Here is a 105,094-nt window from a genome sequence, read left to right as displayed (position 1 = left end):
CCGGACCAACGACCCTCCAAAGCACCTGCCCGACGACCTCCCTCCCGTGTCTCCTGGCTTGCCGACCTCCAGCTGGCTTCCCGGTCCGACGACCTACCAGGCTCCTGGTCCGACAACCTCACACGGTTCTGGCTCGACGACGTTCCTCTGGATTTCCGGCGCTGACTTGTCCTTCCATTGGCTTCCTCCTGGCTGGATACCACTACCGATTCCACTCTCCTCCTTTCCACTAGTGCTGGGCCCATAACCTGTTGAGAGCCATCAGCAGGGAGCACTTTCGGAGTGGAAAGGAGAGAACAAACTAACTGTTTGAAGGTTAAAACTGGAATGACTTTATTTTCAACTTTGCGTTCTATTTGTACTAATCTGTTCCCTAGAGATTCATAGGGAACCATAGTTACATCGATTACTTCGATGAGACGAATCTCAACATTGTCGAGATCATTGTAGACCTCCAACAGTTCTTCGGTCGCTGTGAGTGTGTCACATCCCTACGAAATCCGTATTGTCTGTCGCTTAGAAGATTTTGGACATCTAGGAAGTTGTTTAACCTGCTAGATATCAATTGTTCCAATATTTTATAAGATCGTTCTATCACCCGTTTTGAAAATTGGCGTTAGCCGTGCTAGCTTAAGAGCTTCCGGATAGGCTCCGGTCGCGATGATCTCGTTGAAGACATCTCACAGGATTTTTGCGAAGGCTAGATGATGGATTGAATTATGGATGAATTATGATGGAGGAATTATGTCTGGCCCCGATGCCTTGTTGGTATTCAGATTGTTGATCAGGACGATAATTTCCTGAAGCGATGCAGATCTCATGAACAGCGATGAATGATGCGGTCATAACGTGCGAAATTTGTAGATGTCCTTGTCGCCATCAATTTCCTAGGTTTCCTAGGTTATGCCCAATGTAACAGAATAAGTCATTCAGGCTATTCGCCGCTTGCGCTTGATCGGTTATGATGTTTCCGTCTAATATTAGAGACACATTTCGTAAGTTTTCGCCTTTACGGCCCATGACTTCATTTAGAACTTCCCAAGAATTTTTTGGGGTAGCAGTTTGCAAAATTTAAAGATAATATCTTTGTGTGCATTTTCATTGAGCTTCTTGGAAGCCTGTTTTAATAGTTCTTTTAGTCGTTGATCTGTGGGGTTTCACCTACTTGCTTTCAGCAGATCATCCTTAGCACAGATGAGATGCCAAAGGATTTCTTTTTATGTTACTTTCAACTTTGGACTGGTTTTCGAGTTTGGGAAAAATAACTCGAACAACCTTTAAGCAATCTCCTAACGACATTAAACGAAGACGATGGTATCGCCTGATGTGGTTGTCAGCCTAAGGATTTAAAGCTGAAGACGGAGTTCTATAACATGGTGAGTATGTCCATTAGAGTGCAAATTTCTATGGGAAATTTAAAACCTGTGGAATGTTATGAGCTGCAGGTTTATATTAATCCTAGGCTTTATACAAGGTTCCATGCAAAATTTGGGCCAGATCGGACCACGGGAAGGGGTCGCTCAACGAGCCTGAAGTTTGTTTGGGATTTTGAGACATTTTGTTTGGGAAGGGGTGCTCCCATAATCAACATAAATTTGGCACAACCCATACAATTTTTATTTGACTTTCAACAACTGTTAAAATTTTTTCGAAGATATAATACAATTCTTCAATACCTTATACTTTATTTTCCCATCCTTCCAGGATTTTCGGACGAATCGAAGTCATCCCCTCGACTAAAGAAGAACTTGTTTTTTTCCGGCCGACAAAACAAGGGGTTAAATTGAAAACCATACTGTTGAGTTTATGATAAATTATAGTAACCTATGAATCCGTTGTCAAGATAAACAAACTCGTATCCAAACAATATGTTTCTCTATGGATATGAAAACGTGCTCGGCAGCAAATCAATTCTATTCTAAGTTTCTACATCAACCAAACTACACGAGTTTTATTTCACGCCACTGGGAGTTTGGTGAAAGAAGTTCAAGAAAAGTGAAGTTTTCCCAAGATGAGTTTTCGCTGAGGTGATGGTCCCCGAAACGAAGGAAGCGGCAGAGGCTCAAGCAGCAGCAGAAGCGGTATTGGCGGTGTCCAATTCGGTCAAGGTGACGGCGGAAGGCAACCTGTGGTCGGTGCGCGTTTTCATGGAAGTTCAGTGAGTCTGCCGGCTATCGAGAAGCTGAAGGGACGGATCAATTACTCTTCTTGATCCTTTTCGATGAAGATGATTCTCATTCGAGAAGGGCCGTGGCGTGCCGTCAAACCGAGAGATGGCGACGATGTGGATCAATATATGGACGAGCGAGCGTTAGCTGCCATTTGCCTGAGCATCGAGAAGAGCAACTTCAGTCTGGTGATGAACGCGAAAACAGCACAAAAGGCCTGGAACAAGCTGGAGAAGGCATTCCAGGATGGGTTGAATCGACGGTGCGGTTTACTGGACAAACTGACGTCGGTCAAACTGGAAGATTTTGAGAACGTGGAGAATTACATCGACGAGTTGGTTACGACAACCGACAGCCTGCGCTAAATCGGTTTCGAGGTTAACGATCAGTGGCTGGCATCTTTGCTGCTGAAGGGTCTTCCGGCTTCCTATGCCCCGATGATAATGGGCATTCAAGCGTCGGGAATGAAGCTGACGTCCGATGCCATCAAAACGAAGATTCTTCAAGACGTTAGGTGGCCATTGACGAGCTCTGGTGATGAAGGTGCCTTGTACACGAAGCAAAAGTTTCGGCATGCGAAGGGTGTTCCTCGATATGGTGGTGCGAGAAGAAACATCGTTTGTTACAACTGCAATCTATCAATCTGCAGCTAATTGTCCTGAAAAGCAAGGTTCTTCGAACAATCCAGGTGGTTCGAATGGTAAGGCCCTGTGCGCGGTGATGGCGACGAGAGGTCGAGACGAGCGGTTTTTGGTTTCGCGGCCAGTTCCCACATGACCAGGTGTGACGATGGTTTCAACAAGAAGGAACATTTCGAGCACTCTATTAGACCAAGTTCACTGGTGTTGGGAAAAAGTGGTAGAAATTTTGACACTTACGGCACATTTTGAAAATTTTCCCATGCAAAAACATTTTCAAGATCTGTGGACTTCTAGTTTTTTTACAACACGTATTGTATTTTCGCATGCTGTGATGCAAAAATATCAATATTTCTATCACATGTGTTGTAAAAAAATACAACGCCCCAAGATCTTGAAAACATTTTTGCATGGTAAAATTTTCAAAATTTCTACCACTTTTTCCCAACACCAGTGAACTTGCTCTTAGCACGGCAAACAACGAGACGATACAATCTGTTGCCAGGGGCAACGTCACCATAGTGCTTGAACAAGGTCCCATCGAAGTACGCGATGTTCTTCTAGTTCCCGATCTGGCAATCAACCTTCTGTCCATCAGCAAAATTTGCAACAAAGGATTGCAGGTGGTTATTTTTTTTTTTTTTTAATTTAAACATATACATTTAAAGGCTCTTTAGGCATCAACCATCACTGAGCCGGTTATCATGACATTTTTTTTTTAATCTAGATTATAAATTTTTGTACAATGATTTGATAATAGACTAATTTAAAATTAAATAACACTTTCTACAATTTCACTTTTGATTTCATCAAAAACTCATTAATGAGTACCATTACATGGAAGTCTTTCATGCCTATAACGTCCCTGATAGGAACGTTATTACGTTTTCCACAACGATTCAGTTCCAGGGTCAGCATCATTCGATTTTCTTCAAATCTTGGACATCTCCAAACGACATGATCAATATGCTCGTAGTCCTCGCCACACTCACATAGGTTGGTGCTTGTTATGTTGAATCTGAAAAGATGTGAACTCAAAGTTGTGTGATTAGTAATAATACGTGACATATTTTTCACAAACATTCTGCCACAATTGATTTGCGAAAACCAAGGTTTATCCTTCACAGATGGGATTACACTGTAACAAAACCTTCCAAATTGGCTTTCATCCCATTGATGTTGCCAAGAACTTAATGCCATTGAATTAACAATTGAGTAATAGTCAACCGGATCTAAATGCCGATGAAACTCTTCACCTTCAGAGGTTCCTCTTTTGCTAGAGTATCAGCATTCTCATTCCCTGTAATACCGGAATGAGAAGGAACCCATAGAAAGGAAACCTCTGAGCCATTTTTAGAGAGATGCGATATTATTTCTTTTATTTTTAAAACTAATTTATTAGTCTTACTACAAAGTCTCAATTTGTTAATAGCGTTCAGTGATCCTAGACTATCTGTGATAATGAGATATCTATTTGTAGGTAGAGATTTGATGAGCTCACATACATACCAAATGGCTGTTAACTCCGCCATATAAATGGAACTTGGATTCCTCATCTTGAAGTAAGCAGTATGATTTGAGTTGTATACACCGAAACCGGAGATGTCGTCTTTAAATGAACCATCGGTGAAAAATTGATTTTCAACGGAGTATCTTGACAGTTTTTCTTCACAAATATTTTTAATCTGTCTTTGAGGTAAACTTTCCTTAACATTTGAAACTATTTCATGGATAGAGGTGTCAACATTATAAGTTATAAACATGTCATCTGATTTCAGATCAAAATAATTTACTCGGATTTCTGGAGACGACGGAATCGACAAACACTGTCGATAGGACTTCAGAAAAGATGATTGTGGATTCAAGTTGAAAAGTTGAAAATCAATTTTTCCCATAATATGAGAGGATCGAATGTGAATGTTGATTAAATAGCGACTGTTCAATTGCATAAATCGAATATTCAAAGGAAGTATTCCTGCTACTACTTCTACTGACATCGTGTGAGTTGATGTTAACAAACCTAAGCAAATTCTTAAGCTTTTATACTGAATTCTTTCCAATTTGATGAAGTGAGATTTTGCCGCTTGATGAAACACGAAGCAGCCGTATTCGATCACAGAAAGAATAGTTGTTTTGTACAACCTAATCATATCGTTAGGGTGAGAGCCCCACCAAGTCCCACAAATGGTACGGAGAAAATTCATTCGTCGTTGACATTTACGAATTAGATAATTAACATGTAATTTCCATGTACATTTCGAATCGTACCACACTCCCAAGTACCGTAAAACGGGGTAACATTGATCACCGGGGTAGCTTTGATCAACATGGAGTTGTGCCAAATAATCATCAATAACTAAGTCTATAGTTTGAATTTTTGAAAACTGTTTTCTACGTTTGAAAGCCTATAAATTGAGTATCAAAAAGGCAAAATTTGGTTTGTATTTGAAATTTGTTTTCTGCTATTAAAAATGGTATTTCAAAATCTTAAAATATCTTTCTTTTCCAAGGCTCGTAAACAAACAGCTCTCCTGATGATACTAAAAAGGATTTAGAAGCAAACGAGTTGTTGAATGTGAAAGAACAACTTTTTTTCTTTGTATTTGTGTAGTTGTAGTGCTATTTTTATAGGCATTTAGTGATAAACTTTTTACATTTAAAAATAAAGGACGTTTTCCAAGAGTAAGCCCATATTGGAAAAATGGCTATGAACCCTATCAAATGGTTAACTTTGAAGAAAAAATGAAAATAGAAATAGTGGGTGTGCCTAGATGAACGTGTAAAGGTAAAATTTCATTTGTATTTTAAAGCTAAAACTATTTAGAAATTGTTATAACTTTTGCCCCTAAATGTATGCAGAATCAGTGTTCTTTTTTCGATTATAAATGTTTTTAAAAGAAAACGTTAAAAACTAGGTCAAATTGATGAACAAGCATTTAAAATTTTATTATTATGGTTTTTTGTATTCTTTATGATCAAGAAAACTCGATAAAACCGTCAAAATAGAGACTGATCAATGTCACCCCAATGCATCAAATTCTGAACAGAGACTAAATCGATTTTTAAATTAAATTTAAAGAAGTCTAATAAATTTCTGCAACCATGTTTTACGTTCATAGAAGCCCAGTACTGGTTTTAAAAATATTAAACATGCCACATTCCCCCTAACAGAAAAAATAATCGAAAAATATTGAAAAAAGTGATCAATCTTACCCCGGATTACGGTAATTAAAACTAGTAGACTGTTTAATTCTGCTTCCATTTATCTCAAGAGAAAATGAAGAAGGTGGTCTTTTTTTTCGAAAATACTACCATTTCGGTTTTGGAAGAAGAAAACTCAAATCCTAATTTCAAGGCCCAATCAGAAAGATTGTTTAGGGAGATTTTAAGGTTTCTTTCGATCTCTATCTTATTTTTTCCTGTTGCATATACACAACTATCATCCGCATATTGAATCAAGGTACATTTATGATGAATACAAGAATCAATATCATTTATGTATACATTGTATAGTAACGGACTTAATACAGAACCTTGGGTCAACCCATGAAAACTGTCACGAACAGTTTTGATCTCATTTTTATGGAAAAAATGTATCCGTTTGAAGGACAGTAGAAAGAACAAAAAATGTGTAACTTGACCTGGAACTCCAAATGTGTTGAGTTTTTTACATAAAATATCTATTAAAACAGCATCATATGCCCCTTTTATATCAAGAAATACAGAAGCCAATTCTTCTTTCAATTCAAACGATATTTGTATATCAGTTGCTAATAGCACTTGACAATCTCTTGTACTACGGGATTGACTGAAACCATATTGAGATGGCGATAAGAAATTATTGCTTTCCAGTACACATTCTAGTCGAAATTGTAACATTTTTTCTAAAGTTTTTCTACAACATGATATCAAACCTTTTGGTCGGTATGAATCAGATAGATTGGGATTTTTGCCAGGTTTAATGATTGCAACAATTTTAATATCTTTCCAAGAATCCGGTATTGTATTATTTTTGAAAATCCAATTGAAATACTCTATAAGAAGCAATTTTGCTGATGTAGGTAAGTTTTTTATCATGGAAAATTTGATTCTATCTAATCCAGGTGACGAGTTATTACACGCTTCTAATGCATGTTCCATTTCCATAAGAGAAAAATCCTTAACAAGGCTACTAAATACATCACAGTTTTGATCAAGCTGTGGTTTTTCAACAGGTACAAAAAATGGACAAACTTTATTGGAGAACTCCATAACCCAGTCATCATTATTTTCTTCTGAATTATCTGGAGGAGGACAAAAATTTCTCATTCTTCTAGCAGTTGACCAAAGGTTGGACATAGCTGTTTCTTTTGTTAGCGACTCAATATAGGTTTTCCAAAAATTTCTTTTTTTGGTTTTGAACATTCGCTTACTTCTTGCTTCAATTTCTTCAAATTTTAAATAAAAGTCAATATTCCCAAATTTACGAAACAATTTAAATGCTTTAGAACGTTGTTTTACAATTTCACTGCACTCTTTATCCCACCAAAGAGTGGGTGGTTTTCTCGAAGTTGAATTTTCATTTATAGGCTTCGTTTGAGCATGTGTTGCTGCTTTAATAATGAGACTTGTGAGAAATGAATAAATTTCTTCACTTTCTAATGGACGCATTTCAGATAATGTGTCAGCAATAAATTTTGAATTGTTTTCCAATTGATATTTTTACATAAGTCGAATGGAATTGTTATGTTGGTGAACTGTTGAGAACGAAATCGTATGTGTATTGGTAGATGATCACTACCAGCTGGATCATTTAAAACTGACCAAGTTGAATTTAAAGCTAAGGTACCTAGATGAAATCAATGACAGATCTACTCTACTGCATCTTGTTGGAGGACAAGCTATGCGGGTAATTTGTCCGGTATTCAAAACTGATAATTCAAATTCTTCCAGCAAATCATATATAATGGCAGCTCTACTATCATCTTCAGATTCACCCCATGCACAACCATGAGAGTTGAAGTCTCCAAGTATCAATCTTGGATGAGGAAGTTGAGAAATTATATTACGAAGCATATTTGTATTTAATCTAACATTTGGAGGAATATAAATAGACGCTACTGAGATTAATTCGTTGTTAAATTTTAAAGCACAGGCGACAATTTCAATTGTACTACAATTGGATACAGTAATTCGTTTGAACGATATATCGTCTCTTATTCCTAATAACACACCTCCGGCTCTAGTATCACGGTCTTGACGAACAATTTTAAAAGATGGAATGTGAAGAGATAACTCTTCCACAAGAAATGTTTCGCATAAAGCAAAGCAGGATGCATTGATTTCTGATAAAAAAAGGAGCGAAGATTTGCCTGTTTGGGCAGAATACTTCGACAGTTCCATTGTAGGAAGGAGAGCATATTGCTATGATTCAAATTAGCTATCGATAGTGACGAATAAACCAATGATTGGCCAAGCAACAATGAGTTTCGCAAGAAGAATTTGCAAGATAGAAGTCAATTTATTAATAAGCTCTACCCATGTAGGATCTAGGTTAAAAACACTTGAAAAAAGCTGAATCAATTGGGTGATGTTGAATTTGTCTGATGTGGATGTATTACTATGAAAAGTGTGACTAGATTCATTTATATTGAAACCAGGAGGATTTGGAGGGTGCCTTTTAACGGCACTAGTGGAGGGTTCAACTAGATTGGGAGATGAAGGATGAGCTGAGTTAGTTGAGAAATTTATGTTGACCAATTTCGACTTTTTTGACTGGCGGGTAGGAGTTAGCTTTTTTCGTTTTTGGCTTTCAAATGTTCCTAGCTCAGGAAAAGCTTCATCGTAGTCAGACATATCACTCAGAGAACTATAAATATTTTCATCTTCAAATCCACCACTCACCGAGCGAACCATTTCGGCGTAACTCAGTTTAGATCTTTGGGAAGCTTTCTTTTTTGCTAGCAAAGCACGCTGTTGGTAAACTGGACAGTCTTTTTTGGATAAATTGGAATGAGATCCTTTACAATGGATGCAAACAGATTCGACTACAGAGCACTCACTTTCATTGTGAAATTGACCACACTTACCACAACGTACCTTATTTGCACAAACATGATGTGTGTGACCAAATTTTTTGCACTTATCACAAAGCATAGGTTTTGGAGAAAACAATCTAACTGGAATTAACACGTGATGAATCATGAAATAATCCGGTAACACAGTACCTACAAAAGTTACACGTATTGCATTTGATGGAACATAAGATTTTTTTTCTTCGTGTATTTGAGATTCTACCAATTGGTGACATTCTAACACGGAAACACTAGGCACTCTCGGGTCCTTGAACGTACCCAATCCTTCTTCCACTAGATTTTGAAGATCAACATCCGATTGATAAATCACACCGTGAATCTCTACTCGCTCACTCGGTACATATACACGATATAAACTACAAAGAAGCTCGTTTTTTACAACTTCGTTCGCTTCTTCACGACTGGTGAAAACGATTCTAACTTTACCGACATTAATTTTTCGAATTTCTTTAATCGTACGAAAATGCTTATGAATCTCCGCGGACACAAGAAGAACATTGATCGGCTTGTCCTTTTGACGGATGAAAACCTCAAATGGCCCCTTAGCAGTTTCAGGGTAACATTTTGACCGTTTGGTCGGAAATGAGCGTACTTCAATTGAAGACGATAATGGTGACGACAAAAGCGTGGCATCATGTCCAGTTTGAGACGGAGAAGCAGAAAAGGGAATTTCAGGTGTTTGAGGAGATATAGTAGGGTTAGATGAAGTGGGAATATTTAACGGAGGGGGAGGATGAGAGGAATCAATTAAACAAGAAAGATCATTTTGGGTTTCCGGAATATGAATCAGATTCTGATTATCAATATCCATGTTGGGATCCCTCCCAGCCATGGTTACACTGGAAGCCAGGCTTCCAGCACTAAAAGATTAGCTAACTACAAAAGGGTCTTTGTTTTCACTTGATCACAATAGAAAATAGAAATACTTATCAGCGGACAGTAGAACACCAGGCAGGAACACTCTTTTCACTCAGCACTATCGAAGAACTTCAGGAGCTACCGAAAACACAACCGAACTCGTTGACCGATGAAGAGCGAATGTTGGATTGCAGGTGGTGTTCCGAGCCGGTCGTTGCGAGGTCCTGGATGAAGATGGTGACGTAATTGCATTTGGATCCGAGACAGATGGGCTATACCGGTTGAACCAAGGGAAGCCGGCGAAGTCGTTTCCAGCGGAAACATCAGAAGAATTAATGGAATGGTTCTGCGATGTGGTTCCAAATCAGACACGAGCGATACAAGGCGAAGCTAGTGATAAAAGGTTACGGGAATGCCGTTTGGGGAGGAGATCCAGATACTCGAAAATCCATCACCGGGAAGATCTTCAAGACGATGTGAGTAGCGAAATCTTCGACGGCCACGAGGAAACCAAGAAAGGCAAACGACCCAGGAGGTAATCTGGTGGCAGATTTCATGAAGGAATCATAGGTTAAGGAGGAGTGTTGAGTTTATGATAAATTATAGTAACCTATGAATCCGTTGTCAAGATAAACAAACTCGTGTCCAAGCAATATGTTTCTCTATCGATATAAAACGTGCTCAGCAGTTAATAAATTCTATTCTAAGTTTCTACTTCAACCAAACTACACGAGTTTTATTCCACGCCACTTTACAAGTCATACAAATCGGTCAAAAATCTTTTAATTGTTTAATCATAGCTAAAGCTTATCTGGTCTGAGGATGATTTCTGTCAAGATTCTAATCAAAAGAAACTTCTGCGGCGAGATTCACCGCGATGTAGGTATGTTGTTCCCCGTATGAGATCCAGTTGCCAGGTCATCTTATTGATTAGTACGATCGTGAATGTAAACCGTTTATTTATTATATTTTTTTAACGTCAGTTGACCAACGTTATAGATATATCTTCAATATACTAGAATAATCGTACATAAAACATACATCCATATACTGCACACTGCTTGACGCCATGGTGTAAGGTTAATTATGCATCCGTTGAGATGTAAGTCTAAGTTTAGTTATCTGACTTTTTTTTTGTAAACAGTAGAGGTGTTTTTGAAAACTGAAAGCAAAACCATGTTTATATTGGATGAGTAGCTCTTCACGCATTTCCACTTTTTACACTTATTATTGCATCTAAATTTTTGCCTTGGTATTTCGTTTTAAGAATAGAAAATCCGAAATTTAAAATTATTAACAATGTTTAACAAAGGATAACCTTTAACTATAGTTATTTCTGATAAGGGATTATATACAACTGACTGCCTGTGGTGTAACTATTATATCAATGTAAACATTTAGTAACTATTGCTATTTCCACTGTCACGTTTGCCCCAGGACGAAGACAGTTTATTCCATTTTTCCGATCGCTTTCCCCACAGGCCTTTCAAGTTGTTCCATCCGGGTTCCCGTTTACCCCAAGCTCCTGGAATTGAAAAAAAAAATAGTTTTAACTGTTCTGTTTTGCATTTCAAATACCATCTGCTATGTACCTCGAAATTTATTCCACTGGGCTGGAGCCGTATTCACACGTTTGCCCCAGCCAGCATTCATCTTATTCCATGATCGCTTCTCATGCGGATACTCATCTTCCGATCCATCGTACTGGGTCGTGTCCATCTGATGTTGCTGGTTCATCATACCTTGTATGAGATATCTGCTCAGTTTTTCTAGATCGTTTACACCGTTATAGTCCTGGTCAGAATCCGCGGGATCATTGTTTGTTTCACCTCCAGACGACCGTTTGCCCCAAGCTCCCTGGAGATTTGTCCACGTTCTCTTCTGTGCGTTGTGCTGGGATGAATCATCCATGTGCTCCATCGAAGAAGTGTCATCAGCGGCGTCACATTGGCCAGTGGCGAAGCAAATTATCATCAGCGACAGGCAGACTTTTACAAGGCTCGTCCATTGGCGCTGATTCATAGCTGAGAACGAAATCCTGCGAAAGATAAGGAAGTCGAAGTAAGTATTTGTCCAAACGAAAATACGACAGTTTTTTTTTCGTGCGGATTAACGCATAGCTGTGACCTTCGTTAAAACCAAACGTCCCAGAGAAAACTTTTCTCGTAGTTAAAAAAATGTCATTCTCGAAAACTGAAAACTAGCGTACCTATTCGATGGCATGTTCCCTAAACCAGGAAACCTCCGGGGTAACCCACAGTCTTAGATGTTAAAGTGTATTCTTACACCTTCTCACACCTTAACTATGGTCAGTGCCTTAACGGCGTTGTGGGATTCGGAATTCAAGTCACTCTCGCATTCGGTATTTGTTGAATTTTCCATGTCTCGAAACTGTAAATTATTGTCACTATAAGAAGCGTTTATAGTTTGAAAATGAATTTGTTAACTTCCATACATAAATTGTGTTGAACAAGATTTATTTATATGGAATATTAAAAGAACGCATTTGATGCGTTGTTATTGTACATTGCGACTGAGTCGATTCTGGGTCATTTTTGAATTTCTCAAACCCTGGGGTCTAAAAAGCTTTGTTTTGGTTTGAAACGCATCCATGATTTTTTGCAGAATTTTTAAGTAACGTTCACATGAGTAAATATGAACTTTTAGGTTTGTATGGGAAAATTGAATATTTTGTACAAAAAAATCAACATAATTTTTGTTTCTCCTGTGGATCCTGCTCTTGGTTTTTGTGCAAATTTTCTGCTTAACAACTTTGTTGAGGACCGCAACTTCGTATCTTATAAGGCAAAAAAGTTATTAGCTGTTTAACAGGGGTACATCTTTTTGCTTAGCTTAGCTTAGCTTAGCTTAGTTGACTACTCATATCCACCTTAAATCATTGAACTTGAAGTGCTTAGATAGGATCATTGATTCAAAACTTCAGATAACATATTTGATTAGACTTTGTTCAACTTACGCACTTCAAATTCCATGATCGCTGGCGTGGCTAAGCAGAACAAGTTCTACCTCGCCAATGGTTGCTACTCCGTGATTGATCGAGGCCATCAGCTTTGTTCAAAGGCCAAAAGAATGGTGCTTGGGACTAGCAATTCATTCACAATGCACAAAACTCATGCTCTCCCTTTGAAAATGATCAATAACGGCGCCGGCCACGTCCTAGTAGTCAATGAGGAATGAAGGAAGGATTGTTAGTAGGATATTCTCAGGATTAATTAACAACCTCTTGTCCCTTTATATTCCAAAGATAAATTTTGAAAAATTCCGAAACAAAGGTAAACCAATTTAACCAACTATAGAAACCGTCTATACGTCTGCGAATCTATATTCAAATATCCAAGGAAAGGGTTTTGTTAGTGGGGGAAAGGTTATAGATCAGGATCCATTTTGGTGAATGGTGCGATCGAGTTTTCCTACACCTCCTATGCTCCTAGATTTTTCTTAAGGAAACTCCTATTTCTAAATATGAGGCAGTGATGAAAAGTTTAAAAGTCAAGTAATGTGTTTTAGTTTTCATAAAACTAACTTGTTTCCCTAAATCTTGTTCCTGATACCCTAATGTGTTTTCAAAAACGACCCTTAGGATTGAAGATACTTTTATTAAACTTCGAAGAATATTTATGAGGAGATATTTCAAATATGAAAGTTTTGTTAATGGATGATGTGATTCTCCTTTTTGTTCCTTTTAATTTTTATTTGTTATTTAGGTTGTGTTAACTGAATAAGATCGTTTTTGGAAACTCATCAGTGCTATTCAACCTTTTGCCTCAGTTTAATTTCACGGAGAAAACAAATCCACCAAAAAAGTTGGTTATTTATAGTCAGGCGCGGTCCTATGGGGGGGGTGATCGGGGTGATCACCCCCCCCCCAAGCGGCAAAAAACCGTTACAAAATACCCGCAAATGCTTGAATTTCTATAAAAATTTGTAACTTTTCTTAGTAGATGTGCTTCTAAATTTTCAAAATTTTCCACTCCGTGGGGTGTTTATTCAACAAGAAAGTTTTTTTTATCACTTAAAAGGCTCATTATTGAAAAAAGTCGGTCCACCAATCTCAAGTTGGGCTTGTGATATAGCTCAGTTGGCAAGTCTGTTGTCTCCTGAGCCGATGTCCGTGAGTTCGAGCCCAAGAGTAAACATCGAACACGGTTGTACCGGATAGTTTTTCAATAACGATCCGCCAACTGTAACGTTAATAAAGTCGCGAATGCCATAAAGATGGTAAAACGACTATAATCGAAACAAAAAAAACAAAAAAAAAACTCAAGTAGATTTTACTTGCAACCAGTGATTGAAATCCTCACCAATTTTCTCATCAGAGGCATTCAAAATACACACTTTGAGGCCTCGCGTAGCTATACAGGAGACGATACATATACATTCATTCAAACCTCCCCTCATGAGGAGGATCTGCTCTGAGAGACACTATTCGTTTGCTGCCCCGAACGAACTCTCTCAACGTTCGGTCGCTACATGATGCATGAAGAAGACGAGGCACACATACTCATTTACGTTCTTGAATTTGAATAGCTCCAGCCGATAGCTGTGGTTGAGGAGAACATCTTCAACCCTGCCGCAAAGGTTGAGGCAACAACAAAAACAATCGAACTTATTGCGTTGCACGGCCCGCAACGTATAGTGCAAAGAGAGGGGAGGAAAAAGAAACGAAACAACTAGCTGCCTGCGTGCGGTTGCTGTGCAATAATAGCAATAGCAGAAAAACCTCACGCATTCGATCCAGGCACAAACGAGGAGACTCGGGTTCGCTCTGCCTTTTGAATTCGCTTCCCTCAAGCTGGTAACAGGAGATGAGTGAGAGCCATTCGTTTGGTTTTTTGGATTCGCTGCCTCGAGTGTATACTGTTTCTTGGAGGCGGGCCATATTGAGAGCGTATGCATCATCGGTTTTGTCGTTTTCGCTGCCTCAAAGCAACCTTTGCTTCCGAGTAAAGCAGTGAGCGAGAGAAGGTTGATCAATTCATGCTCAGCAAAATTCAATCACTGCTTGCAACTCACTGGACTGAATTATACCAAATAACTTTTGTTACTTAGAGTGTGGATTTTGAATTTGCTGTTAATGGAATGAAGGGCCATTTTTTTTTCATTGTCACTAATTTCCCTCATATGCCTAAATTAACACGAGCAAATCGTTATAAATTTTGTATTTGCTTTAAATTCAGAGCTTCTAAATTCTCAGTTTGGTTTTGAATTTTAATAATATGATAAATTTGAAAAAGTCATATAGGGGGTAAATATGGTTAAAAGACTGAAATATTTGAAATATTTGTTCTGCTGTCGTCATACATTTATTGCCTTCAATATGCAGTTTCTTTTTTATTTGCTCAGATTTAGCAGAAAACAACAAAAAATCATTAAACTTTTAACGTACGGAATCATGTGACTTTAAATTTTCTTTGATTTTTAGAAATTTCTACCATGTTCTACCATGTTTCAAGTGTTAAATTGTCTTTTAAGTCAAATTCTCCAGCACCATTTTCAAGTAGGCGCTTATGAAACGTATGACTTCGATTCTAAGTTCCTAATCTTTCTTTTTGTCTTTCACCACTTTTCACTGAACAAATTCAATCGTAGGTAATAAATAACAATTGTAGGTGTCGCATGAAATTTATTTTGGATAAAGTTTTCAGCAGCGAAAGGTTTCCCATTAGAATTTTTTTTTGTATTTTAAAATATTTTCTAAATCGAAGGAAAATTGTCAATTCAGAATCAGGACAATTAATTCTATTAATACTTTACTTAAAGTATAAAAAGCTTATACGTATCTGAAGTTGATATATGAATTTGAATTTAGAACTCTGTTTTTTTTGTTTACAGCTGGTTTATTGAGGATTTTTAAACTTTATAAAATCATATCAGATGTCTAATATTAAAATCTAAAGCAGTGCTTTTTTCACTTGCGTTTACAAGGAATTTATGAATTTGGCAAATATGAATTCAGATTCTGAGTCACAGCAAAGATTCTCTTTAATGAGTTTTTTTCACCCTCAATTTTTCATCATTCTAACATGAATTATAAACTTAAAATTAATAACCTATATTATAAAATTCAAAAACAAAAATTTAAATTTTAGATTCGATTTTATTTAATTCTTTTTGAAATATATCACATCTCACATTCATGTTATGGATGAACATGAAAAAAAATGCAAGTACTGCCAAACAGAAATCGAATGAATAATATTCCTAAGAGTTTAAATTTTAAAAATCTTCTTCAAATTTCTAAATTCCATTAGCTTGAATTTAGAAATCTTGAAACACAAGAGATTCCACAAGAGAAATCTTGAAAGAAGAGATTACGCGTTACAACTTTTGCTTTCCCTATGAGTTTTTAGAGCCAAAAAGAAAAAAAAGTGTTCATAAAAGCTGTTTCAATATGAAGAAATTGGTGTTCGCGGTAGAGATTCAAATCCATATACAGAACCCAAAATCTACATTCACAACTATAACACAAGGAAACAAAATTCACATTTTCCGAGTTGCAAAGAATTTGAACACTGATTTCGACTTAGTTAGGAGCCCTAAATGCAAATTAGGATTTTTTTTATCCGCTCTTGTTTTCTGTATAAATTTTGAATATACAAGGTAAAAATTCATTGAAAAAATTTGTGCACTTTTCAGCAAAACGATCAATTAATGATCAATTTCCATGAAGACTGTGAGTACATAATTTACCATGACTTCTGGGAGAAAAAATAATAGAAGTAAGTAGTTTTCCTCATTTTGTAAAATACGGGAATTTTGAAAACATTTTGAACCAAAATCAACCTTGAATATTTTAATGATAATGCAAAAGTGAAAATGCTTTTCAGTGTTCAAAAATTTTGTGAAAAAGATCAAAATTTTCAGTATCAAATAATAAACTAAATAAACCTTCTTTTTGTGATGTTAGGAAAAGTTAAATATATTTTTGTATATTTTATCTAGACAAAATCTGAATCGTTTTTTCCGGGAATTGGCCACTTTATGGAATTCTTCCCTATAATCTGTATCATTGAATGAATAAAGGATAATGAAAAGATTGAACATTTTTTGTTGTTCATGTAGGTTAGTTACTTCACTTTATTATCATTGATCAATTTCACTCTAAAATTACTAAACGCTAGAAAATAAGAAGTGAGAGAAAAAAATCTGACAAAAAAATTGAGTTTGAGACGCAAAAATCTTCCAAAATCAGTTCGCCTCTGTTTTAATTTTTCCCTTGTGAATTAGATCTATCCCCTTATCATTCCACTATTTTTTCGACAACAAGGTAATCAATCATGCTAAACAGTCGGAAGATCTTTTAGTGATTTTCAACTGACACTACTGGATTTCAAGATCTCAGCTCATCTACACAATAATATTGAAATTTTAAGTTAAAATTTAGCTTTAGGTTTGATATTCTGAATCTCAAAGCTTGACTATTTCAATTGCAAATGATTGAGACAGTTCCCTAAAGAATAGTATTAACTTTCAGAATTAACCCTTCATTTCATTTTTTTTTTTTATTATATTTATTATTTTTTTATTTAATCATTTAAAAAATTTGAAATTTTTTTATAACTATTTGGTGCATTTGTGACTATTTCATTCGTTTTAAAACAATTAAAATTGAAAATTTTGTATGATAACTTTAAATTTTAGAGCAAATCAAACAAAATTTGGTACTTCAGAAACTGATTTTGATAACCGTATTTTCTTCATAATTTATATTTACAGAATTGCTGATTTTATATATTAAGGAATTTAAAAAAAAAACAAAGCACAATTTTCAACGAGAATTTTGTTTCCAAATTTGAAAATAATAATACCAAATTTCCAAATCACGATTCAGTAAAATACTCCACTGAAGAATTTAATTCCCATTAGTTATGTTTATTAATTAGTTTATCGGCCTTATCGATGTAATTAAAATACTTTCGAAGAAATATAAAATATTAGCCACGTTTGTATTATTTTCTTTGGAAAAATTACAATCATAACGAGAAATTCTTTAAAGAGGTTTGAAAGTGACAATTTTAAAATATCAGATATACAAACAAATTAAAAAAAATTATCAACATTTTTCCGCAGTGGATTTTATAGACTCGCATGTTATTTTATAAAAGGATGGTTAAGGTTTGATACAAGTATATTGAGATTAGTATACAGAGAAACTTTGATAAAGTTTTCATTATTCATCTCTTGTTTCATATTTTTAGCAAAACATGCTGTTCAGTGAAATTCATGAAGGAAGGAGGAACAGTGTGCAGCTTATATTGTAGACTCATTTAAAACTGACATTCCCCCCCCTCCCCCTCGCAACCCCTCCATCTGCTTTCGCTCACTCAAATGATCGTTTTATCCACAGATATTAACGTTCCTTTATATTGACTGATTTTTGAAAATTTGAAAAATCACCCCCCCCAAGAGCCAGCTCTAGGACCGCCCCTGTTTATAGTACACAAGTGAGTCATCTATGAATATGTATATCTTATTTTTCAACATCTAAATATTTGCTGTGACATCTTTTTCAATGAATTTTCAAAACCATCCATTTTAAATTCACACCTCTGTGAACTGTACTATCCACAGTCGTTCATCCACCCTAGTCAACGCATAGCATAGACGATAGAATTCTACCTACTTCCCAGCATGGGGCCCAAAAATACAAAAATGCACACATAAATTTACGTGATTATGAAAAGAATCCTATCCGTTTATGGCGTTTATAAACAGAGAACAAACGCATTCACCGAAAACCTCTCGACCAAACAAAGCAAATTCAAAGCTAATTTCAATTTCTCGGCAAAATGACCAGGATGTCACTCTAAAACACACCAAGAGAATACTTCTACCTTTTCACTTCCGCATTTCTTCAAATTTATGATAAAATAAGAATGAATAAGCTTAGCTTAGTTTGGCAGACCACTCAAATCCACATTTAACCGATCAACTTGAAATGCTTATTCGTTTACCCTGATTTCTTCTTTAAAACAAGAATTAAGCTGTGTCACGATTCATATTGATAAAAAAAACTGTTGTTTGGATCATTCTTGTTTCAGTTCAAATGCTTTTAGTTTATAAACATATGCAAACGATAATGATTGCAGCATCCATTTAATTAAATAAGGCTAATTGCAATTTAACTTCTTCGTCATACCAACATTTGAACCATCAAATCTGTACACCGTAACATTGTTGAAAAAAGTGATACTACTAAGTAAAAGAGTCTTCCTCATGCAAAATAAGATATACTGTAGTCACTTTCTCCTGAGAACACTCACAATCAAATATTTCAATAATAAAATCTATTGTTAGCTTTGGTCACTATCAACTACATCAACAATTGATCTGCAATCTTTTGAAAATAGCATGGTAATTTTCGTCTTGGTGTTATTTTGTGTAGAACCGCAGTGTTGAAATGCTCGATTCAACTGATAACTTTTTGGATTCAATTTAGGCATGGTGTGTGACTCAATTCATAAGAATTCCTTGAGCTGTAATCGTAATAGCTTCCGAAAGAAAACTTAATTTCACAACCTAAGTATGCAACATCTAAACCTATTCTTACCGGCTGATTTCCCTCTGCAAAGCTTGCAGAGAAAACGAAACTGAATCCAATGTACCGCTGAAAATCCTCAGAGAAAAATTATCAACACATTCGAGTGTTCAATAAAAATCTTACTCAAATTTAGTCTTGATTGGTTTTCGATTGAAAAAAGAAAAGAATTCATAAAACATAAAGAACATTTTTCACAAAGGCTAAACCGCGGCGTTAGTTTCAACAGTTTAATTGAATGAATTTACTTATTTTCAAGAATTTACAAACTCTATACTGGGAGATGGTTATCAGATAAAAAAGATGAAATATTTAAATAAAAACTACAATATAAAAAGTAATGCTACCAGACAAGTTCTGGTCTTGCTAGCTACACCATCTCTAATCAAGAATTATTTTTCGAGCAGATTATACAACGAACCAAAACAATGTGCTCGAATAAAATGACAGCTCATGTGAAAACTGCTCGAATGGCTGCATTAAATTTTTCCGTAATTTTCAGCTTACCGATCGGTAACTAAAATTGCAAAAACTTATCAAAAAGTTTAGTTCCTAAAAAAATAAAACCGGATTGCGATACACGAACTTCTTTTTGGTTTACCTAACACATTTTTTTACATGAAACAAAAATTTAACACAATGAAAATTAAAAAATAATAAGCACTTTTTTAACTTCAACTTTACACTGCAGTGCTGCCCCATTTTTTCTCCTGCAAAAAAAAACAAATCTCTTTTCACAAATAAACTCTTTGTAACTTTGTTGTTTGAGGACATGGAAATGACATTGAAAACAAGAACAAAAAGGAACGGACTCACCAATTTGAAAGGTTTAAACGGCATCAGCAAATAACTGTAACACATTTCCACCTTTGTTTCCCATGGCTCGAACAAAATCCAATAAAGAAATTTTTTTCACATGATGATCCGCATTTAATTTTATGTTTAAGACACTTTGAATGTCACACATTTCCGGTACACAACTTCAACACAGAGTCTATTTCCAATTGAACTCCCTCGCGCTCTTCAAACAACCAATTTTATCAAATTGTTCGAAAATATAGATTTATTAACTTGAGCACGAAATTTTCTTAAACTTTCACAACCGAAACAAAAAGCCACATATTCTTCATAACTTCAATAAGTCGAAAAACTTTTCAGGTAAAACGGACTTCACTCCAATAAAAAAATATTAATGAAAATTTTCACTTTCCCCGAAAATTCATGCGCAAAAAATTTCACGAGCGAAAAAAAAAACGACCGCACTCGATCAAGGCTTGCTTAGATCTCCTTAACAGGGGTACATCTTTTTGCACAGATAAACAATAAATTCATTTGACATCACTGCTGCCGCTTCGTGAAGTATTGCATGAAAAGTAGTCATGCACTACCTCGCTATGCACCTACCAGTGATGTCAATTGAATTTATGATTTGTCAATGTCAAAAGACATGCCCCCGTTCATAACCTAATAACTTTTTTGCCTAATAAGATACGAAGTTACGGTCTTCGACAAAGTTGCTCAGTAGAAAATTTCCTTTAGAGAAATTATATATTGGCACAAAAACCATGAGCAGACTCGGTTCCACAGACATGTCTGTTTTCAACTGGATTTTTTTTTTTGAAAGATCAAAAATTGAATATTTATAACCCTCTTAAAAGCAACTCCCCGTGGTTTATTTAAATCAGCATAAAACCAAAGCGAACCATTATTTTAATTTTGGCGCAAAATATTTTAAAATATGTTAATCTGACAATCTATTCTAATGACAACAGTTTGACAAGCAACTGTCAAAAATTACAGCTGAGAGAAGCTTTTAAATATGAGGAAACTGGAAATGGACCTATTGTTCGTAAAATTATCATTTTCTAAGCGTCAGAACATCTTAAGGTCTTAAATTAACCACAATCCTGGATTTTTTTTGAAGAAAAAAAGAAGATCTTATGTTAGAAATGAAGAAATATGAACCCGGTTCGGTTGAGCAATGAAAAGCTTTGATTTTCGTATCCGAAAACAAATTCTTCAGAGTTCTGTTCAGCAAAATTAATTTATATTGATTCTGGAATCATTGATCAAAGTTTGATGTGCTTCGAAAATCAATAAAAGTTTCAAGTAATTTAACCCTTTTTTTGATCTTAATTTTTTTTTCAAATAATAGATGCATTTTGCCCAGATTTGCCGGGTTTTCAGATTGGAAAATGGAAATCGAATGCCGGGATTTTGCCAGGTTTCTCAAAAAAAAACCCCGGAATTGCTAGGACACGTAATAGAAATACTATGGAATAATTTGTGTAGAGGGTTCGGAAAAACGACAACAACTCGACAAATATGTTCAATATAGGGGAGATAAGGGCATAACGAGCACCCGGGGCATAATAAGCATTCTCTTTTACACAAAAGTACGTATTTTCTTATATAAATTTTTATGATGATTTGTTTCGTACTTCCTATATTATTAATTTTTCACCAAAAAATAAATCTTCTTATCATCTTTACATCTTATATCGCTTCTCGGCCTAAAGGCTTAGATCAAAGTGTAGTATCTTTACATCTTATCATCAAACAACTTTTAACTTTCAAAAAGCTGATTGGGAGCGATATAGGAATTTTATTGAACGTAATTTAGATGTAAACGTTCCACTGAATTCAATAGAAGATATTGATTTGGCTGTAGAAAATTTGACAACTTCAATAGTCAATGCTAAAGCCGCTTTAATACCTAAAGTTAAACAAAAATTTAATCAACCTTTGATCTATGATGATCTTCAGTTTTTGTTTAGGCAGTTTTGAGTTGAACGAACTAGGGATCCTTAATTAAAATTTATTTATTACGACCTTCAAAAAGAGATCAAACCTCGTTTAAATTTTATTCGTAATGAAAATTTTGCAAAAGCAGTAGAGGACATAAAACCCTACTCAAAGCCATTTTAGAAAATAACTGAAATTCTTAAAAAGTCCCAGAAGCCAATTCCTACTTTGAAAGGTAGAGATAAACTACTTTCTCTGCTCATGATTTTAATTTAAACGTGATAAGTCCAATTGATGCTTAAATTTCTTTTGAATTTGATGATATTCTTTCTAAGCAAAATGTATTTGAAAGTTCTTGTGAGACAAATATTGATGAACTTAAATTGATTTTCAAAAAATTTAAAAATTTGAAAGTTCCGGGGGAAGATGGGATTTTCTATATTCTTATTAAAAAGTTGCCTGAAAGCACTTTATTTTTTTTAGTAAAAACTTCAATAAATGTTTTCACTCGGCTTATTTTCCCAATAAATGGAAAAATGCCAAAGTAATTCCAATTTTGAAACCTGGAAAAAGTGCTTCAGAGCCTTCAAGTTATCGACCAATTAGATTGCTTCCTTCTTCAAGTAAACTATTTGAGAGAGTTGTTTTGAATAGAATGATGATTCACATTAATCAGAATTCTATTTTCCCTGATGAACAATTTGGTTTTCGTCATGGACATTCTACTACACATCGGAATAGGAAGAACCGACTCATGGGGGGGGTTTTGAAGACAATTTTTTTCCTATAACATTTTTGCTTGAACAATGCATACACAAGTGAAAAATGTGTGTATATGTTAGTACATTTTATTCAAGTTAAAGTTATTTTGCATTAAAAGTTATTTATTTTTGAAAATAAGACTTAGGAGATGCCAATTTTTTTTCATGAAGATTTAAAAGAATAAAAGGACTTGTGATATACAGTTGCGTTCAAAAAAGATTGAAATTGCGTGAAGCTGCGTACTCATTTCCAGCCATTTCTCTATCGGTTGATATGTTTTCCATAGAAATATCCGTCCAAAAAATAATGAAAATCTGTATTTTTGTCAGTTATTGTAAACACTACAAATTTTGTATAGCGTTAGTTGGATAGTTGAACAAGTTTGTGTAAAAATTTCATGAAAAAATATCAACCGAGAGAGAAAAGGCAGCATGTCAAAGTTGGAAGATAGTGCGCAGCTTCACGCGATTTCATTTTTTTTTTAACGCAACTGTAGCTTAGCTGGTAAATCAGTTGCCTTCTTAACTGATGTCCGTGAGTTTGAGCTCAAGAGTAAACATCGAACACAGTTGATTCGGATAAATTTTTCAATGACTGGTGTGCCAAATGCATTGTTGAGAAAAGTCGGGAGTGGTATAATGATGCAGAAATTACTATCCAAATCGAAAAAAAAAGAATTTTAAACGCTTAATTTAGAAGAAATTTTTTTTTTGCTAACTTACATTAGGAAGCTTATTCTTTTGAACCACTAGCATAACCATTTTAAGTATGCGTGAAAATGTATCAAATATTCAACAATAAAAATAAAAAAATAAGGTTTTCTGTTCAAATACGGTTTATTTCCTACTCTTGTCAACTCGATTAAAATTATTAATTTTAGTGAGAACCTTTGATTTTGAAGAATCTGAAATATATGTAAATATTGTTAAATAAAATTTCCAGGAGGTTCAAAACATGTTCTTAAATTTTCATATATTATTTTATATTTCATAATTTATTCCTGTGATTAAGGTTTTGAAAATTTAAATCTAGATTTTTCAAAAAGCAATTTCCTTGAAATAAATCCAGATCTTATTTTTTATGTGTAATTTTCACCAGGTTTGTGTTTCTAAACTGACTTTGATTGAATTTATAATTTTTATTATGAATCAAGAATCAAAGTTATGAAACTGCGATCTCCTTCAATTTGAATCCTTAATGAAATTTAAACATTGATATTTTAATATTTACTTTAAAACCTAAATTTAAACTTAATCTGAGTACAAACTTTGGATTTTAGTTCCATGTCTGAATTCTGCATTTTGAGCACAAAATGAAAACCGCAATCCAAATTCCAGATAAGAAATCCTACGAATTTGAAACCCAAAATAGAAATTTGTATCAAAACCCTGAACCAGAAATTATTTGTTTGATTCTGAATTAATGGTTTTCAATATGAATTTTGTTTCAATTATTTATTCGTAATTGTACTTGTAAATTTAAATAAAATTTGTGAAGGATGAAATTTGTTTCTGTTTCTGTTTTAACATTTCAAAATTCTGTGTTCTGTAATACAGATTCTGTGATGAAAATTTGCTCAAAATTCTGTGAAATTAAAGATTTTTTTGTGATTTCGGCATACTTGCTATCTGGTAAGCTTAGTCTAACATTTTTGGACTCAATCACTATGAACAAGTGTTGTAGAATTGTTGTCCTGGAATGAGATTTCGAGGTTTTGGAGTCGAGATTTTTACACTATTGTTACTCATGAATCCTTTCAGTTTTTCATCAAAGTTTTATTTGCAAATTTCAAATTTTATGTCTAGCAAAAAAATTTCACTTGGCATTTTTGGACCTTCATGGGGGGGGGGGGGGGTTAACCTCCAAACCCCCCCCCCCCCCCCCCGTTCCTACGGCCATGAGTGTAACTAATATGATTAACGCTAGCAAATCTGAAGGTTATTCAACTGGTGTTGCTCTTCTGGATATTGAAAAAGCTTTTGACAGTGTTTGGCAAAAAGGTTTATCTAGTAGCTAAATTAGTTTGATTTGATTTTCCTGTACATCTCACTAAAATTATTCAAAATTATTTGACTAGCCGAACCTTACAAGTAAGCTATCAAAATTCATGCTCTGAAAGGACACCCATTAGAGCTGGTGTCCCTCAGGGCAGTATACTTGGGCCAATTTTATACAATATTTTTACTTCTGATCTTCCTGATGTACCAGAAGGAAAAGGTAGAAGATTATTTGCTGATGATACTTTGCTTTCAGCCAATGGTCGGAATTTACGGGTGGTACGCAGTAGATTGCAACAAAATTTAAATTGCTTTTTGAATTACTTGAAAATGTGGAAAATTCCTCCTAATGCTTCCAAAACTCAACTTATTTTATTTCCTCATAAGCCAAGAGCTGAATTTTTAAAACCTAATGAAAATCATTCCATAACTTTTAATGGGGTTTCATAAGAATGGTCTGAGCTCGTGAAGTACTTGGAACTCACACTTGATCGGAATCTTACTTTTAAAAATCAAATTGAAGATATTCAATCTAAATGTAATAAATACAGAAAAATCTCTTTCTTCTCTCATCAACTGGAAATCCAAGTTGTGTCTGCGAAATAAGATGCTGATGCTATAAACAGATGTTCTGACCAGCGATAATGTATGCAGTTCCGATCCAAGGAAAAAAGCCATCCAGAGGATTCAGAACAAGGTTCAGAAAATGATTTTGCGGCTTCCACCTTGGCACAGCACCGAAGATCTTCATCGGATTGCGCTGGTCCATGATGCCCTGTTTGGCGGTATCATATGATTACCTTGATTTTATTCATAGAAAATATTCCGATCTGAAGAACAGTTCTTAAAATCCACGCGTTTGATGCTGCCCGAATTCTAAATGATCATAGCCTTATGACTGTTTTCCTCTAAAGCATTACCTAAACATTTAATACCCAAATACTAGTTTTTTGCAAGTAACCCCTTTCTCCAACCTAAAAATTACTAAAGAATTTTCCAAAGCTATTGTCCCAATTAAACTAGCTGTTTAAAAATCTTTCAGTTATTTTATTTCTTTCCTTTAGTGTTGTGTACTTATGAAATGCACCATTCTATCCTGACAGTCCTAACAGGTTTCAATGGAGCATTTCGTAGTGGCAGAGCAAAGCCGAATTGCTCAAATATTTAAATGTTTATTTTAGGTTTTAACAGCAATCGAGTATCGATTTTTATGTCCTGGAATATTAAAAGCAATGTAAGTGTTTAAATAAGTTAGTCATATTTAATTCATTTTTGGAAAGTTTTCTGTCAACTTGTAATTTGGGAAGGACACAACAAAAAAACTCGATTCTACTCATTTAGCTCATCAGCAAAATTCTAGCAAACGCATGTAACGATTTCCATTATGCAAATCATGTGGAAAGCAAACATTCCCCTAAATTGGTGTGATAGGCAACAAGTGCTTCTAATAAATTCCATGTATAGGTATAGCACTTCGGACAACAGCATGTTGCAGCCAGGATGGCTGGATGCCAATCGTTTCCGGTACCGAGGTTGGTCTTCCCTTCGCTTCTTGGTAAAGGAAAACATGAGAAAATTGAAAATGAAATGAAATTTTTCATCGATTTCCAGCATCAATTACTGGATATTCACGAATCGCGTTTGGCCAATCACATGAATAGTTAACGGTTACATACCCAACATTACTTTAAGAGAAGATAAGTCCAAAAACTTTAATATTTTCGAAAAAGGGTCCACATCTGTAACCCTCGCGAACGGCCAACAAAGTTGATAATAATTTATAACCATGGAATAGAAGCTAAGCCTGAGCCAGTAGTCTGTCTTTCCTAATTGTTAGTTCATTTTTAAGCAGCGTGGATTAGAGGGGAAATTAAATTTCGTGCATTTCTTTTGTGACGACCCTCGTGATTGGTCGTTCGAGATGAAAACAGCAGGACTGATATCTATGTAGATGTAGGTTAAAATTATTATCTTACGTGGATGAATTACTGTATTTTCTGCTGAGATTTTTTTCTAATAATAAACCGCCAGTCATGTCCAAGTTGTAAAATCGGAACTCAAACTGTGTTGCAGATGGCACAGCTTAACTGTGCCGATAGTGAAGTGTGGATGGGGCACAATCACAAACATGGGCCAGAAGAAAAGTAGCAGGAAAAATCCTATGAACAAACAAAAATTATCGGTTAGGTTTTGAGTGATCCATTCAACGAAATGGAAAATCGAATCTAATTGAAATTTATTGTTCAACGCTCTTAACTGTCAAGCTAAGGAGCTAAATAAGCTACTTCTAAGGAATTTTGATTTTAACCACAAACTACCTTCGTTTTACCTACTTAATAAATCGTTGGAAAATGTTTAACTTCATCTACACGTCTTGAACTTCTTCGTGCTCGTGAATTAATTTTCATGAAAATCGTCATAAATTTGTTCGAGTTGTGTCTCATTTCAAGTGTATGGTAGCCCCTTTTCCATAAAAAGTCTCAATTTTTATATATAAAATTATTTCGAAAATTTGTAATCTAAAAAACCTCACTCATAGATTTTTAACTTTAAATTTTTTAAATACGCGTTCAGGATCACATTAAAAGAGATGTGGTGTAATAAAGATTCATTTATCTTTCACGTTTAGATAACATAATAGGGTAGATACTCTAGATTTCGACAGGAGCTAGTTTTCGGCAGATTTTTTTTTAAATTAAAGAGCTATCTTTCTATTTGCTCAAGCTATATATGTTCATATTTTTTTATTTTTGCTCTTCGGATTTAGCATGTGTTGAACATAACAATTATTCCAAATTTGTTTAATAGTAGGAAATCTTCAATTTAAAGGTAACATTCTAAACCAACATGAAAGGTATAAATGGATGGATAAGGTTCTAAATCAAGTGTTTTCGTTGATTTAATTGATATTTTTGCATTTTGGATCTCATCTCTTATCGACATTTTTTCAACACACAGTTCCATTAAGACTTGTATCATATCTGACTGAGTTATAATTTTGTTTCAATTATAACAACGGTTAATATGATTTAGTTTTGTTGCAAAGACTTTTTGATAGAAATTGAGATATTTTAACATCCTGCGAGTACTTAATTATAACTCATCCAGTTACGAAAAATTGAATATCAAAATATCTCATCTTAATATAATTTAGTTTTTCTCTTTTGATCGGGTACCGTCACTTTGTATATACCTTTTTTATACCGCCGGGATTCAAAAAGGCTGTACCGTAAAACGGGGTAACTTTGATCACCGGAGTAACTTTGACCAACAATAAATTTTCCCACATTATCATCAATAACTTAGTCTATAGTTTGAATTATTGAAAACTTTTTTCTACGTTTGAAAGCCTATTGATTAAGTATCAAATAGACAAAATTTGGTTTGTAATTGAAATTGTTTTCTGTTAGTAGAAGTGCAATTTCAACATCTTAAAATATCTTTTTTTTCCAAAGCTCGCCAACAAATAGCTCTCTTGATGATATCAAAAAGTATCAAACGGGTTGTTGAATGTGAAAGAACATCTTTTATTCTTTGCATATGTATAGTTATAGTGCTATTTTTAAAGTCATTTAATGAGACATTTTTGATATTTAAAATGTATGAACATTTTCAAAGAGTGAGCCCGTATTGGACAAATGGATAGGAATCCTATCAAATGATTAACTTTGAAAAAAAAAAAAATTCAAATAGAAATAGTGGGACGGCCAAGGAGAATGTGTGAAGGTAAAAATTCTATTATAATAATTTTTGCCCCTAGATGTATGCACCATCAGTGTTTTTTTGTGATTAGAAATGTTTTTAGATTTTTTTTTTCTTTATTATAGAGACTTTCAGCCTCGGGCTTGTTTTTAGAAGAAAACGTTTGAAAGCAAGGTAAAATTGATAAATTAGAATATGTAAATTCGGGCTGGCATGCCAGTTGCCTTCCGAGCCGATGTCCGTGAGTTCGAGCCCAAGAGTAAACATCGAACACAGTTGTACCGTATGTTTTTCAATAACTGTCCGCCAACTGCAACGTTGATATAAAGTCGCGAATGCCATACAGATGATAAAACGACTTTAATCGAAAAAAAAGGAAAAAAATAATATGTAAACGATTATGAAGGTGTTTTGCATCCTTTATGATCAAGAAAACTCGTTAAAACCGTAAAAATGAAGACTGATCAATGAAACCTCAAAGTATCAACTCCTAAACAGCGAAGAAATCGATTTTTAAATCAAATTCAAAGTAGTCCAATAAAATTCTGCAACCATGTTTTACGTTCATAGGAGCCCAGTACTGGTTTTAAAAATATGAAACATGCCACATTCCTCTTAATAGGAAAACTAATGGAAAAATATTTAAAAAAGAGATCAATATTACCCCGGATTACGGTATGTAAGTTATTAAGTGCTCGATAAAAAAAATAACTAAGTGCCTGAGAAAGCTGAATTTAGAAGCTAGATGTTGCTTATATTAGAATTTTTTTTCAAAATTTCTTAAGATAATGACCACAAAAAATGTTATAAAAAGCGTACTTTTCAATGAATCAACTGCCAAAGCTGTTCTAGTCACAGTAGAAAATAAAGAAAGTGAATTGGTTGACGTAATTTGTGACATTTTGGCATCTTTAGATTTATAAAATACGAAACACAGATTTTTGACAACTCTTCAAAGGTAGCTGTTTTTAGACATTTTTATCAACTTGCATTTTCTGAGACAAATCTAACATCTAATTTCGGCTTTGTACTTGGATTTGAGTATGTTAACGCATTTAAGCAATAAATTTCCTATGTATTAAGAATTTATAATTTGGCACAAAACCCATCAGCAGGCAAAAACAAAAATGATGTTTATTTTTCAATACAAAATTTAAATTTTTCCATACACACAAAAAAGTTTAAATTTACTCATGTAAACATTACTTAAAAATCAAGTATGAGATTTGGACTAAAACGATGCTTTGTAGAACTATTCGCGTTTGTGATGTTGCGAGGTACGGATCGTTTGTTGATGTGCTCCGTCTCCGATCGGGATGAAATAAATATCTCGTCAATTCGTATCGAATAGTGCGGGAAGAGTAAAGTACCATATAGAACATTGCGTACTGTTTTTGAAAAGTACATATATTTGCCTCACAAAACAATACATTTCTCGCTAAAATCAGTTAAAATCTGAATTCAAATGTCGGCTGGCATTCCAAAATTGAAAAATTAAGCGATAGTGAAAGTTGAGGCCAAGGCGTGTAAAGCTTCAGGTGTGTTCTTATACCAATGCACGGAATCGTCCATCTTGTGACAGGCAATCGTAATCGTAGGCATGGTAGGCGAACAATTCGCTGTCAAAAAGCGCTCCGTATCCACCCCCCCACCAATGAGAAACTTTTGGTACCCCTTGCCTACTTTTCCTCAATATGCATCCACCCGTACACAGTAAACGAAAATTACCGAGTTCGGTAATTTTTTTTCCGAAATCCTAACATGTGTAAATCGTTAAACTGTTCGGTAATTTTTTCGGTAAAAAATAAACGAACATCGGTAAATCGATTCTTCATTTACCGATGTTCGTTTATTTTTTACCGAAAAAATTACCGAACAGTTTAACGATTTACACATGTTAGGATTTCGGTAAAAAAAATACCGAACTCGGTAATTTTCGTTTACTGTGTAGCTGGAGGCACTCCGGTTGAGGCGAGAAAAGTCGTTCATTTATTCGTCAGTTTGGTTAGAGCGAAGAGAAGAGTATTATGATTCGGGGCAGTCGTGTTCGGTATAGAGTTGTTTTTGACATTTCTTACGCACACTTGCTGAGCGTGTACAGATGGGTCGGGACAATTAACCTCAAAAACTCTCGGTACAAATTTCAGTGCAAAAATTGGGCAGCCAGTCGACGAACACGGTCGTTTTTGAGGTTAATGTTCCCAAAATCGAAAAGTATTAGTGACGCTTCCTGAATTATGACACGAATACTACTAGCGGCAAATAGGACTATCGAAGAATGCCAATAGAAGAGTTGAGAAACGATGTTGGTCGCGAAGAAGAAACTCAAGTTGCCTTGAGTGTGGTTGAGTGATATTCAAAGTCGTTTGCGTCAAGTTTGCGTTTTCGCCTCGCCGAGGATAGTAGGGACGGCGAAAGAGGAATTTCAATGAAGTGGATGGCATTTGTGATAGTGTGGGAAAAAAGTGTCATCAGTGGTGCCATTTATCATTGTCGTTACGTGGGGTAAAAAAATGTGAACTACTGAGGAATAAAAAAGTGATTTAGTGGATTTTTTATTTTCTGTGGATTTAGTTCCGGAATTTAAACCAACTGAAAATGATTGAATGAATGAATGTTTGAAATTGAAGAAGTTTTTAAAATTAGATAATACATTTTTTCTTTAAAAATCATAATCTTGAAAATTAAAGAACACTTGAAAATTTGGAAGTTTAAAAATTTGAACCTTGGTGTTTAAGCAGATGAAATCTGAAACTAAAATAACTATGGTCATATTGAGAGAAGGGAACCATGACATCTTTTGAAATTTGCATATACAGAATATGAAGGCGAATGATGATGATGATGATGATGGTCCCACCTCATTCCCCTACACAAGTTTGAGCTGGTCGAGTTATCTTTAAGATAATTTATGTATTGTTGTTCCAGAACCAGTATGCAAAAAAAACGGACTGATTTCTGTTTTTGTGCTTGCAATGCACATTTAGTAACAAAAACTAAGGACAATCTAATTTTATAGCGCGCACGTGGCTCAAACATATGTAGACTTTCTCTTTATCTTTTACGCTACTTTACTGATGGCAGAAGGCCACAAATATCAAAATAAAAGCAAATCTCATCAGCATCATCGGACGAAAAGAATGATTTGCTTGTCTTTTTACTATAATCTTTTACAAAATTCGTCCAATGTTACATACAATCTTCCCTTATTATCTATCTTAAACTACTACTCTTTTTATATGTGAAATACAATATAAATAAATAAAAATAAAGAAGGAAGTTTGACCAAGTTTGACATGGAGGAAAATGTTGGAGGCGGATTTTCAAAAGCTGGAATTTGAACAAGAACAAGAATGGCAGGAAATTGTGAATGATAGGATAATGGCATCTCTTCGAATAACGAATGAAGTTTGAATGATGTTACCTTGTTTTTTTTATTAAACATATGAATTTGATATTCATAACTTTAACTATCCTTTTTTAATGCATTTTATTACTTCTAACACAATTTTTTTACAGAACAAATTTATTTCTATACCCATATCTTCATATTTTCATAATCCGGTGGGAAGGGCCAACCGGACACCTGATCGAAACGATGTGGAAGGTAGAGTGCACTGGGCAGTTACCTTCGCAACACATCGCCGAGAGAGGGCGAGTTCGTCTAGACATCCTTTGGAACATTTCACATCATAAGGGCTAAGCTTCCTGGTTATTGGCAATAGGTTGTACTTTCGGCGGAGACAAACCATCCTTACCCTAACTAAATCGTTTAAGTTACTTTACTAGTACCTTCACCCCCTTGGAACAGTCCGCTCAAAGGTAATTTAAAGTTAATAAACATGAAATTTGGAACAAATTATGATGCGAGATAGTTCGCTGCAAACGGGCTGTGCCACGCAACATAGTATTGAAGATTACATCATACATCATACAAAACGAAGCTTTGTAGAACCCAAGGTTTGAGTAATTCAAAAATGACCCCGAATCGACACAGTCTAATACCACATAAGTTTTCGAAATCTACCTACTTAAAAAAAAAATATAATAATGAAAAAATTCGTGCATTTTTTAAGTAAAAAATTTACAAAAAAAAAATAATAGGAGTTATAGTCATTTGAAATTCAAAAAATGTCATTTGACCCCCTCCGGTACGTTTTGTGTTGAAGACTTAAAAGAAATATTTTTAATGATCTTTTTCAAGAATCAAAATTTTTGACTCACTCACTGATCGGTGATTTAATCAGACCAATTTGACATTAGATCGATTTTTATAAAAAAAAATTTCCAGCCCTGGGTTTTGATATTCGGTTTTTCTTATGATTTTTCTTAAGGTTCAATTTTCATATGATTGTTTTTAGTTAAAATTTGTGGGAAGTTAGTGAAATATAACATAATGTTTATAGTCATACGAAAGAGCATACGAGTGGAAAACTAATAAGCTGCAGTTTTATTTTTGGTTTACAGTTAAACCACAGACAAAGTTAAACCTTGTATGTTAATCATGCAAAATTATAAGTTTCACGCAGTTTCGATAAATCCTTCTGTTTCTGATAGTCAGTTGTTGATTGAAAAAAACTGAGTGCACCGGAATTATTACGATAATATTTCGAAAACCGTCCCAATGCACCCTTTTTAACGGTATTGAATAAATGCATCTTTTTAAAGTATGTAGATTTCAATTCCCACCATTCTAATTAAAAAATCTTATATTGTTCGAGAGGACACATTTAAATTCAGCTCTCATATCATAGAACATGATGTTAGTATTGTGTATTTATTTCAGATACGCTGAATTTTAGGATTAGGTACCGTAAAAGGTGGCTCCAGATAGCTAATGGTTTATCTAGCTCTAGCAATTTTGTTGTAATCAGATTAAATCAAAAGAGTAGTGAAACACAATACTATGTTGTTCTTATTCGATTACGAAAAACTTCAAATAATCTGCTGCATGCCCATCAAGCTTTCGCTGGAGCCACTTGTTTATGACAAATATAAAATCCATAGTCTCTGCAGTTATTTACAGTATGTAAGATCCAGTTCTCATAAAGTTAAACTATATAATTGTGAATACATTTTGAAAACGACTCTAATTTTAAGTGGCATGCTCGGTGGAACGAAAAACTATAAAGAAATTATATTTTTATAGAAATATGTAAGAAAGGTGGATAGGCAGGCATGAGTGCGCCAATAGTACTCCTATTGATAGCTTTAAAGCTTGATAGGTGTTGAAATTTAAGGCTAGAAGGTATGTTGATGAAAAGCTCCCATGAATTGTAACACATTTTGAAAACGGAGAATTTTAACACATTAGACCCGCGAAGAAATTTTTTTTGATCAACATCAAAATTCTGCATTATTGATCTCAGAATCCACTGGACTTCTGTGATTAATTTAACATAAAAAATTGCCATCATTTAATTTAAAATATTTGGATTATGCTTTTAACGAGGCGAGTTTTTTTGTCAAAGTGATTTTCATGGTCAAAGCATTCGTTCGTTAATTGAAAATAAAGCATTGGAATGTGATTTGATATCTACAAAAAATCAATCAATGGATGCATCACCAGAAAATGATCTTTTAACGCCCCGTGATTGATTCATACTCCCGGCAAGCTAAAACACGAGAATTCTCATATTCGGTCCGCAATGTGTTAAGATTGCCATAACCAGGTGGCTCCAGAGAGCGCTCGTTTAGACAAGGTACTGACAATTGTTAACTGTTTATGAAATTTGTAGGTTGCTAGTTCCATCAAGCGCTCTCTGGAGCCACCTGTTTATGTTTATCCTGAAATTCGTCTAATCTGAAATTGAATCACAGCACTCATTTCATGTTTAATGTAAAAAATTGTGGATTTTCGACTATCGACTATTCTCGATTTAAAATATTAAAGTATATTCCCATTCTATATTCATTACAAAATGGAAGTATCGAATTACGGGAAACAGATTTATTACTTATACAGTAGGCCTGCTGAACATCATTTATTGCAGCACGGATTGGTGGAAAACTGTGGCCAACACATTTTCCCATTGACTAGGTCATTAACAGTTGAGCGTTCATCGCACAATTAAAAGATTTCCCAGCGGGGAAGCTCGAAGGAAAGAAGCCACAGAAATAATCCAACACCATTAACGACATTGAACCTAAGGGCAAAGAGCAAGTTCTTGTTCGACATACGAACGGACATTAGGCATACGGAATTGTGAGGCGGGTTATTCACCTCAACAGTAGGTACTCGTAACGTAACTGGCTAGCTATCAGCAGATGACTAACACGAGCTGAGAGAGAAAAACAACGGAAGTGAACTTAAGCGATACCTACTTTTTTATTTAATTTTAGTTTGGGCAGGAAACGCCTGAATCACAAAAGTTTTCAAAACGTACCCTTGAAAAATACTCTTGAATAACAATTAAAATTGGACAAGTATTTTACGATTACCTAGGTAATATGCCTGGTCCTTTATATAAATATGTTGTGAGCCTACTTGGTAGAATAATTCTACACTCAAAATTCTAGTTTAATTTGGAAAACTGAAATGTGTGGAGAATAACATCCAATAAGATATTGAGCACCTGTTAAATCAATTTAAACAATAATATATGCAGGAAAAAGTGATCGTCGAATTGTAAAAGCATTTTTTAACTCTGTTCAAAAATTCTTCAAGAATTTCGGATTCTTAAAGTCGCAATCAGAGAAATGACAATATTGTTCCTTGGTCGCTAGATCATTACGAATTGCCTCCTCAACCATACTATTTAGGAAATTACTCCTAAATGTTTACGTGTTCATTGTTCAATCACTCTTAAAGGAGTTGTTGGCCCACTTTGGTGTCTTCAGATGAAAGTTGCATCATAAATGGGCTATACAATCGTTATACAGACGGGACTTTTAAAGCTTATTTGCAATTTTTCATGTTTTAGATCATTACGAAAACTTTTTTATGTGTTATTCTACGATTTCCGTTAAAAATAACAGAGCTATATAGCTTTTCAATATGGTTTTATATTATTTATAAAAAAAATGTAACCGAATGTAACTCAAAAAATGTTAGAAATCTGAACAAATAAATCAGTATTTGAAATTAAAAAGTCAACTAGCAAAAATTAACGAACTTGAAGTTTCAACATCGCATCAACTAGCTTATGTGTTACTGTATTGCTTCAGAGAGAAGTAGAATGTTGAACTTCCCCGAAATGTTGACCTTTGAACTCACTCTAATGGTTTGAAGAAATTCGGAAATCAAAATAAACGACTCCACCCAAATCCGTTCAATTATAGTTTGGCTAATTACTTAAGAGCAACGGAAGCTATTGTCACCTTTCTTGTGCGAAACGCATAGACCAGGTCACCAAGGACAGCAACAATAATCTCATTTCCTAAAACCCCTAATTTGCATAACGTCATTTTACCCAAGTCTTGATTATGTACGTATACAGCGCACGATGAAACGGAAAGATGGGGCTCTGGCTGAATGGCAGCACACGTTTCCTCTTGAGCATGCCCTAAGCTCCCGAAGGAAGGATAAATAATCCAGGGGGGACAGTCCTTATGACGTTCTTAAGTGTGGTTTGGTAGGTCACCTGTGTTGTCCCAGATAACAAAAAAATACCGAGACGAGATTTCTACGAAGGGCATCTAAGTACTGGCGGTCCCCCCTAGTGAATGCTAACATTGGGGGACTGCAGTCACAATGCAAGTAACAGTGGCAAAAGTTTACATTTGGCGCCACAATGATTCAATTTAACAGTATGTGCTGCTGCACAGCACAGCATAAGGTGAACATTTATGTTTGTTTTATGAAATTATTTTATCGTCTATATCTGTGAAATTTTTATTCTTTGAAAAAGAATATTTAAGAATTGAAAGATTATAGACGAATAGAAGATAAGAATAAGGTGAAAGATGTTGAAAATGAGCGGAGGGGTAATTTTTAATTTGAAAATTTTTTCACCAAATTTCATCTTTTTGTTCCTCACGGGCCTACTACCTTGCAGTGGTGGATACAGATAGAATTGTAGCTTCCACCACACAATAGTAGGCCTAGCGACTAAGACTAATACTCAATATCAGCGGGGCCCTAAGGATAATTCAGATTCCGCTAATACCTGGTCTAATGTCCCTGAACGATCCAGACTGTATATAATCCTTGGTAGTTTTGTGAGTTGTGCGTCGCGTCGTGTCAGCGTCGCGTTGACATTTCATTTTGGGGATCACAAAGTGTTAAGTTAAGCCAACAATTGTAAACAACCAAAATCGACTTTGGCTCCTTAAAGCCTAAAGGTATGAGCCGTTTCAAATAAAGAAGTTGTAAAAAAAAATCATTTTGGGGATATATTTTTTCGTATGAACCCCCGCAATTATGCGTCGCGTCAGCGTAGGCATAGTACTAAAACTTAAAACTTGTTCTAAACAGCAGCGTTCTCCAACGTCGACGCTCTGTTTTCGAAAAAATTCAAAATTGTAGCGCGTCAATGATAATTTTTAGGAAGTGTTTTCATCAATATTCTAAAAAGTTCTTCGTTAAATCAAAGCTCGATACAAATAAAATCAGTGCGTTTAAAATAAATTAAATCGTGCTTTACGAGGAGCAAAACAAAAACAGCACGAATTTTATTTTGTTCATATTTCTACATTCCATTTTTTTACAATTAAAACACATCAATATTATCGTAATAAAATCGTGACACAAGTTTCAAAATAAATTATCACACTTTCTTATTTACTTTATATTTGTTTTATTTTTGCAAAAATTAAAAACTCGAAAGTATTGGGTCACAATCATTTTAATTGACATCCATTGGATCCACTACCGGCGGGAGAATTGAGTTGGTGGCTGACCAGAGAAGCTTTTCTGGCTACATTTAAGGCTCCAGCGATGGAAGGCGTTGCTAGTACCGCCAACGGACCAACTTGTTGCAATGAATTGAATCCTTCTCCGCTGGAAGGCAATCAAACGCATTCCTCCTCTATCATATGCATTTTGAAATTACCCTGTGCAGCCTGTCGATCTACTTCCGGTTGGAGGATTGACTTACTGGCACTACTGGCAGGATCCTAGGCTGGGAGGTGTCAATTCCGCAGTTGTGAAGTTGATGAGTTGGCTTCTAATCCGCTGGGAGATGATTAAACGAAGTCCATCTCTGCCTTAAAAAATACTTTACATTGCTGATCGAAAGCAACAAATCAAAACAAACGTTTTGGTTGCTATAATTCTTGACGCTGTATTGTGATCCCAAAATCGTCGTGTGCGTCGCGTCAGCGTTTTAGAACTAAACGTCGGCGTTGACAGCTGACGCGACGCGACGCACAGTGGGCCAGGAACCACACTTTTGCGGTCAAAATTGACTGCAGGCCAGAGGCTTCGTTGTAGCTCATTGGTGTCTTCGACAAAGTTACTCGACTATATTTGCGCTATCTATTGATGGATTTGAATTAGTTATATTTTTCTACGCAAGGTGGCGCCAAAATCTAACTTTTTACAGAAGCAAGATACAGGCATGGTTTCTTCTACAAACTTGTTTATTATACCTTTTACATCAACTTTATAGAACATTGTTAAGCTCTATGTTGTGTACTTAACTTGCAAAAATTATAATTTAAGAAAACCTTGCAAAAAAATGGTTTTTTCACCTATTTTTCTGTTTAGCTATACAATACCTCAAATTTCCACAGTATTCGATTGGAATAGACTTAAATGAGATATTCTAGTGGAAAACTTATTCGTTTCGCCGATTTTTTCTGTCAAAATTGCAAAAAATTGGTTAAAATTATACATTTTTCAAATTGCAATAGCTTGCTTGCGAGCAGTTTGGCGCACCTCATTTTTCAAGAAGTGACAGCTGTGATTATGATCTAAATTCATGTAAAAAATGTCGGTGGGTTCTCGTGGGTTCCTTGCCAAATGATTTAATAAAGTTGGTAAGTTTTCAATACAAATCAACATATTTTAAGACCTTTTTCAAAGAAAACATCCACATTACTCGTAGAAAAGTCGAATTTTCGTCGTTTTATTATTGCTTTAGTCCATTGCGATGCTTAACTAAGCGATTAAGCACATTTGGTTAAATTTATTTAAAAAAATAAAAAATAATTTAAAACTATTTTTATTTAAATTAATTTTTGAAATTTTTTATTTTTTTTTTTCTAATTAGATTAAAAGTGCGAAAAATGTGCTGAATTATTTATTCAAGCAGCAACTCCAATAATTGAACGATGAAAATTCGACTTTGCTACGAGAAATTCGGATGTTTTCTTTGAAAAAGGTCTTAAAATATGTTGATTTGTATTGAAAACTTACCAACTTTATTAAATCATTTGACAAGGAACCCACGAGAACCCACCGACATTTTTTACATGAATTTAGATCATAATCACAGCTGTCACTTCTTGAAAAATGAGGTGCGCCAAACTGCTCGCAAGCAAGTTATTGCAATTTGAAAAATGTATAATTTTAACCAATTTTTTGCAATTTTGACAGAAAAAAATCGGCGAAACGAATAAGTTTTCCACTAGAATATCTCATTTAAGTCTATTCCAATCGAATACTGTGGAAATTTGAGGTATTGTATAGCTAAACACAAAAATAGGTGAAAAAACCATTTTTTTGCAAGGTTTCCTTAAATTATTATTTTTGCAAGTTAAGTACACAACATAGAGCTCAACAATGTTCTATAAAGTTGATGTAAAAGGTATAATGAACAAGTTTGTAGAAGAAACCATGCCTGTATCTTGCTTCTGTGAAAAGTTAGATTTTGGCGCCACCTTGCGGAGAAAAATAGAACTAATTCAAATCCATCAATAGATAGCGCAAATATAGTCGAGTAACTTTGTCGAAGACACCAATGAGCTACAACGAAGCCTCTGGCCTGCAGTCAATTTTGACCGCAAAAGTGTGGTTCCTGGCCCACTGTGCGACGGCCGACGTGCTATTGTGCGGGGGCCTTTAGGACCGAACAAATAATAAAATCGAAAGATGCACAATGATGCTGCATAAATTAAGGGGCTTAACTTTTTAACATTTCTAATGGAATTATAACTACAATAAAAATGAAATTTGGCTCACTCAATTTCCTAGGCCCTCGCACTATTCCCTTTTATTATTTTCCTTCAAACTTTCCCACTTGATAGTGTTTATAGCCTATTGTCCTAGACTGGACTCTTGGAAAATGTCTCTATTTTTAAATATCAAATATTTACCTAAAAAAAAATAAAAAAAATCCATCAATATTATACATTTACAAGGGGAAAAAGTTGAACTCTCACATAAATCAACGTGCTGCTTCTGAACGCTTTGATTTCATCAGGAAGGGTGTTTGTTTGTGATCCTTCGAAAAATTGATAATTCAATATTTTGAAATTACATTTTTACTAACATTTGAAATTCTCAAAAACAAAGTGGGTTTGTTTTTGAGAATTTCAAATGTTAGTAAAAATGTAATTTCAAAATATTGAAACTCAACTTAAAAGTTTTCAAACGTAGAAAAAAAGTTTTGAAATAGTTATACTTTAGACTTATTTATTGATGATTATGTGAAAAAAAAATCATCGGTGATCAATGCTACCCCGTTTTACGGTACACGCCTTTCTTTTCGTCGATAAAAATATTGATTTTCAGTCTTCAAAACATACTTTGGTTCGACACAAGAAGTTTTGAATTCCAAAGCCACATTTATTCATTTAAATTTCAAAATTTAAACACATTTCAAATATTAGAATAGAAAGATTAGATTATATTAGGGTATTTCGTTTGTTGGATAATTTTTCCATCAGAACGCAATATCGATTCCAGAGTGCGCATCGATTGATTTGAAGAAATGCTATCAGTGCTAATACCGTCAAACGGGGCATGATGCAACATCAAGGTTAGATGCAACATATACCACAACAACATTTATTCAATTTCCATTTTATTATATTGTGATCGAGTAATCAATTAATATTTACAAAATGTTGATGACAAAGATTTTCACATCTTAGGTTGTTTTTGAAAGTTCCATTTGAAAGTTGATTTCCATGGAAAATTACAAAAATTGAACAAAAGATAAACAATTTTTAGCATTTTTCGATGCCTTCAAAATCTATACCCAGTTTGACGGATTGGCTGAATGATACACACTTTACAAACTTTACACAAACTTTATATTGCTTTTATTATCCTTTACCAACACCGTTGGTGTAAAAATATGTTTCGGTTAGTCACCATTTTTTTTTAATAAATATTTTTATAAATCCGTTTTCAGTCTGGGGTAAGATACAATAAAATACAAACCACCTGCAAGCCTTGTACATTTCGTTTACATGTGGTAAAATATGATTGTTTCGATCCCGCATTTGTTGACATAAAAATTTCATCCATGCAACCATTTCTTTTTATGGTTTTTGCTAGAAGAATTGTTGTAGTTTTTTTATCCCTAAATGTATGCAGCACCCATGTGTTTTTTTTCTCATAAAAGCATTTTTGTGAGAAAAAATTTAAAATTTAATCAAATCAAAACGAAAATTAACTGAAATTTTTGTTTTTTGCCATAACATTGCAAACTTTATCAAAAAAATATGAATTTTGAAACATTTTAAGTTGATTTTTAAATAAAGTTTTTTTTTGTTACCCCTTATTCAAAGAAAGCTAAAAATCGCGTTTTAGTTTCAGAAAAAATTATCTTAAAAATTTGGATACCTCAAAATTTTATTCACGTTTGAGACTCAAGCAACCCCTTCCTATGGTCAGATCTTCCTGAAACTTGGCGTGTGACCTTCTGGTAAACTTATAAATAATTTTGACTTGGAGCGAGTGAGATTTATCATATTTCATTCTTCCTATACTATGATAAGTGTACTGCGGTTCGTTAAATTATGAAAAACTACAAAAAATACTATTATGGTAAAGTAGCCATAAATTCTTCAATTTTCAACCGAATTTGATAAATAACCACTTGAAATCTTTGTTTTAAATTGACATTCAAGTGCAAAAGAAAATCAGATTTTTTAAATGCTACCATCGAGTCTAAAACTTTCGTTGAAACAAAATTTTCTTTAAAAAAATGCGTTTTTTTATAATTTTTTCTCTCATAAAGTGACTAATATCAGCAATACTGTTGGTCAAACGCAAAAACAGTGTTCAGATGATCGATAGAAAATTTATTCATCTTCAAGATGCAAAAGAGGGATTTCAAATTACTGTTATGCCGTCCGAGATATTTTAATCTAAGTAAAAGAACTTTTTTAATTTTTCCGAAATTTCATATTTGGAGCATAACTCAAAAACGGTTCTACTGAGATTTTTTTGAATTTCATTTTCGGATTCAGCGCCCGATTTCACATTATTTAGAAATGACCTTCAGTTTACTGAGTTCAAAAATGCTGTAAACTTGTGTAATTTTTAAAGATCAAAATGTTTCTGACAAAACAAAAGAAAGTTATGAGAAAAGGTTTCATTCCATTTAACAAATTTGGCAAATTCTTCAAATCGATTTATTTTAGCAGAAGAAAAAAATAACTGCGGCCTTGGGAAAAGTTGATAGTTGATTCAAAACCTATTGTTTTTAATTTATTTTTTGGTAATATTTTATAGTTTTACAAAAAATGCTGAAATTTTATGAATAATTGCAACCGATTTTCAGAAGTTACCTATTTCAAATACTGATTCAAAGCTCATAAAAATAAAAATAAAGCATATTTAAATCCAGTGCAAATCAGCTCTTAAATTCTTTGCACCTCGAAAAAATGTGAATTTTGTGGCCTTGTGGAATTTATCAACACCCATTTGAAAGTGGAGTTGAGCATTCAGAAGAACGAGAAACAACAAATAAAATTGATACTGAAATTGATTTCTTGAAAAATAGTTCATATCAGCAAAAAATTTGTAATGACATGAACTTTTTTTTTTTTAATCTTACTGACAAGTTAAAAGGTACCTAATTGATACTAGGTTTTAGATTTATTTTTGTTTGCTAATTCTGTTGACTATCGTGTGTAGTTAGCACCTATCAAATGGCTATCAACTTGTTGATGTGTTAAATAATGACCGTCAAACGGGGCATCATGCAACAGCAGGGTTTAATGCAACATTTGTATACCACTCATAACATTTTTTGATGCCGTTAAAAATTTTACCCATTATGATGATAATGATATCACTTGCAAACTTTATATTGGTTTTATTATTCTATACCAACACTGTTGGTGTAAAAATATTTTTCGGACGATTACCATTTTTTTTTAAATAAATATTTTTATAATTCAGTTACCAGTCTGGCCTAAAATACATCAAAATGAAATCAAAGATTTACCTTTTAAATATAGTTTCCATCTACTGGAATATAATCGTTTCGCATCACGCGTTTGTTTATTCCAAAATTTCATACATCCAAACAATGTTTTTTATGATTTAAGTCAGTAGAACTTTTTGTAGTATTTTTTACCCCTTAATGTATGCAGCGCCCTTATGCGTTTTCTTTAAAAACAGTTTTGTGTTTATTGGCTTCATGGGTTATGACATCACAAAGATATCATAAATTATAAATTTTCAAACGATTTCACTCGATTTTTCATTAAAACAAAGTTTTTTGCAACTTACCCCTTTTTCTTTGTGAAAATCGCATGTTTTTGTAAATAAAAAAATAACAGTTGAAACCAATAAGGCCGGAACAAATTTCAAATCCTTCTTTTGTCACTCGAAGTTGGAACATCGCGAGGGGGGGGGGGGGGGGGGACAATAAAAAAATAATGCGGAAAACAAATAAATTGGAATAAACTGAACGGAAGCTTGTATGCAACACAATTGCATACTATATCGTTGCACAAAACTTATAAATCAAGTAATTTTTTATCGAATAATTCAATCAAATTAAGAAAACTAAAGGTGAAATAACTTCCATCTTCTTAAATTTGGTTTTTTTTGGTCTTTTAATCTTTCAGATATTTGAATTAGGAAGGGGGGGGGGGGGGGTTGACAAAAGAAGAAATTGATATTTGTTCCAGCCTAATTTTTCTGACAATGTCAATTTGATGTCCCATGAACCTTAAACTTTTTGACGTACAACAGAATGATTTTCTGTGTACATTAAGTTTTTAGAAGCCATTTAATTTGAAAAGTGTTGCCCCAGTTGAAAGTATTTGATGAATAAAGTTTGAAGTTATTTTTTATTTAATTTATTATTAACATTTTACCACGGTTGTGGCTTTCGTGTCTCTTTTAAGTTGAAATTATTTTTCATTATCAGCTCCAAATTCTGAACTTGTGTAGTTACACTTCCTAATGAAAACCCATTCAAAAGACGAGGTAAGGTTTTTGTGTGCCAAGATTTGAGTTTTAATACAAAGGTTAGTATGATGCAAATCGAAATTTGCAATTTAACATTTGTTTCATTTCGTGAACGTCATACAGAGTCGTAAATGAAATGTCTCAAGCCTTCAGTGATATGCTTAGGACCAAAAACTGACATGTTGATCGGAACTATACCGATGCAAAAAGTAACCCCAATTTACGGTAAATAGTTTGAAATATGTATTCCACTAGTGTTTTGAGTATTTTTTTGTGTAGAATTATGAAAGGTATTATTCAAGGAGGAAATATCAAAATATAATCATTAATACATACTCCCAGATTTTTCGGAAAGTCATCATCACAAAAATATACACCAAATAGACCAAATCAGTCATTAATATCGAACTCAACATCCTCTGCCGAACCGAAGAAATGCTCTGATCTTCGGTACCAACGCGGCATCCAGCCCTCCAGCACGCGTCTCCTGGGGGAAAGAAATTCAGTACAAATTCTCCTTTCAGCCACACTGTCTGGACGAGAGTTTTCCTCCTCAAGTGGCGCGCGAAAGAAAATGCTTCCATCATATTTTGAGCTAATGCAACTGCAGCAGCAGCAGCGAGCGAGCGACATTGCTGAGTGAAAACTTGTTCAAAAAGTAGCACTCGTCTTGTGAGCAAACAAAGCTTTTGATGGGCACCCACACTATTTTGTTCCGATTTGGAGGGAGGCCAACGAATGAGATATCTGCTTGGGGTGCGCGGTGGAGTCCCTGATAGTCGATTGCCCCCTATTGTAACAGACACACTATTATGCATTGGAATTATTCTTCATCTTTTCATCACAATTGCACTAGATGTGTCCGTCGTCCGTACATCAGGAGAGAAGTGCCATGTATGTAGTAAAATAAGTGTTCAACGGCTTAGCGCAGGACATACATATGAGTAACTAACAGTGATTGATGATTTTTTGAGGCAGTGCAGTGTGTTGAATGATGAAAACATACGCCAAAAGTGGTGACAGCATAAACTTTGACATAAAAACAACTAACAATATCATCTTGGATGGAAAAAGTGTTTGTTTGCAATCATCGCAAACTTTAATCTGTATCCAGATTATGGGCATAAAGACTGATTCTTAACATAAGAATTTGGATACATACCTTTTTTTTAATCATATTCAAAAATTCTTATCTCAAGATTTGGTTCAAAGATTTTTTTTTAAAATTATACTGTTTTTTAGTGTACCATTTGAAATAGGTGGAAGCAAGATTCAGAAATCATAATAAGGATCAGAAGAAAGCAATTGCAAAAAATAGTATTTTTATTGAACAAGCGTAAAAGCGCCTGAGGTTCCGAATAAGGTTATAATCAAAATTGATTTTTTTTTCCAAAACTAAGGTACTTTTTCATTAAACAACTCATTGAAAAGTAGTGTAAGGCCGATGACATAGTGAATACGATGCGATGCGATGCGGTGAATGCGATTCAATGCGGTGAACCACATTTGATGAAAATGTATGTGAATCGCTTAAACCTGACATACTCAACGCGGCGAAGCAGATGTCAATTTGTTCCGCCGCTCGAGTTCGCGTAGGCTGCGTCCGTAAATTTTCCGCTGATTCGCATCGCATCGCACTCACTATGTCATCGGCCTAAGAGTGTCACCTAAAGCAACTGTTAAGTTCTTGAAAAAAAAATTGATAATCTATTATCCTGATTACCATTATTCAGTCCCCCCTAAATTATGAGACATATTACATTATTTTATCACAAAATGTTCGTTTATTCGGGGGTTAGTAGACCGAAAATCAAGTTTTTCACGAATTTCAGTCATTAAATATTCTCCATATTCTCTCTTAGGTTTCAAATATGATTATATTTAAAATTTTGTTAAAAATTACATAATTAACCGAAACAATCAACGTATTTGAAAACCACAGTTAAGGGTCAAAATTTTAACCCGTTACAATTATAAGTCAAATTACTCAAAATTATTAGTCACTTTGAAGTTCATAGCAACGCCCGAATATCAACATGGAAATCATCTTCTTTATAGCAAACATTCAGGGGCAATTGGGTTGAGCTAGCAACCAAGAAATGTTTTGTTTTGCTTGCAAAAAGGTAAACCATGATTCTGTGGAATTTGGTGGATACTGTAACTTTTGCAAAATATTATTGAATCGCACTTTCTTCTTAAAAAGCTTTTTCATTAAGCTGGAATGTGCAGGTCATAAGCTTTCAAATAAGCCAATCCAATCTGCAATAACTTGTAAGACAACTAAGTCATGGTCAAAATAAATTCGCATTTTTTAACGTTCGGACTATTTGGTGAAAATGATCCATAAATGATCAAACTTTAGTTAAAATTCTAAAGAAGTTTGTCTTCAAAAATATTTCAACTAAATATAAATAAAGCAAGTTCAACTCATTAGCTTCCAAATCAGCTTACTAGATAAACAATACATTGTTTGATAACAGAGATACGCGCGAAATAAAAATGCATGTTTTAGAAGACTGATCCCAAACTTTTGGCCGTTACACAATACTACGAGGTGATCCCAAACTTTTGGACGATAACTTAGGTAGCTTTTTTCTCTGTTTTAAGTACATAGCAATTTTTTTGCACAAAATTAAACAAATATGTTTTGATAAGTATGAAAAAAAAATCGAATGTAACTCGAAATTTTAAATTTGGTCCACCACACCCTGAGATGATCGAGTTTGAATTTAAAGTGCAGGTTTAGGAAAATGTCCGCACTTTGAATAAGCTAAATTTAAGTCATATAAAAATAATATTAACATTTTGCCAAAGACATATAAAGAAGGATCCCTTGAATGCGATCAAAAGAATTGAAATAAGTCGTAAGATGGCTGTGATATGGTTGATAAAAATTTTCATGTTTTTGATGGGGTGGTCCCTAACTTTTGGCCGGCAGTGAAGCTCAAAAATTTATCATCTACGGTTCCGGACGGGATACCAGCTATCATTTTGCAACGTTTCATGCAATGTTTGCTGACTCTCATCAGACATATTTTTCGAGCTTCGCTGGACTTCGCAATCTTTCCATTGCTTAGGGAAAAACGGTAGGGGAGAATGGGGATACTTGATCCCTTTTTCTTATTTTCATCATATCTTTTTAGAAAAATTTTGCAGATCGCAGTCTTTTGCATTTTCTGTCAGCGTGTAATTTCAAGTTTATATGCTACTAAAGTTAGATCGAACATGATCTCGTAGATGAACCAGAAGCGTTTTCATGAGACTAAAAAAGTGATATTTTCAAAATTGAAGGAGACTTGATCCTTTATAAAGGAGACTTGATCCTTTAATCAGGCTGCCCTAAGATTTGACAAATATCATGCAAAGTCTAAAGATGAAAGTTCCATTGACTGTTTTGGCCATATTAGATTTCATTTAACAGTTTATAAGTGTCTGACGAAAAGAATTTCTAAAGTTTGTCTACTACCCTATATATCATTGCATACTTAAAGGTGCAATTTTCCAATTTTCAGATAAAGCGTTTTTTTGAGTCCTTTTCATCAGGAAATTATTGGATAAATATAAGTCATTGGATATATATTAATGATTTTGTGCTTAGCAATTTTTTTTATTTTAAAGAGATTTTAACTCCACAGGAAGCATTCGTCCCTTAACATGCTTAGCAATGATCATCATCTATTCAGAAGAAAAATATATCTTTTTGGATTCGAGGGATCAAGTGAACCCATAACATAAATTTTGGAAAACTTTTTCTTATGAAAATTAGTTAACTATTGGTTTAAAAAAATGGCATTTAGAAGTTCATATTATACTCTAACGATTGACATATTTGAATAAATATATATTATCAATATTTTTTTCGTGTGGGAAACAATTTAAAATAAATAAAAAAAAATCTTAAACCAATATTTTATTTCATTTTTCAAATAAAGTGCAATAACTCACAACGTTAAATTTTTAGAATTTTTTGAGATCACAGGTTTGATGGTTTGTTGTTGTTCTATTTGGAAAATGTTTCTAGAACATTTAATCAATTTAAGACATTCAAATTTCGCGATATAGCTAAGGAATCCTCAGGGATCAAATATCCTCATTCTCCCTTAAAGAACGCACCAGTTAAGCATTAACGCTATTTAGGTCGCTACCAATCGTTCAAGAACCAAATTGAACATTTACGATTATTTAGGGAGCTTATTTACGCCTTACTGAAAAGAATGATAAAAATTCATTTTTCATATTTTTGTTAAAAGCTCAAACAGCTAGAAAAACAAAGTGGGGTAGAACGCCAAAACTAGTGGACAGATACAATACCAAAAAGATGGTAGCAAATAAAACAATGATTATACGAAATTTAAACGGGTTAAACTCCTATTAAAAAAAATTATACGAAATATAATAATTGAGGATTTTTTAGGAATCGAATATTGGTGCACCTTTTAAACTTGAAAAAAAGAACAAAATTTGTTATTATACTGCATTTTTATCATAACTATGAAGTCAAATGACATTTCGTTTTGATATTTGGGTTTTCTCAAAAGTTAAAGGCATTCAAAATTTAAGCGTAAAACACGTGGTGTTGAGCGCATTCTGTCCCAATTTTGATATGATTATTTTTAGTGAAAAATTGAGGGAAGTTAGTAAAATATAGCAAAATATTTATAGTCATTCGAAAGTGCATTCGATGGGATAAACGAAAAGCTGCAGTTTTATTAGACTGCGCGGGCTGGTTTATCATGAAACCTTAGGAGAGAGTGGGGATACTTGAACCCCTTTTTTTATTTTCACCATATCTTTTTGGAAAAATTTAGCAACTCGCCGTCTTTGACACTTTCTGACAGCTTGTAACTTCAAGTTGCTATGCTCCAAAAATTAGAACGATACTTGAACCCGTTGATGAACTAGAAGCATTTTTGTGGGAGTAAAAAAATTGCGATTTTTCTGAAGTTAGGGGAGACTTGATCCCCTATTGAAGGAGACTTGATCTTCTATTCAGGAAGCCTTAATCTTTGTATAAAAATCAAAGAAAAACCCCAAGATAGAATGTTAATTGACTATTTAGGTCATGTTTGTTCTCATTTCACAATTTATAGCAGACATAAGAAGAAAATTCTATAACTATGTCTCAACGCTAATAACATTGCATACTTAAAGGCGCTACTTTTTATAATTAAGAGAAAATTAATTATTTTTGCTCTTTTCTTTAGACAATTGTTTGATAAATATTAGTTTTTGGATAAATATTAGTTATTTTGTAATCAGCTATCATAACGATCAATTTAGAAGAAGAATATGCCGTTTGGAAGGGGGATGTACCCATAATCAACATTTTAAAAAACTTTTTCTGAAAAAAGTTGAGAGTTTTCCATTGCTTTGAAAATATGGCATTATGAAGTTCATTTTACGCTCGAACGATTGATAAGGAACATTTTAAAGTGATGAAAAAAGATCTTCAAGTTACATTTTGTGAAATTTTTAAAACAAAGTTCAACTACTCAAACAATTATTTTGTTAAAAAATTTAAAACTACAAGCATTGTTATTTTGCTCATTTTGGCACATTTTTTTAGAACATTTGATCTTTTTAAGACATTCCAGTTTCGAGATATAGCTAAGGAATCAAGTATCCTCATTCTCCCTTATATGTTAACCATGAAAAATTACAAGTTTTTAACAGATTCGACTAATCCTTTACTTTCTAAGAATTAAAGTCTTTTTAATGAACTTTTCACCTAAGAAATGATAGAAAAGATTATTTGCCACAATAAAAATAAAGAAAAACATCATTCGAAGTCATAGGTTAGTGATTTTTTGAGAAAGAATTGCATGGGCCATCTTACCCCGCCTGGTGCGTCTTGTAAATACAGTTTTCCCCTACATGTTCCCTGTTAACAAAAAAGGAGATAACAGAGATTACCGAACTGTGCACAATTTGATCTCTCCGTTCGGCTTCCATGGCAGTTGTTTACAAAATGCTATCGTTTGGTGTTATGACATAAATACATGGTGAAAGGTAATGAATTTCCCGACACGTGGGTGAAAAAAGTTTCCAAATCCGTCCACTAGGAGCGCCACAATGAGCAAAAGAATTTGTTCCAATATTAAATGAAGCAGACTTTATACTGATCTGTCTGCTGCTTTCGATGAAGTAAATAACGATATTTCAATCGCTAAACTCGAAAGCTTAGGATTCTGAGGATCCCTACTGGACTGGTTTCGAAGCTATTTAACGGGACGAAAGTTATCAGTGCAAACTGGAAATTACTTTTGAAGACAGTTCTCCGCTTGTTCAGGTGTGCCCCAGGGAAGCCACTTGGGACCGACAATTTTTGTCATCTATTTTAACGTTGTACTTAATCTCTCTTAGACGGACCAAAACTTGCTTATGCCGATAACCTCAAACTATTCCACACTATCAATGGCCAAGACTGGTGTGACACCAACTGCCTGCCTCTGAACCGCAGCAAATGTGCGGTCATTTCATTTTCTCGCAAGCGCAGGAAACCATCGCCCGGGTGGACCATATCAACGATCTGGGCGTTACCCTAGACCATCGGCTGGAGTTTAAGACTCATACGAGTTACATAGTTGATAAAGCTTCTAAAAATCTTGGCTTCTTATTTCGCGTAACAAAGGAGTTTAAAGATGTGTACTGTGGAGCGCTATGTTCCGATGCTCAATAAATCGATAAGCCAATGCGACTATCGGACATCCCCTCGTACATCAGAAGACAATCCGCCATGCATTCCCTCTCACACTACGTGCGCGGCCTCACTCACCCACTCACGCGTCAAGCAGCGGACCTGCCACGTCGTCGGCCAAATCGCGGGCAAAGCGACACGCGAGTGCAAGTGGTATTTGGCCAGGTAAGAACTAGAATATTATCCGGAGAACCTCCCTCCATCCCAGAGCTGGCCACACATGTACTGCCTAAAAAGCCTGTGTTGCAGCTTTGTTGGCTCAACTCTCGAATATACATCTCTAGTTTGGTGCCCATTTTTACCAGAACGGAGCAGAAGTGCCCTGCGACACTGGTTAGATCCGTTTACCCAGTTACATAAACCGTTGCCTCCTAATTGATTTAGACACGCTTCAAATTCGTCTAAACGCTGCACGTGCTTGAGTTGTAGCGTATCTCCTTGCGTCTAGGATTGATTCTCCAATGCTGCTGGAGGCTATTCCCCTCAGTATGCGATCCCGAAAATTCAGGAATCATAATCTGCAGCTCTATATGCTCTCATCCGGCTGAATAACTACGGAGCCAACAGCGCTCTAATTGGAATTTTGAGAACTTTCAACCGCTTAGCCGAGTACTTCGACTTCAACGTTTCAAGGGCTACTTTCCGAAGATTTTTTTTAATGGTTTAATTCTGTAGATTCAAGTAATTCTTATTCATTATTTTAATAAGTTATCATAAGAATCAACATTTGATCCGTTGATGTTTTACACAAATAAACAAATACAGATAAAAACTATTCAAACAGCAATTTTACTGTTCACTGTTCAATGCATTTTTTTAAAGGGATTTTAACTTCACAGGAGGCATTCGTCCCTAAATTCAATGCATTTTGACGATATTATCGACAATCAAAATGTGTATTGATACCTATGAATCAATTTCATTCAGTTCAGCAGATACATATCAGCAGTTCAAATGTTCAGTGACTGACAATTGTGAGTGACCCATGATTGTGGGGGGACTGTGTGGTATCGAGAAATCGAAGTAGTCATATGATTAAATAGACTAAAAAGTAAATTGACATATTTACTTCCATATTACGATATGGTTCATTAGTATATTTGGTCGATCAGTGCATCTATTTGCGCCTCCAGTTTGGTAATTATCTCAGATATCATAGACTGTACAATAGTTCTTTTATTGAACGTTTTTAAGCATTTAATTTTTCATTTTATTAAGGTTCTACGAAAACAAACTATCCGTTGTTCGACCACATAACATTTAGAATCTTTTATCTGCTCAATATGGCTTGATTGACGTGCACGATGTGTTTGCTGGCTTAGTAAGAATTCGATGTTCCTCATACTGGAGGAGCTCAAGTGATCAAAACCGCACAAAATAGTCCAGAGCTAGGTAAGATATTTGAGTTCAAATCATATTGGAACAAAGTTGTACGAATAGTTATAACAAGATTGAGAATTGATTGAGGATACACTGCAATATTTGGAAATCTAAATATTCTGTCATTTTGTACACCGAGTGTATGAATATAATCGAGTTGATATCCAAAATTTCCTATAAAAACCGACAATATAAGGTTTTTAGCATTTTAATGACAAAAACAAACGAAGTTGTAAGATTCTTCATGATGGAAATGTCCATTTTAGGAATATAGATATACTATGTTGATTTTAACATGGTTAGATTTTTGGCAATGCCGTTTTGTAGTGCACATGTAGGTCTCAATTATTTGTTAGCTCTGATATAGACGCGTTACTTTCGAACTCAAAACAGTACCAACTTTTATGTCAATCGGTAAAACAACTTTGGAACCGCAGTTGATGGAATCGAACCTCCAACAAACAATGCTGGACTGGCTGGGACGTCATCGGTCCAGATTGGCAGCATCGCATCGTCTCCGTCCGCCAGTTATTTCCCAACCAGTAAAACTGCCGCCCCCGGTTATATGGGAGGAAAGTGTTTGTAACAAACTTTATGATGCTGTCCTCTTATTCATCAAACGATAAAGCGGGAAAGGATTTTTGTCAAAGTCAAAGACCGATCCAGCAGGTCAGAGTAATTTGTGGTGATAGATTTCCATGAGGCAAACAGAAGAAAAAAATCCGACTGCAATCATCTGCTGGAGAGACCAAATTGAGATGGCACATTGCGGACACGCGGTGATAATCCACTAGCATACATATACATATGTACGTACATCGGATGCAGTCTACGTGGCCGTGGGATTGAAATGAAGTAGTTTGGTTATCCCATTTATGACCAAGCATAAATTCAACTAATTATACTCGATTTTTTTACACATCAGACCGCACTTCCATGTTCAAACTTTGAGCCTTCGCGCCAGCAAAGGTGTTGGTGTGAATGCAGCTCAGGCTCACAGTTACTCGAAGATGGGAGAAGGGCGTGGAATGGCTTGGTTTGGCAGATTAAATGCAATCACGAAATTTGTTTACAAAAATGAAATATAAAGCACAATTTAAGGTTGATCACTAAACATTGAATATTTATCTTGAAACGCGTTTCTAAGATAATGTTATGGTTTATCTATACCAAAATACCAATACATTTGTAATTCAGTTACCTACATGGGGTAAGATGTAACAAAAGTTGAGACCTTGTAATCCTCTATTACTTTCGTTACTACCCACGAAAATGATGGTTTTGCAACACACATTTGTAAACAATAAAATTTCATCTATTCAAACATTTGAAGATTTATTTACACATAATGGTTTGGTAGTAAATTCCAAACCTTTGACAAAAAATGTGCAGTTATAAAAAGACGTTGTATGATTGGGGATCACATAATTTCGAGCCCTAGTGCCTTTGAAGGGTTGGAGTATATTGAAAAGATATGAAGGACATTTAGTGGTGATGATTTTATGAAACATAAGACATGACCGAACTTTAATAAAATTGTAACACGAATATCCTAAAAACTTATGTTGCAAATGAGTTACTCGATCTAAACGGGATTGGTTAAAGACGAGGTCTCATATGAAAGGTAGCCATAAAAACCTTTCAACGAAACTGCATGCTTCATGTTCAATTTATCCCAAAATTAGATAATAGTTTAAAGGATATTAACTGTATTCAATTTAGAATATGAACCTGGAAGTGGTGCTTTACGTGACTTCTAACTTTAAAAAATGGATTCTGTAGAACAAATATTACTGCTCTTCCAATGAGTCAAATAACTTTCACTTCACACTTCAAGTTTATGTTTAAGTTTACTCGTATCTGAAAAGTATCAAACGGGTGTAACCTTCATTGAGCCTGAATGTATACTTTAGCCTGTTCGATCCGGTGCGAAGATATTCAATTCACTAAGAAAAAGATGAAGTTTTGATACTCAAACGTTTCGAAAAAAAATTTAGTTTTCTTATAGGTATTACTACATACCACCTTAGGTGTCTTTCTACAACGATTCATTTCGCTAATTTAAAGAGATGCTTAAAAAAGACTATGATTTGATCTTCCTATATTCGTGAAAAATTAAACTAAGTTGCTGCTGTATATTCCAGCAACTCAATCACCCTGGGGAGTATGGAAAAATTCCTGCTAAAGATTTTAACTGACTTATTTTCGTGTACCTACTTTTAATAGGCAGGTGACCTTTATATTTCCAATGATAACAAAAATATACACTTCGAATGCAAATTTCAACACAAACAATTTCTCCTTACAAACAAGATCAAAGATAATAACGAAAATCCATTTAGAAAACTTGCAAGACTACATTGATTCCCAATCATAAAAGCTTCAAGTTGTTGGTCTACGAAAATAAAATGAAAAGTTTCAGACAGCAAAGTGGTATGGCTGCAGAAGAAACGAAACAACTTGTAGGTACATTTTTCCCCTGCTTCCGAAAACCGAGCGCACATTTTTCCTTTCCACCAAAGAACATGAGTTTCTAATCTGCATTCCACGTTAGGTTTGTTTCGAAATTTCTAAGTTTCAGCATCGTCATTGGTTTCGGAAAACAACAGATCATGATGACATCGTGAAATGTGTACCGCCAAATAGAGGAACGAGGGAAGGAATCACCTTTATTTTCACTTCAGGGTGAAAGTGATCCTTCCCCCGAGGTGAAATTGTCTCCGGTTTGCCGAGCCATGTAGGTATCAACAGAGATTGAAGTGTGCCTTTAGAAAAACGCTCTAATGGCAAACATGCATCATTGGTGTGCTGTCTCATATCGATAGGCAATCTATCTTCACCCTAAGCTTGGGGTACGATTGACACAACCTTGAAGCAACCACGTGGGCTCGCGGACTAGCAGATATTGCATTTTTACATTGCACTTCCACGAATTAATCAAACCACACACAGCATTCATCAGTCTGAAGCTAACCTTTATTGCTGATCAATGTCTTATAAACATCAATTGCAGTAATTTTTAGTTTTGTTCGAAATTAATTATACGTCTTTTCTGTCACTAAATCGGATATCAGAAACAATAAAGAGATGCTGCGTACATTCAGGGGTAAAACTTATTTCGATAGATTCTGATATCATAAAAATAACAGTTCGGATGGATGGAAATTTTATGTCAACAAATGTGTGAGGCAAAATAATCATATTCAAACGTGTGGAAACGATGTTAACAGTTGATTTGTATTTTGGTGCAACTTACCTCAGATAAGTTGCTTAATTATAAAACACTGAATAAAAAATATTGTGATTTTCTATATTTCACAATTCATCATTACATTTATATTACATCGTTACATTAAATAAGGTGTTCAGTTCAATAATGAACTGTCCACAGCCTTATAGTTTACTACTAATCACTAAAATTTATTTATTCGACTTAAATTACCTGAGCGCAATCAATTTTTTTTATGTAGGAGAACATCCTATAGGGGAGAGTGGGGATACTTGATCCCTTTTTCTTATTTTCACCATATCTTTTTGGAAAAATTTAGCAACTCGCCGTATTTGACATTTTCTGACAGCGTGTAACTTCAAGTTTTTATGCTCCCAAAATTAGAACGATACTTGAACCCGTAGATGAACTAGAAGCATTTTCGTGGGAGTAAAAAAATTGCGATATTTTCGAAGTTAGGGGAGACTTGATCCTTTATTCAGGAAGCCCTAATCCACGGAAAATCAAACAAAACCCCAAGATAGAATTTTAATTAACTATTTTGGTCATGGTTGTTTTCATTTCACAATCTATAATTGTCAGAAAAAAAATTCTATAGCTTATTCTCAAACCTTATGACATTGCATACTTACGGGCGCAATTTTTTATAAACAAGAGAAAATCAATTATTTTAGCACTTTTCTTCAGATAATTGATGGATGAATATTAGCTATTGGATAAATATTATTAATCTCGTAATCAGCAATGACCACGATCCATTGAGAAGAAGAGTATACCGAGATCATTTGTACCCATATATTAGGGATCAATTGTACCCCAAAATCAACATTTTAGAAAATATTTTCTGAAAAAAGTTGGGAGTTTTCCATCGCTTTGAAAATATTGTATTTTGAAGTTCATTTTACACTCGAAAGATTGATATATTGGAATAAATATTTTTGTTATAATATTTCCATGTTAGGAACATTTTAAAATGATGAAAAAAGATCTTCAAGTCACATTTTGTGAAATTTTTCAAACAAAGTTCAATAACCCAAAAACTTATTTTGATAAAAAATTTTGAGCTTTAACCATTGCTGTTGTGTTCCATTTGGCACATTTTTCTAGAACATTTGATCTTTGTACGACATTCCAGTTTGGAGATATAGCTAAGGAATCAAGTGTCCCCAGGGATCAAGTATCCTCACTCTCCCCTAATGTCAAAAATATTTTTAACTTAAACTAAACTAGACTAAACTAGAACTATCCTAAAATTAGACTCATCATAAAGAGAACGAATCTCTGCGATGAAAGACTGCATCGATTTGCCTCTGAAGTTAGAGATCATTTTCAGAACTTTGTTCTGCATCATCTGAATGGCTTTCTTCCTCGTCGCGCAGCAGCTAGAACAAATCGGAACGGCATACATTAAAGGGTGTCCACGATGAAATTTCCACACACAAAATTGATTCGCAAAATTCGAGTTTTCATCCGATTGCCATCAAATTTTCAGGGACTGAAGAATTACTATTAAACTTCATTTTACTATTTTTCTCGTATTCTATTCACAGTCCATACGCAAATGCCACCACATTGGCTTTAACCCGGCCATAAGATTCTGCATAACTTGTGAATCAACCGTTTTTTGCATGTAAACTAGAGTGCCCCAATTGACCCGACTTTTGAGAATGTTATGCGCTGCAGGCTAAAATTGATCCAAGGTCAAGTACAAGATCCCATGCCAAATTTGGGCCAGATCGAAACACGGGAAGGGGTCACTCAACGAGCCTGAAGTTTGTATGGGATTTTGAGACATTTTGTTCGGGAGAAATATGAAAAACAAGTTTTTCATCAATAACTTTGGTTCCTGTCGGCCTATTTCTTTCAAAAACGGTTTTTCTTAAAGCCTAAACTATGAAAAATATTTAATCCGAAGACTGCATTTCGATAAGAGTTAAGATAAAAAAAAGTTATTAGGCTTCAAAAATGGGCTTACTTTTTTACGGTGGTATTCATTAGTCATTACTGTTAATGAAGCGTCAATATGTTCGACCGCCCCGACTTATTAACAGTGATGAATACTTGAAAACCCGCTTTTGAAAGAATTCGGTCAACGGGAACCAAAGTTAATGATGTTTGTTTTTCATGTTTCTTTCGAGCAAAATGTCTCAAAATCCCACACAAACTTCAGGTTCGTTGAGCGACCCGTTCCCGTGATTCTATCTGACCCAAATTTGACATGAGATCTTGTACCAGGACTAGAATCAATTTTAGTCTGCAGCGCATAATATTTCACAGGTTTTGAATTTCCCATGTGGGGCAGTCTAATGTAAACCCATACTTTCTTCAGCTCCTCGACTGTCTTCACTACCGTTTAAGAAAGTGCAGCTTCATAATCGCCCAGTTCCAGAAGGCCAAAACTAAGGCTGGGTTTCGAACGTTCAAGGTACAAAAGGCCCCTAATCGCGACGAAAAGCAGAACAAGTCCGCCAAACCAGGAATTTCTTCGCAAATTTGGAAATCCTCTGAGTGTGGACATGCTCCGGAACGCTGAACTTATCCTTGGCCGTGAAAAACAGGTTGCCGGGGATCTGTTTGAAGTCAGCCTTCACATATATTTCGTCGTCCATGATGCATCATTCAACTTTCGTCAGCATGCTGAGGTAGGGGAAAGGTTTCCTAAATGGGCCTATCGGGTTAAATGACCCTACGGCTGTTTGATGAAATGGCTGACTAGACAGCTTATCTAACCAATGCATTTTGAGAATGATACGCTTAGAACATAAGACAAAAAAGAATTTTTTGAATTTTCAAACTCAAAAAAATTTAAAAAATCATGCAAGGTTTTGATACATTTTGATGTAATATTTCGACTTTTAAAAATTATACGTAAAGAAGCTTAAAACAAAAACTAGGATGGTTTTTGTTTCTTACTCAAATGAACTTAAGAAATTAAACATATTTCAGCTCTTGTGGAGGTTTAATAATGATTATATAATGGAATAGTAGAGTGTTTTTGTATGCCCTCAACATGTTTGTAAAATGCCTCCATCGTAAAATAACAGGTTAAATAGAATAAATAAATGATTTTTGTCATTGAACCTTCAAATCTAAGCTCTGAATAACATCTTAAGAGAGAACTGAAGATCTAAAATCAGATTTGATAAAGTTTTTCTCATGGATGAACTGCCTCCATAGCATGGCATCCCTATCTTTTGGTTTATTTCATAAAATTATAATATACATAGATTGTTATAAAACTTCAGCTTTATCGTACGAAAATTATTACTTTCTAGCAGTTTCAATGAAATTATACGGAAATATTGCCCAAAAAACAGAAATTTTGTTCAAAACATAAATAGGCGCATTTAGCCCGCACAGTTTGAGGTTCGTCATTTTAGACAACACTTATAAAAAAATCATTTTCTTGGAAACAGAAGAAAATTTTAACATAAAAATTACTCCAATGTATAGAAAACAGATGCCTTCACACGTGTATATAGTTTTTGTACACATATTCGATGTGAGATTTGATTAAATCAGTGTTCTGCTTAATAGGCGCATATAGCCCGCTCCTCCCCTACAACTTCCTGGCACGGGTTTTCTCGGACTTGTTCCGCTTCTCGTCGCGATAAGGGGCCTTTTGTACCTTGAACGTTTGAAGCCCAGCCTTATTTTTGTCCTTCCGGAACTGGGCTTAGGAAGCAGCACCTTCTTAAACGACCTAAGGTAGTGAAGACAGTCGAGGAACTGAAGAAAGTACGGGTTTACATGCAAAAAACTATTGATTCACAGGTTGTGCAGAATCTTATGGCCGGGGTTAAGGCCAATGTGCGAATGGACTGTGAATAAAATACGAGAAAAATGGTAAAATAAAGTTTAATAGTCATTCTTCAATCCCTGAAAATTTGGTGGCAATCGGATGAAAACTCGAATTTTGCGAATCAATTTTGTGTGTGGCAATTTCATCGTGGACACCCTTTATTGCTGGTCGGAACACCTGTTTGTAGATGAGCATCTTATTTCTCTGGTTCAGTCGGGATTTCCTGTTGATGAGAGAATAAAAAGATTTTGTATATTTAATACATTTAGATTGAATATCTTCAATGTGAATTAAAAACAAAAGATTCCTATCAAGTGTGAGTCCCAAGTACTTCACGTGATAAGACCATTCTAATGAAACCCCGTTGAAAGTTATGGAATGATTTTCATTAGGTTTTAAAAATTGAGCTCTTGGCTTATGGGGAAATAAAATAAGTTGAGTTTTTTAGGCGTAAGAAGAAATTATCCACATTTTCAAGTAAACCAAAAATGAATTTAAATTTTGTTGCAATCTACTGCGTACCACTCGTAAATTCAAACCTTTGGCTGAAAGCAAAGTATCACCAGCGAATAATCTTCTACCTTTTCCTTCTGATACATCATGACAAAAACCAAATTGTTCATCAGGGAAAATAGAATTCTGATTAATGTGAATCATCATTCTATTCAAAATAACTCTCTCAAATAGTTTACTTAAAGAAGGAAGCAAACTATTCCAAAAGCAGTGCTGAACGCTGTTTAATGCAATGATAAATTGAAAATAGCTTACATTAATGTACAAAGCCTCTGTGCACGACGTATGACCAAATTTATTGAACTGAAAAATCTCATATTAGGTGGCAAAATAGACGTCTTTTTCATGACAGATACTTGGTTAAATGATATGGTCCAAGATTCAGCTATTAATATTGATGGTTTTAGCTTAGTTCCTAATGACAGAAATAGAAACGGTGGTGGAATCTATGCTTACATAAAAACTGGTTTGAGATATATAAAATTGTAACAAAATCCTGCAATGGTAGTGGCTGTCGTATCCGAAATCAATTCCACTTCATGTGACGAAATTTCACGCGTTTGGAACCGTTAACTTATGCGCGTCTATCTTCACCAACAATCACAGATAGAATGAATTCCTTATATTTGCTACTCTTTCATCCATCCAAATTATTTATTCCTCTCTCTTTTGTTCATCAGAGATTTCATATCTTCGTCAATATTCCACCTCATTGAAGCGTTTGCTCGAAAACACTTAATAAAACTCTCATTTATTTTTTTATAGCATTGATCGGTAAAGCTACGCTCAATTTAATTGTTTATTTCTAATGACTGCCTTATTCACTACATTACTCCCCTTCTCTATCCTGAGTTGAATTACTTTTCGTTGAATTAAATAAAAATCACTCGGTTGTCTTCAAAACGATATAAGTAGTTTTGAAATTCATGTATGAAACTTACAAAACTGGGGTACAATTTTATTTTATTTTTATTTTTTTTACAATGAATTCTTAAAATCATCGCCATTCTTGACAAACTAATTTCCATTATCATCCTTGATTTGAAGGTTCACCAAATAAATACTGAATTAAATTATTTATCTCTATTATTTATCTCTATTATTTATCTCTACAATCATAATTCACTCGTTATCAGGGACGGGATTATGTCATAGTCACGAGCCAAAAAATGTGACTAGTGACCTATATTGTTGGTGAAGGGAAGGACAGGGGGGTGTCGTATCCGAAATCAATTCCACTTCATGTGACGAAATTTCACGCGTTTGGAACCGTTAACTTATGCGCGTCTATCTTATCTTCACCAACAATCACAGATAGAATGAATTCCTTATATTTGCTACTCTTTCATCCATCCAAATTATTTATTCCTCTCTCTTTTGTTCATCAGAGATTTCATATCTTCGTCAATATTCCACCTCATTGAAGCGTTTGCTCGAAAACACTTAATAAAACTCTCATTTATTTTTTTATAGCATTGATCGGTAAAGCTACGCTCAATTTAATTGTTTATTTCTAATGACTGCCTTATTCACTACAGTGGCGACACTGAATTCTTGTTATTTGAACTAATTTGTAATGACAAAAGGTTGTTGTTTGGAGTGTATTGTTATGACCCACCAACACAAGATTGTCCGCAACTACTTCGAACTCATTTCCAGGAATATAGCATACATTATGAAAACTCTTTTTTGATCGGCGATTTTAACTGTGATCTTCTGAAGCAATCTGCAAGAATCGAACTTTTCAAGGATACCTTGTCTAGCTCAAATTTTACTAATAGTGAACCCACTTTCTTTCATTCCAGTGGTTGCTCTTTACTGGATTTATTAATGACAGATTCGACCGAAAGCATTCATAGATTTAGCCAAATCTCACTATTTACCTGGCGTTTCCCACCACGATTTAATTTTTTCAACTCTTAATTTTTTGAAACAGGTTTATTATGATGGCTACTGGTATCGTAATATGAATAGTAGTAATATGAATTGGGATTTTTTCTTCAGCATAAATGATTCTGATATTCTTGTTGAATTATTAAACACATTTTTGCTGTCTCTTCATGACTCATTTTTCCCTTTGAAGTTTAGAAAATACCGCAAAAACACCTGGTCCAATCAAGACATTGAAATTGCTATGATTAATAGGGATCTAGCTTACAGAACTTGGAAACCAACCAAATTAGACAGCGACAAAGTGTTTTTCAAAAGATTGCGAAATAAAGTCAATACCCAGATTTCAAGAGCCAAAATAAGATCTGACAAGCGGAAATTAAATATGGAAAAAGAAGAAAAAAATTTTGGAATAATTTAAAAAGCTTTGGTCTGGGTAAACCGGAAAAATCTACATTCACTCCGAACTTTTCCCCTACAAAAGTAAACGATTATTTCTGTTCAGATATCATATCTGATGGTAACTTATGAAAAAATCTTCATCCCGCAAAGCTCTTCTGGTTTCCAGTTCAGACCGTTTCATGAATATGAAACTATAAACGCTGTTGCCTCTATTGAATCCAATGCTTCTGAATTAGATAACATACCTACGAAACTTGTTAAAATATTTCTTCCGTACATTATTCCGGTCTTGAACCACCTTTTCAATACCATTATCATTACGTCAAAGTTTCCGTTTCAATGGAAAAAGTCAAGGTTATACCAATTCCAAAAAGTCCAATAATCAAAATTTAACTAATCTCAAACCAATTAGTCTTTTGAGTTCGATTTCGAAAATATTTTAAAAGTTGATCAAACAACAAATTTCGGACTATATCAATCAAAATGACCTTTTGAGTAGTAACCAATCCGGGTTTAGAACCAATCATAGCACAGAAACTACCTTGATGAAAGTGCATGATGATATTGCTGTTTCTCTATACAAAAAAGAACTTGCTATACTTCTTCTAATAGACTTTGCTAAAGCTTTTGACAGAGTGTCTCACAAGAAGTTAATTGAAAAACTTATTTCAAAGTTTTCCTTCTCCGGACCCGCAGCCAAAATGATCAAATCATACCTTCAGGGCCGTACTCAGACTGTTCTCATAAACGATTGTTTATCAAGCCTAATGCCGATTGAGTCAGGTGTTCCCCAGGCTCCATTCTTGGTCCAATATTATTTTCGCTTTTCATAAACGATCTTCCCCCAGTTCCTTAATACTGCAGTATTCAAATGTTTGCAGATGACGTGCAAATATACTTTTGCTCTGACAGGTCTGCTTTTGGGTCTGCCTCTTCTTCGATGTCCTTCTGGATTCCAATCTAGCGCCTCTCTGCAAATCTCGTTTTTATCTTTCCGCAGCGTGTGCCCAATCCATCTCCACTTACGTTCCCGAATCTCGATTTCTAGCGCCCTTTGATGACACCGGCGATGTAGTTCCGCATTTGAGATCCAGTTGCCAGGCCACCAAGCGCGGATGATGTTCCGCAGGCAGCGGTTTACAAATACTTGCAGTTTTCGCGTCGTCACCGCATATGTGCACCAAGTTTCACACCCGTACAGCAATACGGATTCCGCAAAAACTAAAGCTCTTTTTTTAATAGATGGAATAGAACTTCAGAATTACCGAGTCTTCGCTTGGCGAACTCCGCGATAACCTTTACTGTATTTGCTGAAAATCTTGGCAATTGCTCAGCTAGGTCACAGAGAACAGACATACAAGCTAGCCCACGAAAGTTGTGTAAAAATCCCAACACCCTTTTTGAACCAATTTTTGTCTTTAGGCTGGGCCACCAGATGTCTCCAAACACACCAAAGAGAACTGTCAAAACAAAGCTGACTAAAGGCAGAAACACAATACAGCGTCGGTCGTCGCGTCACGTCAGCGGTCAACGCTGTCGATAAGTACTAAAACGCGGACGCGACGCACCCGACGATTTTTGCATCACAATTCAGCGTCAAGAGACATCTTAGATGTCTCTTGACGCTGAATTGTGATGCAGAAATCGTCGGGTGCGTCGCGTCCGCGTTTTAGTACTTATCGACAGCGTTGGCCGCTGACGTGACGCGACGACCGACGCTGTATTGTGTTTCTGCCTTAAGTTTCAGTCAGTTTTCTATAGGTCGTATGTGCTGCTTAGCATGCTTCAAGAAAATCTCTGTTGAAGTTTCGTTCGAAACTTGATGAACGAACGTTCACCATGTTGCATGAAAAAAAAAATCATAAAAGTTAGATATCATCTTTTTCCTTCAAATTTGTTAGAAATACATAGTTTTAAACAGTTGGATGTTTAAGTGATATGTGAAAATCACCCGCTTTGAAATGCCTAGAATCACTACTGCTGGGTAAGACTGATCGTCAAGAATGTTCTTGTATTTGACTGGACATAGATGATGCATTTTCTTACATAAATTACTGTTCAAGAAGTGCGAAAACTTAAAACCGAAGCTGTTTGATATCTTAACTGTCATAGTCGTGCAAAAATAAAGAAAGTGAAATTTCGCCCAGTTAACACGTTCGTCGCCACGGCACCCATATTCAGGTGACGGGTGTATTTCCTGGGGGGCCCCGTCACATCAAAAAGCGTGTGACGCTCTCTGACTAGAGTTTACCGCTCAGCTTCGCCACACGTTTCATATATGGGAGTTCTCCCTCTTTGCTTTCTCTCTCTGAAAATTTCTTTGGGCCCGGCTAGTAAAACTACCAAAATGAGCGTGGCGACGAACGTGTTAAAAGTAACTCTGATTTCATTTATTTAGCAATACATTAAAGCCGTCCATTTTACTGAGACATTGGATTCATTTTTTGTGGGTTCATATACGATGACGCCTTTTTGAAAACTGGGCACTTTAAAGTTGATTTATAACTTTTGAACGGCGCAATAGATGGCACTGTTTGTAGTCAATTTCTAACGTATTTTTTGGGTGATAGCATTTGAAATTTTACACACTTTTTTGACGATTTTTTGTTCGAGCTTGTACGTCTGTTCTCTGTGGCTAGGTCCCTGGAAAAACTCCGAGTAGCTTTGAACTCATGCGTCCGGTATGTCTATGGCATGGTTTGTCTAGATTTTCAAGTGTTTCTCATTTTCAAAAAATGTTGATTGGTTGCCCATTCCATAACTTTTATAAACATAGATCGTGCGTTTTAGTCCATAGAATTGTCACCAGAGGAGGTCCTCAATACATTAAAAGACTTTTTATTCCTGTAAGAAACTCCAGAACTATTAACTTTGTCATCCCACCTCATAGCTCAGTCTACTACAACAACTCGTTTCTCGTTAGAGGCATCTCAAACTGGAATCATCTTCCTACCCTTATTAAATCCATTAAATCGAAATTGGTATTCAAGAAAGCTTCACTATCAAGATTTGCATTATAAGGTAACAATTGATTCTCTCTAGTTAAATATGAAAGTGCATCAGAAACATTAGACATAAATCAAAACCACACAAACCCAAATGTAACACTTAAAAAAGATTGTACATATCTTATGTTACACGAATTATTATTATTATTAATTGGTCGATAACTTGAAGGCTCTGAAGCACTTTTTCCAGGTTTCAAAATTGGAGTTACTTTGGCATTTTTCCATTTATTGGGAAAATAAGCCAAGTGAAAACAATTATTGAAGATTTTAACTAAAAAATTGAAAGTGCTTTCAGTCAACTTTTTAATAAGAATATAGAAAATCCCATCTTCCCCCGGGACTTTCATATTTTTAAATTTCCTCAATATTTGTCTAACAAGAATTCTCAAATATATTTTGCTTAGAAAGAATATCATCAAATTCTAGGGAAATTTCAATTGGACTTACAAAGTTTTAAGTAAAATCATGAGCAGACTCAAATTGTAATTCCATGAACCATTAATGTTGGTATATAGTGATAAATCCAATATAAGTTTGTGTGGGATATTATAAGGCCAATCCGTCATACTTGGTACAGTTTTTTTCTGGCACCAAATGAATTTTTAGTCTTAATTTTTAGTCTTAATAACTGACTTACAGCCATTTTCCCGAAGTATGTTTTTTTGGGTTTTTTTTTCTTAGACTACGAATAACTTTGAAATCCATGGTTGTAGCTGAACATTGAAAACTATATTCGAGTCACGTTACAAGCTTTCCAAAACTATAAAATTTTCAACAATCGGTTGAGAAACAAGAGAGTTTTAGCGGAAAAGGTGTTAGGGGTCATTTGACCCCCGGCGGTATAAATAGGTATACACTACACAGAGCGCCGGTATGTTTAGTGTTAAAGAAGGAAGCAAACTAATTGGTCGATAACTTGAAGGCTCTGAAGCACTTTTTCCAGGTTTCAAAATTGGAGTTACTTTGGCATTTTTCAGTTTATTGAAAAAATAAGCCAAGTGAAAACATTTATTGAAAATTTTAACTAAAAATTTCAAAGTGCTATCAGGCAACTTTTTAATAAGAATATAGAAAATTCCATCTTCCCCCGGAGCTTTCATATTTTTAAATTTTTTGAAAATCAATTTAAGTTCATCAATATTTGTCTCACAAGAATTTTCAAATATATTTTGCATAGAATGAATATCATCAAATTCTAGGGAAATTTGAGCATCAATTGGACTTACAAAGTTTTAGTTAAAATCATGAGCAGACTCAAATTGTAATTCCATGAACCATTAATTTACCAATAGTGTTGGTATATAGTGATAGATCCAATATAAATTTGTGAGGGATATTATGAGGCCAATCCGTCATACTTGGAACAGTTTTTTCGGCACTGGAAAATTTTAAAACTTGAACACGTACCGTCAAACGGGGCATCATCAATTTTAAAATTTCATCCATCCAAACATTAATTTTTATGATTTCAGCTAGTAGATTTTTTGTAGTACTTTTTTACTCCTAAATGTATGCCTCATGCTTTTTCTTTTAAAATAATTTTGAAAGAAAAAATGTAAAATCAACTTCGAACAAAACCAAAAATTACTGCAATTGGTGCTTTATGACATCAAAAATATATGTAAATAAAAAACTATACATTATGAAACATTTTCCATCGATTTTTTATTAAAAACAAATTTTGTTGCAACTTACCCCTTTTTCTTAGTAGGGTGAAAATCGCATGTTTTCATAAAATTCAAAATAACTGATGAAACCAATAATTTGTCTGACTACGTCAATTTGATGTTTCATCGTCCTTAGAAGTGTTAATGTACAAGCGGTGTGATTATCAGTGAACATAAAGTTTTTAGAAGCCATTGAAGTTGAAAACTGTTGTATAATTCCCCAGTTGATTTTATTGAAGTTTGCTATCAATCATCAACTTCACTTCTTGGTAAGAATTGTAGTACTGTTGATATTTGTGAATTTGTGGTTTTTAATTTCGAAATTTCAATTTCTCCGACGGTTTAAGACAAGATTAGGTATTGCCTTTTTAAAATTTGAATGTCTATAAATTTTTAAGGTCAATTCAATCAATACAATGATTTTAAGAGATTTTTTTTATCACAATCGGTATAAAATTGTAGAAGTTATGATTATTTAACTATAACAAAAAAGGCTTGTTCTTCTAAATAATAATAGTATATAGTAGAGTTACCAAAATATGTATGGGAATTCATTTTAACGTAAGATCAAAAATACTATTGATAGTTGTGAATTTAACATCATTTTTTTTACTATTTCAAATTTATCGGTTTTGACCAGATTCAACTATTTTTAAATTAAAGTTCCCAATAACTTCAAAATGAATCTTAAAACATGGAATTCGGGAGGTTATTTATACTAATAGGTTGAAAACTGTAGAAGTTATGACTAACAGTTTTTTTATGAGATTTTAAGACATTTTACTCAAAATAATTTAAAAAAAACTGGTTTCTCCTCAAAAATTGTTGTTTTTTACTACTCTTCACTTTTGAGTATTTATTTCTCAATTTTACCGAAGCGTAAACTGGAACAAACATTTCAACTCAAGGTCGCTTCACGATAATCGTTATTACAAAATAGTTTCAAACAGGAAATATTCAAAAAAAAATTAAGCTAAGGTTTATAAAGTTGGTTTGAAAATTAAAGATGAAAGGAAGAAATTATATCTCTGTGCATGATTGAGTTGAGACACGTTTTGCATCCAAAATAAATAGCTCACATAGGACGCATTACGTTTGATGTTGAAACTAAAAAAATGGAGGTAAAGAAAATTTCTGTGGAAATGCACCTTGCTTAGTTGTTGAACCCTACAGTGTGAAAATCTCCACCAGCCTGAAAACATAACCGCTTACATGATGTACCTACAGCACATTACTATTTGTCTACTTCACTCAAACACAATAATCAGGCTTTGGACAGCCATAGTCGTGCCGTGCCGTAACAACCTGTGACACATTTTGCATATCTTCACATCTCCAACATCATCATCACCATTCAGTCAAGGGCCATCGTTGTTGGAGCAAAACACCCCCAGTTCATTTGTCATCCCTTTCGGTTGAGTTTTGATGAAAACGGAAAACACATGAGCGAAAATTTATGCGGTTTTACGATGTTGCTTGCTGGGCAAAACCTTTGCAAAGAACGAACGGAATGGGGGGATGATATCTTCGACTCACTGACAGACACCCAGACTGAGATCGACCGGCTGAAACAATGTGTTTATCTGTTTCATATCCGGCCTTTTATTTTGCTCATGCTGTTCTTGTTTGCCTACACATGCTGAGTTGTTATTGTTAAAAGTAAAATTTAAAACATTGAAAAATGGCAGCACTTAACGGGTACCGTCAATTGGGGTAACATGCAACACTTTTTTTTAAAATTCAATGGCTTCTAGAATAATTATATCCACAGATAATTATGCAGCTAAATATTGCATCAAAAGTTCTAAAATTGATGGGGCATTAAATTGACGATGTCAGAAAAATTATTGAATACTTCAGTTATTTTTAGTTTTATAAAAACATGCGATTTTCACCCTATTCAGAAACTTTGAGTTCAATGAAAAATGTTATGCAAACATATGAAAAATCAATGTTTTTTTATAAAGAGCGAACGGGGGAGGGGGCCTTTAGGGGTTTAAATACGCCCCCCCCCTCTACGATTATTTTCTCTGTGTAAAATTTTCAGTTCAATAATGAATTTACTGCAGTAACGAGGAAGTACTTGACCCCAAAAGGTATTTGAAAATTAGTGTTAATAAACACGTCCAAAAAATGGTTCGTCTCTGGCGGAATTTAGACTTGTATCATTCTAGGCCAATAACATTTCTTTTTACGAGACACTATACAGATTCAGAAATTTGAACTTACTTTTAATTATAAATTTCGAATTGCAATTTTACAAACTCGTCTTTAGCATGGATGTTTTGAGGAAGTGAAACTAAACTAGTATAGACTATTTTAATTTCAAAATTCATTCATCAAATACTAATTCAACACATTAATAAGCTACTAGCCATATGACATCGAGTCAACAGAATAAGCAAAAAAAAATCCTAAACTTAGTATCTATTGCACTATTACTAAAGGGTGATACGGTCAAAATTTGGTCAAGGGAAAACGCGTGTAAATCAGTTTTATGATTTTTTTTATTTTTATCCTACGGTAAAATAGCTTTGAAATGTGCAGTTAAAAACGTTAAAATTAAAAAAAATATATTTTGAAATTTTTTTTTCTAATATCATCAAATATCTTTTCTGGGGTGAAAGTTAAGTTTAAGGTTTATTTACATGAAATGTACTGCAAGAATCAAGTAATATTTGAAATCCAAAGATATATTGTCTGGCAATTTTTTAATGATAAATTTTGTTTTCCCATACAAATTTCCATACAAAATTAAAACTTGTAGCGCTAATTCAGGACTGAATGAATCCCTTCAAAAAAAAAAAAAATAGTTATTTTGGCAGTAAAACAACAACAACAAAAGTTATGGGTGGTGTAAAAATGTTTAAACTTGATATTTTCATAAAAAGCTTGCAGCGGTCTGCAAACATTTAGAGATAAAAATAACTGCAAAAAAATTGACTAGCTGAAATCATAAAAATAAAGGTTTTGATGGATGAAATTTTAATGTTAACAAACTCGTAATGCAAAACAATGACATTCCCGCATATGGAAACGAGATTCACAGAGACGCCTTGCATTTTATCGCATTTTACCTGAATATATTTAAAAAAAAATTTACTGTCCGAAAAATATTTTTGCACCAACAGTGTTGGAATAGGATGAATAAACCAGTAAAAAGTTTGTAGGTGATATCATTAAGCCAATCCGTCACACTGGGTAAAGTTTTTACGGCATCGAAAAATGTTAAAATTTGTTCATCTATTGCTCGATTTTGTATTATTTTATATGAGTACCTAATTTCGAGATGCCGTTGATTATGTATTAGGATTAATTATTAATTAATTATTAGGATTAATAGCTCCCATTTTTAATTTTTTTTGGTGGCAGCCCACAACACTCCCCCATACTAAAAGGCTCATGTGCAGGGTTGGCATCATTCAACGTCATTAGTCAAATGACTGTGACTGTTGAGCCTCTTGGTCCGTCAAACTCACTTGGCTGTTCCTTAACGACCAGGCACTTCGTTTGCCAGTCATTCATTCTGTAACCTTCTACTCGGTTACAACCTGCATTTTATGCCTTTCGGTGTCTGTTTTGTCCCGAATAAAATAAAATGTAGGTAAATGTACATATTCACGCATTAAAGTTTTGAATTATATAAATTTCATTAAATATATTGTTTAGTTGGGCATTTGAGTTGATTTGTTTGAAAAGATAGGAGATTAGCAGATTTTTTTCCGTGTAGCAGTTCAGGATGACTCAACTGCTCGAACATCGAACTTCCTGACACATGTCACAACAAAAGAGCGAGATGGCTACATCGCCTCAGATGACGTGGCCCAATCAGATGCATCGGCTTTGCCGATCTCCAATTCAGGCGGAGTTTATATAAGGCCTACGCACCCATTGGCCGGCCTCTTTGATACCTTGGAGTTCGCGTCCGAAGTGTCGTCCAATCGTTGTGCGCGCATTTTATCCCGCCAACAACCATTTCCGCCAACCAAGTGTCGTTTCCGTTTTGGGACCTTGGTTGTTGTTAAGTGTTCAGTTTCGTTGAGTGAAAGGCACTGTGTAAAGAAATTGAAGTGCCCGCGACTCCAAGAAGATTGGACAGCCGTCCGTAACCATACGGCTCAGTAAACGCCGTCCGTCAACATACGGCAGGACATTCCCGGCCGTACGACAACCCACGGCTCAGGAAAATATTAAGAACTGCGGTTCTTGGATTCGAGGTCAAGGTAACTTCCAACGTAACGCCGGAGGCAGGCAGAGGGCCGAACGACAGCACCGATCGTTGGTGAACTGGGCCAAAGTTCACGGACAGCGATCCCACGTGGTACCACGGCAGCGATCCCCGGGGCAACGAAGTGTCCAGCAGCAGCAGCAGCAGAGATAAGCAGTGAGTCAAAAAAGGGTTTTTCTTTATAATAAATTAGATTTGTTTTATTAAAATTTTCTTACTTTTTGCTCAATATAATTAATTTTAATTGCCCCTTAAAGATTTTTGGTTCTTTATTGCGTGCACCGAAAAGCCTTCAAACGGGTTATAACGGGGTGGGAGGAAGCGAAGGTCGAACAGGTGAGTGAGTGATTTTCTAGCTACGACGAGCCGACCCTGAGATTGGCTGGAGTCCTGAGCTAGTCGAAGGCCTAGTTTTAATTCCCCAGTCATTTGAAGCTAAAAGAATGACCTACACACAAAAAAAATCTGAGTTTTACATTTGATGTAAAATATAATTTCATCTAAAATTCGGTCAGATGTGTTGTATATTATAACGCAGCCCTGAAAAAAACCATGCGTTTCCTCATTCGGGTCAATTTGTTGTAATTTTACATGACTTTTGCTTAAAACGACGTTTGGAATCAGAAACGTTGCTGTCGCGCACAGGGTGTTTCTTATTGTTTGACACTTTAATAAATTTAAAAAAATGAAATCCTTTTAACTTTTTCCACTAAAACCAAATTATGTTTAATTGCTTATTGTAAAAAAAACATTTTAAAAATAGTATATTACACGATAGAATTTTGTAGACTTTATTGGAGAAGTGATATTTTACTCTAAGCAACAGTTCACCTCTTGTCTTTGATTCTTAATATTTAAAAAAATTGGAATAACTCTAACCGATAACATTGATACGAAATCTAACCATTGAAAATGAATACAAAAAAGTATTGTGAATTCGAGAAAATCAGGTTCTTGGATTTATATACAAGTGAATCGTTTTGAATTGTTTAATATTTATACAACAAATTACAAGCTTCATTGCCCCTTCCTCACATTCCATCATTTTGCAAAGGACATTTCAATGTACAAGGAACAAATAACAAGTATTATTAATAAAAATGAAATCTAGATAAACTAAGTGCTACCTATATTGAAAAGTAATGAAAAATTGTTTTCAAAATCATCCATCCGAAAAGTATTAACGAAACTAAAAGAAAATTCAGATACACCCTGTAGCAAGATCGTTTCACAAACAAACACCGAACGGCCGACCGAGAAGGAGCAAGTTCGATTTGATGCGCCAAGAAAATACCATTTAAAATCTGGAGCTCGTGGATTTCGGTTGGGTAAACCATTATGAACATCTTTTTAATCATTTTCATGCTTTGTTACAAGGCTGATGGCTAGAAGTTGATAAAATAATAATTCAAAAACTAAAAAGGAATAATGAGCCGGAACGGTTTCATTGTTATGGTCATGTAAATTTACAATGTCATTTTTTCTCGTTTCGGGAATTTACATTACGTCATAAGTCATGTAAATTTAGTAGAAATAACTTGTTCCATTTATTTGCAGGTTATAACATGTAATTATTTAATACTGTGTACACACTACGAAAAAAATCTGTAAAATCACATCACATATGATGTAAATAAAAAGAAGCATCACATATGACAGAATTTTCAGTTCTAGTTGGAAATTACACGTCAGTAAAATTTTGCAACGTCTAAAATAAAAAATGATGTAAAAATGGCAACGTGTGAAATAAAAATGATGTAAATTTTAAAATCATTGAATATTGGAAGAGAAACTTTCCAATTGGAATTTATTTTTTGTTTATATGATTCAATAATGGAATTTTCTCATCTCTTCATAAAAATTAAACGTTTTTATACGTAAATTAATTTATTTTATTTAGCGACAGAAATTTTTTTTCAGTTCACATTTTTTTATTAGAATTCACTTCAACCTTTCATTTTCTTCCCCGAATCCTAACTTGAGTAACATCACAGAGAACAACATAGTGATAAAATGGAGCCGCTTCCGGAACCGTATCCCTACATCATGAAGATCTCCGGGAACCTCACTCGTGGGAAAACTGCTTAAAACAAATACTTTGGTGCACGACTGGACTTGACACTTTGTTTACATTTGTCTATGGTTCTGTTCTTGACAGTCTGTATTTTTACATGACATCATCGCGTTCAGTGTATTGTAATATTAATTAAATTCAAATTCAATGTCCTATAACTTTCCATGTCGTGTAATTTTAAGAAATTTCGAATTCAGTGCTGTTAAGAATTTTGTGTGACCAGAAAAATGTTATAAAATTACATCACATATGATGTAACGAAAAAGAAGCGTCAAATATGATGGAATTTTCAGTGCGCGTTGAATGTTACACGTCTGTAAACTTCAACAGACGTGTAAATATGAAAGACATGTAAAATATTTAAGACATGTAATGTTTAATTCGCACTGAAAATTCCTTCATACATGACGCTTCTTTTTACACGGAAAAAAATTGCATGGGTATTCCAAAGACGTTGTCATGATAACTTTACCATTTCTGCGTTATAGTATTTTCAACCACGCAAAGTATAACATCAATTTTGTAAAAGCGCGCATGAAATATTATTGAAATTACTATATACCTGGTAATTTTCGACAACTCACAATGTTTGTTGTCGAAAATACTATGGTCATGATAATTTCATCATAATTTCTATTACAACTAGCGTCCACATAGTAATTTAGACATTGTGGCTCCAGTTCCTATCAACAAAATACTACGCACATGGTACTTTTGAGAATAAAACATTATTGACTCAAAAACATCAGTGCGTATGATAATTTTACCATGGTAAACATTCTTGTTGTTTGTACTAATGAAGGATCATTAATCATCAAACCCGTGAGTAAACAAACAAATTTTGTGCCGCTTTCAAGTTTTATAACTTTGAAAATCTTTCCAGCGCATCGAGAGAACACACTAAAATTGACCGACGTGTGTCGGAAGTGTGAATTTTTATGTTTTGAATAATGTTATAATGCATGCATGCAAGTAAACAAACAAACAAACATAGTAATTTTACGGTTTAAATCAAGCTCCTCGCGCATACTAATCTTTACCATAACACATACTAGTTTCATCATGAAATATATCAATTTTACTAGGCACGAAGTAAAATAATGCATCATTTCATTGACAATTTTACTAAATCGCAGTCGAATTTACTATGCGCAGCCAAATTGAGCACATGGTAAAATAGCTATGCGTAAGGTATTATAAACAACAAAACATATTTGACTCAAAAATATGTTTGCCTGTTGTTCATTTAAACCACGGATTTAGTAGTTTTACTATGCTTTTTTTTGTGTGTATTTACATCATATCTAGCGTAACATTTCAAAAGGGCGAAACTGCCTTTTACCTATCAAACGCGGTTTCATCTTAAAATTACTTAAAACTTTCAAAAAATTGATAAAATTCAATTGGGCGAAACTTCCTGTTGATGCATTTTCGTTGGAACGTGAAGTTACGCCTATTCAAAATGGAGTGAATTTTTCTATTCGTGTAGAGCCAAAAGGCGTAACTGAGTTGACCGTGTGTGACAAAACGGCCTAATTAGTTTTTGCGTGTAGATTGAATGGGCGTAACTTCAAAACCAAAACAAAAACGGCCGATCAATTGGGCGAAACTTGCAGGCGTAACTGAAATCGAAAACAATGATAGGGCGAAACTCGAAAATCTCTTAAATTACGCGAAAAAAGTTAAAGTTCTTGATAACCATCGAACAATAAGGTAATATAATGCACATTTTTTGATTTTGTTGACAAAAAGTGGTCGGTTTTATAAATAGGATTTTTTTTTTGTTGGGTCCCTACCACTGCGACCAGTTGTTAGATCTTTTGTGGTTTGTCCCCTATTTACTGTAGCTTCTCAAGATAGATCACTCTGATTGATCACAGTAGTGTCACTTTCTTGTTGATCAGCATTTTCCCAATTTGGAAGAACAACACGAATGAAGTTAACAACCTTATTGGAACCTTAAGAAAATAAATCAGAAGGATCTAAAATTCCTTTACCGAGTAAAGGAATAGGATTTGAATAGGTGTTCCGAATTTTAAAACGCGTTTTTCTCGTTTCGAGCTAACTGCTAGTTTCGCCCTTTTTAAATGTTACGCTAGATATGTGATGTAAATTTACATCAAATAATCGCGTTCCATGTCAAGTAATGTTTGTGTCATACGAATTCAGTGCTGTTAAGGATTCAACTTTTTTTTATTTTGTGAATTTACATTAATAAATCGCGTTCCACGTCATGTTATGATAAAGGTTTTCTATTTCAGTGTTGTTATGGATTCAGATTTTCTTTCTGTGTAGTCAAGCAATCGCATTCAAACGAACCGTTCAATTAGTTGTACCTGCCGCCAGCAGCCGATCGAAGTGTGAAGAGCTTTGCCAGTCACTCTCAGAGAAATTTGACCATGTGTAGGAGCTTGGCCAGTCGCATGATGGAGAAATGTTGATTGTTGTCGTGCTTTATCCGTCATGCGAGTAGCGAGTAGTGCCGGTCGTTTAATGAAACAAAACTAGAGATTACCTCTGAATTAACAATTTAAGGTCATGTTCTATATTATCGATGATTGTGGTTGGGGATTTCCTTGTAGGGGAGGAGCGGGCTATATGCGCCTATTAAGCAGAACACTGGTTTAATCAACACTAACTATATACACGTGTGCAGGCATCTGTTTTCTTTACAATGGAGTAATTTTTATGTTATAATTTTCTTCTGTTTCCAAGAAAACGATTTTATCGTAAGTGTTGTCTAAAATGCCGAACCTCAAACTGTGCGGGCTAAATGCGCCTATTTATGTTTTGAGCAAAATTTCTGTTTTTTGGGCAATATTTCCGTATAATTTCATTGAAACTGCTAGAAAGTAATAATTTTCGTACGACAAAGCTGAAGTGTTATAAAAATCTATGTTTATTATAATTTTATCGAATAAAACAAAAGTTAGGGTTGCCATACTATGGAGGCAGTTCATCAATGAGAAAAACTTTATCAAATCTGTTCTTAGATCTTCAATTCTCTCTTAAGACGTTATTCAGAGCTTAGATTTGAAGGTTCAGTGATAAAAATCATTTATTTATTTTATTTAACCTGTTATTTTAGGATGGAGGCATTTTACAAACATGATGGGGGCATACAAAAACACTCTATTATTCCACTATATAATCATTATTAAACGTCCACAAAAGCTGAAATATGTAGAATTTCTTAAGTTCATTTGAGTAAGATACAAAAACCATTCTAGTTTTTGTTTTAAACTTCTTTACGTATAATTTTAAAAAGTCGAAATATTACATCAAAATGTATCAAAACCTTGTATGATTTTTTAATTTTTTTGAGTGTGTAAATTCATAAAATTCTTTCTTGCCTTATGTTCTAAGCGTATCACCCTCAAAATGCATTGGTCAGATAAGCTGTCTAGTCAGCCACTTCATCAAACAGCCATAGGGCCATTTAACCCGATAGGCCCATTTAGGAAATCTTTCCCCTATAGAAAAGAACTGTATCATCAGCGAATAATCTTGCTGTCCCTATTAGTGGAAGATTACATATATCGTTGATGTATAGAAGAAAAAGAATCGGCCCTATATTGCTGCCTTGAGGCACGCCAACGCAGATGTTTTTAAATTCACTTTCTGTTCCTTCGAAAACGATAAATTGTTTTCGGTTATCAAGGTAGCTTCGAATTAAATCATTAGCTAATCCCCTTTTTCCACATATTTGTACATTTGAGCAACCAAGTTAAATGGTTTAGCGTATCGAAGGCTTTTAAAATCGAGAAATAATGCACCAACTATATTTTTCGAATCGATTTCCTTGATTATAAAGTCCACTATCTCAGAGATTACAACGAGTGTGCCAGACCCGGGTCTAAAACCGTATTGTAGCTTATAAAGAATATTGTTTTGATCAAGGAAATTTATAATTCTTTTTACCAGTAATTTCTCAAAAACCTTACTGAAAACGCTCAGAGTTGAAATTGGCCTGCAGTTATTAGCATCATCCAAATCACCAGACTTAATAATAGTAGTAACTTTCGCTATTTTTAGGCACTCTGGAAACACGCTTTAACACGCTTTTTTAACACGCACACACGAAACAATCTGGTCCGCAGCTTTTTTTGTTTTTTAGAGACTTCAGAGACTTTAGAGAGACTAGAGAGACTTTAGAGATTAACTTCATTTTCATCGGTTGGTTGTAGGAACAAAGAGTTTCGCACTTCGTTTATATTAGATAACACATCAAACTCCGATTCAGTGGAAATTACCTTGGTAAGATCTGATCCAATTGAAGAAAAAAAAATGTTGAATTTATTAGAAACGTGTTTTTTGTCGGTTATAAGTTCACCATTATCTGTCAGCTGAATTTGCGACGATTGTTTTTGATTTTCCCAAGAATTGATAAATGTTTTTCCAAAGTTTAGTATGGGGTGTATTATTCAGAAGTTTTTCAAAGTTTTACAGTCGCTTGCACGTTTTTTTTGTTATATAGTTTTTTGTAGATATGGGCAAGCATTTCTTTGAGGCGTATATCGTTGAGATGATTTCTCACAGATAATTATCTTTTAGCTTTATCAATGCCCAGAGATCAAGAGCCATCGAAGGACAATTTTTTTTTTAGATTAATTTCTTTAGGTATTGTTTTTGTGCACTACCTAAAGATACAATTGTATGTTGAAGTAATCTATTGTATGTCACTATTCACGTTTTCTCAAGGGAAAAATGTTCGGAGATAATTTGAGAACAAATTATTTAGTTTTAAGTGAGCTGTGATATATCTTTTCAGAACCGTCTTTTGACGTTCTGACAGCATTCTGAAAGTTGTTAGAATCTGTAAATGATCACTTATATCTGTAAAAATTGTGGCAATTTTTATGCTATCTATATCTTTTATTTTGCAAATAACATGGTCCAGTATATTTTGACTTTTCGGATAAAAATTGGTATTTTTATTGATGAACATTGCTAAACTGCCAAACGGTTGATCTCTACAGGAAAATATAGATGCATAACTCGGTCAACCCCTTACTTGTGCCCATTTCGATTACCGCAAATGGAGATTGGATTTAACAAAATTGTTTTTTTTTTATTTTCTATACCGGGTAGGGGAAAATGAGGAAATTTGATCCCTGGGGATTCTTGATTCCTTTTCTATATCTCACAACCGGAATCTCTTGTAAGATTGTAGAAAAATGTGCTAAATATAACAAAACAACAATGCAATTATATCAACAAATTTTAATTTTTTTCTGAGTTTTTGAACATTGTTTGAAAAATTTATCAAAATGTGACTTGAAGATCTTTCATTTATCACTTTAAAATGTTTCCCACATGAAAAAAATTATAATAAAAATAATTATTCCGATAAGTCAATCGTTAGAGTATAAGATGAACTCAATAATGCCGTATTTTCAAAGCAATAGTAATCGCTCAATTTTTTTAAAGAACAAGTTTTTTTTATTGTATGTTTGGTCCCTTGAGTCCAAATGATAAAATTTTCTTCTGAATGGATCGTGATCTATGATTAACACGAAATTACTAATATTAGTCCAATATCTATTATCATCTTGTTCTGAAAAAACGGACTCAAAAAATTGTCCAAAAATTACAACATTGCGCCTTTGGTGCAATGCCTATGGGGTAGTAGACCAAATTTTAGAATTTTCTTTGTCTGACTCTGATAAATGTGAAATGAGAACTAATAATGCAAAAAAAAGTAAACAGATTTTTTATCTTTGGATGTTACTTGATTTTTGTCAAGGGTTAGAGAAACATGAATAAAACACAAGTCTCCTTTAGTAAAGGATCAAGTCCCTTTAACTTAAAAATATCACAACTTTTTTTGTCTTACGAAAATGCTTCTAGTTCATTTGCGGGTTCATGTATCATTCTAACTTTAAGAGCATATAAATTTGAATTTACTCACAGGCAGAAAATGCAAAAGACGGCGAGGAGAACTGGCAACATTGCCAAGTTCAAGTGATTGTTTCGAGACGCGGTGTCGTAATTTTAGTTTTTTCTGGTGTAATCTATCGAATTAATGTTTTTTTGGCTGGTTGTTCGGTAGCGCGGTGATTAGTTTTCGTCGTAACAGTAAAATTACAAAAAAAAAAAAGCGCTTTAGTCTGTTTTTGAGTGATTTTGTGATGTTGGGTTTGAAGAAATTGTTGTTGCAATAATGGCGACGCTAAGAAGATCTGATTTGAAGATAGTGAGCTTGTGTTTTAAAAGCTTGCGTCATACGTGTGAAAAGCTCTGACGGTTTGTAACGGGAGTAACGGGCGTTACTTCATCGAAGTTGGTTATTATTATGCAATGCAATATTGCATGCAAAATGTGATTCCCCTGGTGGCAGGTTCTGAAATGATTTTTTGAAGAAGAAAATGTGTTTAGTGGACACCGTGGATTGAAAAGCTAAGTACATACATATTTAATTAATTTACTAACAAAGTTCATTCAAGATGATAAGTGTGTGTGTGTGCGTGTTTTTTTGCTCGTTGTTTTTCTTTAGTAACAAAACAGAAACAAATAATAGTCTTTTGACGTTCATCGATGAATATGAAAAATCGTAAAAAATTTCTAAATCAAAGGATATTGTAAATTCAGAAGAAGGAAAATCAATGTAATGTTAGTGTTCGTGTTACAAATAAATTTTAGCTTGTAAAGCTTTTATTCTGAGTTTTTGCAAGAGTTAATTTGCGTGTTTATTTATAAGTATTCGGTCAAATCAAAGGCTTGTGCAGTGTTCGGTAATGGATAATTTTTCCGTCAGTAGGGTCGGTTCGTTGTGTGTGTGTGTGTGTGTGTGTGTGTGTGTGTGTGTGTGTGTGTGTGTGTGTTTGTGTGTGTGTGTGTGTGTGTGTGTGTGTGTTTGTGTGTGTTTGTGTGGGAAAAATTGACGTGATCGGTTGGTTCGGTTGTCGTTTTTTGCTCGTTAAGTCATTCTTGCTCTTCTTCTCGTTTTAAACTTTAAACGCGTGATAAAATTCGGTGAGTTGCATCGTTACCAAGTGCATTGTACGTGTATGAAAGTGCCACGTTAGGACGCTTTGCTATTCTCGTCTTAAGCGCACGGTTAAATTCGGTTTGTTACGTCGGTGCTAAGTACATTGTTAGTTAGGACATATAAAAACGCGATGTACTCGATAGTGTGCGACGCGACGATTTTTAACTTTGCTTTGATCACATCCCTTCCCAAAGGGAATCCAGATCTTATTTACCTTCCCCACTAACAAACCACCCTTCCTGTGACGACCGTGGAGATTTAGAGGTGTATTCGGTCTCTAGTAGCAACGGAAGTCGAACTAACAATCCTTCCCTACCCCGATGAACCGTAAGGACGTGGCCGGCGCCGTTATTGACCATATAAGAAAAGGAACCTTCGAAACGTGCACACAGAAAATGGTAAGCTAATCCCAAGCCCCATTTATTTGGATCTATGTGCAATTTTGATGGTTCTTGTCAATCACGGAGTAGCAACTACTGAAATGTACGGTTTATCTAAGCTCAAGCTAAGCTCAAGGCAGAAAATGCAAAAGACGGCGAGTTTCTATTTTTCCAATGAGATATGATGAAAATTAGAAAAAAAGGATAAAGTATCCCCATTCTCCCCCTAATTGGAATTAAAGAAAATAAGTCGTATAGAAAATACACTTACAAAAAATTTAGAACTGTCAGATATTCGTAAAAATCAAATTAAGTTCCTCTGATAAATAAATGGCCAGTTCATCCAACTGAAACCTCCACCAAAAAAAATACATATTTCAAACTTATTACACCTGTGGATCAAAACTTCCCGCCGCAGAAAAATGTGCGTGGTAAATAAAAACAGCCCGGAGAGATTTGGCTCCGATATCAATCAGCTGCTTTGGAATAAAGTTGAGGATGTAATTTAAAAACGGTGACGTCGTCCTTCTCCAGACAGATGGATAACTACATTTCGCAACATTTGAACGTCGTAGGGAGGCACAGATTCTTGGCACACGGTAGGGAAACCAACTTTGGCCTTGAATGTCCCCTCTCCGGGCAATGAGTAGAGTGCGGTTATAAATTATGCCTAATTTAATCGCCACCAGATACGAACGAATGTATGTATGAACGATTTGAGTCAGCTACGATGAAATTCGTCTTCTTGGGATGATTGATGTTAGGTAGTCGTGGAGGAGAAATGTAACATCGGTAAGATGTCAATCCAACGATACACTTCAAAATGTGAAAAGTCTTGAGGTAACATTTTTAATAAATGACACTTCATTTATGAATGCGTGGAAGGATAAGCTTGTGAAATGATGTTGAAGGACTATTGCTATAACTTAAAATGTTTTCTTCGAAACCAAATTAGAAATAAAAGAAATCAGAACCAATGATTGGTAAATATACCCACATAAATTATGTACATATATAAATTTAGAGGAGATTAAAAATATGTTGTCCCAATTTAGCACTTCGTAACGAACAATTAATCTGATAGCGATGCTTTCCGAGGAAAATCCACGTAGTCCCGATGAAAGCCATCAAAATTAATCGACTGGCTTTGCTATGGTAAGCAAATTAGCATCAATGTTGGGGTTTGGGGACGGATCAAGTGCAGATTGCCCGGGGCAGTTTGGAAGACTTCCTATCTGTGAGTTGGAGGTCGTATGTTTGTTGTGACAAAAATTTCTAGTTTTCTCTCAGGTTCTTTTTTTTCAATTTTTTTTTGTCATTTAATGAAATCAACGAGCTTGATCTTCTATCAACGAAAAAATCCATTTTTGAAAACAAAGTCCATAAACCGATTTAAATTTCCTTTGAGGATAATAAATAAGTCGAACCCGAAAAAGGGAAGATAAAAGATTTTCAGTTCTTCGCTTTATGAAAATGCTTATGCAAAACTTAAAAACTTGTGAAAAACATAATTTAAATACGGTGAAATGCGGTGAATACATGCTGGGAAATGAGGACGATAGCTGTAATATTCGATTGATTGCCCCTTATTTTGTGCATTAGCATTAACATTTCTGCGGGTACAGGAGTGGGTGACACAAAAGATCGTTTTTTTTAAAAGCCAGCTCTTCTGTGATATGTAATTTTCGAAATTCCCTAGAGGCTAGCGTCCCGGAGAGCTCCAACCACATAATCCAACCCTGGTTGTGATGTGTCTCGGGCGATGCAAAAATACCGAATATTAGCACGAATGCAGCTTCCGTTTAGGGAGAAACTGCACACGATGGACGATGACAAAATTTGTTGAATGGGTGAGAAATCCGTGTTCCTGGATAATGAACCAAAGATAAACAATTCAGATAGTGAACTTGTTGCGCTTGGATAAATTGTAGCGTAATTGGGCGAACGAAACAGAAACTAGACGAAGAAGGGATGGCACGCCACGTGCTGCTGAATTGGAGCACAGCTTTATAAATTGTTGATCACTAACCGGGTTGTATTCATTCAACGTAGAAGCGGTATAAAAAAATTTTGCCTATTTTTGTCGGGTAATCATTGCTCTGATTTCACACGAAATCAAAGCTTGATGCAGCCATTTTTAGGATCCTTCGCCCACCAAAAAATTGCCTTTTGCTCTTGTCGTAGTGTGTTTTTAATGTCGAAATCCAAATTAAGCTAGAAATAATAACAAAACCAAAAATGCACAAAAATAAGGGAATTGATTTCTGAAACCATTTTCTAACTAATTACCAACACACAAACTCGAAAAAAACTTAGATATTTTACTGATACGATTCAAAATAAATCAGAATCATAGTTTCAAATCAATATTTTTTCCGGTAAGTTATTAATAAATTATTGAAAATAATGATCTTTATTCTGATCAAGAAATTTTAAGTCAATATTTTTGAAACACCAGAAAAGGAATGCGAACTAAAATTTCGAATAAAGGGCGAACACGAAATTATTGCGACACATTCAACAGGGCATAACTTTTTTCCCATTGGGTAAAAATCAACCATATTTTGCACACTTTCTCAAAAATGTGTATTGTTTACATGCTGTCAAACTCAGCATGTCGAGAAAACAAATTCTTTCCAAACACCTGGAATTTTCTGACATGTCGCACCGACACACAGTGCGGTGACCAGCGGACAAAAGTCAAAAATTTTAGTTTATCAAACCTTAAATTCAACTTTACCAATCGATTAGAAAGAGGTTAGAGTTTCATGAACAAACTTGCTTTTGACATAGTTTTGCTTCCTACACGCGCATCATTGGTTTAAAGTCGATGCATTAAGAAGGCAAGAAAAAAAAATTTTTTTCGAAAACATACACTTTTTTGAAACTTTTGTTTACCGTTGACAAGTTTCGCAGCAAATTCAAAATCTTTGTTCCACAAGTTGAAGATTTGAACTCAACGCGTGTCGTATTGTGTTTTTTGAGTGAGAAAATTTAGTTTTTGGTCTTTACAGCTACCTCTGAATTTACCATTATTTTTGGAAGTTTCATAAAAAAAATTGCTCAACTTCTGCTAGTCAGAACAAATTCGCGTCACAAGACGTCACTACCATTTTATGTTCAAATGCTAGGGAATTTCATCCTGAACACCCACTATGCTTGCTGAATTGCGTTTTTTTTGCGTTAACAGAGATATAAGAAATTTACGGAGGGTTATTTTTCAACCACAGGAATAGAATTTTTTCGAAAATGAACCGCTGTGGTAAAATGAAAACCGAAATCAGGTGAATTTTTCTTCTTGAACTTATCAGTATTATAATATAAAATACATTTTGAATAAAAATGGACTTTTGATTTGGTTGTGGCATTGAAATCTCATTGAAAAATTATATAAAGCTTTGTGGTTTGAATTTTGAAATATTTTGGCCTAAGATAAAGCATACATCGGCCAAGTTCCCGTGAAATCCACATTCGCCTGAAAAGGAAATTGTTGTATTCAGTTATTATCTATGTGTTACATTATCACGACCAAACAAAATCGTCCATGAAAGCAAATATTTGACAGATACAAAGGATCTTTTATAAGAAAGATTGAAAATCTTCAAAATATGAGTTTTTTTAGACATGGATTTTAAGGTTATAAAATCAAAATCGAGAAAAAACCTTCAAAATATAGTTTTTCTGACGTACTTTCAATAATTGAACATTTAAACTAATATTTTATCGAATTAAAACTTTTTATGACTTTTGTCCATCGGCTCTATGGGATCACCGCACTGTGCGACAGTTGGGAAAAATATTTAACATTCCCCGATCAGGAGGGAAAAATTAAATTATATCAAGATGAGATATTTTGATACTAATTTTTTCCTATCTAAATGAGTTATTATTCAGTACTCGTAGGATGTTAAAATATCTCAAATTATATCAAGAAATCTATACGATCATAGCTAAATTATATCAATTTTAGATATGCTCCTTTCAAGATTATATCTCGTTCAGATAGCATAGTTTGATATTGGGCAGAACAAAACCTATCAAAATTATAACTTATCAAGATATGAGTGCTTCGAGAAAATTTTCTAGTGGGATGTCATTAAACCACATTATTTGCTAAAACCATGCCCCATTTTTGGATTCCATAAGATTGGATTTAATTTTATGGAACTGTTGAGCGAAACTCATTAATGTACGGTTTGGGCCGTTGACTTCGATGTCCGTGTTTCAGAAAAAGTTGTATGTATATCAAAATAAGATATAATCATTTTATTTTAGGACAATCCGAAAAAAATCTTGATAATTGAAAATGAGCTCAACCCCATTCAAGTCTGTCAATCAGAATAAGATATAATTCGGATTGGAGAAACTTAAAATCGAAAATTTGGAGAACTTAATTATAACTGAATCAGATGTAAATATCTTGGTGAGATATGTTTGAGTTATTATTCTGATATGCTCTCCTGATCGGGGCACCATTCAACCGTCTTCAGAGTGTTGAAGCGGTTCCAGGAGCAGTTGACGTTGAACCACGACAAAGGAGCTGGAAGAAAACCGGGACCCAAATCCCAACGTCTCAAACCGTGATTTGGCTAAAAAGATCGGCATGTCGCAGAGCTACGTCCAGAATGCAAAGAAGAGAGCTGGACTACATACATACAAGGTAGAGAACTTCTCAAATCGCGATGAGCGGCAATGATCGACGGCTAAAACTCGGGCACGGAAGCTCTACGAGAGGATGCTGATAAAATATGGCTGCTGTGTGATGGAAGACGAAACGTATATAAAAGCCGATTTTAAGCAAATTCCGGGGTTGGAGTTTTACACCGGCAATAGCAAGTTCGATGTGGACGACAAATTTAAGAAGAAGAAAATGTCGAAGTTCGCCTCCAAATATCTCGTTTAGCAGGCCATCTACTCTAGCGGACTGAGGAGTGAGCCTTTCGTGACGAAGAGCACAGTAAATGGCGAGATCTACAAATCTGAGTGCCTCTAGAAGCGCCTTTTGCCGTTCTTGCAGCAGCACTACAAAGCTCCGCTATTTTAGTAAGATTTCGCATAATGCCACTAATTTAAAATTGTCCTGGAGTGGTATGAGGCCAATTATGTCCATTTTGTTCCAAAGGACATGGACCTGTCAAACTGTCCGGAACTGTACCCGGAGGAGCAGTACTGGGCAATAATATAGCGGGAACTTCGGAAGAGCCAGAAGACATTCAAGAACGAGAAGAACATGTTAAGAAAATGGGAAAAAACTGAAAAACTTGTACCGGATGACACTGTAAAGACTTTGATGGAGGACATCGAGCGAAGATGCTTTCAATTTTGCACTCATCGACTAATTTTTCTTTTGATTTTCGAAGTAAATGTGTAGTGTTTAGAGTTTAAAGTTTAAAAAATAGAAATAAGGCGGTGCCAAACACCGCATTTGGTTGGATAACCAAATACAGCAAACGCATCATTTCTCATCATAACTGACAACCCGTGCAGTATATGAGAAGGCAATGCAAATCTTGCCGTGCTTAAAATGTCCAAATTTGAGTCCAATTACCGTAAGATGAAATGATGGGAATTGAAATTGACCACGAAAATGATGATGATAACATGAGAAATCCATTCCCTTCATTCCGATAGACTTCGACTCTCGACTCGACACAGCAGGTTGTCTCCTGTAGTAGAATGATAATACATGGATCCAGAAGAGGCGCAAGATGTGGGTTCAATTCCTACCGGGAGATAAGGCTATTTTTTTCGTATGTTTTTCAACATCAATTTTCATCTTGTCTAGTCCTTGAAATTTCAACTTACACAGTTGGATTCATTTCTCTACAAAAAAGATTCGCTGACTGAATGTTTGAGTCAAGACCCATCTCTGGGTCGCAGTTTATAAATTAATCAAATTAATCTCTAAAATATTGTGCACCCCAGGAAATTGTGAATTTTGTGGCTGTGTAATTCATCAAACGCCTTTAAATGTGGAGTTGAGTAGATAATTAAGATGTACAAGAAAGACAAAATAAAATGGAGGCTGACATTCGTTTTTGAAGAATATTTCATATCTGCTTTAAATTTGTAATGATATAAACGATTATTTTATTTTCGATGTGATAAGTTATAAAATGAAGGATGAACTTGTTGGAAACACATCTTGATAAAAACCAATTTTAAAGGCGAGGTAAGGTTTTTGTGATTCAAGATTTGAGTTTTAATACAAAAGGTTTATTAAATGGCAAATCGAAATTAACAATTTAAAATAATATTCAATTCGTAAACGTCATATAGTGTCGTAGAATGAAATGTCTTAGGTTTAGAAAGATAAATACCGCCGGAGAAGGGCCTATTTTCTGACAAGTTTGTAAACACTTATTTCAAACACCTTTTGTCAACTTATTTCACGTTACTACGATAAATTCTTGAATTAAACTCCTACTTGGAAAAAACTTTCCATATGGGGGGTGGTAATTAACACCTTAAACCCTCCCCTGATCGCATGGCCTTGTCATAAAGTAACAAATTTGCAAAAGTTTATGTATGAAATAAGTGTAATTTTTTTTTACTAGATATACATATCATTTAATACTTTTTGCAATGATTTTAAGGAAAATATTTAAAAATATCATAATATGAAGGTTCAACTCGTAACATTTCACGTATTTGTCAACTTATCTGAACAAAATTAATTGTTTTAAAATTCTTTCAAATAAAATTCAAAAAAATTCATCAACATGCTTCAAGAAAAAAAGCTGTAAATGAAAAGTTCCAAGCAGATAGATGGGAAAAAGGGACATATTTGTAGAGAGCAGCATGCAACAGAAGGGTTAGATGCAACATTTGTATACCACAACACTTATTCAATCATCATTTAATGATAAACAAAATGACGATGACATAGTTTCTGACATCGTAAGACAGTTTTTAAAGTTTTTGATTCTCATAGATAATTTATGAAATCGAGCAATGAATGTGCCAATTTTTACATTTTTCGATGCCGTAAACAAGTTTACCCAGTATGACAGATTGGCTTAATGGTATCACTCACAATGTTTATATTGCTTATTTTATCCTATATCATATTGCTGGTGTTGAAATATTTTTCGGACAATCATCAAATTTTTTTAAATTAATATTTTTAAAATTCAGTTACCAGTTATCAGTTAAAAATGCATAAAAATGCAAATAAAAGATGCACCTTTTGAGTTTCGTATTAATATGCTGGAATAGGGTGACCTAGAGCCTATTTTAGTCCTAAAATACCTAAAATTGTATATAATTCATTTTGCTGGCATAGAATTAAGATATTCCTATGCACACAATGAACTCTTATTCTTCCTGAATCTTACCATACCGTTTTTTGCCATTTAAAATCTTTCTGATAAAATTATCAAAGTTTTAAAAAATTTACCTCCTTATCAGTGTTATATCAGACAGCTTAATTAGTGGGGCGCGTAGGTATTAATAAATTAGAGTGTTTAAGGAAAAATCACGACTTTTTTCTGTCCAAGCCAGGAGAATTACTTATACTATGAAGAATATGAACCATTCTACCTAATTTTCCAAAAATTCATGAAAATCAATGGAAAACTCGGAAAATTTGCAAAGGGTTCAAATATAGTTTCGACTTTGATGTTCCATGTTTATACCTGACATCACCAAAACTTTGTTATAATACCATCAAATCAACAAAGGTGCGAATTTTTAATTGAGGCATAATTCACAACCAATATTGAATATTTCTTACATTTTTTGTCAGCTTTACACAAATAAATTACAAGTAAGTTAACACAAACAAGTTTCAGCTATTGTTCTGCTGATAGAGCTGACGGCGAATGAAAGTGTTTGTGATATTCATAACAGAAATTTTAGTTTTTTCAAAAGTTAAAAAGCTGTAATACTTTTTTGTGATAATAATTGATTGAAGATTACATTTCCAATAAGTTTTTTTTTATTATTTTCGAAAATCATACTTTTTATAGGAATTTTAGTTCTAGGTCCAACGAAAGGAACCGGTCCAGTACCAAAATAGGAACAGTAGGTTCAAAGTTGGAAATTTTGATCATCCATATCTTAGAAAATCTCTCAACAACGGCGAAACCTACGTTGAAAATTTTCATTGAAACTTTCAGATAACATCATGACTTATAAATGAATTTCCTGAAGGATATAAATTTCCCGTCCATTTATGAGAAAAACATGATTTTTTGAAAACTACCACTTAAAGGGTCCAATGTAGGTCCGATTGTTTTGCATCATGCGTTTGTTAATTTCCAAATTTCATCCATCCTAACATTAATTTTTATGATTTCAGCCTGGTACAATTTTTTGTAATTTTTTTACCCCTAAATGTATGCAGCACAATTACGCTTTTTCTTTTTAAACATTTTTGACAGAAAAAATTTAAATTTAATTCGAACAAAATCAAAAATTTCTGCAATTGGTGCTTTATGCGTCATGACATCACAAATATATAAAAAAGTTTCCCGTGCAAATTGGAAATTAGAGAGTATTAGAAAATTTGAAAAATTGCAAATTGATAAAATGTTTGAAAAACATCTACCTATGAAAATTCGTCAAAAATTTTGTACTTTGTGTTTTTAAAAGATGTGAAAATGTATCAAATTATGTCAACTTTCCAATCCACTTTTTAAGAATGGCCAACACTAAGACTGATACAATTTTGACCGTTCACCGTTTTTTACATTTTTTGTGGTCATATTCTTTTATAGTCTTTACAAAATTCAAAAAAAAAATCCTTTTGCGCAACATTCAGCTTCTATCTTCAATTTTCTTGAATATTTAGTTAATTTTATTTCGAGCATTTAAAAGCTGGCGTAAAGCCTTTTTCCAGAACAGGTATTTTGTTTTGTTTTTTTGTTGCTTTGAATAATTTGAAACGTTACGAGGTTTCTAAAACTGTTAATTTTGTACAAATCGGCTGGGAAACACGACAGATATAGCGATTTTATGCAAGGAGTGTCAAACTGATACATGAGGTGTGTTGATTGGGGATTTTGTCTGGGCTCGCGGGGAGCATCCATAAAAAAAAATAATTATGCAAAATTCAAGATTTCATTTAATATTTTGATTTTTTTATTTGGATGCCCCCGAATAAAGTTACAAGCCGCCTAACTTCCAAAAGTGTCATATTGAGATTCAAGAACGAATGAGGGTTGATGTGTAAATGTTGTCTAGAATATTTGATTAAATATAAACGTTTCTAAAATGCAGTGTCCGGCACAAAAGCGCTAATCCGCTATTCGCTAGTTAGTCCGCTAACTTTTTGTTAGCGGTTTAATTTTGCCTCTAAGTTGGATTGATTTAGCGAATTGAAAAGTTCCGATATTTTTTGGTTCCGCTAATTGAAGATTGCTAACTTCCATATATTTGTATAAATCTCTCGAATTCTTAGTGATAGAATAAACTTTTTTTTATTAATCAAATCAAAGTGACATTGTGCATCATTCTGATTGCTTAATTGGATTCATTGGAGGAATGCGTACTTGAGTTAGAGAAAAGATGTATTTAGTGTCATTAAAGAGAGAAATTTAAGCACTTTTTTTAGCAACTTTTACAGAAGAATATAACAATAAAAGGTGTATTTTTATAATTTCTTTATTTGAGACGGCTTATACTTCTAGGCTTTAAGGAGCCAAACTTGTTTTGTATTTTTACAAATTAAAAGTGCTAAACAATATAAAACTGTTTTCAACATCTCTTCATCAGCATTTGTTTTCAAGTGGTTGATCTATTTATTTTTGACAATACAGTTTTTAAGAGATTTTACAGATCAGTTCACATAAAAATAAAATAAAATCACTATTTTAGCCTTCGTTTTAAGTTCAAATAGAAATTGTATAAATGTTTACGTTAGACCAGGCATGTCAAACTGGGGGTTTGCGGGCCGCATGCGACCCGCGGCCTTGGTCGATGCGGCCCTCGTAACCCCGTCTTAAATTTTCACAAAATTCCTTTCCGTTTTTTTTGCTACGAGAGGAAATAATATTATTTTTGGAAATGAAAGGTAAACCTGTTTTATATTTTCAAGCAGACGACTGGGTTCAGGATTTAGCATTTGAAGCTGATCTCACTGGCCACCTGCAAGATTTGAACTTAAAGCTTCAAGGAAAAGAAAAAAATATCATAACTGCTTGTGATGATGTAAAAAACTTTCAAGCGAAGTTACGGATTTGGATCAACCAAATTTCTAAAGAAAACCTTGTGCACTTCTCTACGTGTCAAGAACTGAAAAGATCAAATGAGGCTGCATAATTTGGTAAATACGTACTTCACCTAGAATCGTTACTAGATGCATTTAAAAGCCGTTTAGGTGACTTTAATTTATACGAGCAAGAATTTTCGTTGTTTGTATCTCAATTTTCGTTTGCTCCTAAAAATGCTGCTGATAATTTGCAACTAGAGTTGATAGAGCTGCAGTGCGATTCTTTATTAAAAGCGAAATACATTGAAGTGGCTGTACCAGAATTTTACAGCTATTTGCCTAAACGCTACGTTGAGTTATGGAAATTTGTTGCCAGAATTCTTGCTATGTTTGCAAGTAGCTATCTATGTGAGCAGTTTTTTTTTCCATAATGAAAGCTACAAAAACTCATCGTTCGAGATCATCTGATAAAAATTTATCATCAATAATGAAAGTGTCAGTGACAAATAAACTTCAACCTGATATCAGGACAATAGATATAATGCATTTTAATATAAGAAAGTTAAACATTAAAAGCTTACATTAAAATTTAAAGCAAAATTTCATTCCAAGTTTACTTATAACTATATTCCATTTTATTGTATCTAATCTCTGTGAAACTAATATGTTATGTTTTCTAACTGATTTTGGCTGCGGCCCTCAACTTCATAGAAAATTTTTAATGCGGCCCGCACACTTAAACGAGTTTGACATGCCTGCGTTAGACAATGCTCCTGCAAATTTGAAAAAGGGGAAACGGGTTTAAGATTTTAAATGAGGATTATGTAAAATAATGCCAAAACAAAAATATTGCAGAATTGCAGTGCAACTCAAAAGATTATTTGCAACAAAACTGCATACTTTCTATTTAGCACAAAACAGATAAATCGAGTAAATTTTTAACCAAAATTTAAATTCAATACTACAAGTAAACTGCAATGTAAGGTATTCTATGACAGATTTTTTCAAACTTTTAGGAACTTTGTTCGTAGTCTTGATCAAACATTCAAATTAATTTTTGAAAATATAGTGGGATCTGCCAATTGTTTAAAATAGGATTTTCCTAGAATTTTTTTTTGCATATTTTGCAAATTTTTTATCCGGGAGTTGAGCAATATTCTGCTGGAAGAATGCGAAAAACCATTTCTTCAATTTAACTTAAACCCAATGAGAACACTGAAATTTTACTAGTTTTCAACATTTCGATGTAAAGCATTGTGATAACAATACGATATCCATAGCTAATATTCCCTTAATCAAGGGTTCGTCTTCTAGCGTCTTGTCGATTAGATGAAATCACGAAACACATTGTTGATTGTCTTATCTTTGCACTGGCAAACAGGTACCACATCCTGTTTTTCCTATCTTGAAACACGCATCTATAGGAACATATCTACTTGAGATGACAAACAAACAACATATCAAGTGCAACATTTTGATGATAAGCTTCTACAAACCTTTCAATGGAAGTGGAAAACGATATCACTAGATGGAGGATATTGAATTATGAAAGCTGCACTTGGCCCGTGAGACTATTTCCGGTTGAAATCTTATCTGTTTCTGTGGGAGCGGTATGGCCAATCGGGCGATTCACTATGAAGTTCTACGAAGATAGACACACAAGCACTACACACTTCGACTTAATAACCGTTGAGGGCAGCTTTCTCGGTTAAAAGATGTTGCTCCCTCACTCTATGGACCCACTTGTTGAGAACGTTGCACTTCTGTGGCAGTTGATTTCACCGACGGGAACGTTCTATTCTCCGGCCTAGTCAGATTCCAGTAATCGGGAGGACAACTTCTTCTTCAACCGGAAACTTTACTACTGTAGCCAGCGAGACTGCCGGTGACGACTTTATATAGAACACAAATTGGAAAGAAGGAAAAAACCGCGCAGGTCCTTGGCATTTCCGAGAGCAAATCGTTGGAACTTAATGCAGGCTGAAAGTGGTAGGTACGGAAAAAAACCAACGAATGTGACGACGGCAACGATGGTGGCCGTTCGGTTTAGCAGCATCCCGGACCGAGATTTATACCGCCCAACGGATGAACGGATCTGTTCAATAAAGTGTTTGTGTATTTTCCGCAAAAGGATGTAACGTTTTTGAACTTGGAATGTGAACTTCAAAATTGACGTCACTCCAAATGGAACTTCAATGCTAGTCAATTAACGACATCTATCGAGCACTTCTTCGATTGATATGCGAGTGGTAGAAATTGATTTTTTCTACGACATTTTGCTATCCTAAATTTTTTTAGCCTCAATTGTTTTCTCGTGAATTATCATGCATCCTACGTGTATTGTAGAATCTAATAATAAGAATACGATACAGTTCTATCCAAGGTTATTCTATAAAATTTTCAGTAAACGATTATGTAAGTTGTATACATATTTCGAGAAAAATTGATCGTGAGAGAGCCAAAATGTCAGCATTTCTATATGAGACTAATAGCAATCAATTTAGCTTATACTTTTTTCTCTTATAATACCTTAATCTCGATATTCAGTTAACCATAGGTATAAGTAGAATTGTTTACGAATTCAAGAGATCTAAAGGTGATTTGTTGAGTTTTGCTATAATAAAAGGGGTCAAAATGTCATACGAATTGGAACTAAGGTAAGACACTTCTTTATATGTTTCGCTGAGCACACTTGACATGGAATAATCCGTTTATGAAAAAAAAAAAAAATAAGAATATTTTTATTTAATATTATTAAATTAAAAAGAGAGATTAAAGAGAAAAAAAAATACGATAACCGATCGTTAACTGAAAGATCGTTTCCTGATGCATGGAAAGTTGCGGCTATTTCTTCGATACACGAATCTGGAAAGTCTCACAGCGAGGAAAACTATCGGCCAATATCTACTTAAAATTCAATATCAAAGATCTTCGAAATTCTGAATATCAACATGCATTCGTCAAGAAAATTTCAACAGTTTCTAATTTGATGTGTTACGTAAGTTCACTGAATAAAAGTATGGAGAAAGGTTGTCAGGTGGATTCAGTGTATAATGACTTTGTGTTCGACCGCGAGCAGCACAATATACTGGTTGCAAGCTTGAATCAACTAGATTTCCCAGCTTAGGCACTCGAGTGGATCGCGTCATATCTAACGCACCGTCAGGCTTTCACCAAAATACGAAACACGCCTCACGAATGTTTGCCACACCGCACACAGGGTAAAACGATACAAAAAGGTGATCAAAATTGTTCAAAGTACTTCAAAATGAGCTTTCGATAAAAGCGATAAAATCACCTAGTAGCAGAGCCGGATTAAGCCATCGGGGGGCCCGGGGCAATTTTTCTCGGGGGCCCCCTATGATTCAATTTTTTTTCAAATGCTATCCTGAACATTTTAAACGTCTTGAAGAACTGGAGATGAGTTCAATATACTCTCTTCAAATTGCCATGTTTTCTGTATAGAAGATGGTTTCTGGTGTCTTCAAATAAAAATTATTAATCAATCAAGTGCAAACATTGCGGAAGAGTTTAGAAATTTTTCACAAAGTAAAGCTCTGATTTGAGCTTCCAAATGCAAAATTAAATTCTCAATTTTTTGAATACCCTTATCACCAACTAAAATTCTCTGATTTAGAATAGTGACCGGATAGATATTTAAAATGTTTTTCATTTCATCATTGATCGTCTGGTTTGTGCTTCATCGAGAAATTTTCACCTTATGACAATTGGAATGTATGTATCATGAAGATTTGAAACATAAAATAAAAAATTCAAAAAAATAAACAAAATAATTAAATTCCATAGAAATACAGATATAAGAGTTTAAGAATTCAAAACTTTAAATACTGTTATTTTCAGAACCACAATTCAGTGTATTCTGAATCTGAATCTGAAACATAATTTCAAATCAAGTTTTGAGGAACGAAATATAAATTAAATTTAAAAAAATTGAGAATCCAGAGCCAAAGCAGAAATTCAACCAAATGTGTATTTCAATTTTATACCTTTGAAAAACAAACAAAACGTTTTCGTGGGATGGTTATGGATATGATTCTCATCGGATAAAAAAAAAAGTTATCAAATTGTTATTCTGAATGTGACAACAGTTAAATTTGATGCTCCCGAAGCCAAGGGGGTATAAATGAAAAAATGATCGTTTGAAAAAAAAACAATTCAGAATAGAGATTAAATGTTTAAAATCCAGAATCAGTTATCATTGAAAAAAGCCAGATGAGGAATCCAAATGAGTTAAGAACCTAAAACAAAGATCATGAGTTCTCAAAATTCAGAAAAACCATGGAGATGAAATGAACTTCAGTAACTGAAGTAACAACACAAGACTTGAAAATCTCAATGAACTGAATCTGGAAAAACAAAAGATGAAAAAAAAACATAAAAATATTCATGTTACAAGAATCACTCAATGATATTAGCAACTCAACTATGAGATCGTATAATTTGAGAATGATCATTTGGAAAATGATATGCTGACTTCAGAATATTTACTTCAGTATATAATAAAATTTTGGTTAAATCAGTTGAAAATGTTTTAATACGAATTTTATTTAAACCTAAGATAAAAATTGGGATGGAAATTCTATAAAGAAACTCAGTACTGTCAATTGGTCCAAAATTTTGATCCCTGGTAAAATTTTGAAATGTTTGTCAAAAAGCTTCTCTGTTCTCTCTTAGCACTGTGAGCCAGTTTTGGCGAAATTAGCTGCTATTTTAGAGCAGTATCCGTTACTTGGAAAGTTAACGTAATAATAAACATTATTATTGTGCAAGACGTTTGCGTGTAATGAAAATGAAGAGATGTTTTTCTTTATTTTACCAGACTGAAATGTGTTGATAAAAAAAAAAAACTTGAGGTGTTTTTCCTCATATTCTTTTGATTTTTTTCGAATTTGGTTTACATTATTTTTGTCCAGATTTTGGGTTGAAAATTTTGAAATTCAATACCAAGATTTTGATGTTCTCAGCCCGAAAAATGCGGAAGAACTTCTTCGCTGCTTCCTCTAGGGGGACCCCTTAAATTATGTAAGAGAAAAACTATTCTAGATATTATTTCACGGGGGCCGCTTTAGTTGTTATATTTCAGGTTTTCATTCCGATTTTCTTGTTTTGATTTCTTTTCATAGATTTGTAGAAATTGAGGGAGTATGATTAAAGTAATGTTAATTTTTTTTTCCTCGGTGGGCCCCCCCTGAGCCGGGGGGCCCGGGGCAATTGCCCCTTTTGCCCCCCCTTTAATCCGGCCTTGCCTAGTAGTGAGGTGGGAAAATTATTTTTTGAATTTTTTATTTTAGAGCTGTCATTTCTTCAGAAAGTTTTTAGATTGTGAAAAGTGTAGTAATTTTAATAAAGACGTCAACATCGTAGAAGCTAACCATGGTTGTCCGTTTCTCCCCGAGCGGTTCGAAAAATGCAACTGAGTGAACTTTTCGTTCTGAAACACTTGCCCAGCTCTGTTGCGACGCCAAGCGTTCACCCAATCAAAGAGAAGAGAAGTCTCCGACAGGGTGAGAGCAAGAGAAAAAATCAGCAAACTAAGTGTAGGGGAGCAGCTTAGCTAACCATAAAAAGATAGAAGGGTTCAAAAGTAAAAAAAAAACATAATTTTCTGTTTTTAACTATATCTTTTCAGGCAGCGCTTATACATGCAAGATATGTTTTAGAGAGTTTTGAGTCACTTAAAATGGAGCAGTTTCATAGAACATCTGTATGTATTAAAAGCAATTTATGTATGTTTGTTTGTTTGTTAGTCCTCTATAAGTGCAGTCGTCTTTTTATTTTGAAAAAAACGAACACAAACACATACAGGATCTCATTTTTTTTTTGTTTCGATTATAGTCGTTTTACCATCTTTATGGCATTCGCGACTTTATCAACGTTGCAGTTGGCGGATCGTTATTGAAAAACTCATCCGGTACAACTGTGTTCGATGTTTACTCTTGGGCTCGAACTCGCGGACATCGGCTCAGGAGACAACAGACTTGCCAACTGAGCTATATCACAAGCCCCGGAAAGGATCTCAATGAAACTTGATGTTTCTTCGAAGAGATTCCTTTTTCTTAACTCTAAGCGTACTTTTTTCGAAGATATGATGACTAGCATCTTACAAATGCTGAAACCATCAACCCACAGGAAGGGTACTATCGTACTATGTATGCCGTGACCAAGATTCGATCTCATGCCCGCTGTCTTAAAAGACTTGATGGCTTAAGACCTAGAGAGCTGAAATTTGGCATGGATGCTCATGATGAAAAATGTTTTGTGGAATTATGAAATAAAAGTTTATGCATACGCTCGATGACGAAAAGTTATAAATTGGGAAATTATCATGCAACGAAAAAGCGTCATTCTCATGAACCAGCAACATTTTTGCGACATTTTTTGTGGAAATTATACGGTTAAACGTACGAATTTTACGAACGGGTTTAGGAAAGAAACAGATACGTTGTTAAGGGGGGTTGTTTTCCAACTTTTCATAAGAATAATCTAACTAATTTTTTTTATTCAGTGTAAGCGATATTTTATTTTGATGTGTTTCCTCTTATAACTGACTGTATAATAAGAATGTTCAATCAGTTGCCAGTTGGCCAGGTATACCCGATCAGGAGGGAAAAACAAAATTATATCAAGATGAGATATTTTGATACTAATTTTTTTTCTATCTAAATGAGTTATAATTCAGTACTCGTAGGATGTTAAAATATCTCAAATTATATCAAAAAGTCTATGCGATTATAGCTAAATTATATCAGTTTTTGATATGCTCCTATCAAGATTATATCTGGTTCAGATAGCATAATTTGATATTAGCCAGAACAAATCCTATCAAAATTATAACTTATCAAGATATGAATGCTTCGAGAAAAATTTCTAGTGGAATATCAAAAACCACATTATATGCTACAACCATGCTCCAATTTTAGTTTCCTTAAAATTGGATTCAATTTTATGGATCTGTTGAGCGAAATTCATTAATGCACGGTTTGGGCCGTTGACTTCGATGTCCGTGTTTCAGAAAAAGTTGCATGTATATCAAAATATGATATAATCATTTTATATTAGGACAATCCGAAAAACAAATCTTTATCATTGAAAATGAATTGAATTGAGATATAATGAATTGAGATATAATTCAGATTGGAGGAACTTAAAATCAAAAATTTAGTGTACTTAATTATAACTGAATCAGATGTAAATATCTTGGTGAGATACGTTCGAGTTATTATTTTGATATGCTCTCCTGATCGGGTATACACAGATGCCGGAATACCTGTAAGTAAACTAGCCCACCTGATTGACTCGTTCTTCCGAATATACACCTTTCAACAACACTATACATTCACTCCAAAACAGTTTTAACGAAGCTATGGGGTCCGGGTATGGTGTACGCGTTGTATTGGAGATTTGTCGAACTTAATAATCTAAAGAATGCACGTGAACACATACTTAGACAGAAACTGTGGTGAATTCGTGCACCCATGGTGGATAACCAACATACATACATGCATAAAAATCTATATTTTTCAACGTTAAACCGTTTATTTTGTAGCTTTATGGTTGATTTAAGCTAGTGATTTTCAACAGTTTTAGGGCAAATTTTATCCTATGCCTGGTACAAGATCACACGCCAAATTTCGGCCAGATCTGATCACGGGAAGTGCTGCTCAACGAGCCTGAAGTTTGTATGGGATTTTGAGACATTTTGTTCGGGAGAAACATAAAAAACCAGTTTTTCATCAATAAGTTTAGTTTCCTTCGGCCGATTTCTTTTGAATACGGGTTTTTGAAAGCCCAAATTATGACAAATTAAGATAAAGGTTTCAAAAATGGGATAACTTTTTTAAGGGTTTTCATCTCTGCCCCGACTGCAGTTTTGCAGACGTTTTGCACAAGATTTCAACATTCTACGACGTTTCCTAGCCAACTTATTGCAACTTTAAATTTTATTTTTAGTTTTAAAAATCCACTTGCACGTTTTTGCAATAAACGCTCGTGAAGTTGAGTAAAAATAAAACTTAAAGTTGCAATAAGTTGGCTAGGAAACGTCGTAGAATGTTGAAATCTTGTGCGAAACGTGTGATTTGAATGCCTCAACAAATGTTCAGAACATTTTATTCATTTAAATCCTCATCTAACTATAGTTAAGTTAAAAAAACTAACTTTTAAATAACTTCCAAAGCAAAACTTTTATAACTCTGCTCTTAAAAAAGATAGAGTTTTGATGTATTCAACAAAGTTTCATATTTTCACGTATTCTACAATTTTGTAGTATCAAGTAAAGCTCTATCTATTGAAATAAAAAAGTTATAATTTTCATTTTTTTTTTTTTGATAGTGTACTTTGACTAACTTTTAATACTTTCAAATTATGAAGCATGTTTGAAGAAGCAAATGTTCTGAAGACAAATGTTCTGAAGATTTAAAACAGAGGCGCTACGAAAAAAGTTCCACTTTTGGCCCTTTTGGACCACAGTGGACTGCCTCGCCTCATTATACCACCCTTAAAAAAGTTAGCCCATTTTTGAAGTCTAATAACATTTTTATCTTAACTCTTATCGAAATGCAGTCTTCGTATGGAATATTTGTGGCTTTAAGAAAACCCGTTTTCAAAAGAAATCGGCTGAAGGGAACCAAAGTTATTGATGAAAAACTGGTTTTTTATGCTCCTCAAAAGCGACTCCTTCTCGTGATAAGATCTGGCCCAAATTTGGCATGAGATCTTGTACTAGGCCTAGGATCAATTTTAGCCTGCAGCGCATAACATTTCACAGGTTTTGAATTTCCCGTACACATTTGGGGCAGTTTAATGGATATTTTTTCCTTGTAATAGAATATTTGAACATTTTTCACGTTTAGTTCAAGAAGACTTTTACTACACAATTTGTAATATAAATTTATTTCATTTTCAAACATACTGAAATCATTTTCGTTTTTTTTAATATGTCTTTATTCGTACCAATTCATCATTACATTTATATAACATTATTACATTAAATTAGGTGTTCAGTTCAATAATGAACTGTCCAGAGCCCTATAGTTTACTTATCACCTAAATTTATTTATTCGACTTAAATTTGCTGAGCACAATCAAGTATTTTTTTGTAGGAGGTCATCCTGTTATATCAAAAAAAAATTAAACTTACAACTAAATACTATCCTAAAATTAAACTAATTATAGAGAGAATGAATCTCTGCGATGGAAGACTGCATCGATTTGCCTCTGAAGTTGGAGATTAATTTGTTGGCCATCTCTTCGATAGATTCAATACCCGCAATCCGATGAAGATCTTCGGTGCTGTGCCAAGGTGGAAGCCGCAAAATCATTTTCAGAACCTTGTTCTGAATGCTCTGGATGGCTTTTTTCCTCGTCGCGCAGCAGCTAGACCAAATCGGAACTGCATACATTATCGCTGGTCGGAAGACTTGCTTGTAAATAAGCATCTTATTCTTCAGGCAAAGTCGGGATTTCCTGTTGATGAGAGAATAAAGAGATTTAGTGTATTTATTACATTTAGATTGAATATCTTCAATGTGATTTTTAAAAGTAATATTCCGATCAAGTGTAAGTCCCAAGTACTTCACGTGATCAGACCATTCTAATGAAACCCCATTAAAAGATACGGAATGATTTTCATTAGGTTTTAAAAATTCAGCTCTTGGCTTATGGGGAAATATAATAAGTTGAGTTTTGGAAGCGTTAGGAGAAATTTTCCACATTTTCAAGTAATTCAAAAGAAAATTCAAATTTTGTTGCGTTGCGTCATCAGCAATTCATCTTCTACCTTTTCCTTCTGGTACATTAGGAAGATCAGAAGTATAAATATTCTATAAAATTGGCCCAAGTATACTGCTCTGAGGAACACCAGCTCTAATGAGTGTCCTTTCAGAGCATGAATTTTGATAGCTTACTTGTAAGGTTCGGCTAGTCAAATAATTTTGAATATTTTTGGTGAGATATACAGGAAAATCAAATCGAGCTAATTTAGCTACTAAACCTTTGTGCCAAACACTGTCAAAAGCTTTTTCAATATCAAGAAGAGCAACACCAGTTGAATAACCTTCAGATTTGCTAGCGTTAATCATATTAGTTACACTCAAAAGTTGATGTGTAGTAGAATGTCCATGACGAAAACCAAATTGTTCATCAGGGAAAATAGAATTCTGATTAATGTAAATCATCATTCTATTCAAAATAACTCTCTCAAAAAGTTTACTTAAAGAAGGAAGCAAACTAATTGGTCGATAACTTGAAGGCTCTGAAGCACTTTTTCCAGGTTTCAAAATTGGAGTTACTTTGGCATTTTCCCATTTATTAATAAAATAAGCCAAGTGAAAACATTTATTGAAGATTTTAACTAAAAAATTTAAAGTGCATTCAGGCAACTTTTTAATAAGAATATAGAAAATCCCATCTTCCCCCGGGGCTTTCATATTTTTAAATTTTTTGAAAATCAATTTAAGGTCAAAAAGGTGGATGAAAAGGGGGAGAAGAGATTTCAGAAGAAAATTCAGTAATTTTCAGTATAACGAGCAAATTTGAACCATATTTGGGATGTGAGGGTATTTGGATACGAGTAATGTTTCTGTTATAAACTGCATCCCCACCCTTTTTTCAGCGGAAAGATATAAAGGGGAAAGGGGGCTACCATACATTTTTTTTTGCATAACTTGAGAATTAATAGAGCAAATGAAATAAAATTTGGTATAGAAAATTACTTTTATGAATATTAAGTTCTCACCCGTCCATTCAATGGGGCGAATGGAAGGGGGTTGGTTCTTCATTTCAAGTTTATGCATAACTCAAGAATTTACATCGCAAATAAAACCAAATTTGGCATGTGATGGTATTTCAATACGAGAAATTTTTTTATGTCGAACAATTCCTTTCTTGCAGTGGGATGATAGAATTGAAATAAAGGAAGAGAAGAGGAAAGCTTACATTAATCTTTTTTTTTACAAAATCCGAGAAATGGACAAAACTTAACATGGAAAATTATTTTGGTATGACTCTATGATTATCTGACACACCATCCTCCTTTCAGTGAGTAGGTACATAAGAGAAGGGAGTGATCCCAATAAAATTTTTTAGCATAAGTTCTCAATTTATGCTAACGAAGCCAACAAATGGAAACAAAAATGGCATAGAAAGGTACTTGGTTATGAGATATGTTTCTACAATTGTTATAGACTCTTACGCTTTACAGTGTAGGGAGGAGAAGAAAGGAGGGGGTTCCATATAGATTTTGTTGTAAAGCTTAAAAAATTATCAACAAATGGAACAATATTTGATACAAGAAGATTTTTGAGAACGAAAAAAATGGGTATGATTATTAACCTTCCAAAGTCGTTCGGGTCAATATGACCCGAAGCGCACATTCAAATCATCATAACTCTTCGAGAAAAAATCGCAAAAATTTGATTTTAAAAACCTTCCTGGGGAATCACGAAATACACAATCTGTAGTACCTGGCCACTTCCTGTGACCACCGGAAGTGCTCCCTCAAAAAAATCCGTAATTAGGCTGTTCGGGTCTATATGACCCGAGAGTTTGCGTAAGTTCCTCTGGGCGCAAATATTGACCGATTTCGATGAATTTTAATTCATTGTATTGATAATTTATTCTAGTCTCTCAATATTGAAAAATGAAGTCGAAATATTTTACGAAATCACCAGTAGCTGATTCCGAATGAAAAAAGTCCCGAAAAAGAGCTCTTTTTAGAATGCCTATAACTTGAAACAGGTTCCAAATATTGCGCTGATTTTATAATATTTGGAATTGTCAAAAATAAATCTATTCATGGATGTATAAATTTTTGGTGGTCCAAAGGAAGTTTTGGCCGCTATCCCGGAACTTCCGGTAGAAAAAATTCTTACTTCAAAAAAGTCACCCAATTTTGGCTTTGCATTGCTGTATCTCGGTTACCAATGGATCGATTCTCTAAATTCAAATTTTTTCGTTACGATCGGTACTACACCGGTCATGAATAATGTTCTTGTTGTTTAAATATGTGTCTTAATCTATGTTCACTTGACACTTTAATCCATTTGCTCGTAAACACCATTATTTGTGATCGTACCTTAGCATAAGATCAACTCTCTCTCGCAACATAGCGAACACCGCGGAGAGAGTTCACATAATAGTTTAGGTTAGCCATTTTAGAAAGTTAGAATAGAAAGTAACGTAAAACGAATCGCACGGAATTTCACTTCTTCCCTAATAAACTAAGTAAAGTCCAATCAAGCGACTTTTTAATCATTCCGAAAACGCGAATGAACAGTTGGTGTATCATAAATCGATAATCTTGTGGAGTGGTCTATCGCGCAACTTCCCTATCAAGTGCAAACGAAATCTCCCCCCGAGCGGGCGATCAGCTGCTGTGCCATCAATTGTACTAAGTATCGGCGACTTACCTTATTCCTGCTGTTGGTGGATGCCGTCGACCAGAGACGGGAAGAAATCCCTCGAAATCCGAACCCCCCCCATCGGCCGAGCCCGAACATTTGGTCCTTCGAAGCCGGATTCGAGGACAGGAAGCTCATCTGGACCAGCAGAGGAATCAGCATTCGCCATCTTCCGAACGCCATCGCAGTTGTGGTTTGTAGAAATCCTCACACTCAAGGTAGGCCAACTTGTGATTTTCACACCGCGGACAAACTATTACGGCCTAATAATACACTTGGCCAGCGAAAATTGCACCGATTTTTCTATTTCAATCTGTTTGATACGGCACTTGCAATTAGATTCGGTGATTTGTGGAATCAAAACAAACGACAAGATTACACTGGTCGACAAAATTTTGCAGTTTTACACTGTCACGCAAAAGTTTTGCAACAAGGAAAAATCAGATAACTTTTTTAACGAAATTGCATTTTGTGGTTAAAAGTTGGTTCAAAGCGGAAGTGCAAGTGCATTTAGGGTGGTGCACTCTACAGTGTCGTTCAAAAATACATCGACACTTGAAAAATTAAAAGTTTTTGAACAAATTGGAATTCACTTCCAGTGGTCACTGAGACACTGAAACATTGCTGAGACGCGTTGGGGCAAGTTGCTAGACAACAGTATCGTACAAAAGTATAGCGACACTTTAAAAAATTGGAGTTTTGGAAAAAAATGCAAATCGCTTTCGGAGTTCATTTTGTGGCGATTTTAACATTTCTGGGTGGCGTTAATACAAGTTGCTGACTACAGTAACGCCCAAAAGGATAGCAACTCATACGAAATAAAAATAAATTGAAAATATTTATTTATAAAAAATCATCCGAAAGTCAATCATTGGTGGCATTTACGGTCGTTTGGTGCTTTTGAGTGTGATTTGAGTGGTGTTGAGTGATGGCTAGCAAGGCGGAGAAAAAACTAGCAGCGGACCTTCTGACGAGACGACGAGCGTGTGCCGAACGAGATGTGGTGGAGAAGTTCGTAGCGGATTTCACCTACGAACGAGATTGTTGCCAGGTTGCGGTACGTTTAGAGGCGCTCAACAAGTGCAACGAGTTGTTCATGAACGTGCAGAATGACATCGAAATGGGCGATAGCGAAGAACGGTTCGAGGCGCATCTGGAGTTCCGGGCGGATTTCGAGGATCGGTTTTGCAGAGCGAAAGGTTTTTTGCTGTCTAAACTGGAAAGCAGGGAGCATCTTCTGAGTTCGACGATCATGCACGCATCGACTTCTCATAGCATGTCTTCCAGTTTCCATCATCGGCTGCCAAAAATCGATCTACCGAAGTTTAGCGGGGATGAATCGCGATGGATATCATTTCGCGACAATTTCATTTCGATGATCCACTGCAACGAAGACATACCAATCGTCAACAAGCTGCAGTATCTGTTGCAGTCACTGGAAGGAGAGGCCAGAAAACCGTTCGAGTCTGTGGATATCCAAGCCGATAACTATGCGTCGACGTGGGACGCATTGAAAAAGCGCTACGACAACAAGCGATTCCTCAGAAAGGAGCTGTTCCGAGGCCTGTACAACCTTCCACCGATACAGCATGAGTCCGCACAAGACCTCAACACACTGGTTGATGATTTCCAGCGACACGTCAAGGCACTGGGGAAGTTAGGTGAACCGATAGATCATTGGGATACTCCGCTCATCTTCATCCTGACGAATAAATTGGATTCGGCGACGATTCGTGCGTGGGAGCAAGATACTCGACAGAAGGATGAGGTGAAATACGACGAGCTCATCGAGTTCCTCATCCACCAGGTCCGGATGTTAAAATCCGTGGACAGCGATCTCCAGCATCGTTCCTCACTGCCCACCGTTTCCAAGGTGGCCGGTCAAATCCCGAAGAGACCAGTTCCCATCCGATCTGTTGTGAACACAGCTACGTCCGAAACTCAATCCAGTACTTCGTCATGCCACTGTTGTTTTAGGACACATCCGCTTTACCAATGTCCAGCATTTTCGAACCTGTCAAGCTCCCAACGGCGAGAGCTTGTGACACAGCACAGTCTTTGCTGGAATTGCTTTCGCGCAAACCACCGGGCAACATCCTGCAAATCCAAGTTTCTGTGCAGGATTTGTCAAGCAAAACACCACACCATGTTGCACGACCACCACATATCACATCTGGAGCAACTCTCTACTGAGGAACCACATCCCGTACAAGCGAATCCAGGCCCCAGTAAATTGCTTAGCCCCCCAACAGTAAATCTTTCCGTGCATTCAGATTCAACGGTTCTATTGGAGACAGTTACGCTGTTAGTTGTCGACCGATACGGTAGAAAGATTCCTGCTAGAGCTCTGCTAGATTCTGCAGCGATGTCCAACTTCATCACCAAGAAGCTGGCGAACGAACTCGCCACCCGCCAAAGCCCCGTGGACATCGCAGTTGCCGGAATTGGAGAGTCAGTGAAGCGCATCAAGCACAAGTTAGCTGCCAAGATCGTATC

At 34.7% G+C, this 105,094-nt stretch overlaps 1 protein-coding gene across 1 annotated transcript; it reads right to left on the bottom strand.

The window, feature by feature from the left end:
- Positions 1-10,680: 10,680 nt before the first annotated feature.
- On the bottom strand, positions 10,681-92,047 carry LOC129739627 (allatostatins MIP). The gene is made up of 3 exons (XM_055731110.1): positions 91,676-92,047; positions 11,331-11,776; positions 10,681-11,263 (listed from the first exon to the last, which is right to left on the bottom strand). The coding sequence occupies exons 2-3, from the start codon at positions 11,758-11,760 to the stop codon at positions 11,136-11,138; spliced, it is 558 nt and encodes a 185-aa protein (XP_055587085.1). The 5' UTR covers positions 11,761-11,776; positions 91,676-92,047; the 3' UTR covers positions 10,681-11,135.
- Positions 92,048-105,094: the final 13,047 nt, after the last annotated feature.

The sequence above is a fragment of the Uranotaenia lowii genome, chromosome 1, assembly GCF_029784155.1.
Source record: "Uranotaenia lowii strain MFRU-FL chromosome 1, ASM2978415v1, whole genome shotgun sequence".
NCBI classification, from domain to species: Eukaryota; Metazoa; Arthropoda; class Insecta; order Diptera; family Culicidae; genus Uranotaenia; species Uranotaenia lowii.
This window is presented reverse-complemented; position numbering and strand designations above follow the sequence as displayed.

Excerpts from the sequence above, each read along its gene's own strand:
- LOC129739627 (XM_055731110.1), bottom strand. The coding sequence starts at position 11,760 with ATGAATCAGCGCCAATGGACGAGCCTTGTAAAAGTCTGCCTGTCGCTG. Across the intron at positions 11,264-11,330 it reads CCAGTGGAATAAATTTCGAG|GAGCTTGGGGTAAACGGGAA; the intron begins GTACATAGCAGA and ends TTTCAATTCCAG.